Source organism: Vidua chalybeata, chromosome 1, assembly GCF_026979565.1.
Source record: "Vidua chalybeata isolate OUT-0048 chromosome 1, bVidCha1 merged haplotype, whole genome shotgun sequence".
Taxonomy (NCBI): domain Eukaryota; kingdom Metazoa; phylum Chordata; class Aves; order Passeriformes; family Viduidae; genus Vidua; species Vidua chalybeata.
In genome coordinates this window covers 45693106-45800644 of record NC_071530.1, presented here as the reverse complement: position 1 = coordinate 45800644, position 107539 = coordinate 45693106, and the positions used below count along the sequence as shown (strand labels likewise).

The 107539-nt window shown below is 37.7% G+C and overlaps 1 protein-coding gene across 5 annotated transcripts; it reads right to left on the bottom strand.

Annotated features, from left to right (window-relative positions):
* Nucleotides 1–10302: 10302 nt before the first annotated feature.
* LARS2 (leucyl-tRNA synthetase 2, mitochondrial) lies at nucleotides 10303–94491 on the bottom strand. 5 transcript variants are annotated; one of them, XM_053952786.1, is made up of 23 exons: nucleotides 93162–94491; nucleotides 91341–91452; nucleotides 90048–90295; nucleotides 88073–88201; nucleotides 78585–78676; nucleotides 76748–76808; nucleotides 69015–69104; nucleotides 64794–64937; nucleotides 53196–53303; nucleotides 51497–51656; nucleotides 48338–48442; nucleotides 47607–47678; nucleotides 45542–45657; nucleotides 44328–44611; nucleotides 41063–41161; nucleotides 38004–38141; nucleotides 29847–29950; nucleotides 28491–28673; nucleotides 25752–25921; nucleotides 24679–24756; nucleotides 22531–22642; nucleotides 16046–16173; nucleotides 10303–10676 (listed from the first exon to the last, which is right to left on the bottom strand). In XM_053952786.1, the coding sequence occupies exons 3-23, from the start codon at nucleotides 90276–90278 to the stop codon at nucleotides 10497–10499; spliced, it is 2784 nt and encodes a 927-aa protein (XP_053808761.1). In that variant the 5' UTR covers nucleotides 90279–90295; nucleotides 91341–91452; nucleotides 93162–94491; the 3' UTR covers nucleotides 10303–10496. The 5 variants fall into 5 exon arrangements, with proteins under 5 accessions (XP_053808761.1, XP_053808751.1, XP_053808770.1 ...); XM_053952776.1 differs by lacking the exon at nucleotides 91341–91452; XM_053952802.1 differs by lacking the exons at nucleotides 24679–24756; nucleotides 93162–94491 and adding an exon at nucleotides 24579–24640 and having other exon boundaries at nucleotides 10587–10676; nucleotides 91341–93095.
* Between the last annotated feature and the right edge of the window lie 13048 nt (nucleotides 94492–107539).

The window sequence follows — 107539 nt, the reverse complement described above, 5'->3', positions numbered from 1 at the left end:
AATAATTTAATAATAATAATAATTTAATAATAATAATTGGGCTGTGACCAAAACATATCAGAAAAAAAAAAAAAAACCAAAAAAACTCCTCCCCTCTTTGACCCATTCCCTCACAAAAAACTCCTGAGCAACTGAGACCAGACCTGTGAGATTTGGCCTAATGTGCTTAAAAAATGATGGCACTGTGAGCCCCTGGATAAGGTGCCTTGTCTTCTTTCAAGGCAACCTTGGAACTGCTGCGGTGTCTCCGAAAAGGCTCCAAGCAGGACTGAGAGGCTGGAGGCTCATTCCTGCAGCAACAGCCTTAGGCTGGAGCTTGAGCTGATAAACTGATGAACTTTGGACTCACAAAAGTTAGCCCAGCCACAGCACAGCTTTAGATAAGGGGGTTTATGGTTTCTGGGGAAGACAGGCGGATGGGAATCCCAGCACAGGGCGAAGCACAGCAGTGGAGCTCCCCCAGTCCTCAGGACCTGGACAAGTGGCACCCCAGCACATATTGCTACTAACCATGGCCTGACACTTTTTAAAGAGATTGAAAATGCTGGAGCTTTTCACAATATCAGAGAATCATCCCAACTATCAAGCAACCCCATCTATCAGACCTTTCCAAGCCCTCCTCTGCTGTGGGGATGAGGGAATGAAGGGTCTCACAGCTCTCTCAGGCTGATCCCCACAAGCCCTGTTTCACTTTGGGAGAAGCTGGGTCCCTGGGGGCTAAACCCCGCTTTGCACAAGTCCCACGAGTTCAGGAGGAGTGTTTAGCCTCCGTCTGGATGTCCATCGTGCAAAGACAACAAACCCCTGCCTGTGCCAGGGCTCTTTTGGCTGGAGTGGAAGGGGTTTGCCTCCCATTTTTGTAGGTGGGAGAGGCCACAGTGGCCCCCATCAGCTGCTTCATGCCAGGCAGGTGTAGGCTCAGGCCACTAGTTACCAAGAGCGAGATTGACTACCTCTTTTGTGGGTCTTGACCAAAACTGTCAAGTCTGAGGTAAAGCTCAGCTGGGGCAATGAAAGCCAAAACAGTTTCAGTGTCTAAAGAGCATCCTCAGAAAGGGCTACTGGAAGTCTGTTTTTGGCAACATCCTGAGCTGACCAGGAGAACCATAGCAGGTGACTGAGGCATGGGATGCCTTCTCCTCATCACTGGCTTCAGGTTGCTTTTGGAGATGGGCTTAGTTGAGATGCTTGTCTTTCAGTGTGATCACTTTTATCTAAAATGGGCAAGCTTCAATGTTCAAACAGTAAGTAACAATAAAGTTGGTACTGAAGCACATATTGAGTTCATATTTGTACAGAGAATGACAGAAAGGAAACAGAGCATCAGGTAGATAAGGATGGGAGCGTGAGCCCCAGCACTGCTTTACTTGCTGGAGGAATATGCAACGTGGACAAAGAGCAGTTGGAAAGGAAATTACACATCGTGCACCTTCTTGCCTCCTGCTACCCAAAGGATGTGAAGTTAATCAGTGGAAGCCACGCTCCCATCCAGCACATCAGAGGCTCAGACTTGTGTCTGCTGGAGTTTTTTTTATTCCAACACACTGAGATGAGGCTTTTCCATCCCTCTAAAAAACCACCCATTTGGTGGAGCAGAAGGATTTGGGAGAACATGTCACTATTTTCAGCTTTCAACACAAAAAACAAGGAAGAATCAAACTTCCATCAGATCGTGGTTTTTTTTTTTTTTTTCTTTCTTTTTTAGGGTCACGCACACATTTTCTGCCGTTACTTTTTATCTAACATCTGTAAGTTCTTTTACAGTCTGACCTGCAGGAGCTCACCACTTTGCAGAGGGAAGGAGTGGGGGAAGCAGTCTTCTTGCCAAATGGCCGCTCTGGATGCTGCTGACCTTCACCAGCTATGTAAAGTACATTTCCTTCCTATGCCAGAGGATCAAATCAGCTGTCTGCAGAACAATGCTTATGCGGACGGTGTGGAAAAGGCTGCTGAAGCCCTTTGGATAGGGAACCCCTTGCACTGGGCTTGGCCTCCTTCCAGGCTCCGCATGCATGAGCAGACGCTTTGATGGCAAGCGCCTTCGAGGGGGGATCACCGCCAAGCGATTCAAAGGCATCTTGGAGTTGAATTTGCAACGTTTTCAGTGAACGTTAGGCAGCAAAATACCTTTGAAGTTTCCTGCTCAGATTTATTCTTTCTGTGAGATTTGGGCTAGGGGTATTCCCAAGTGAGCAGATGATTAACTCGAACTTTCTACTAGACTGGAGATGTAATACTACACTGACTTGCAGACCCTTCTGCTGTGATTAGATATGGTCCCACATGTTTATAGTTCCTGTGACTTTTACAGCCCATGCCTATTAAGAAATTAAGGGGTCCACAATTGCTGTTGTAGCACAGGACCAAAATCTATGTGTCAATTTGAATTAACTTATTCTAAACCCTATCCCTTGAAGAGAAAAAAAAAAAACAACATTGCTCATTTAATCTGTTTTTGTTCCTGTGGGCAAGGCTTACACACTGCATTTATTAATGCAAAATAATGCTGACAGCTTGTAACTCAGCCCCGCTCCACGTGGCAATCTCAGCTGCCCGTGGGGTGGAAGGAGGCAGTGATCTGGGGAGAAGCAGCCCCGAGTGCTGTTCCCAGCTTTTGGCTGCACCTCGGTTGGAGTGCTGGGCACATCACCGCAGCCTTATGCTGGGGCAGCGCGCCTCTCCAGGGTGGGCAGGCTGGGGCACAGCTCTGCCTGCCTGGGTAAACAGGGAAGTCGCGAATGAGAGCAGGAAGGGGATCATCTGGGGATCATCTGTCTTTGTTTCTTGCTGCCACGTTAGTGTCTCGGCTCACATTGCAGAGAGATGGAGAAAATGTGAAGAAATTCTCCACCACAAGTTCACAAGTTTTTCTCCCTCACCCTCCCCTCCCCCCGATCTTTCTTCTATCTGGGAGAAAACGCCCTCATATTTTAAAGCATGACAACAGCCCGTGGCTGTACAGCTTATGGAAACACATGATTAGGAGGAGTCTGGATGCCAATTTATAGCCAGATCTCTCTCCAAAAGCAACTATTGCATGCTCACACTGCCTATTTGCTACCAAACGAGTGTGAGGAACCAGCGCCTGGCAGTCCACCAGGTTGTGGACATGTCCAGGGCTGATCCCTAGTAGCCGTGTCTCTCCAGGGACGTAGCTGTCCCAGGCAGGTCATTTCCCGCTGGACAACACACACCACTCTGCAGGGCCTGAGATATGTGCTCTGCTGTGTTTTAGCAAGAAAGTAATAAAGGCTTTAGTGCTAGAGTATAAACAGAGCGAGCAATTTATAAGGCAGAAGTATTTCCAGGATAGAGCCTGGCTTGGTTCTTGCTGGAGCAAATATTTCTCAGCTTCTTGCAAGGCAGTGCCACAACATCTCTGAACTCTTGACTGAATAGCAGGGGGAAATGATGGACTTTCCTTGCAGCTTTCTAATAGAGGTTTTCATTAAATGTGCCATTTATCTGCACCTGCCAAATGCTTTACACTAGGAAGATGATGCATAGCACTGTAGGGCAAATAAGAGGGAGGAGGGAGGAATGAAGTAAGGTGACTGCAGAGGTGAGCCCAGGGGCTGCTGTGGGTGGGAAGTCTGGGCTCAAGCCAGGGGCCAGACTGGTGGATGGGATGCTGTGGAGGTGGGGAGGCCAAACCTCAGCCTCTGCTTTCCCGAAGGTTTTCAGGAAGGCAGCAGGGCAGGGACATGTTGTTCCTCCTCACTGCTGTCCCAGGGGCCCCTGCATTCCTCCAGGAGGCCTGCCCTGCCTGCAGCCTACCTTGCCTGCTGCCTGCACACTGAACCCCCAAGCTACAGGGGCAGCCTGTGGACTGGGGGCAGGCCAGGTGCCCACCATGCAGCTTGGGTGGGTGTGTCCCATATCCTTGGGATCCGGGCAGAAATGGATCCAGACTTGGATGTTTTTCTCCTGCTGTGCTACAAGTGTCTACCACAAGGCATTATCTTTGGCAGGGAATTATGCTAGGAGTATTAATTAATACTAATTTAATTAACACTAATGGGAGAGAAAGGCCAGGACAGTACAGGGACCTTTCCTTTACACACACCTTTACAGTGTGCAACCTTTCCACACTGCGTTTCAGGAGAGGTAGTTCCTTCTTAAATAGCTGCACCTGTAGCATCAGTTCAGGATGCTGTGGGCCCTGCCTACAGGTGGGTAAACTGAGGCAGGGAGGGTTACCTGGCAGGCCACACCTTGGGAAGGTTAGAGGAGCCATAGGCAATCACTGAGATCCAAACAGGAACCGAGGAAGCAGCAGAGAGAGAAGCTGCAGATCCCCGAGCTGCAGCAGCTCAGTCTCTGTGAGAAAGGCCAGAGCTGGGTGCCAGGCGCTCAGCTGCTGCTCTGGGGCAGACAAGAACCTTTACCTTCCTCTCTTCAGTTTCTCCAGGTGCTATCAGTGGTGTTGGAGTCATTGGTCTCCCTTTGCTGTCACTCCACGGGCCAGAACACTTTCTTTCAGTGGCTGCGGATTTGCACCAACTGATGCAGACAGCTCTGTTGGTTTTCCTACCCCTGCTCAAAAGAATGTGGAATAGTTTGTTTTCTTCATTTTCTCCTGAAAAGAGCCTTTTATCAGAACAAGAGCTCGCCTGGAGAATTTTCCAGCTCTATTTCCCTGCCTCTTTATCAGTGCATTAACACAAACAGCACCGTGACCTTTTTAACCAACATACGTGGCCTCCAGTAATGCTGGGCTGGACGCACTCCACAGGTCAGACGACATCCTGCCATCAGTCATCAGCCTCACGTGGTTTGGTAGACTTCGAGTGGATTTGCCAGATGCAGTCAGTGCATCCACTCTGTTCTTCCGTGCATGTCCTAGGAGAAGCTCTGACTAACAGATGTTTTTAAATGCTCTTTCACGTGGGAAAATTGGGAATTACATGTTTTTGTTGTACCCTTGCTATTTCATCCAGCGATGTGGCTCTCCAGGGATGGAGACATACTTAAGAAAAATATTCACTTCTAAAAGCTTCTACAGATCTTTTTCACAATACTTCCTGGGCTTAACCAGCCCAGCAACACACGCTTGTGTTTATGTTTTGTGGCAATTAGTAAGATTTGCTAATTACACCGCTATGTGCTTAAAGACAATTGATTTCCCTTTGTAGCAGAAAACAATTTCCTGTTATGCCGATTCTCTTAATCTTCATCAGAAACAAACCCAGGCTGCCATTGCCAGTAATGTGTCACATTCCTTTATTAAATGACTCTCTTTTTCAGCCCCAGTTATATGTCTTGTGTTTATTATTCCTGATCAGTGGATTGGATCACCTACAGCTGTTATGACTTGTATGTATTTTGCTTCATGTATTGTTGGCACCAGGCAGAGTTACTGAAAAGCAACTCACTTTGCTCAGCAGCTTGCGTCTCCTTTGGCAGTGGGACATGGGTGTAGGGACAACCCTGGACCTTTAACGCTTGGTTTTGGCACGTGTAAAAAACTACTGGCAGATGAGGAAGTTCAGAGCCTTATATGTGAGTGTGGGCCACTCCCTTGCAGCCAGCCCAGAGAGCAAGCACAAAGCACACATTTCTGCTCACATAAATGCACAGGTTTTGTTTAGAGTTATAGTGAAGAAGACCAAGGCTCCTCAAAGAAAAGAATTTCTTATGCCCAGGCTGAGCAGCACTAGTGCAAGCAGAGTGTGAATATTCAACTCATTGTACTTAAGCCTGCCCCATTTACACATTCCTTTGCTTAGTGAGAAACTCAGCAGCTCAGAAGAGAGAGCAAATTGGTGTAGCCCAGGCAGATGAGTATGCAAAGAAATGTCCTGGATAACTTTGTATGGAAGATGGTGCTGGATGGCAACTCCCCAGGGCTTCAAACCAGGCCTGGTTTTCCAATCCAAGGCTTACCTGAGTGAGAGAAGTGCCACGAGTCACAAAGGCGGTGTGTGACTTGGGGGCTTCTGGGACAGACAGGGTTAGTACACTGAAGACTGCTTTGTGATACCGGAAAGTCACATTATTCAGGAAAGGGAAAAAAATTCCCACCTTTCCTCCATATGTCAGGCAAGCTCTCTTTTATCATCTGGGCTGCAGATGAGAGCTCTGATCCTCTTCCCTCCTGCCCAGAGATAATGCTTCAGTTCAGTTCTTCTCCTGCTAGGGCTAGGAGATGCTTAAAACTCCCTCTGATCTACTGTGATCAGCTTCGTCCTTCTTCTTTGAGACATAAACCCCATTTCCATGAAATAACCCCAAAACTAACCACAGTGTTACACTACAGTTATACTACTAACAGTGTAGTTCCAGCAACATTTTTGAAGGTCAAAAGTGGACTGATAGTATGTATATTCATTCACCACCCTGGTTCTGTGGTGATAGACCTGGTTTAACATTGAACACTTGTTCAGCTCAGTCCTTTGATATAAAATCAGCTCAGATCATTGAAGGAGAGGACTGATGAAACACATGGAAACAGAAAAAGCATCCAGCGAAGCCAGCATATGTACTCTTCCAAGTGGGTAAATATACATTTTACATTTTAGAAATATAAAACCAATCCTATTGTAAACTGTATCCCATCTGTAATCCCATCTGTAAACTGTAGTAAGTATTGCAAAACTACAAAAAAAAAAAAAAAAACACCAAAAAAACCCCCAAAAAAACAAACAAACAAACAAAAAAAAAACCAAAAAAAACCAAACAAAAAAAAACCCCAAACAAATAAACACCAACCCACCAAGCAGCCCCAATTACTTCTTCATTTATAGCAGGCTTTTAGAAAAATCTCCCATACTGCAAACCTCCCTAGGAAGGAACCAGCAGTGCACTAGTTAACATTCTTTGTACTGCATGTTGGTTGTGAAAGGTTTAGAGAACAGGAATAGCTTTCTGTGAGGCTTTACACAAAAGGAGGGACAAAGAGAGAGAGACTGTAACAACCTGCCTTATCTGTGGAAATTCTCCCTCCAAGGAAACAAGCAGGCTTTGCAAAGTCAGATCAGAAAATGCCATTATTAACCTGATTTCAGTTCTGGGGCATTACTTTAGTCTGGTAAGAGAGCACACCCATTTTATTTTGCACCAAATCTCCATGTTTGGGTTCTGCTAAAGGTCATGGAAATATAAATGCTTGTCCAGCAATGCCCCTGTACAGGTTTTTTTTCAAAGCACATGTGGAACAAGCTGGATAGAGATCTATCTTAGCTAGTGACCTAACCTGTAACAGTGTCCTTTAACATGACAGAAAAAACCCTCTTGCTTTGCTGCAAAGCAGCATGGGTGTGTCCATGTCACCTCAGTTCTCACCCACACCAAAGAACACATTTTTCTACACAGTGGTGTCTTCCAGCACATTTCAGTGCCCCCATCACTCCAGCATCTGAGATCCTTTCTCATGAAATCAATGGCATAGAAAAAGTACTTGGTGACTTTTCAGGACTTTGCCAGTTTTTATTGTCCCAGGATCAATGTTTGAGGGCTGGATCTTTTTAAAGTTTAGTCACATGAACAATTTTGTGGTAGAAAGTGTGGCAGTAATTATTCTTTAAATCTGACATTACTTAAAATAGAAATTCAGTATTGATAGGATCAGTGCAACAACCTATACTCTATCCCTTAGACAGACAGGATGCTGAAAATGCCCCGTCTCTGTTGTGGATCCACTTCTTGGAGCAGCTTGTCCTGGATCTATCCCATTGGGTTTAGCAAACCTCCCACATCATCTTTGGATTGTCACTTCATGGAATAAGGACAGTGACCCCACGTCCTGTCCTTTTTAACGTGTGTGAAAGCAGTGCAATTTGACTGATCACCTGCCAGCACCTTTCCTTCTCCCTTCTCAAGTGTCCCCCGCCCAAATTTAAAACTCCAGCACTAGTTACCCACTGAGCTCTCCAAGGGGGCACAATCTATATACAACACCTTCAGCATAAAGATGCCTCTCTACTGTGACACAAATAACAACTGCCAAATAAATAAGACTTCTGTGATGAGTTATTTTACAAAGGCTTGGTAACAGGCTGCAGCCTGTATATCATTATCAGTCCCATCGAGGCACAGACCGAACCTGTGAGTCACAATTACTGTAAGACAAACGGTAACTGTGCTTCAGAGCGGGTCACCCTTGTAAGAAATGTCAGCGGCTGCCAGCACAACAGCAAAGCTCCGCAGCTAGCACCTCTGCCATCCTTCAAACACACACTTAGCAGGGGATTAGGTTCTGTCGCATCATCTCTCTCACTCACTCTTTCACCACCTTTTTTGTATCCTCTAGACCACACTGAATTACAACTTACTGTAAACACACTGGTAGGACTTCTGACCTTACACTTTCTGTGAGTCTGCCGTTCACTACCTTTCCTTTTTTAGCCTGTAGAAATCCATTCCCTATTTTGATTTTTGCCTGAATCACCAAGTGACATCTACAATTCACTTCCTCAGGCAAGAGCAAATACCCTCAAGTGCTAACAGCAATAAACACTGTGGGCGGCTGCCCGGCCCTGCAGTGACTGCAGCTTTTGTTTAAAGGCACCATAGGGTTGCTGAGCTTACAACATCTTTCTTCATTCTTGTAAATTTAAAAGCTTTTTATTTACATCAAACATGTCACCTTTCCCCCACAGAAAAACTCTGTAAAAATGGTTCCACAGGATGTGTTAAACCTTTTACATAAATTAAAAAAAAAAAAAAAAAGGAAAAAAAAAAAGAAAAAAAAGCAGGACTGGGCTGTGCCACAGATTTTACTTCAAAGGATCTCTTTCACAGTTCTTTTAGGGGCTTCTGAACAGGAGTTTTATGAATTTATAACAACATATATGTCAGGCAGACACTGGAATTCAAATTATTTTAACTCCAACTAAAGGCCTGTGTTCAAATGTCTGAATGCATTCATTTGTGGCTCAGATTTCTGGAGTCTTAAAACTGCAAAGACCGTATCTTAATTATAAATATTCCATTTCTTAGTCATTCTGGTGTGAAAGGACTGCTGGAGAGAAAATCTGCACAAGTGTGGTCCAGGAGGAAGCAGAAATCAGAAGAGTTTTGTTGCAGAGGTGGGGGGATGTGTAGAGCCAAACATGCTCACTAAGCCTGACAACTCTTTTTACACATATTTGGTACCAAAAATGCACAAACGCAAACTGAATATTGGCATTGCTTAGCTAGTGCCCACATGGCAATGTGATCTGTCTTGGGCCTAGTTGCTGAGGATCTATGAGACTTATTTACTGTTATGTGGGATATTTTTTCTTGGTTTCCTTTCAATTCTGTACAGAGTCTGGATGCCTGCTGGGCTGGAAGGTTACTGCAGACCTCTGTATTTGCCTCACTGGATTTTACTGCTGATTTCTTAACTGTCAGAATGGCTCACAAATGGCTGGCTTTTTGGACTAGTTAGTTGAATGACTGTTAAGGAAAAAAACATTCTTTCACAAAGAACCCTGCAATTGTTTCCTTGGAAACTCTTTTTCAAGCATTTGCTGAACACAATAAATATTTCCATGCGGATATATCAGCAATGTGTGTACAGATAACCTGTCTGGAATCAGGCATGAGAATGGCTTTATGTTTTAGGAATGTCTGATTGATTTTTAGAATGATGATGGCTATTTTCACTTAATCAACTCCTCAGAAAAAAAAAAAAAAGTATCTCAATTCAAGTTTCACAATCTAGGCACTACAAGAGCCTTCCCCACTGCTGCATTTCTAGCAGCTGACTGGTCCCTCTCTTGAGTGCCCTGAAAGTCTCTGAGATGGCTCATGCATAGGAAGTAACTTCCATCCTGTTCCACACAGAAACAACCATCAATTCTTTGCTGAAGTTGCACCTCTCATGCATGTGCCAACACAAATACATCAGCTAGGAAGGAGAACCCTGGCTAAGGCAGGGCTTGGCTAAATAATCTGACCTTTTTCTTGGCTTGGCTCTGAAATTTATGTGAAATGTATCAAACCACCCCATTCTGGCTACCAGCTGTGCCCAAGGCCATTGGTCAGCACCAAGAAATTATTTTTTAAATTAAGACTCTGTAGTGTTTTGCAGTGTTTCCTTAAAACTTTAAATGCTAAGTAATGGTAGGGTACCCAAACATGAGATACAGGGAGCAAAGCACACCTAACATTTGGGGTAGCACATACTCAGGACAGTTGTTTAGTCCTGGAATCATATTTATGCATCTGCAATTAGCCAAGCCAACTTTCCAACAGGATATATTCCTGAGGCTGACACTAAACCCCATGTGCTTTCTTCAGTTACATTCTGTTACAGTGGTTTAGTTCTTCTGCGCTCCCTTCTCATTCTCCCAAAGAATATGGACAAGCAGCATCTTACCGTGACTCAATAAGAAATTTAATTCTGCACATTTCTCCACATTGAAAGGAAAATTTATCAGCAACCTGATTTTAATAAGATTTCTTTCCCACCTTTACATGAAGTGAAATGACCATAACTCCTCTTTTTGCATTGGTTTCCACCTCCACCAAAGATTCCAGTTCCCTTTTACAGCCCAGCAGAGCCTTTACTATTCTTGCACTAAGAAATTGATAAGGGCAGTTCTGGGAGACAGAAAGGCCTTTTTAATGGCTCGTCCCTGGAGATGCTTGACTCCAAGTTCACTCTGAAGAACGAGCTCGTGGACTTCGTCAAAATTGCGGGCTGCTTGCTGAGGCACAAAAACTTTGCCACAAGCTTTGTTATTGATCTGAAAGAGAGACACGAAAACAAGAAAAAACAGAAGTTTAACTAGACTGTTTCCTACAATTTCATTTCCTGTATCCAACCCATCTTTTTACAAAAGGAAAGGGGGAAAGTGGAATAAACTCTCTTTTCTCCAAACCCACACTTTCTAAGCAGAGGATAAAATTCTTCCTATCTCCTGTCCACCATAAGATAAAACTCTGATTCATGATACTCAAAAACAAAATTAGAGAACTGGCCACAGGAAGTCTCAGTTTTGAAGACAGCAAGCAGCATGTGACTGTGCAGTGCAGTGATCTTTTAATTTTAAAAACATGACAGTCACATATGCTGCATAAAATGTCTGGTGGGAGTCTTGGTTTGTACATACTTCTGGGCAGCAATTTGGATTCTTTACAGCTAAGCAATGTCTTGCAGAGATTCAAATGGAAGATTTATTATTTTTAGAAAAATAGGCTTTAACTTAGTGTATGTTGCACTCATTGTTATATGTTGTACTCAACCCATGGCTCATTCATCCAACACTGACCACAAAGACGTCAGCTACTCCCTAAGTAACATTTTCCTGTCTAGGGCTGGTTTTCAGTGCAGCTTCCACACTGGTTTTGCTTCAGTAAGGCAGAATCACATAAGTAAAACTGAGTAAGCCCTTTGGTGGGAATCACCTTAGTTTATAAAATGGTTTTATAAATTCTTTCTGTCATCCAATAAGAGTAGATAATGGAGACAGACTACAGAGCCTGACTCAGTACCCTTCTGGAGCTGGCATAAAATGAATTATTACAAAGGCTTTCTGATTTATATGGCCTATTTTCAGTGCCTTAATGAGAAGAAGGTCAATCACACATTTTAGAAAATGAAACAATTCAAAATTTTTAATGCAGTTAATTGCATTACTTGCATAATAATCTGTATAGGTACTGCAGATTTCTGACCCCTAGGCATCATTTCAAGGAGATTTCAATCTTCTAAAAGAAACACACATTGCTTCATGCAGTTTGGACATAAAAATGTTCATGACTTGGTTTTCACCTGGATTTTATTCAGGATATCTGTATGCAACATACGACAAATGAGAAAGACCTAGTTCACTTACCTAGTTTGTATTTTGTTTTATTGAAAATAAAATAATTTGTGCAATTCTCTGAGAGAGGAAGTCAGGACATATTTTTAAGGAACAAGATGGAGTCTCTAATGCAGCAAGGATGAGCCACTTCTATTTTTTGAATAGTCTTGACAATAATTTACAGTGATAATGTCAGTAAGCTTTTAATTACTCCTACATGCATCCATAATGTGGCATCATAAAAGGCTGGCTGTGTTAAACTTTGCCTTTAGCATCTGGTGTAATGTAAAAATCCTTGAAAAACACATAGGAGTTAATTTTTAAAGCTTTTGTGAAAAATATATACAAGCAGTTCTTTTTGACAGGACACTTCACAGAAGAAGTGCATTCCACAGGAAAAAGAAAACAGTAAAATCCAAACAGATACAGTTTTAGTGGGAATATAAAGCAAGCCTCTCAGCTTGCTGCTAGGACACGCAGCCTGCAGTTCAAAGCTATGCCTGTCTAGTTAAAATGTCATTCACTGTCCTCCATCATGCAAATTAATATGTCCCAGTGGATGGATGTTGGCAGGGGGAAATTTTCCACAACTAGCCTATTTGGTGCTGTTCTCAACAGAAAAGCCAAGCAGTCTAAATCAACTTGGTAAATAAATGAATGCTAGTGGTTGTGATTTCCTAGAAAGGTCGAGAAGCCTGGGCAACCTGGCACTGTGTACCTTCCCACAGCGCATCTCCACCTTCCCACAGCATGTCTCCTCATCTTCCCACACTATGCTCTGAGCTGGGCCCATAACTTTTATCAAACAGCAGACTGGTTATGGTTTCACCACATGTTTGAGCAAGGCTTTCATTATATTGTAGGTATCATGAAGCATTTAAACACTATTCTTAAAACAGGCAGATGCAGATTTAATCACATGCTGTGTGCAGCAAGCATCCTAGTCACAAATCCTTTTAGTCCAGGGCTTAGGTTCTCAGCAGGAGAAATGCCTTCTGCTATTCCTCCATCTCTCTCTCTGTATCTCACTGGACCATCATAACTCTTGGCATTTCCAGGTAAAAGTGCCAGCACAAGAAAACTGGGTGCTGGCAGCCTTGTTTCTCTGAAAAACCATGGCAAACTGCAAGAGGAGAAATACACGAGTCTTGGGTCCTTTCTTCCCCTGAGGAAGGAAGCTGTTGCTTTTTTCTTCTCTTCTTTTCCCAATTTCTTTTTTTTTCTTTTTAATATTTGACATTCTACACTATTCCAGATCTACAGGGAGCCAGTGGTAACTACAGAAGTTATAGAAGTTGAAATGAAATCACAAAAGACTGAAAAATAAGCACCTTGAGGCTGCAGAGAGGAATGTTTAATTCAACTAAAATATTTTTTTACCATTGATGCATAATCCTTCTGAGAAGTTAGAAAGAAAATAAATATCTGTGCACTGTTAGGCCTCCCTCATATGCCAAAGCAAGGAAAATGACACAATTTTTCTTTTAAATTTATAAAAACATCAGTTATAAGATCTACTAACAGATCTGCACCACCTAGAAAATGTGAGGAATGCTAGTCAGAAGTATTTATAGGATGAAATGCACACTACATTCAGGTCAGATTTTTCAGAGCATTAATAATATACAGTATTATTAAAAATACTTAACTTTGCAATAATATTTAGAGTAACAGATACCGGGCATACCCAGTGAATTTAAATGTCTTTCTTGTAGGCAAACAAGAAATCTTGTTTCAGCCAAGGATACAGTGAGCTGGTTGCTTTTGTTGCTTTGGGTTAAATATGGAAAGACATAACTCCAGCACAGACAGGAAATAATGAAGTATTTTGTGTGAAGAGAAATAAACCCAGAATGTCTCAGCAGACAAATCCCTGGCAGCCTGAGGCAGTTTGATGGCTTGAGAAGAATAGGGTTGTGGCCCAAAGACTTGGTTTGACTGTACAGCCTTGTGAAAAGACACTGACTCTTTGCAAAACCAATTCCTCTGTATGGCAAGTGTTTCTTGGTTTAATGAGGGCAATTTATTTTTGCAGCCATACAAAAACCTTCAGTGTCCACAAGACTTCCCACATTCCGTGCACAGTCACATTCCCTGCTCCCCCATATTTCCCTTTTGCTTTACTCTTACAGTAGAAAGCCAGGCACACTCTGTAGGCACTATTGCTAAGAATTATTCCCAGTTCAAAAAAGCAATTTGTCTCTCTGGTCTTCCAGTCACTTGCTTTCTCAGAAGGAAGGTGTTTACATACATCATATAATTCCATGAATATATGACTGAGAACCCAGGGTTTTTTTTTTTCTCTTAATACAACAATACTTACACAAGGCTATGGCTTTGACAAAGTCAATCAGGAAAAGAAACAAAAATAATTTAAATAAATAAAATTAAATTTTTTCTTGTTCCTTTTTATGAGAAGGAAATTTTTGTGTCAGCAGAAAAATATCAGTGAAATATTTAGGCATTTTCATGTTTGGTTGTGTAGTCTTAAAAACACTGTGTCCAGAGTTTTCCCTGTGTTGCTGAAGTTGTTATTTCAAAGATAAATTTAATAACATGTTTGCTTTAACCACAACTGTGAAGACGTTTCTATAATTACACAGTTTCTCATTCATGACTTCCTTATAAACTGAGCACTGGAATTCAAGACGTTTGCTAGCTGTGCTTGGACGTGAAGGCTTATTTTGAGCTTGAGAGAAATGATCATACCTCAGTGAAGATTTTTACTGTTAGAACTAAATGCTTATCACTTAAAGAAAAAAAGAGAGGGTAAGAAAGAAGAAAAAAGCAATTCACCCACAGAGACTATTAGGCTAAGTCTTCTATTAACCCCAGCTGGCAATTGAGTCCTTCTTGGTTTGGAAAGATGACAATTGAAAATTTCCTTCAAAAAGACATACTCCTTGGTCTTTCTTAAGTGTGTATGTTTAATGCTGGAAAAACTAGTGCTTTAACGTTATTTCTCGTTCTGTTCAAATAATCTCACTGAGAGATTGGGCAAGATATGAAATTATTTGCAAAGATACTTTGATTAAGGAAATCTACAGCAAAATGGCTTCCCTTAAATTTTCTTCCCTCCTCAAAAAACTTAGCTCATCAAAAACAACCCAACTGCTTTGCTCCCTCCCTGAAAGGCGCTAACAGAAAAAAATACAACTAAAACGCATTGCTTCTGTTTCTTTTACACACACAGAACATACAGTTTGACATGACCAAATGACATTTCTTCTATAGGCTCCATTTTCATTCAATGTCCAGAAACACAGGAAGTGTTTAAGTTGAAGCATTAATTTAGAACATTAAAATTTAGAATGTTAGCATTAAAGATTACCCTTTGGGGAACAGTGAAAAAGGCAGGAGTCCTCAGATCTAGTTAATGACCAACTATCTATGTTAATTACTGACTATCACAATGCTTGAGCATGAGGAACTTGAAGGCAGGTGGAGCAGGAGTCAGCCAGTGGAAGAGCTGAGACACTGCTCAGGGGTCCCACACCTTTGGCTCCAGGCATTCATTCCCTCTGTGTCCTGTCTAATGACCAACCTTTATGATGCCTGGGAGCATCCTGAACACATGCTAGTTAACTAGAGCCATAGGAAAAGAAGACAGTAAATTACACCGTGCACATGCTGGGAAACTGGAGGTTAACTAAAGGTAGTTAGTTACATGTGCACTCTTCCACTGAACAGCCAGCTCTTTCCCTGGGCCACAAAGGGCTTTGAGCCCACAGAGAAATTGGAAGTTATAACATTTCCAAAGACAGTCGGTTTTCTCAACCCCATTCCTGCAAATGAACTCTCCTGACATGTGCCAGAAATTCAGCCCAAGGCAGATGGGAAACATAATTTGGCAAAAATCACAACTTAACTGAGCTTATGATTGGTTCTGTTAGGGAGCCATAGCACTACTGGCACCACAAGAAATATCTCCTAATTATACATTTGTGTACAGGGCTGAGTTAATAAATGCACTGTCAGGCAAAAAATCTGGGCCTGTATTGTGATCCTAGTTTTGACTGTATCATCGTTGGCCATGGCTGTTCATTGGTCAAATCTCCACAGGTACTAATATGCAGTCACTCTGAAAGATTTATACTTAGGGCATCTCTCTTCCAGACTCGCTGTATCTTTTTGTTTAGGAAACCATTTTAATTACTCAGCACAACTGTAATAGCAGCTTCTATTTTGAACTTTCACTGGATCATCTACTATGGGACCTGACTTCCACAAGAGAAGAAATTCCATCATCCTCTGGGCTCATAACACATTACTTGGCCACTACTGAAAATAAATCAAAATGCTCTTACCAGTACAGACATTTCCACAACATCTGATGGCTGAAGGTAATCTGGGTCTACTCTGGGCCAGGACTGCTGCAGAACATCAACATCCCAGTGATGATGAGTACAAAGTTTATTCTGCACATGTGCCAAACCTGGAAAATGAAAACAGTAAAACATTCATCTGTACGGTAACCAGAACATTTGGTCTCTGGAATTTGTTTGACAAATTAGATCAGGATAAAGTTGACTTTAAAAGCAAGTGCCATAGGAGGAAATAACATTGTTTAGATTAGCATACAACACATTATAAACAGAAAGATATACATCTTTGAAGCATTTGTTTTATATCATGAGTAAGGATATTAACAATGTGGGCACACTTTAGATTTAAATTAACACTCTTTAACTTCGCCAAGAGCACAGAAGACCGCTGCTTATTATTTTAAATGGTAATACTGCAACACAAGCTGACCTCTGCTTCTAAAAGTCAACCATAATACTGCATTTAATTTCAGTAATGACAGCAGTTTGATTAGAATTTTACTAACAACTGAGAATGATAAACGATTATGGCTTATTTTACCACCTGTAATATGCTGGGTAGTTTCTAAATTTCCAAGTCAAGCTACTTGAAAGATTTTCTCTATTTTGTGAAGTGTATTTTCTCACAAATTAAAGGTTATACAAAGGAATGCCTTGCACAGCTTGCCCTCCTTATGATTTTTACATTTTGAAACATTTTATACTTTGATTTTATTTTAAAAATTTTCTAAAATGGCTATAAGTGATCTCCTTTTATTAAACTGGCTATGATCTTCCCAAGATAATGAATTCCTGATTTGTTTAAGTAATAGGAGAATAGGATGCAAGTCATTCTGAAGGTGCTTTCTGTAACTGAATAGAAGTTCCTGAGTAGGATTTATGTTGCTGTTTACTGCAGCTGTATGACAAAATACAAAGATTTCATTTAACAAGATGTTGTCAAATATAATCAATATTGATGATGTTTGCTCTTGTGATTCTCACAGAGCCAGGGGATTTTTAAATTAAAAGCAATTTCTGCATATGAATAAGAACATGGACAAAAACTTTTTGTAAGCACATGCTTCATTCAGGATTGCAAAATGTATATGAAATCTCTCCTGGTTTAGGGAAACTCCATCAAAAGCATAAAGAAAACCCATCAACACAAGACTCACTGGAGAAACTGAGGCACTGAAGCTGTTCAAAACAGCAGGACAGCAGCCATAGGCACTCAGCCAACCCATGCACAGTGCATACATCAATTCAGCTCGCTGGATTGCTTAGACTAATACGGTGAATAACAGCAAACAGGGACATAAAGAGCAGCTTCCTCCAGAAAAATCCACCACATTTTTGTCAGTGCTTTTTCAGACAAAATGCTTCAGTAAAATGACACACAGCTGTGCTATTTGCTGAATGACTCAGAGAGGGACAGCGGGGAGGACCAATGGGAGCTATTTCTAATGGCAAGCAAGAACATGCACATTTCTTAATGACAACAACTATTTGTTAGGTAAATAATTTATTATCAGTGGCTCTGATTTTGTGTATTGTTTTTTCTTTTGCAGCAGTAGCTCAGAAACGGAGAGAGCAAAATATAGGAACTCAAGCAGAAAAAAATCTTCATATTGATGATTCATCATCACATCGACTGTAAAGAAAACAGCTGTTAGATTCTTTCCTTTTTGGCTTTTGAACATCCAGATGACCTCATTTCTTTCCAACTGATCACACGCCTTGCGGCAGAAGCATACACGCTGGCCATTCCTTATTTTACTGTTGAAGAGAATTCTTCAAACTATTTAAAACTCACTTTTTGATATACGAGTTTCTATCTACAAAAGCAAAACCAGGGTCGCTTTTAATTCCTGTGGAGGCTGTCAGTCCTAATAAACTGACCAAGAAAAAAAAATTAAAATGTATTCTGAAGCAAAGTGTGAGTAAGCCCAGTGTCAATATTTTGGTTAATTTTCTTGCTACAAAATGAGTTATGAGCTCATCCATAGAGAAAAGTCAACAGAACTAGTTTGAGAAAACAGTTTGACAGGAAACCAAGATGAAGGTTTTAGTTTTGTTGCCTGTTTGGCTTCCTGCTTTAATTCACATTTTGTAAGCTGTAGAGCACAGAAACCATAATGATTTGAATGGTATTTTCAAAATTCAACAGACTAAACCAGAAACTTCATCACCCTGATCCAGAACAGTGATTGATACCTTAAAAATGGACCACTTCTGAAACTTTGATTGTGGAAACATGAAAAACCACTTTTATCATCTTAGTGTACAGGAAAGTATCTAGTGAAGTGCCTTTTATAAAGTGGTGTGCATTTTGCATTATATTTTTTGATGTATTTTGCTTTTATGGCTATTGATTCTCTTGCAGATGCAGGACAGAAAGATAACTGAGTATATTTTTACTTACTGTAAGCTTTTTACTTATATGTCTCCATCTGTACAGGACAGATCAAAGACAATACTTGTGCTCAGTCTGAAGCCCAGATCTTGCTATTGGATCTGCTTCAATGGACTTCTACTGACTAGCAAGTAAATATTAGAGCAAGGTTTCCCTAACCAGTAACTCAGAGCATTGGAACCCATTTTAAAACACCAAGTTAAACGAGTACTATAAATAGTACTGTAAATTAGCAAGTTGAGAGAAAGAGGGGACAGGACCAGTCTAACAACTTTTCAGCTCAGGGCAATGTTTTACTAGCATTACAGGAGTATTTCATAAACATAATACTTCCCCTAAGGTGCTATTTGACAGGACAGAGCAGATTCTCATTTTAAAGAAATTTAAGAAGGAAGACATGGGAGCAATCGTGTATAAGCAAGGTGCTAGGATAGAAAGGTAACTCTAGTCTTACAGAAAAAAAGTATTGGAAAAAATTATCTGTAAAATTCCACTAATTGTGCAGCTACTTAGACAAAAAATTATGTAGGCTAGAGGAAAAGTTGTGATTATGAAGTAAATTGAGAAAGAGCTGGCTTGTGACAACCCTGGAACAGAGAGATTAAAGCAGAGAAGGAAATGAAGATGGAAGTCTTAATGGGTGATAAAAGGAAGCTAATGAAAGCATCTGAAACAATGTCAGTATCAGAGTTTAGGACTAAGGATTTTCAAAAAGGAAATGTAACAAGATCAGAGGGGGAAGTATAAGATGACTCTGAGGGTGAATATCCAAATACTGCTAATTTAATGAAAAAGCTCAGATAAGGAGGGTGTAAGGGCAAGCAGAGAAACATTTTGGGTGAGTATCTACTTGCCTATGCAGCCTCTTTCTGGCATTGTTACCATGTTACTTTTTTCTTTATATTCTCTTTACTATTTAATGAATCTCTCTATTTCACAGATTTGGTCAAGTTACATATCTGAAATTTCTTTCTGCAGCTCAGGAAGAATATGTCTGTCAGTCATATGTGAAACAATCTGCAGTCTCAAATAGATGGTAACAGCTGTTTCCAGACAGCTCTGAGAAAATCTGTATTATACCACTGGTATAATACTACAGAACCAGGATGTGAAAAGCCTGGGTTACTGTAAACTAACTCTAGGATGTGCTTGCAATCCAACAAACTCCAGTCAAATCCTTTTAACTTTCTTAAAACAATCTGTCTTCCTCAATTTGAAGGATTTGTTCTCCTTCCTTTTACGCTATTACTTTTGGAGAAAAAAAAAATTTAAACTCCAAATCACGTTTCTTATTGGATTTGTGAAGGGGGATTTCTACATTCAGATTTTCAATTAAAATCTGCAACATCAATTAGCTTTTGCTCAACTCTATTCTCTTCAGAAGCCTCTTTGAGCAAGAGCTGAGTTCAGACAAATTCTTGCAACAGAGCTATTGCAGTGACAGTTAAAATATTGCTAAGTCAATGATACCATTAAAAATTCAAAATTTATGTTTAATTTCAGTATTTCCTGAGATGTGTTTATCAAGGGTGCACACATCTTTCATGTGTCATTTCTAATAAAAATGTAGCAACTCACAATAAGCAGTTTCATATCCTTGTCTGAGCAGCAAAACACTGTACTACTACAAACAAACTAAAAAAAAAGTCTCAAATGGTGTCTGTATATTCCTCAGATACAAGGTTTCAGGAAGGAAACTGATTTCCTCATCCTGTTAGTGTTCATAAACTGCCAAGATATCAGCCGGATGAACTCTTCCCACACTGAGGGGCTACGGCTGCTTTTTATGTTATTGAGCGATAAACCAGTGCATTCCCTGCACAGTTAACACCACCAGGCTGACACACCAAAATACCAAAAACTGCTCGTCCTCTAAGGCAGGAGAAGAACTTCTTCACACACAAAGTATCATGGGTTGCTGTTGTTCAGCTGCTGAAAGGTGAGGCACTTACAGAACAGCATTCAAGCAGCTTCCACCAAAGAGTGGGGTCCACTGCTATAGGTGCAATTTATAGAACAATATACAAACTTCTTTTCCTGACCAATTTACGAAAGAGGAAGCAGCATTATCCTGACATTTAGATGCAAAGCCAAAGTACAAAAGGAGAGAATTATTCTCTCCGAGTATGGAGAACTAAAGCACAGAGAAAACTAAACAGAGTATTTAGAAACCTTAATTTTCGTATTGAAATTATTTAAAATAGTAAAGCATCATCACTTATACACAATAAAGTTTAAGAAATTGGTTAATTAGAAGAGCAACAGGACTTGGTGGAACCAGAGTGCAATTCAAAACTTGGGGAATCTTTAATATGAAATCTCAATCCCAGGACAGAACTGATAGATGTTGGCTATTTCAAAATAATACAGTATTCTTACCACAATGCAACAGTTAAATGTACACACATTCTCCTGATAAAATTGCTTAATAACTTCAGTATAATACAATGATTACCATGCTAAAAGATACTTTCATTTTCAAATTTAGTAATAAAGTTAATAAAGGCAGTCATCAATACATAATGGTTTTTTATGATTGCTGCACTGAATTACAGTGCACATGTCTTTGGACCACACAAGTAAAATTTTATCTTTAAATGCAGATGCTGAGTACAATACATTTCCAATTTTTATATGCTTCCTTTTTATTCTTACATCAGAGGGAGACACAGAAAATGTTTATCATTTTCATTCTCCAGTGATTTTAGTAGCAAGAAATGGCTTCCTTATCTAACATTCAAAACACTACAGGATTAAGCTTCATGTTTGACAAGTTGTTAATTAAGATACCCTAGTGCTCTTTGGCATTTTATCAACCATAGCTGGTAATTCTGAATTTCCAAACATGTATTAGAATTCCAAGTTCAGAAGGCACTGTATGTATAAGTAATTATCCTGAATCTCCTCTGTCTCCATCTCAACCAATGTGGAAAAGAGTCATGCTAATTACTTTTATTTAGCATTATTTTAATTAGATGGCACATCGTAATATATGGATGTCTGATGCCACTCTTTATTCTAGACAGTTAAACTTCTATTAAGACATTTTAAAATCACTTGAAATGAAAACACATGCAAAAAACCCAACCCCCTCTCCCTACCAAATCTTGTTTCCATAGGCTCTGCTTCTTTGTTACTGCTTTGAACAAGAGTGGTCTTTCCTTGGCAATTAACATTACAGGTCCATGCACAACACTGAAATATCATCAGTTTAGTAGCACTGCTCTGCAAACACTTGAATGCATAATGTTTTTGGGGATAACCATTGAAAATAAAATACTTAAAACAGAATCCAAAAGCTAACATTAGGTCCAAAACCACACAGCAGTTCGTGGCCAGCCACAATGCAGAATATATTCCTATCTTCCCATATGTATCTTGGGACTTTTCCCAATAAACCTTACAATCAATTACTAAACTCTGGCAAGTACATCCCTTATTTCACAGGCTTTACCTGTATCAGCACCATGCAATTTAGCCCATTTTGTATTCAGACCTGTACAACTTTGACAGTTGAAAAGATACCCTGTCTACCATTTCCATTCTCCATGGCAGGTTAATTTACAGCGCAGTGTTCCTCAGTCTCTGGAACATCCCAAAAGAGTAAGATTTTTATTGAACATTCCTTTAGTCTTTTTAGTATCCAGCCCTCTGATACGGTTCGCTTTGCCTGAATTCCTGAAAGAAAGTATTTGTATTCCAAAGGCTCTGACAGAGTTATTTAAAAAAGGTCTGTTTCTGTCCTGGTGTTCAGCTCTTAATAATGCCATCCATATTCAGGAGCAGTTAGCAGCTGACATATGAATTCCTCATGCAAGTCCTGCCTTGAAATTTTCTTCTATCTCCCTTTCTCCATCTAATTTCAAGAAATCCACCTCTGTATGCAAGGAAAAAAAAAAAAGCAAAGGCAGAAAAGAGAGATGTGGGAGTGACACAAAGTTCAAGTTTGTTTAACAATTATGACAGGAGCTAGATAAAGAATTCAGAGGTAAGTGACACGTGCTGAATTACAGACATTTTTGCAAATTTCTGGCCCTTTTTCCTAAAACACCTATATGAAGTTTATAAATACCTTTCCACATCTCTGATGCAATGTGGGGAGCCATAGGTGCAACCATAATGCAGAGTGAAGCCAAAGCATCTTCAAATTCTGTGCTGTGGAGAACAAGAGGCCGAGGAGCTTGCTGAGCAAAAAAGCAAGGAAAAATAAACAAACTATTAACATTCTGAGGTGGGGAGGAAAGTAGTTTAATTAAGAAGGAAATGCAGTAATAAAACCTAAAATCAGTGTCTGTACTAAGGACAGTGTAATTTCACAATAAATTGGAAACTTACGAAAATGGAAAATTAAAATCACAACTCTTGGTCATAGAGTGCTCTCTAACACTTAGAAGCTAATCCTGAAGTGGCTGATGAAGACCCTTGGGGATCTACTCTAGCATAGAATTCTGAACACACACTCACGTGGACAAGAGTGGCCCACAAATTCCTTTTGAGTGCTGCCTTTTCTAGAAGCACAACCTTAGGCAAAACCAGAGGTACCTGAGAAGAGGTGAAGCACTGTATATGACAATCAAACTGTGCTGAATGCAACACAGATTTTGTTGGGACAAGGTTTAATTCTACACGATCAGAGAGTAGCTTCAGTAAAGCTGAATTTAGTGACAAAGTGAGGTTTTAGAGCTAAAGGAAGCTTTGGGAATGAAAAGCACAATGAAGACTTTTACAGTTTTATGTTCTCATTATTTAGTAAAATTATTTAGTTAGTCTGGCTTCTTTAGTATAGAAAATGTGCAATTTCTGGCAAAAGGTAACTTGACTGACAAAATTTGAACTTCATTTCCCCATTTAACTTAACTTACAGAAAACTCAAAAAGAAAGATACAGCACTAGAAGTAATCAAATTAACTTTTTTTTTCTTTGCCTAAGAGATTACACCCCATGGCAAATTCAGCTGATGCATTTATTTTGTAATCTATCTCTCTAACGAAACAGCACAGAAAAAGGTCAATACATGTGAACTTATGACAATTATCCGATGTGATGAAAACCCATTCTCATCAACTAGAAAATTGTCCAAAACCAGTGATTTGCTTGACTGCCAATGTTGTCAGAGGGCATCTTATCACTTATAGTGCAAACTATATTTGAGTAAGTTTTAGTAACTACTACCCACATTCAATGTTTAATCCTTTGTCCACCTCTCCACTTCTTCCTTTCAACTGGGAGCAAAAGAGGAAGTATCAGCATGCTATGCGGAAGCTTATTCTTCAAAGATACTGCACTGTCTTCTTTGCTCAAGAAATACATCAGTGTTCAACATCATTCATCTGGCTGTCCGTAGGACCCTGAATTTTATTTTTTTTAACATTCATTCCACCATCCATTAGCCCCAGCTGCCTATGAGTCTTTGAGTTGGAGATAAAGAACTGTGTACAGTTCTTCAACACCATACAGCATACCAGACTTAAGTTGTCTCAGTACAGCATCTGGGCACAACCTACCTAACTTTTTGTTAAGTTCCTTGATTTTGCCAGTAAGCACCTTGGAATCCATAAGGTATAAAGTGGTATTTCAATAAAGAAGCTGAAACTTTCAAAATTATATTTAATTTCTGGTCTATATCAGGTTACCATTATATGCCTGAAGGATTGCTCAACCAGATCTAAGAGTAGTAATGAAAATAATTATAGTAGTTTATTATATTTCATCTATCACCACTGGCTGATAAACAACAATCTAAATTAAAAATCTTAAAACTTAAGTTCAGCAGTGTAAGCTGTCTTTGAGGACTGACTGTGTGTGATTTTCCTTGCAAAGAACAACCCTTTTAAAATTAGAATGCTTGGTAATTCTATAATGTACTACTATACCTAGCTACCTATGCAACTTGGTTAAAATCAAGAGAACAAAGAACAGAACTAAACAAAATGTATCCTCTTCAAATTACAGGATGCAGACATAAACATCAGAATCTGGTGGATCTAATACCATCAAGCTCCTCCTGCAAAACTGTTTACATTTCAGGGTTACAGTGACATTAGAACATGCTGCTTTTGAACTGAGTAACTCAACAAGGCTCTGGACTTAATAATACTGTTTATGAAGTTAATGACTTACAGAAAGCTGGATCTATATTTCAGGCAGCTCCTGCTTGGTAGAAAGATTGACAGGAGCAGTGTCTGAAAGAAAGATACTTTCATTAATATCACATACTTACCTGGAGTACATTTGTGAGGCTCATCAATCGGGAAATAGCTGCATTGAACAAATGATCCTTTGTGAAGTACTCGGTTACCTTGTATTAGAAGAAAAGGTCTGTCATTAATTACTTATAATTTTTCAGCTCAGAACACTGGGTTTTTAAATGAAAAACAATTACTGGTAATCAATTTCAATTTGTGAAATATGTGCATCTTACCTCTTATATGAAAATCACTTTGGTATGCAAACACATCATATGTGCAATCACATGTGTGGAGCGGAAAATCATATAAAACAATAATATAAAAATTCAACTTCCCTTCTGTTTCACAATTTTAAAAGCTTCAATCACTGCTATGAAAAATGTGCATTAGACATTCTTTATTTCCTTTAATAAAATATCTTCCCTTTGCCCCTACAAGAGGCCTTCTATCTTGCAAATCCATTTATACTGGTGAAAACTTGTTCATAGATTACTAGATTAGAATTATAAAGTCTGTTAAATGATCTGGAATATCCCTCATAGCAGGGTTTAAACTGCAAAAGTTTTTATTCAAAGAAAATTATTTGAAGCTAATTTTGCAGGTATTCATGTTTCCTTCTGAGTCTTGCATAACTGAATTGATACTAATCACAGCAGGAGACAACACATAACAAGAGATGAACAACCACTTCAGTATTTTTTTCAAGGCTATGCTAATATATTTTCACCAGTGGCTTTTTTCATTCTATATGAAACAGCAGACATGTTAATGAGATATGAAGCAAACAGACCAAAGCTTCTGTTAGGGTAACCTACAGAACTCATCTACAATCAGTTTTTTTACTTGAAATGGAGTAATTTGAATCCCAAACTGATAAAACTTTAACGTCATAACATTTCATTCCTTAAATGAGGCATACATGCTTTAAGTTCTGGCCCACAGAATTTGTAGGTAGATAAAATTATTTACATAGAGAATAATTCACTTTAAAAAATTAGCTACTCATCTGGGGAAAAACTTTTGGCTTTGTAAATCAAACATATGGTTTTAGCATAAGAAACAACTTATTTAGTAATTTAGAAACTATGTAAGTGTTTCTTTTGACCTCAGAAATCACCAGATTCTTCTGCTCCCAGATCCTTCTGGCTTCAGCCTTCTCTTTCTTATTCAGAAGCTCAGGATTGGGTATGGTTCCTGAAGTCCTTGCTTCAATAAGTTTGGTTACAAGCGCCCAGAGCCGTATCTGCCATCTCTGAACACCAGGCATGGCATCAGCTGAGATTAATGAAAGATTTCAGAAACAAATGTCAGTTAAAAGTAAAGCATCCAAAACTTTAAAGATAAGCAGGAACCGAACAGAACACTGGAGTTAAGTATTTTTTTTTTAAAAACTATATTTTAAATGAAAGACATCAATGCAATTAAAAATGTCTTTACAAGTAATGCTGAGTTGTTTCAAGGGAAAAAACCAATACGATGAAAGTATTTTTCTGCAATGACTTTAAAACAGATGTATATAGCAAGAATACAGCATAGAATATTTACAAAAACCTGTAAAATAACCCAATATTATGTCAATGCTAGGATGCTCATCTGTTTTAATGACTCCACAAAGGAGTTGTACATGCTCTCATTTTTTGAACTCATGGCAGAATACAAATATATACACAAGTATGCATACACATATCTTTCCAAATTGAAAAGTCTCTTTTCAAATTTAATTTTAGCAAGTATGTATACTTTTGTTGCTAGAGATGCTATTGTGCTAATGGGTATAGGCTCTGACTCTTGGTAACCTCTTTTAGCACAGCTTATGTTGGGATGGGGACACTATGAAGCTGTTGACCTTGACCTTGAAGCATCAGTCCTACTCCATGGCTGCTCACACCACAGGAGAGAATGACATAAACCCTGAATTGATGCCCACCACTGAAAGGACAAGGAATCTAGTCTGAAGGGCAATCACCCAAAGGCTATCCCATCCAGTGGAAAGAAGGATCATGACAACTGAGAACCACTATTTAACATTCTCTGAATGAAAAATTTCCTGTAATGGCTTTGTGTGACAAAGTTTTGGTAGGGAGGGGCTACAAGGATGGCTTCTCTGGGAAGCTTCTAGGTGATTCCCTCATGTCTGACAGAGCCAGTTGAGCCCAGGAAAAAGGCAAGGATGAGGGAAAGGTGTAAATTTGGTTTTACTTTTCATTACTCTAATTTTAATTGGTAAAACATTAAATTATTTTCTCAGTCGAGTCTGTTTTGTCCATGATGGCAAATTCTGAGTGATCTCCTTGCCCTTACCTCAACCCATGAGCCTTTTGCTGTACTTTTCTCTCCCTGTCCAACTGAAAAGCAAGGAGTGACAAAGCAGCTTGGTGGGCACCTGATATGCAGCCCAAGGTAAAACCCAACACAACCTGCTTAATTGCTTAAATTTAAACATTCATAATTTTGCTGTCATTAAAAAATTCAGAACAAAGAGTAAGGAGATTTAAGAGATGCTTTTCACCTAACTTTCTATTTCCTTCTTCCCTGGAAATATCTTTAGGTGGCTAAAATCTCCTTCTGTTCATGTTTTCCAATACTTTTAACATTAGATGATGCCAAAATCTTCCTTTGAATTTCTCAAGTGGTAAACAGGTTGGCTTGAATGACTAAATGCATTTTTGCTAGCATTACAACTGCATGTGCTTAGCTTTCTTATAAAATGTTTAATCACCAAGCTCTCGTATACTTTGCAACTAAGATTTGGTACACACTATCCTCACAGTAATTTAATTATTCCATTTCCAAGATCAGAAAAAACAGCAAAAAGATTGTGCAACACCACATTAGCTGCCTCAGAGGGAATTGTGTACATGTGTAATGTTTCTGATGCAGCTGTTAAGGCTTGAGTCTAAGTGACTCATTTTTAAGGGACCTTTTCAAATGCCTAGCTCTCTACTGTTGTGATTAGGTGGTGACAGAAAGCCAGCTGAGAACTCATAAAGCCCGCTCTTCCAGTACATACAATAGTGCAACAATATATAAAGGAACACAAATGAATATAAAGCATGACAGACACAACTGAAATAAAATTTAGTACAGGCTGAACTAAGTGGCACGAACTTAACACGCAAAAGAATGAAGAACTACACTTTTTGAAACCAGGAATGGAGTATTTTATTAAAGCCTTATGCAACAGGAAGGTGAAATGTAAATGAATGTATAAGACTACATTAAAATGTATGAACCAAAGTAGATAAAAGAAATTAAGACCTGTCAGTATAAGGAATTGCATGACAGGAATAAATAAGTGCACAGGAGGGTAATTCTTAACTTATTCAAGAAGTAAGCTCATAAAAATGTCATATCTAGAAATATTAATTACTAGCAACTCCGATTATCTTCTAATGAGATTGTTTCTGAGAACTATTTCATAGTCCAGCTTACAAAATGTGTGTTAATAAATAGAAATAACAAAATATTGTAAAGTTGTATCTATGATCTGATTAGAAAAATCCAGATTATAACAAAAAATAATTTTCTGTTAATCAATTATTGCTCATAAAAAAAGATAATGAGATCCAAGTTCTCAGAAGAAAATACAACTTAAGAAGTAGTTTTTGTATGTGCTTTTAGCTTATAGAAGGTAAGCTGCTTGCAATAATCTTTTAAGTTCGCCTCTTAGTGACAGCTTTGTGATCCTTTCTCCTTTAAAAGAAACAAACAATAAAACCTGTTTATATTTTTTGATTCATTTTTCCTAAACTTGGGCATCAAGAACTGTATTAATTTTGTATTTAAAAATATACTACTTGAGAAAAAATACAACAAAACAAACTACAGAAGTAATTTGACTTACTTTTAGCATCCCACAAAATGTCTTGCTCAGGAGGAGCAGCAAACAGAATGTAAAGGCGCAGGGTGTCGATGCCATACTCTTTCACTATTTCCTCAGGGTCTATTCCATTGTACTTAGATTTGCTCATTTTTTCCCAAGCAACTTGGAGCTTCTCACCAGTTTTTAGGTGAACTGGTTCACTTCCTAAATATTAAGACATACAAAAACTACTGAAACAAATTTTGCTCACTTGTAACAGCAATTAATTTTGTTCCCTAAGCATGAGAAGAAACAACTGTTGCTAGTGTTTTGTTTTTTTTTTTTTTTTTCCAAAATAGCTTAAAGGGGAATACTACCCATTCCAAACACTCTTTTCCCTCCCAAAATTTTCCTGTGTTAATGTTTTTAACGCTAATAATATCCTAAAGCTTCCATCACATCATGACACAAAGTCTACTACCATTTGGAAGCTGTATCTGGCATGCATCCTAAGTGCTGCCTTGACAGCTCCTGATATTTAAACTTTTTTATAACCATGATATTTAAAATTTCCTAGATAGGTGTACTGATTTGATACAATTCTGACCTGTACTTAGCTTTTGCAAATGCCAGAGCTACAGGTTCCAATTGCAATAAGTTATCCTGAAAAGAGTGTGTTTTCTCTTGCATGAATTTAGGGACAGAGTGGGGCATTTACAATGAGAAATGTGCAACTGAGTAAAATCCTCTGCTAAAATCCTCCAATCTTTTCTAGAAGAAAAAAGCGTAGCAGAGAGTGGTAAAACTAAAGAGGGTGGATTGGAGGGTTGATTTTTAACTGCCTTACAGGGTTTGCATCCAGTGAAAACAAGGATGTATGAGAGGAATACTTAAGAGAGGCAAATATGACCAAGCTATTTTTGTTGCTACAGGTGTCATAGCAATGACTAGTGCAGCTTATGCAGTGAACTTATGCAAAGAACTTGGGACTGAGCACTGTTTCCTAAAGGTTTTACATTCCGAATATCTACTGAATACGCCTGCACCTGTGTTTAGTTTTGCCACAATGTTTTTGTAGGTTGCCTGTTTGCTGGGACTAACTGGCTCCATTCAGCAAGCTGCTGAGCACTGTCTTAACAAAACTGACTTTTGATCTTTTGGACTGCACTGGAGCCAAAATAATACCACAGCACTGTTTCTGTGTTTGGATGCAATTAAAAGCTCCTGTATTAGCAGGATCTCTTTGTACTCAGCAGTACGTGTAAATCCTAAACTCACAGAAGTTGCTCTCCAGTTTAAATATTAGATTCATTTTCTCTTCCAAATTTTCCCAGCACTGAAGCAGTCCCTGCCTTTAGGGATGCATCTGTGTTGATTTTCCCATGCAGTTTCTCTTACCACTGAGATCAACCTCCTCTCTCTTCAAACACTGGCCTGTTGTTGTTAGTCTGAATGTCTGATTCTTGATAAGACCTTGAACCAAGAGCTTATGGAAAGGCTCCCTAAGGATGGAAGGAAAAAGAAACTTCTCTGTTGAAAAGAGTTGTCAAAAGCATACTTTATGATAAGCCTCAGGTGTTGAGCCAATCAGGTACAATTTTTTAATGAAACAAGAATTTCAAGAAGACTATACATAAATAGTTGATACCTTAGAGTATTTTATGCATTGATTAATGGTGGTTGGCTGGCAAGTCTAAGTATTTATTTGCATTCTGCTCACATTCCTGTACCCTAATTTAGTACTAAGTTATTCTAACATCACTTTTCAAATTAGCATATGGATAACACACAGAAGTTTCTTGTACAACAGTACAATTTCCCTAACTTCAAGCTAAATCTCGTGTGAAAGCATTCAAGTACCTGGCCTCATTGTCTTACAAATATTTAGTTCTAGCTTCCCTCTGAGGAGCACAGGATTTTGAAAAAATCAAAATGCTATTGCACATTTCTTTCTATAAACAGATAAGACAGTTTCTCTAACATAAGCACCCACATGCCTTGTCCCTTTGCAGAACTATCCAGGAAGGCCTGGCTGTACGAAAAAGTATACTAGAAAAAGGGCAATGCTGAAAAGTTTGTATCTCAGTGCATCAAGTTTTTAGCACCTAACTTTTCTAGAAAAATTTACATCAGGGACAGTAAAATCCCATTAAATGAGTATATGACAAGGCTAGAAAGAGGCTTGAAAGGCAGTACTGCACTCAGTAAGAAATTAAGTAAACACTGCTCTGGTTGACACACTATTGTGGCCCCCTCCTTTAATGATCTTGCATTTCTAATGCATTCAGTCACACGTCTGTCACTGTTTTCACCAAAAAAAGAGGCAACAAAATTAATCTCTAAAGCTTTTCGTTCCCACTCAGTAGAACAGGAAAGTAAGGCAGTTCTAATACAGCTTTAAGAACAGTAGGAGCCAGGGAAGGAGGTATGGAGCCAGTCCCAGAAAGCACATACAGTCTGGAAGCCTTCTCATGGAACCCTCCATCACAGGGACATCAGTGACCATCATTTTGGAGGACATGATCATCAGCCCCTCCTAATGCTGATATGTATGTGCAACATTAAACAATCTGAATTTTCTACACTTTTTACCTAATGAAACCTCAAATGTGTACAAAACAACTTATGTAAAAGGATGCATTATTTCTATGAACTTTTTTTTTAAAAGCCAGAGAATACCCATGTAAAAAAGAAGCAGTAAAACCAGGCTTCCACATTTTATTTCACGTGTACAAAAAAGTCATAATCCAAAACATGATTCATTATTAAGGAGCTAATATAGAATTTAAAATTATTAAGAAATATAAATTACATGACAATGTATCTCACTATTTAAAAGCAATTTAATAAAACAATTAAAGTATCATTAAATTATATAACAATTGTTTGCTATATGTTTCTATCATATTAAAGTAGGTATATTCCAAGTACTAGTCCTTTAACACTTTCGATGACTCTGAAGTAAGAAAATATTGAAAACAAAACTATAAACTGGGAGACAAAGCGACAGGCTTCATATTTTATCTTCAACATGCTCAAGTTTGAACATGAGTTTCCTTCCTTGCATATTTTTTATACTTATAAATATTGTGCAAGTACTGGCACATATTGATGTATCACTCAGTCAAAAAGAAGTATGAGTCTCTGCTACACCACCTGGTTTTATCAACAATGTTAACTAGGAGCAACTCAAGCATCTCTATAAATATTTTGTAGATGATACTTCAGAGGTTGACTGAAAAATCTGGTTGTTTAGAAGTAAAGGAACTTCAGGGAATAAAAACTGAAGTCAAATTTAGACAGTAAAATGAAAAAAAAAATTAAAAATAGGATGCAAAAATAATCTAAAATACAAAAAAATTATTATAAACAATCCAAGTGAATTAGAAGGTAAAAATTGGGAACAAAAACTTTGTAACCCTATCAACAACAATGGTGGGAAAATGCATCAGGATAAAACACATTCCTCCTGTCTCTACAAACTAGAGACATAACTTCACAGGAAAAAAAATTCCCTGCCTATCATTCAGTACTTCAGTCTGTTTAAGATCTCAAACAGTTATTAAAATAGCTACACTTCCTGCTATCTAAAGTAAATCTAATGAGGTAGCCAGATCATCCAAATCAGATAGGGCTCTCCACTGGAAGTGATTTTTCAAGAAACACTTATTTTTAATGACAAAGAGTTAGTTCAGATCATATGCCAAGTTACTAAAAACTGAATGTAGGAACAAGCATTTCTTATTTTTGTTTATGCTGACAGAGGCTACAAAAATTCAATACAAAATACATTACCAAGTATGGGGAAAGAAACCCCAACCATGTGTCCCTAGTGGGAGACCGCAGGAGTATGGAGACAGGCCCAAAACGAGAAAGCCAGAGCCCATCTGCTAAACACAGGGCTTCAAACCAAATTGAGCCCTGCACTGAATGCACAGTGATTTTGGCAGTGTTGTGGTGGCTCCATCTCATGTTCACATGCAGAGTTACACTTGAATTCATGTTAATAAAACTGCACACCTCAAACAATCCCCTTCAAAGGCAGGGATGCACTTCTTGGCTGTGTAAGGGAACTGCCAAGGGGCTGCAGCACAGCAGGGATGATGCAATTCTGACCTCAATACTGCAGCACCCGGTCACGGTACCATAAATACCTCCTGATCCAAAACACCAAGAATAATGAAATTAAGCCATTTTCAGACACAGTGACATTTCTGGCACAGAAGAGGAGTCTGGAGTTCCTCTGAATGCTTGGTCATGTTTCAGACCATAGATATAATGGAATGGGATAGCTTTCACCTGCCTGTGAAGTTTGTTTGTGCTCATGCTGGAGTATCTGCACTGAGACCTTGCCCATATTACAGATTTTGATCGTGTTGCACATCCCACCTGCAAAGAGTGCCTGGCACCTCTGAGAAGGGTCAGCTGTGCTAGCCATGAAGTCTGTAATCCATCTTTTCCTTTCTCTAATGTTCATATAAAGGTTCATCACTATGAGAGACCAATCTAGGACCATGCAATGGATGGTAGGGCAAACATGACAGACAAATCAGGAACTCCTGCTCAGTGCCATGTTCTCATGCTCTTTGCTTTGCTCTGTGCAGGGTGAGCAGCAGGACTTTCAGTCCTAGTATAAATGACCTGGCTGGAAGAACACTGCTGGAGCCTGCCACAGTGATAAAATAGTGAATTCAGGAGAAGGGATAGCCCTATCAAGGGAGCTCACTGCATGTATTTGCACCCTGCACCTTTAGAAAGGCTGAGAGAGCCCGAGTGCTGTGCCCTGGAGTGAAGACAAGACAAGGTCAGTCACTACTGGCTGAGTCCAGGGGGGCTGGGTAACCTGCTGTTAGATACAGGTGACTGCAGGATGTGGAAACTGATAATTCTAGGCAAAAAAAAAAAAAAAAAAAAAGACAATATTGAATGTTCAAGATTCCACACAGTTAACAAGTGAGAGCTTTTGCTTAAAATTAGCACTAGTGATAAGGTCCTAAATGAATGCAGAGAAGCTGTAGCATTATTTCTTCACAGAATAAGCTATTTCTGTCACACACATATCTTCTTCTGTTCTGTAACTCAGTTATGTGAAAAATAGTGCCTTCTTATTCAGCAGATTTGCCCTCTATCAGAGTAAAATCTGCTGACTTAACAGCAACAATGACATTTTTATTGCTTTATAATACTTCAGGGAGAATGTGCTAGATTCCATTTCCAATTGTTCATCAGACAGATTACCGAAGTCTAGGGCAGAACCAAATTCTGTGTAACTTGTACTTGCACAGCTGAGCAGGTGCAACAGAGAGTGCCAGCACACACCTGCCATGGTGGATTAAGCTGGAACAGCGGAGGAGTTTTCTAGCCCCAGTTGCCTACCTGGCCCCCCTCCCAGCAGTGGTCACAGCTGGGAGGTCTTGCTGCCTTGTGAATTATTTATAGAAGCAATGCATTTTACAGACCAGACTGCTAGAACAAATTGACATCAATTTGGGCTTAATCTGATATCACATGTATGAATACCCAGAGGGTACCACTTATTCTGCCTTGTCATTATTGAGAAATTGAGCAGCGTTTCTGCTCAATTTCCCACCATCTCCAGTCCAACGCATTAAAAAATAAAAGACCATGCCTCATCTTCAGGGGATATTTAAGCTATACTGACACCTTTACAATTCTAAATGTCTACAAACACTGCATTTTCAATGAGGGTATGTGTGTCTGTAAATGCCTATTTCATACATGCTGCCGTAACATTTCTGCAATAATCATTGCACCATATTTGGAAAGATTGCTTTGAAAATCCAAAATAGGAATTTAAATTCCTGTTTTCAACCACATTACTATATTAATAGCCATTAAAGACTACCCATAATTAAAGACTACCCAGAAGTATTTCAGTGGATTTGAACATCACAGGATAGGAGCTAAACAATGAAAATTTCCATAAAGAAAACATATCAAAATGAAAAATTACTACAGATAAGTAGGGGAATCATAACAATTTCTAAGGATGATAGACGACACTTTAAACAGTGGCAGCTCTTGTTAACTGAGATATAACGATTTTATTTATTTCATCAGTTAAAAGACCTAAGCTACTAGAGAGAGATTGAAAATGCACAAGAGGGCAGTGTTTTTTAACATTTTAGTGCTTTCCCTCAGAGCTGTGGGTTTTGACATCATGACTTCGAGCTTCCTAACAATAAGCCTGTTGTTTCTAATTATACTCTTCAGATCTTTCAGACCAGCCCTTGAGCACTTCAAACAGAAGACTGAGCAAAAGTGTCTTCTGATTAACACTAACATTTAAAGTACATGGTAATATTTATAAAGGAGTTATGATTTCCATATTAACCCAAAATCCTAATTTGACTTCATGGCTTCAAAGTACCTAATGCTTTACCTTGCATAAAGCTAAAGCAAGTGAACAATTTTGTGCATGATGATGAATTTGTTAGTTATCTTGCAGTCTGAGCATACATCTAAGCACACACCTAAGCAGTTCATACATCTGGCCCTCAGGGCAATGCTGTAACAGATCTTCACATGTGCAACAGCTCTTGAGATTGTATCCAGTGCCACAGGAATTCTCCACAGTCTTGCAAACTGCTTCTACAGAAAGCAACTTCAATTTTCTTCTGCCATCGTCACTTCTGCCATCGCCATAGTCAGTCCTTCTTAAGGATTTTTCTTCACTGAAGGTAGAGTTTTCTTCTGCAATTTACCACATTTAGACCAGGCTACACTACACAACTTTTGTGCTACTGCTCTGTCACACCAGAGTGTGAACAAAACATATTCCAAAGCAATGCAGCTACAGAATCACAGAGTCTTTAGAATAACGGAGGTTGGAAGGGACCTTTGGAAGTCATTTGGTGCAACTCTTTTCTCATATCGGACCTAACTTCAGGATGTTCAGGGCCCTGGCCAGCTGCATTTTGAAAATATCTGATGATGGAGATGCCACAACGTCTCAAGTCAAATGGTTCCAGTCTCATCACCTTCCCTGCCAAAACCATATTCCTTCTGTCCAGCTGAACCTTGCTGCAATCTGTGACTGTTACTCCTTTCCTTTCTCCATACATCTCTGAGACGAGTCTGGCTCTATCTTCTCTATAAACCTCCTTTAGGTAGCAGTACATAGCAATTACATTCCCCCCTTAGCCTTCTCTTCTCCATGGGGAACACACTTAACTCCCTTAGCCTCTTCTTGTATGTCATATGCTCCAACAACCCCTGACTATCATGGTGCTCCTTCTCTAGACCCTCTTCAGTTTGACAGTGTACCTCACACTGGGGTGAGGGCCTCAAAACTAGACACAGTATTCCAGTTGTTCCTAAATGATGAGCAGAAATAACCAAAGCTGGCATGGTTTTGCTAGTGGAGTATACTGTCATGCCAGCTGCTGACCCACCTCTAACTTGATCTTCATCAGGACCCCTAAGCCCTTCTCTGTTGTAATCCTCCCCACACAGATGGCACAGCCCCAGATGCTCTGTTGAAGTAATGGTAAAAGATATGACAGCTCTCTCCTCATCCACAGATGGAATCACATCACCACAGCAGGAAAGCAGATTAAGTTGGGCATAATTTCTCCTTGGTAAATCTATGGTGGCTGCTCCAGTCACCTTGCCTTTCAAGCCTGGAACTTGTATGTGTCTGGTTTACTTAAGTGAACCCTAACTCAATCCTACTCTACAATGGGCAGTATCTCTTGACTTCAAACTTTCCTACCAAGCACAGACCTTGACAGCAAAGGCCAAGGGAAAGACCTTCCTTTCTACTTAGGCTCTTTGCTGGATTTTGCATCAGGCCAATGTCTTCCTTGCCGCTCTTTTCCATGTATGTCCAGAAGCTCTTCTAACTACCTTCACATTCATCAGTTTCAGTATGTGATGGGCTATGACCTTTCCATAATCCACATTGCCTGTCTAGTAAAGGCTTCTACATTCCTCCCGGGGTAGGCCATCCTTGCACTTATTCCCATTCCCATTTCCTTGCACTTATTTTGGTCTTCTTAATGTCACACAGGAGGTCCCTTTTTAGTCCAGCTGGCCTCTTTCCATGCCTTTTTTCAAGCACACCAAAGTTTTGCAAGAAAATCTTCCCTGCCCTGTGATCTCACTTTATATTGACAATACTTCAGCTGCTAATATTGTTAATGCCATTTTGGAAGGCTGAAGAATTTGACTAGCAAAAGAACATTTTGCTGCTGTGTGTTACAGCTCCACTAGATGGCTGATGGATTAGGACTGTAAAATCTTTTGTAGAATTAATAAGCCTAAAATTGCTTGCAAGGGAAAGCTTTAAAACTCTCTGCTTGAAGGCACAGCACCTCTGAGAGGAGGGGTCTGCTTTGAAAGGTTCACTCTGAGCGAGAAGAAACAACCTTCCCGCTGCAGCTACACAAGCTGCAGACAACAGACTGAAACACAGGTACACAAATCATCTACATCCAATATTTCAAATACAGCTTTCACTACAAACTATTGCACAGCCAAGAATGAGTTATGAAAACACACTGCCTATTTTTATCAAAATTAGGAAATACCTTGGGGAAACATTCTGCTAGCTGCAGTAACTTGTCTATCTTTTTCTGGCTCACAACTACTTAAATTCTAGTATTGTAGCGAAACTACAGCATTTGAATAAGTTCAGTGATATATATATATTTAGGCTCCTCTTTAACGTCAAGTTTTTAGAGGGAATACTTGTAAAAAATGGATTTATTTATATGAGCTGTGGCTGAAAAATCACTGAGCACTTCTTCTCATGGGGCCACTCATTTTCACTCAATCTATTCAGTCATCTCTGCTGAAGGGAAAACAGGACAGAGCATGGGCCAGAGTTTCATTGTTCTGCCACTAGTAGTCTCCAAGCCAAGGATGGCATTTTAAGGTACAAAAGAGCTGAATTTCAGTGGAAATGGGGATGTCAAGCTCAGAACCTATCTAAGAGGACAAAAAACAGAACAATGGATGACTCACCATCTTCCAGTAAACTTTACCTCTAACCAAAACAGAGAACAGTGAATTAGGCTATAGCAGCAGCATCAACAAGAATAATTAAAAGTAATTATATAAAATTAATTAAATAAAAAATAAATTGACATGAGATAATTATATTGCTTTTGTCTATCAAGAAGTGTTTTGTACTGCTCAGCTCCAATTATACAGTGACTTATAAGAGTGCTTTGTTTTTTACATATGCATGGTTCCACTGAAATTAATACTATTACTGGTAGGAAGTTACCTAATTTGAAATAATAGCACTACACAGAATGTCTCAAGTTACTAGTTTGTGCATGCTTTTGCAGGCTGGAAACCTACAGCAGCACTTTATCACTTGCTCTGAGCCAGTTAATACTCATGCAATAAAAACGTTTGTATGAACACATACAGGAAGTGCAACTCACTGTGAGAAACCAAGTACTGACAAAGCAGGAAAATCCAGGCTTATTCAATGTAATGTTCAACCATCACAACAATGTCCACTAATACTCTTGCAAGTCAAATGAAATAAGAAATATTTTAATAGAAATATATAAGGCTTACTTGTGTTTTGTCATCTTTAGATCATGGCAAAAATGGCTGAAGAACCTTGCGTAGAATAAGTGCATAACTGCATGCTCCTTTCCTCCGATGTACAAATCCACAGGCATCCAGTAGTCTGCTAAGTCACTATTAAAGGGCCTGAAAAAACACAATTATAGGAAAAAATCCAGTGTTGAAAAGAAAGATCAGCACTACTAAAGTAGCTCATCATCCTTAACTGGACAACACTGTTTACTGGGAGCAATACATGTGTAATAAAACTTTCAGATTGCTATCAGATCTTTTTATTTTTTTAAGAAGTAAAATGCTTATTATAGACAAAAGTTTAATTTCCGCTGAGATGTAGATCCACTAAAAGATTATTTTCCTATATTTCAGGCAAGCAATTATCTAAGAAAGCAATGAAAACACTTGACTGCTCTTTAAATGATTTTTTTGTAAATACCCTGTGGCCAGGGTTAAAATTTAAAAATTTTAAAGTTTTTATTATTTATTTTATTTTTTATTTATTTTACTTATTCATTTTATTTTAAAGTATTTATTTTAAATTTTTTAGTATTTATTAAGCTTTATATACAAATATATTAGAATGAAAGACAAAAACATGATCACTTAAAACCAGTTGATTTTTTAAATTGACGGTTTGCATTGTTGCCATTAGGGGGCAATGATGCAGTTTAAGGCTGCAGAACCCTCTGTAGAGTGAGATGGGTCACAGCACTCCAGCTGAAGGATGCTCGATGAAATGACAGTAAATTTGCCATTTACAGCATATTTACTATATCGCTGGAAGTCACCTGAATGGTTTCCCAGCATTGCTTACTGTGTCATTATATATTTCCATGTCTCCTGTAGTGGGCCCACAAAATACCATTTGTACAAAAGTTTTTCTATAATGTAGGCTTGAAGCCCCTGCTCTAATAAATTTACTTGTTTTGTCTGTCTGTGTGATTATTCCATCTGTAATTTTTATTACAGTGACACTTCCTTCCTCACAGATGAGCCCAGAATCTGTGGATTCATGGATTCATGGATCTGGATTCATGTCTTCGGTGGAACAAATCAAATCTAACTAGTTCATAAGGTTCCAGAATCAACAGAGTAATTCTCCTGAAGTGTAGACCAGTGAAATATGGTTTATGGAAATGAAGGGTTTACATATGCATAGCTTAGTTAAAAGAACTAACTAAATAAATCAAATGCAGACAGCAATTTAGTGCAGAAGTCCATATAAATGTTCTCATTTCAGTGTAAAATAGATTAAGCTGTTACTTTGACAGTTGGTTGTTACATCTGACTATTTATTCTTCAACTTCTGGAAAAGTCCCTCTTGCCCACACACAAAAAATACTTCAAACTGTAATGGAAAGGAAGCAATCTGTCTAACTCAGTAATAGCAGTAATATATTCATGCTATCACTAGAAAATAATTAAAACTGGCATGAAATAGAAGAGTTCGCAGAACATTTTTTTCTAGTTTAACCAAACTATCACTGCCTATACAAAAAAAATAATCGGCCCAGTACTATTATTTCACTGAGTATATGTAGTATGTTCCCAGACACTGCTCTGCACAATAAATAAAGAAATACATGCCCAAACAGCCCATCATGTGGCATCAGTGTTTTAAAATGTGATTTTTTCTATCTTCCTCAGACTACATAGTAGGGATGTTGCACTAATTCCTCTTTGGGAAAAAAAAGCGCTATCAAGCAGTGCTACTACAGGCAGACTATGAAGCAGAACAACAGCGAAATAACTACATCTGTTTTCCCACACTCTCCATGCTGCAGACACTAGTCCACAGCACATGAAAAATCTCCTTTCATTAATTATGCATGTAGTGGAAGTGCTGACACAGGAGGAGATTGCTGTGATGCCTCTTCACTTGAGACCTCAAGGAAATGGCAAGAGTCACCAGCGTCACCAGAATTTAAAAGGACAGAAGGGAAGGTTCCAGGCTTGGCAGCTGGATGTTACACTGGACTGTTACTCTTCTTACCAGTGGAACAGCATTGCCTGGCCACACACTGAATTACTCAGTGCGTGCCAGGGAGGGTATACTCCATGCAATTTACCAGTCTCAGAGTCATAGCAGGCTGTCATTCCTGATGGCACCCCCCAGTAAGGACTTCAGCTCCTCAGCTGAACATTTTCTCTGTGCCCTGCCCCATAATTCCCGTTCATGCCAATTTCTGCACTTTGCCCTGTAGTTCCTTGCTTACCTAGTTGTGTTTACACATCCTGCTCTTCTAGAGCTGGACGATCTTCTAGAGCTGGTCAGATCTTCTAGATCTCCTGACATAGGAGCCATTAAATTAACACAGTTTTAGACCAGCTCCATATATTGTCCTGGTTTTGGCTGTGATAGAGTTCTTTTTCTTCAGAATAACTGGTATAGTGCTGTGCTTTGAATTCATTATGAGAATAATGCTGATAACACACAGGTGTTCTGGATGTTGTTGAGCAGTGTGTACCATAAACCAAGGACTTCTTGGTCTCTCATGCTCTGCCAGAGAGCACGTGTACAAAAAAGCTGGGAGGAAGCATGGCCAGGAAGGCTGACCCAGACTGGCCAAAGGGATATTCCATACCATAGTCATGCCCAGTATATAAACTGGGAGAGTTGGCTGGGAGATGCCAATCTCTGCTAAGGGATGGGCTGGGCAGCAGTCAGCAGATGGTGAGCAATTATATAGTGCATCACTTATTTTTCCCAGGTTTTCTCTCTCTTTCTCCCTCTCTTTTTTATCCTTATTATTATTATTATTATTATTATTATTATTAGTTTCAGTTATTAAACTATTCTTATGCAAGCTATGATTTTTAATTTTTTCTTCCTCCTCCTGATTGTCCTCCCCAGCCCACAGGATGCGTGTGCCAGCAGGGGTTAAACCACACCACCCAAAGGGCAGGCACATAATGAGGGCAGTGCAGGGATCTACACTGCCAGTAGACTGCAGCTAGAAGCTGGACACACCTGAGTGTGTGGTCTCTTTGTTCCCTTCTGTTCTGTGTAGCAGGCTTGCCCCCAGTGGCCCTGTGCCTGCAGCCCTCACCTGTCAGTGTTGTGAGGGTCAGTGTACCTCAGGTAGTACCAAGCAGAATCAACAAATGTATCCATGGTATCGACTTCTCGCCGTGCTGCTGCCTTGCACCTGAGCAAGAGGGGAGAAAAGCTTTTTTTAGACAAGTGACAAGCCTGAAAAAAACCCCAAACACACATGGACAGAGTGGCCACAAAGACATTTAGATTGAAAACTGAGCAGTCTGAAGAGTGACGTGTTCAGAAAAAGACCAACAACGGTAACAGGACTGACTTTTTCCCTCTCCCTCCCAAAACATAGCAAAAGAAAGCAAAAAAGAAGCCTGAGCAGCCATCACATCCAGCAACAGCTGAAGATGGCACTGCACTGGACAGCCCTCTCAATCTTGGAAATTTTAGAATTGCCATTTTAAAAGCTAAAAAGCACAGACAAGCATACTTTGCCATAAAGTTAATGGGTACTGAATATAGATCACACTCGTTAGGTACCAGCAGATTTAGCAGAAAGGTCAGGTGGTTGCCTCTCACTGATTGTCTGTACAAAATGGTCTTTGCAGATTCCATTTATTATCTCTAAAAAAAATTAACTTAGTTTAATTTCAGCTTTCACTAAGATCAAATCTCTTCTAGACCTTGTAGCACAATTTTAATTTGTGATTACAGCAAATTGATTTTTGCTTGTAATTATATTGGCAGCCCTAAGGAACAGTTTCAAAATAGATTTTAGGAGCTCAAGTTACTTTCTGTTAATTTCTCCTTGAATATTTGTTGTTTGTAGGAGCCAATAATTACATTTAATAAACTTCTCTTTGTTGTAAATAATCCCTCTTAAAATTCTTACTATTAAAACAATGTGGTTATTCTAAAGTCAATGAAATTTTGTAATCTGTGACACTCTTGTACATAAAGGACACTGATTATATGTAAGAAACGTACCCAGTTAATAATTATATGTAAGTTTAAATGCATGTATATAGTAGTAGTAAGTATACATAATGACTGTGGACTAGCTATTTCATATTTACTAACTGCATATTTAGTCTCTGCTCAGTCTTGATGAGTGAGCTGCAACATGTATCTCTGCTTGTCTGCCTGATACTTCAGCGTGGCTTGCCAAGGCAAGTTTACAAGAGCATCGCCACTTAACATTTTCCTTCATTCTGTCTCAGTACCTGGTCCTTCTCTACATGCAAATTTTTCTTCCAATGAGAATAATGCAATAAAGGAATTTTACTTCTAACTGCTTTTTAGTGTAGAAAAACAATTTTTTTAAATTGTACACATAAACAAAGACTCGGCCAATGTAAAAGAATGGCTTTTCTGTCAAAAGTAAGAATACTTTACAGTCATTGAACCATAATTACATCTGCTTCATGCCTCTGTGCTCTAAATGGACATGGCTCACTAAGACAGAGACATCACGGGCATCTTTCAGAGTTTATACAATTTATATCAATATTGTAATTACAGGCACAATACTGTAATCTCATTAGACAATCTTCAGACAACTAACACAATTACCTGAACTTGTATAACAAAGAATAACTTGGGCATCTCCTCCCATTTATGATTGTTAACATTGTCACCCAAATACTCAGACTTTTGTATCTTTCCATCTGGCTTTCCTTATTAATTCTAAATATTAAATGAAACTAATAAAAATCCCTATTACTGGAGAGAAGAACTAAAGGAAGGGATGATGTCACTTCTTGGAGCAAGGAAAAGCAAGGATGACTGCACACAGAAGTAATAGCTCAAACTATTTGAAACTGTAGCAGACATAGATGAGCAATACTGATGACAGCTGTCAAAAAAGCGAAAATTAGGAAGACAAATAAAGATGAGAATTTAAAAAGTTAATTTCAGCAACCTATTATATTTTAGACTAAGAAACTAATCGTGCGTGACTTTATTTCTGACTAAACAAATGCCTTTGATTAACTTCTATGCAGAGCAGCTACAATAACAATTCAGAAACCATAAGGATTTGCTATACATCAAAAGTATGTTGTTCCCTGGTAAACAACAAAATAATTTTTAATTAAGGTTGTGGGGGAAAACAAAAGTGCACACAGTGACTTTCAGTCACAATAGGAAATTTTTTCAATTGAAATTAAGAATTGTAGACCAAGGTACTTCTGGGGGCTTTGCTAAACCTGTGGATCTTATTCAGTAAGGCTTTGCTGCAAAGGTCACACTTTAAAATACACTACTATGTGCAATTTCAATAGGCACATCTGAGAGGAAATTTTCTATGCAGAAACATGGGAGTAAAGGTCAGTTTTACAAAAAAATACATGTTATCAACAAAGTTTAAAATATATGTTTCCAGAGAACCATGGAACTGCTAACATTAAAATGAATTTAGATGTTATGAAGCTGCTGAATTATCAGTGAGAGCCCTATGGCCATTTATATGTCTGATTTCCCTGCCTGGCAGCCTGACAACATGCTTCCCATTAATTTGGTCAGGTTGCTAGGAGCAGCAATGCATTGCACTGCTGATGAAAAACTTCCCTGGGATACTTTATGTTCTACCAGTTTCTCCCACAGAACCTATAGGCAAACTTCAGTGTACAGAATATCTATGCAGTCCTCAAGATTACAGAACTGATTTTTACAACACATCTCTCACTACATCATTTAGACTTTTTATTTCTTGAACAGATGGACTACAAACAATAAAGATTACAGTGATGTCGGAATGCATTTACTTTCAAACTTGAATTACATGCTATCTGTAAGGTACATATTAATGATAAATATTTATATAGCTGAGGGAACACTTTGATTGTTGACTATTGCCAGAAAATAAACAAAATGTTTTAAAACATATATTAAAAACATATATATTTAAAACATATATTAAAAACATATTTTAGTTTCCTTAACAAGAGGACCAATTCAGTAATCATTATAAGCTTTATATGAACACTGATGAAAGACAATTAAATAACTGTAATAAATGAAGTGATAAATACTGTTAAGAAATAGAAAATGGAGAAAATTATTATGTTTTTCTTTTTTTCTCTCCTCTAACTTAAAACCAGTGAGTTTTGTTTCAGCTTGTTGATGAAAAAAGAGCAGTAGGCATTGAGTGCTGCAAAAAAAAAGGAGTTTTACAGAGTGTATAAGAATAAATCCCTGTGCTGGGTCAAACTAATCATCATTTTGGAGTCTCAGAGCTGTCATTTGCCAAAACTTTGGGAAAGTGCACAAGAAACAGGCAGGTGCAAAGTGATCTCTCCCAGGCTGCAGCAAATACAGCACTGACTTACCTTGGACAGGAACAGTTCACCCATTCTGGGGCACTTTCCAAAGGTGAGGCTCCCTTTCCTGTGAATGTGGTCACATTGGGCAGCACCACAGGTAAGTCCTCGTAAGGCACAGGGACAGCGCCGCACGCCCGGCAGTGAATGATTGGAATGGGCGTTCCCCAGTAGCGCTGTCGAGATATTAACCAGTCTCTCAATTTGTCACTCGTTAGGTATCCACCTATTCTTTTATTTTTGGCCTGCTCAGTAATAGCTTTTAAAGCCTCCTGCCGGGTCATGCCGGTGATCTGATTGAAAAAAAAAAAAGAGATGTGGAAAAAGAAAGAAAAATTTATAGTTGCTGTCAGTGAAAGTGCAAGAACAAATAAAACCAGTAAGTTTTCTGAGAGTCAAATAAAATAATCATTTCTCTCTTACCGCTGGTTAACATCCTCTGTCCAAGAGACTGTTCACATACCAGCTGCTCATTTGAACCTTCTTGCTTAAAGGATTATGTTCCTGATGGTCTGAATAGAAGAAGGCTGAGAAAGAGCCCTGTATACCCCTTCAGCCATTATTAGCAGATATTTGTGTTTACTGCTGATATCTTTACCAGTTGCTGTACGCCAAAACTTTCAGAATTCTATCACGAACATAAAGTAGAGACTGAAGAAATGCAAATGAAAACTGCTTTCCTTCTCCTGTGCTCATTTCAGGTTTTACTATTCTTGCTTTCACAAACATTTTAACCACTTAGACCCTACCTGGGAAGTAATGTGTCTGTTATTAAAACACATATTTTCAAGAGTGGTATCTAAAGATCATATTCCTATGTCTCTTGAGGCATCTATGATACCACAAAGGCTGAAGCCACATTTCAGTGAATTTGTGGAAGAAGGATTAGTATGTTCATGTTTAGGTAAAAATTCTATCGAGGTTATGAAACAAGAATCAACTTTTAACATAGGTTAAATTATTCAGTTTCCATTATGGAACTGAAACCAATACAGAGGAAAGTTCAACCTTCCTCTCATGTACAAAAGGAAAACACTTATTGCTACAGAAGACCCAACATATTTAATCATTAAATTATTCCCAGAAATTTGGCAGCATAAGTTTGGCTTGATTAAAAAAAAAAAAATCTCTTTAATCATACAAAGTATTTGGCACTCTTGAGAAAAGAGATTTAGTTTGCATTGTTACTGTAAGCTGGAAAGAAATCCATATTGTATACCCACCTCTGCAGAATTAATGACTTTCTCCAAACCACTTGGCAATGTCTCAATGACTTCAGTGAAAGAAATGCCCAGATTCTTAGCTACTGCAGCATCCTCTGCACTAGTACTAGGAATTCCTAGAAGGGATTAAAAACCGTTTCATTTCTGTGGCACTCTCTTTATAATGACTTACATTTCCCAAAAGAGTTAAAGAAAATGGTTTAAGAACAGCAAAAGTGTTTTTGTATTCTTTAAGCAGTGAAATTCAAACAGCAATAATTACAACTCAGTAATTTCTCAGTTCCTCTGTAATTCAAACTTTCATCAATATCCCGTCCTTCTTTCAGAAAAGTTTGAAAATCTGATGGTTCTGAAAAAACTAAAAATAAAGCCATAAAATTTGGAGAGAATTATAGAATTTTCAATATAACCATATTATCCAAATATAATATATTTAAACAATAAAAAAAAATTCTATTTGCTAATATGATAATCAAAGACTCAACAAAAAGCAGTCTTCCTGTTTCAATATTAATTTATGTCTAATTTCATAGAATTATGAAATAATAGAATATCATTAGAATTAGAATTCATCTAATTTCACCATAATGCAACAGTCTCAAACATTATTATCCCTTTAACTTACTATGAAAGACATTATTTGTTTATAAACTCAGGGAAACTATTAAAATAACATCAGTTTGCTATTCAGACTATTAACTAGTGAGAACACCTCCTACAGCTATTCAGATGAGTTACACAACTCATACTATTTAAAGCTCCCAAAGTTCTCTTTCCCTCTGCATTTTATTATTTGGGACAGTCATGCATTTTAATTCTGCTCTGGAGGGTTTCACAGTGAGTTAAGAAATTTCTTAGCTTGCTTTATTATTATCACATGTATTCTGAAATAAGATGCTAACAGATTTATTATTTACAGAGATACATATTTCTGAATATTTTTCCCCTTCAATGATAATTTAATTAATAATTTGAACCAACTTGCAATTACTGTCATCTTTGAAAGGCAAAGAAACTTATTCCAACAAGACAATGCCAGCATTAAGTTGGTGAAAACTACACATAAAAGTTCTCAAAATATTTGCTGAGTACATTGGAATTATTAACTAAACCAGCTTAACAATCATCTTAGTTCAGGCAGTGAAATGCCAGCTATACTTTAACTCTGCCAACATGTGGAAGTCTGGAAGCAGATGACTAAAGAAAATCAAACAAAACTCCCCTGTGACAAGTAACTCCTTAACTAGAAAAACACAAAATTGCTATTTTATCTTTCCAGCAGATGTACACTCTTGCCATTTCAAGAACAATGTTTGTATATTAATTTGTCAGAGAGCCCTGCAGTCCGCAACAGGTGACTTCACAATATGCTCTACAAAAGGAACAAAAGAAGGTCCCACTTATTGGTCTGCTTCCTTTTGAAAAGATGACGCTATTAATGTACACTGGGCAAAGCTCAACAGCTAGCACCCACAGCTTCCCATGAAGAGCTGGGCTGTTTCCAGCAGACATAAGGCCAAGGTATGTGTCAGCAAACTGGAAGATTTTAAAGAAAAATAAGATTAGGTATGTCAATTATTTGGCTTCTTCTATATGATGAAAACCTTTGTTTGTCAAAAACAGATTCAAATCTGAAGTGTAAGATGTGAGCATGTTATAAGCAAAGTATACATCCCAAATGGATCATTTGCATCAGCCCTATAAGGGTCATCCAAGACATTTTTGCACAGTCAGCTGGTTTAATTCAGTCCAGTTGTGCAAAAATAGCCAATATTGGCAGAAGTGAAAGTAGCTGCTCCAGGAGAGGAAAGAAGTACCAGCATCAGGGAGGCAACAACAGGAGTTAAGGGATAAGGAATGCACTGGAAAAAGGGAAGAAGATATAACTATTTCCCATTAAGACTGGCATTGAACATTGCCTTCTCAATGCAGCAAAGACCACAGCAAAGCACAAAAATAAACAAAGAGCTTGGTGGGTGTAGATTAAAACAGATACGGTTTTTAAACCTTAGTATAATTTCTACTTTGACTTACTATGACAATCATATTATCTAAGAGTATGTACTTAGCTGCCCAGTTTTGGGATCAGGCTCCACGTCCAGGAAAAGGGTAAGACAGGCAGATTCATGGGACAACTCTGGGAACAGAAGCTCACTACAGGTGATTCAGCATCCTCTAGCAACACCCTCCCCCCTCCACTTATCAATCCTCAACTCTAAATCAGGTGCCTTAAATGCTGCTTTGAGAGATAAAGGACCTAAGATAAGTGTCCAAGACTACCTGAAAAAAATTATTACCTATCCTGAACTATTTTACCGGCCTCAAAACAAGTATTACTAGATAAAAGTCAAACTTGGAAGCTTTGTACATTTACCATCTGAGGCATTTCTCTATAAGGATATACATAATTTATGTAAACTTAAGACACAAAAAAAACCCCAAAAGTTAGGGTTGTTTGTCAAAAAATTGTACAGTTCTGTTTTGATTAAAGACCATGAGAGACAGCCAAACACATATGCTGTAGGTAACCGATTTTCTTAAGATATGCAGATCCTCAAATATGGCTCATTAAATGCACTAATTTTATAATACTTAAAATTATCATCCGGTAAATCTCTTCACCCACATAGATTCCACATAGCTCCTTTTCCCTTTCTTCTTCCCTAACGGAGAACAGAAATCCAAAATCCAGGAGAGAGAGCCTCTGTGTTCAAATATTTACTACAACACTATCTTGTGGTCCAACACAGCAACTGAAAACCATACTATTCCACTTAAATATCTAATGTCACATACCTATTTTAGTATCAAGATAATTATCAAAATTGTTTTTTGCTGAGATGACTACAGGAATCTCCTGATTGGTAAGCAAATTCACAGCTGTCACTGAAGTAAGCGAGTCTGAAAACAAATGTAATGATATGGTAAGTAAAACATAACAGAAGATATACTAAGAACATCACTGACCATTACAATGCAGTTTATCTTAAACTTACGTAAATTTTAAATAAGAGTTTTCTTTAAAAAAGAAAGTGACAAACCTATTCACATTTCAAAAAAGCTCAGATGTATTAAAATGCTCAGTAAGATTGATAAATTTTCATTATTAGAAAATATACTTATAGAAAACACCTTCATAAAAACAGAGTAAGATTTGGATTATAACAAAAAAAAAAAAGAGTCTTTGATCAAAATACAGGCTGCTGCAAAGTTGCAAGAATTGATTTTAGTATGCCCTGATTTATGTACTAGCATACAATGCTACAAAATCCCACCAAAAATCAGATAAAACTGCAGGGGAGCATATATCCTTATGATTTAATTTCTTACAGAAGAACTAATAAACATGTGAAATCTTTTTTTCTAACCTGTGTTAAAAAGCCACCTAAGTAACCTACTCATTTCCAAACAGGATATTCATATTACAGATGAGGAACCCAACGTCCACAAGCAAGGGGAGACAGGAGAGGAGAGAATTAAGGGTGAGAACTAATAAACTGGAATTGATTTACAGTGTGCAGATTGGGTGGCTTGGCAAGAAGAAATTAAAATCTGATACTCCATATTTTGAGGATTTGAATCCCAGATCTCAATTTGAGTCTATTTCTAACTTTTTCAGTGCCTTTAAGTTGATGATAATTACAATCATTAAAATATGGGCTGCTAAGAGCTTCCTTTCACCTTTCTTCCTAGCTAAGTTGAGGCTATGAAGGCTTGTATTGCAATGCATAAAATCTGATTGAATTAAGTAACAGAAATGTTGAGAACAGGGCTCTTATAGCTCATCATGCTTCTTGACACAAATTATACATTTATTTATTTCTGATTACTACTTTTCCAAATTTTATGTGTCTGAGGTATTCCTATTATAAAGAAAATTTCCACATTCAAAGCACCACATGCAGCTTTCCTCTGTTTTAAAAAAGTACAAAAGGGACAATTTCATTTTTTAAAAGCAACTAACCAAAAAGCGTCATCAGCAGGAAGCTGAGTGGGCAGGACACTGCTTTTAAAAATAACTTCTCTCTTCCACCCAGCAATAATTTTCATTTTATGCTGGAACCCAAAATAATAACTGCAGTTTATGAAGGTGCTCTTTCCTGTGTTCATTTGCTCACATCATTATCACCAAAACAGAAAAGAGAGAGTGGTACAGGTACAAGTGTAAGACAATGTATGCTAAGTATTATAATGAGATAATGAACAACGTAAAGGTCAAATCTTTATCTCAGGCACCTCCTGCTGTCAAAGCCATTAGACTTACCAGGTTCTAAATTAACATACATTTTTCTAGGCAAAAAAAAAAAAAACTGAATGTTTAACAACTGGTTATTCCATCTATTTAAATAACAATAGCCTAAAATACAGACATGTACTTCAGGACTAAAGGTTTTGCTATACAATAGCTTTCTTTTCTCTCCTAGAAAACATAAAACCATACTCTCCTAATTATTTAAATGAGAACACAGTGAAGAAAGAGAATTGCAAGACTATGCCCATTGAAAAGAAAACATTACATTTAATTAAATTAAAATGTCAGTGTTACTGAGGATTTTTTTAAAGTCTTGGTTAATGTGAAAATAAGGTCTATATAAGGCCACCCAAAATTTCTTTTTATTTAAATGCCATTGTTGCCCTTTCATATGTAACATGCCAATCTCTGCTAATTTCAACTGAAGAATGTCTGTAAGTATATTCACAAGTAGCAGGAGTATACAATAGTAGAGTTATGTGAAATTGTGCCTCTTTTTTGAGGACTTTTGGCTGTCATTATTTCAACTCAGAGTTTCTTAATTTAACTCAGCCAAAAGCTTTAAGCTTATTGTTAACAGACACACAAAAAAGCTTTTGCAAGTATTTCCACTTAAAAACCAATATAAAAATATACCATGGTCCTTATTAAAAGCAAATTTTGCACTTTTGTGGTTTGGTTTAAAGCACAAGGTCCAACAAAGGTACAGGCACATGCATGAATGTGTGTTTGTGCAGTTAGTGCTTTGATTTGGTTAAGCTGCAAGAACTGCAAATTTGTTCTCCAAAATTCTCCAAGCTTTTCTCACCTCTTAGACAAAGGTTTTATGTACTCAATACAGTCAGGCTCCATGTTTCTTTCTACTAACAAGCAAACTTCTTTAAGGTAGAAATGAAGTACTTAAAAAATCAGGTTCTGTACAACCAACACAATTTCCCACAAGATACTGTTGAAATCAGATGTTATACAGACAATGAAGCCTGATCTTTACCAGTAAGGGAAAAAGAAAATATTAAACACCAGCCTGAAGTAAAACTAAATACAGGCAGAATTGGTGGTTGGAGACTTCAGGAAAGCAGTTAACAATAATTAAAGCATTATCAGTTGACTGTGCAAGTCATGAATTGCCATAGGGATACTCTGAATTGAATCCATTAGAGTCTTGAATTAACAATGGATCTGAATAGTAGAGTATTATTTTACTATCTATCAGTTATCCACTTTGCTATGTATTAGTGATAAAATTTGTTTTTATTTTTTTTAATAAACTAAAAAAAATTAGTGATATATTGACCTCTTTAGATTCCTTATGACAGAAGAAATCATTGCTGGTGCAAGAATTAATTCTGCTGTCTTTTTGCTAATGGCAATTTACCATATAGACATGAGATTTTCCAATGGGCTGACACAGTCGAATTTGGACTATTCATTTCTGCTAGATGAGGAAACAAGAATCTGACCCATTGCTTTCATATACTATGAAGTGTTACAATTATTATAAAAAGAAGAATTCTAGCATAGCTGCTCTTGCCACATCTGAAGCCAGAACAGGCTGATGTGACACTGTGTGACATAGCAAGAATCAAAGGCCTGCTTGCTCTCAACAGGAACAGCTCCCGCTCAGCTTGATGCACATTCTCTAAAGATCATTCCCTATAATTGTTGCTCTTCTACAACAAATTGCATTATGAGAAAAATACCACCTTTCCCTGGGATGAACTCCCTCTGAAAGACTTCTTTGAGACTGCTATTCCCATGCAACAGTCTGTGAGTTGGTAAGATATATAAATGGGAAGCTCCATAAATGGCTTCAGGTGTATAGGTGTAAGCTGCTAGCTTCTCTTCTGTTACTTTGCCATTAACCTGAAAAAGAGCAGAAAAAAATTCCCACTGGCAGTGTGGTGGTTATAGATTTCCCTTTCTTTTCACACAGCTAATGAGTCTACATCACCCTACAGAAATACACAGATCCAAATACCAAAGCCAGACACATTTGCACTATAGAAATTTTCTAGACTCAAACCTTGACAAAACTTACTTTTAGGCCTTGAGAAAGTTGCTGTACAGTCTTGCCTTAGTTTATCCAAATATATCTATAAAAATATAATTCTAATCCCATATGTAATATTGCACTGTGCTGCTGAGATAGACTCAGTCCCTGGCTAAGCCACCCAGAATCCTTCTATTCACTTTTAATATGCATGCCTTGTTTCCAAGAAACTGGAGGGAGATGTTACCTCTGAAATCTGAAGAGAATTTAGAATTTTCTCAGCTACAATATGACTTTACACCATACTTCTCTGATAAAGTGAATGCTGCAAATTATGTACAGAAATAAAATAATAAAAGGTGGCACAACAAACAACTGGACATAAAATGTAAATAGTAAACTTCAAAGACTTTTTAAGAATTACCATCTGGAACTATCAACAAGGTTTATATCTTAGATCAACTAACTGTGGAGTATATGGGGGTCTTGGAAGGAGATTTTTTTGTAATAAGTATTGATGTAAATTTTTAGAAACAATTGATTAAAAAAACTTTAATATAAAGTTATTTATACAAATACAAGTACTGCATCTTTTAGCAGGGTGCAAATCAGAGGTATTAAAAAGATTTAATTTGTCTCAATTTGAAGTTCTGAAAAATTCAGTACTTTAAAATAAGAAGTCACTTTTAGAATGTTAGACCAGAATAAATAATCACAATAAAGCTTTGAAGTACAAGGGTTGAAATTTGATCAGGGTCTCTGAAAATCTCTTCTGTCCCTATGATATTCATGGAGCCTTGTTCATCTCTTGACAAAAAAGGGGAAATCTGAAGTCCTTCTGTAGATATTTTTTTTTTCAGGTTTCCTTTTCCTTCCTCTCCTTTCTTTCTGTCTAGACTTCTCTGTAGCTCCAACACTACCTAATGGTGTGGTTTCCATTATTTTAATTATGGGATATAGAAAGTGAAATAATGGACAAATATAAGCAAAGCAGTTTGCCTGAGGTCAGCCTGGGTCTGACAGAGAAGGTGCCAAGCAGAGAAAAGCAAAAGCCCAACTAGACCCTAGCTGACATGTGCAGTGCTATTTGATAGTGCACTTGGCACAAATAAGCTTTCAGGGAAGCTTATTAGCTGGCATGTATTTTGGCATAAATATACACAGCCAATTTGCATCCACTTGAACACACAAACCCTTTCCTAAGGAGCACAGCAGAGAGTATCTCTTCAACCCTCAAGTGCTGTTCTCCAGGAATCTGTGCTGGTCTGTGCATGAATATAATAATAATAATAATAATAATCTTTTTTAGGAGGTTTCAAGCTTTTAAGATCTGGAAATCCATTCCCATCAACACATTTCAGGGGTTGCAGTTAGCCCAACCAAGAGAGCAGCAAGTGAAATTTCTGGCTTACCTTCAGCAAGAAGTCAAGAGAGCACCCAATGCAATCACCTATCCAATTTGCTTGCATTTCTTTAATACCATACCACTCAGGGAGATCAGATAAAGCATCAAACATGGCCTTAAGCAACAAAAGAAAGAATGAGGACATTCAGCTTTTATATGCATACGAATTAATACTATGGGTTTAATTATAACTAACAGCAAAATGGTAAGGTGCTGGTAAAAACATTGGAAGAGGTGGTTTTATACTGCTGCTACCTCAAATTAATCTCTCTGAGAACAGAACTAACACAGTACAAGCCAGAGGTATGTCACTGCCAACAGAGACCCTGTTGTTATTAAAAATGGCCTTTCTTTTGAATAGAATACACCTTAAGATACAGGAAGAAAAAAACTTAGATGAAAACAAACACAGAAAATATTCCCAGTCGTTGTAACTTCTGGGAAGCGTAGGTGACCTACTGAGCTGAACAAGACTTAACAGATGTGCTTGCAGATGTGAAGCCTACAGTTGTATTAGTTGTAATACATTTGTATTAGTTGTTTTAGACAATAGCCTAAAGATTGCAGTCAGACAAAAGGTGTTAACATGTTCTAAAATTTTCAAGCTCTGGCTTAAAATAGCATGACAGTTTCTAGCTATCTATTTTTTCATATTTTATACTGATATTTTACCAAGCACAACAGGCTGCAAAATTGATTGGCATCTTTAGGTTGTATCATCCTGCAAAAGCAACACTAATCATAATAACAAAGCTTCATATTAAAATTTTAAAAATATATAATATTATAATTCTTATAAAGCAACCAGCAATTAAGCTGGGTCTAGAGGGGTCAAGGGTCTAGAGCAAGTCTTATGAGAAGTGGCTGATGCACCTGGGAATGTTTAGCCTGGATAAAAGGAGGCTCAGGGGGGACCTTATCACTCTCCATAACTGCCCAAAAGGAGACTGTAGTGAAGTGGGGGTCAGTCTCTTCTCTCAGGTAACAAATGATGGGACCAGAGGAAATGGTCTCAAGTTGCACCAGAGGAGGATACTAGAAAAAAATTCACCATGGAAAGGGTTGTCAAACATTGGAACAGGCTGTCCAGGGAAGTGCTTGAGTCATCATCTCTGGAGCTATTTAGAAGACTCACAGATGTGGTGCTTAGGGAACAGGTTTACTGATGGACTTGGCAGTGCTGGCTTAATGGTTGGACTTGAGGATCTCAAAGGTTTTCCCCAACCTAAAGGGTTCTATACTATGCAGCAGTGAAAAAATTCAATGTTGCCTCCTTTACTAGCCATAATGTCCAACAGCCAACTTATAAGTTTTATGTATATTTGCACTCAATAAAAGATTAATCTATATATTTATGTGCTTTCTGATGTGTGGAATGGAAGCATAAAAGTCTGTTCCAAGTCAACTGGTATTTGTCTAAAAAGTTTGAACAGCATGATTTTAATAAATGGCATCTATAACAATGTAAAGGAAAAGACAGATAACTTAATCTCATTTTTCACTTCATAACACTTCACATTTTTGTTATGAATACTGTGACTGTCCAAAATCCTTACTTTGGCAGAAGTACAGCCAGAGGCATGAGTCATTTGGACAGATGGTGAATATGCTGAACAATTACAGTCAAAATCTAAGAATAAGGTACCATGTTGAATAATTTCTCCTTTGGCTGTGACTCTCAACATCAAATATGCAAGCTTTTTATTATCTCAGTAATTACTAACAACAGGCAAGGATGGACATGCAGGTTGAACTATGTGCTGTTCAAATGAAACAGTAGGTAGGTGGATAATTAGTGAATGCACACTTCATTCTTCTCCAAGAATGCATTTCAAGGTCTGTTTTAATGACATACTTAACTAATTTCAAAGTGAGATGCATAAAAAGTTACTGTAAGAACTTTTTTAGTTACTAATCTGTTGTATATCTGTCATTCAAAATACAACAAAAGCCATGTCCTTTGTAAACCATAATATTACACTACCACTTGGGATTTTTATTGCTTTCAACAACTTTAAGAATCAAACCAATTTATTGATGATTTCTAAATAAAAGAATGCTAGGCTTTTGGAGAGGTTTTTATTACATTATATCTTTAATCAGTTTTAACTCACAATTGCAAGCATGTTATATCACCGAGAATTCAAAATTTGGAGTATTCTCATTAATTGGACAGTTCCAGAAACAACTAAGCTTTATCTACCATATTCAATCTATATACTTATATAATTATGAAAGAATAATAAATAATTGGAGATCTATATATTACATCTCTATACTATGTATGTATGTATATCTCTATAGATATACACAATACCTAGATACATTCTTCGTAACAACTTTATGCATTTTAGAAAGAATGAAATTGTGTCAGTACATGCAGAACTGGCTGTTCACATTAGATATCCATTCTAATCTACATCACATTTTGCTGGTAGAAGCAGCTAACTGTGCATGTGCTCTACTGAAACGGTACAGTCTGTAACTGCTTGCCAGCAAAACTTCCTAGATGTTTGTTCACTGCAGTATTCATACACCAAGATTGTCAATACCAGCGTGATAATGATTTTACTCTAATTCATTTGCCTTATTAGAAGCTCCAGGCTACAGTTTGACTTAACCCACTTCTTCTCTTGATAATGCAATTACTTCATGTAACTAAATACAGGAAGAGCCAACTTTACTTCATGTGAATTAAGATAACTGAGCTTACTCTGCATGATGACGAAGCCTAGCAGGGTTTGCAAACAGAAACCCTTTATAACTTAATTTATAGATAAACATGTTAGTGTGATATGAAACAAAAAACCCAAGCAAACAAAAAAACTTTAAAAATGTTCAAAATGGAATTATGATTCTCAGTTCTTTGAGCTCAACAAACTCCTTAGGTTTCTTGTCAAGGCTACGAACAGCAGGTGAGGCAGAAAGTGAACTTGCAAACCACAAACAATTTACCTGGTGTTACAAAGGCAAATAATATAGAGTATGCACACTGCTAGCATGTTAGTAAGTGTTTCTGAATGGTAAATTAACCTAGGGTATTCACTAGCAGGAAAGTAGAGAAATATCAATTCTTACACACATGAATGCACTTGTACATTCAAAATTCATCTCTGCAAACTAGGACCTTTTAAAAGATAGCTTAAGGAAAGCCCTTTAAAAAAGCTTTTCATTTTCAAATCCAATTGCACTACACACTACAAAATACATGCCCACAAATAGATGCTTAAACTATTATTAATATAAAAAAAATTACATGTAGACTATTTGGATATACAAAACTCTTGACCAATGCTAGCACAGAAATTCCGGAATATTTTACATTAGTATTTGGGAAGTTAAATATTAGCTCCCATGAATTTTGCTTCCATGTTGCCAACCCTGGCAGTATTCAAGGCCAGGCTGGATGGGGCCTTGAGCAACCTGGTCTAGTGGGAGGTGTCCCTGCCCATGGCAAAGGGGATTGGGACTAGATGATCTTTAAGGTTCATTCCAATGCCTGAATGTTCTATGATTCTGTAATTATAGATAATTTCCATTAAAAAAATAAAAGCTGATCCTTAAAAATGTGTATATAACTTCTCATTAGTTCTGCCACAAATTTATTAACTTGATTTGTTAACACAGAGAAGACAATCAGCAACAAGACTCTCAGCACACAGGCAAATAAAACAGAAGTAAAACCATGTTGGAGTCAGCAGGGGACAAAGAACAACAGCAGCATTTCAATCCAGTAAGCAGAGTGTGATAAGATTATCAAATAAACTCAATTTTTGAATTTCTGATAACTTAATAGCGAGAAATTTGGAAACATTAGGTAGCAGAGCCTTTCTGCTTTCATTTTTCATTACTCGCGAAGAGACAAGAAAACTTCAAATGCAAACATCTAATTACAGGAGAAATTACTCCCATCTTAATTAAACATAAATCAAGGAATAGCATAAATACATTTTGGCAGTCTTTCAGATCTAAAGATAGACAGACTCAGGAAAAGCTAAAGAAATCAAAGTTGTGTTCAGGGACGAGAATGATTTAAAAGCTCTTACACCTGAAGAAGTTGGAGACTGAGGATAAACCAATGCTTCACAGACTTCTTTACTCTTTCAGAACATGCAGAAAATTCTGGCACAGCCAGAAGATGAAAGTCAACTACCTCGGCTGATCAGAGAGTAACTAAATCAAGATGAGTTTGCTGAAAATTTATCAAAGGCAATGATGACCAAGTCTGAAACTAAAAGTAACACATTGTATGTGAAAAACTAGTCTCACATTTCTAGCCGAGGATTATGACAGAAACAGAACTGCAGTTATGCAATTTTCAGGCAAAAAAGATCCAGAAAATCCAAGAACATAAGTGCTTTACGATTTCCCAAGAGCATCTCATCTCCAAAAGTCCCCCTGCTTGTAGTTCAAAGAAATATTCTGCTGAACCCCTAAAAAATTCAGTCTCTGACTCCATGAACTAAAATTTTTAGTAGATCAGTACCTGCTAATAATTTCATACTTAGCGAGAGTAATTTAACTCTTCTATTATAATAAATGAAATAAAATGAAAAATCTAAATATAAGCTATATAGTCAAATGTATATACTCTTTTTTAATACAGACACTTCATTGAAGTTTGACAGATCTGCAAGGTAACAAGATCAGAATAAAAAATTCAGCAAAAGGTTGCATTTCAGAAGAATTCAATTAATTAGCAAAATAAAATTGTATTCTACCAAATTAAAATAAAATTTAAAAGCTTTGCTTCTGAGGAAGAGTCAAATAAATATCCAAACTCTGTTTGGATTAAAATGGCATTCTTCACTTTATTTGATCAAACTCCCAAAAGAGCAACCAAACGTAAACTAAGGATTACACAAAATCATTTAATGCAACTTAATATATTAACAGATATTAAAGTACAAGAAATTGAAGCTAGGCTGCCTACTGTTTTATTTTGCACTCTATTGCACTGTTCCAACTGTGATTATATGGTACAGTTTCTGCTGGCATTTAATATCTTCTTGTTTTACTATTTCTTCTTCTCCTTCAGTAGTTTTTGTCTGTACTGTTGTTGGTCACTCTTGACTTTTATTTCCCATGTGTGAAGAATACTGAAAACATACATTAAAGAGGAGCAACAACACAGATACTGCGTATACTGAAAATTCTTTCTCATAAATGTCTGAACTGTCAGCAGTTTCCCATTTCCTTACCTAAAATTTATGGTCAACAAACACCTCTGGTGTGATTACACAGAGCTAAGGCAAATAAATGTTTCCTTAAAAGCAAAAAGTAAATCCAGAATTACTCTCCAGATTTGCTCTTCAGAGCTGTTCCTTGCTTACATTTCTGAAGACACTCCCTTTCTGAAATGAAATATATATTTGTGATGAGTAACTGAATCCATAAATAGAAAAGCTCTTCAAAACATTTGTTCTCATTTTTAACAGTATTAAGTATTCACTGTTTTGATTAACCTTATACCAACAGGAACATAAACGTACACTGCTGTACCACCAAATGAGATGCTGTGTTTAAAATAAGGTGAAAAGACCAGCCTGGTCTGGATATCCACAAACAATTTTCTGTCTTGCCAAACTGACAAAAGAGGTGCCATTTCTTAGGAATGAAGTGCTAAGCAAGCTGAGGGGGCACTGCTCTTGGCCCCTGTCCAGGAGACAGCTCTCAGCCTGGCTCAAGAGGAAGAGTTTCAAATTGAGGTTTATCAGGCCTGTTCTGTTGGGAGAAGACAACTATGAGCTAGACTCCAAGTGTGGGAATCAAAACAAATCACACATAAAGAATGAAAAAGAGCCAGCATTTCAGTTCTCAGTGATGAGGCATTACCTCCTGCTATGAAATCCCAAGTGCTACCAAGACTCTTTACATCCTGAAATTCAGTACTTCAATTTCATTACATTTCATTACCATTCTGCTTAAGATCTCAGAAATAAAATACAAAATAAAAAAAACAAGCAAAACACAATTACATGAAATAATTCCAAATCTATTCAGATGAGACAAAAAGGGCTGTCAGATGCAGTGCAAAGCCAGAGAAAACCTGGAGAAGAGCTGTAGTTCATTTGCTGTTTTCCCTCCACAGAGTCATGCCCAACACCTGTGCTCCTGAAACCCACAGAAAATGAGAAGGGCTTATCTCTAAATGTCTCTACAAAAAAAAAAAAAAAAAACCTAAGAAAGGGTGCTACTTATCTGTATGGAAACTGCAAATTACATCAGTGGAATTTTGTTCGTTATGTTCCCATTATTTTAGTTAAACAGATCGCCCTACTGCTGTGCAAAAAGGGGAGATGATTTCAGGCAAAACTTGAAGTTTTAAAGTTGCTTCTATTTCATTTTATTCAAGAAAAGATTATTTTCCAGCTATTTGAATGATTTTTTGTACAGTAAATTATGGAAAAGAATTGTATAAAATTAATTTAGGAAGAACAGAGTCTCTAAAAAGACTAACCTTGCAAATTCTGTTTTGAGGACTCAGTTGACCATGCATAAAAAACCCCATAAAAGCAATTTACAAGTACACAGAGAAAATACTAACATTTACAGATAGATTTTTCCAATGACGCTGCCTACCAATGCAGCAGGGTAACCATGGCAACTAAATGATTTAGCTTAAACATCTTAAATGTACAGACAACAATTTGAATAATAATGCCATAACGCATTATACTTTTATCAAAGAAATGAGTCAAAAGAAAAATAACAATTAAAATGTTCTCTAAAAATCAAAAAAGCTGCTAGACCATTTCACATGTACTATACAGTTTAAAAATGGGTCACAATTACTTTATTACTTTACATAAGCAAAATGCTTTCTGTTAAGCAAAGCATGGTCAATATTTTTGCTCTCAAAACTCATTACCAATGGTAAATTGCCATGTGAGCCAACACTGCTTTGTTTGCAATTTTTATTGTAAAAAAGGAATATGAGCTGGTGCAGTAACTACAAAAAAATCAAAGCATCAAAGTCCACAGGAGATGATTCCTCTGGACACAATAGAAATCTGAAAAACAGTGTGTGTAGGAATGAAGCACTGACTCCTGTAATACCCAGCTTCACAGACTACTACTCATGTAACTCTTGGCTGCTATTTGACCAGTAACGTAGGCACTGCAGAAGAAAATTACTCTGATTAGTTTTTATTTCCATTAAGGTTGTAAGATACAAGGGAAAACGTAAAATGATAAAAGGGGCAAAAGAGAAGAACACAGATGACTAAAATAGATCATCAGTATACACTAAAAATAGGTTGAAAGTTACAACAAACTAATTTGTGGATGCTACAAGTAGAAAATAGGTTGTATCCATACATATTGAGCCATTATTGCTAGCTGGCAACTTGCATGAAGAATTAAGGGATAGAAGATTAATTAAATGTGTTTTAAATTGAACTTTTTCTTTGAAACAAGGTTATGGAAAGACTTACATTTTCCTCTAAGCCACACAGCAATGGAGCGAGTTAACAGAAATAAAGCTTTTTTTTTTTCAAAATACTTTCCCACTAGTTCAATTTATAGAAAACTCAGGTATAACTTTGAGGAAGGAATAGGAAACAGGTTTGCAGAAAGCCATTTTTCAGAAAAAGGGCAAGGAGGGTGGTACTTCTGACATTTGATCTTGAATTTCTGTAAACTTTTCAGAAGAAATATTAGTCACCATTGAAGGCACAAGAAAAAGGTGACCAGAATCAAATGGCTTTCCCTATGATACACCAAAACCAGATAAAGGCCTGACTGTACAAAGATGAGTGAGACACTCAGGGAATTCTAATCCTCTAAGTCTGAAAGTAGCCCAAGTCGGAAAGAAATACAAGTCTTGCCCAGAAGGTGCAAGGATTAAGTTACTCTCAGATAGTCTCTTAGTGGCTTCCAATTTTTAAATTTCAAAAGAAGAAGCAGTGGAACTTCAGTGGATAGCAGAAATCTAGTCATACAGCTCACTGAAAGCCTGATCCACTTTGCTCTCTACCTTTTGCCAAACCCAGGAAAAACATCTTCACAAAGACGGATTAAATCTGCTCTGTGCCTTTGAACTTGTCCAAGCTGTGAGGAAATAAAAGGCCATGTGTGCTGGGATACAAATTCTGGAAGTACAGCTCGAAGACCTAAATGCTGCTCTATACTGACAGAAAACGCAGATCTTCAGATCCCAATGATTGTGACCACGCTAACCTGACATAATCTTGTTTTAACCTTCTCGATACATTTTTAAAAAAAAACTGAATTGGACAAAAGATGTTCAACAGGCAACTGACTCAGAAATGGGGAATAAAAGACTCAGGACTAGACAAGCTCTGGAAGGGCAATTTTCTATTTCTGTTAGTGTCTAATGCAAAACAAGTTGACCATGGATTTGAAATTCCCCATTTTATAATGTCCCCTCAGATTTCCCTTTTACAGGAGTCTGGCATATGAATTATCAAACAACTGACAAAAGAGGGAAGTGAGATCCATAAAGAGCTGAATTACTGTACTAATTTATCATTAGAGGCACAAATATCTGAAGTCTCTGAACTGCAAAGAATTTCAGGAAAACAAAGCTGAAAACAAAGTATGGGTAGTGTTTCTGGTCCATTAGGTAAGTCAGGAAAATCTCTTTATGGAAGTGTGTTCAAACTCAGGAGACATTAAATAATCCCTCTTGCCAAAGTGAAGGTATCATCACCACCAATGTTATCATCCTGAAATCATATTAGCAATTAAAGATCTTTAGCTTCTTAAAGCAATGTCTTTATCCTCCACTATAAGGACTAATTCTATAGAAATCTGGACCCTCCACTCCAAGAGGAAAGGCTCTGTAAATGATAAAGTGAATGAAGGTCTCCCTCTCAATAAAGCCCATTCTCCTGGCAAGAGCTTTTGAAAAGAGGTGGGGAAGAAGGTTTGAGGAATAGGCTAGGAAGAGTGATTACTGTAACCAGGGTGTTCCAACAATGCAGGACAATATGGATTCAGATAAACTGTCAAAAGTCTGAATCCAAAGAAAAAGGGGACAAAAGAAACAGACTTAGGAGAAAGGATTCATGGTTCTTAGCACTCCTGGAGAAGTACTGGCATGACTACCATAAGGAATGAAGAAATGTGTGCAAAGATGTTTTGAGGATAACTAGTCGAATTATTCAGAAAGAGAAGCCAAAGTTGTAGCATTTCAGATCTGTAATTTGGTTCCTGTCAAAATGCTAATGTGAATCCTCCTGATTATGTCAAGTATGTGCACAGTTTCTAAGAGACTGAAATACTTGGCCACTATTAACTCATATCCAGTCTCCTTCCAGTAGACTGTCTTCAATTGTGGCTAGCAGTTCATGGGCTGTTCAGAATTGTATGGCCAAAACAGTCTTCTTCAGAAAGTAAACCACAACATACTATGTTATCCAGTCTCTTGCAACTTGAAAGAAAAAAAAAATTACCAAAAAGGGACTTTTGTCTTAATCTTCCAAACATGAAATCCATTGACTATCAGATACTGGATTTCCCAGAGTAGAGCCTGATAATCTGCTATTCTTATTTCAAGGTTTGGGGGGTGGGGTGGGGGGGAAGTTATTTTTCCCCCTCTACAACCAAATGTTTAAAAGCCTTGCCAAAAGAAGCAGAGTGAGACTGTTTAAAAAGAACCACAGCAAAAAAAAATAGGAGTGAATGGAGGGCGAGTAAAAAGGAAAATCCAAACCACCTGCTGATTCTTGGTAGCATCTGTCACTGTACAAGAAGTGGGAGAACATGAAGGTAATGCTTGCCAAAGCACTTCAGCTAGAAGCAGTATGGCATCAATCACTGATCTGGTTGTATCAGCTAGCACAGACCCTACAGAATATCAATCACAAACAGAACAAAATTTTGGGAAACCTTCACAGAAATCTGTAGAGTACTCAACTGTCCTTTGCAGCAATGTTTTAAGGTTTTGTAGGAGTTGCTACAAATGGCCTTCTGGAAATGAAAAGCAGAAGCTGCTCTTATTCATGCCACCAAGATGTCCAAGAACAAAAGGTCACTTGCACACTTTGCCCTTCGGGTAGGTACGGAATATGGCAGTGTCCTGAGGTGACATGTTTGATGAGGGGTTGTTATGGAGGCAGAAGTTCCTTCTTATCCTAAGATAAGTCTGCTTACTGGGGAATGACATGATGGAGACGTGATCTGCCCAAGAGACTGTGCATTTCCTGTAACACCATTTCTCAGGTAAGAGACTAAATACAAAAGATAAATCCTTCCTAGCAGCGGGTGGATATTGAGCAAGAGGTAATAATCCCATAAATCAGGTGTGTTTTCAAGGTTACTGAAAAGCTCCTCAGTCATGTCTTATGGTCTCAATGACCAAAATTTTATGGCTGATTCACCCCTTTTAAAGGGATATAAGTAACTGGGTACCAGCATGGATACAGACCAGAAATACCAGTCATTGCTTCCTACAACCTGTACAGAGACAATAGACAAAAGACATAACAGTAAAGATAGAAACTCTAATGGAGATCCAGCCTCAAATGGAGGGAAACAGTGAGTTGGGGCAGATCCTAAAATATCACAAAAGTCATAATGAAATCTGGTGACAAAGGAACTGGAAAAATAAAAAAAGCTCAGAACATTGTGTTTATTTTGTGATGCTGCAGACACGCTCCATTTTTCCTTCAGCTATTGCAAATGTTCCCAGAACAGGCAGCACAATCAAAAATCATGTACCTCAAGCACCTCTCTGTGTATGAAGAATCAAACCATCAGGCAGGATATCTAAAGCTTTTCTCTTTGTTGTGAATAGACCTAGAGAGAGATACAGACTTCTTCTCCTTGGATGACTGTAGTAATTTGGTTTCTTGAGTCTGAGACTTGAGAAAAGGATCAAAGACTAAGTTTTAATATTTTCTTGGGAGCAACTTCTCAATCTGTACTTGAAGTCTCAATATACAGAACACTCAGAGGGAATAAAAACTTCACCCAGATATGACAGATATGAAGCTGATACTTTTATCTCAGCATAAAGCCAAAACTTTCGTTCTGAATTCCGAAGTGTGGAAACTATATTGTCCTAGCACAACCAAAACTGGAGCTCATAAGAAAAAAAGGATGTTTAAATAACTTAAAACATTTTTAAAATAACAGATAATCAAGTGAAATAGAAGGCTGAGATGAATCTTCAATAAAAAGCAGTTAAACATAAAGAACTATGGTGCAGACACAGGTGGAACTGAATGCTAGGTGACAGTTTGTACTACATTGCTTATAAAATGCCCACAAGTCAAGCAAACAAGTTTTGCACAGTTCTACACTTAAAATATGCAGAAAAGCACTTGATGGTGAATACAGGATGCTAATGTGCAAATGCAGAATTCATTCATTCGTCTCTAATTTATGCCTTTTGATTTCTTCAAAACTTAATCCCATACCATTGTTACCTACAATTCTTAAAGAGGTGAACAGAAGGACTTCAGGGGCAATAATTTTAATATATACACATACACAGAGATAGAGCACACATATTATTATGCAATTATATATTATTCAGATATGTATCTATAAAGGACCACATTCAGCTTAATATTTCTGGACAAAAAGTCTCCTCTTTGAGGTGCTACCATAATTTCCAAAAACTGTATTCTCATACCTTTGCATAAGCAGTTGTCTTGATAAACCACTGTTTGAGGTATTTCTGCTCCACTTTTGCTCCTGAACGCCATGAGCAACCATTGTCATCCACCTGCTCATTAGCTAGAACAGTCTGATCCACTGGATCCCAGTTAACCAAGGCCTAAAAAAAAGTTGCAGGAAGAAAAAATACTTTCAGCAGATAGTTAAAAACCAGTTTTACTTTACAGATGCCAAATGAATTATCCAGAAGCATACCTTGAAAATTGATCTGAGTTTTCTATATTTTTAAAACATCCATTTGAATCAACAACACAGACTCAGCTAGAAAAGTTTTGAACATTCACCTTCTCAGAATTCAAAAGACCCAAAAATGCAGTTGGCAAGGTTTGTCTAGACTGATCATGCTAGCAGGATAGGTGGACACCTGACTGTTTGGCTGTAATATATAAGTAAGTGTTCCAATTGACTATACTGCAAATAACATAGTCTGATGCTTAAAAGATCTTCACTACTAATCCAAAAGTGTTGAGTCAGACTGAGGGGGATGAGGGGACAAGGATGTTCAACTCAAAAGGACAGAATCACAAAGAAGTATTACAGCGGTCAAATATATTTTAAGTGAAAGAGTTGATATTATCTGTGTGTTAACTGTGTGAACTTTGGAATCCTCTCTCCTTATCAATACAAATGCATTAAGTGAAAATCTGTAAAGTGAAATTAATGTTGGTGCTCAACTCCACAAACCTTGTATTTTGAGCTTTTAAGTCAACTGAAATACAAGACATAACATACTGGAAAAGGAGCAAAAATCAAACTCACCCTCCCCTAGTGTTGAACAATTTAACTGGTCACTTACCAAAAAGGATCTAAGATCACAAAAGAATCCTATCCAAAAGTGGCATAAATGCTATACATTGACTCAAAAAAATGAACAGAAAGAAAAAAAAATATAATCAGAGCAACAGAGTAATCTATTATATAAATATAGTATTTAGTATATTAGTTCTTTAGTATTTAAGCTAAATCAGTCTGACTGACAAACAGTAGCTACAGTTCCATACAGATCTAATACATTAAACATTAAAAAAAAAAAAATTCTAATGACTTCTTTGGGTATGGAGAGGACTTGTATCTTAATCAAAAATTAGTAACTGCACTAACATTGTACTTCATATTTTATCTATCATTAACTCCCTTCGATCAGTTTCCAAACACCTAATATTGCTTCATTTTAAATATGCTGCATATTCTTACAAATAGTAAATACCACAACCACTTTACAAATCTTATAATGAGGACAGCTAAAAGAAAGATGCAGGGATCCTCTTTCTTAGAAATAGTGCTCACCACTGTGTGAGCACAAAGTCTGGCTACACTGATTTATAAAAATTTTATTATCATTAAATGGATGAATGTTATTAATTGATAAATTGAAACTTGCTTTCAAATGAAGTTTCTGTGAATTCAGACTTGAATTCAAACTTTTTACTTTTTGCCTTTTATTTGTTACCAACCAATAATACCACACCAGATTTTACAAAAGGCTTATGAAAATTCATTGTGAAAGTAAAAGAAATCAATATATTCCACTATTAAAAACCTATTTTCCAGAATTCCAGAAAATACAGCTTCTTGAGTAATAATAGAAGACATTATGAATATGGCTCTAAAGTAATGATCTTTTCATTTATAAAGTTCTGAAAAAATGCCACACAAAGTTGAAGTTACACCTAAAGAGAGATAAATCAGACAATATTGAGAAGTAATAAAATTCCAGTTGCATAAAGCGGTGTTAGCATAAGCTTGTATTAAACTGGCTGTGACTCTAAGTTGAGAAAAACTACCATTTCTATTTTGATGATAACATACCAAATTAATGGTGAAAATTTTGGAAGGTAACTGAAATGATTACATAACTATTTAGCATAATAAATCTTCCTGTTACAACTCATGAGGCTCTATCTAAATAGATCCTGCAAAACATAAAGCAAATGTGCATTTAAGAAATCATTAGCGGAAAGGTCTTGTCTTTGTATTTTTTAAGTTACATTCCTTCCATCTCACACAGATGGAAGTATTGACAGTATCTAGAACCTGGCTAATAAAATGAAATCTTTAGTTCCTGCTTGTACCTCACAAAGGCAACTTCTTGACAATGACAGCCTCTGAAACTATGACCCCAGGAAGCTGCTAAAAATCACCTACACAAAGAAAGCACAGAGCAGGAGTGTTCAGAGCACACCAATTATCTCGCTCTCCTCACTACGCTAATGCAGACCATATGCTTTTAAGACAGGATTCATCTTGTCTAACTACAGGTCTCCAAAGTGTAAGGATCTATCTCCAGGCTTGCCATCTCTGGGTCCACTATGGATTACAGGTATCTGATCAAAGTAACAGAGTCAGGGCAGGTATTAACCTCAGTGAGACACTCACATCTGGCCAGGTCAATAACCTTACAGTATATTGACTAGGTGAGTACTGCAGGAAAAAGGGACAATTTTGCTGCAATGAATAAAGGTGCCCTCTCTGGATGCTGCAGCACTCAGACAGACATTGTTAATCCTTCATAATTGCAGCTCCTGGACATACTGAGCCTGTGTTTCCTTGCCAGGGTAATTTCTGGTCAGACACGCACACTCCTGGAACAGATCATTAACTAGGCTAATGCTCTACTTGCCTTACTCTTATTGTCACAGTAAGGCTATGAATTATCTCTTGTAGCCAAAATGAAACTGTAATACAGGAGATTTCAAGCTGTGTTTAATACATATTGCAGATACACTGACAACATGAGACAAATATATGCTTTAAGTATAGACGACTGTTCAAAGAGACCCAGGGTTATGGGCTCTCTCTGCCATCTGTTTCCTGCCAAAAAGCAACTGGTTCATATCCACCAGAGATTACATCCCCTACAGATTGACAGATGCTGATTTAAGTCCTCAAACGGATCCTTGACTTGAAAGCAGATGGAAATTGGAAGTAGATTCAATCACTGGTATCCAAACACCTCCAGGATCTCACAGTACTTGGAATCTGAATACAACATTTATTTTGTGTATCATCCCTGCTTTAAATGAAGCAGCAAACTTGTACTTTTCACATTCACCTGGGTTCACTTGTCAAACAAATTCACAGATAAAAATAGGTTTGTTGTAACAAAGCTAGGGGGTTAATTTCTTTTAATACAAGAAAAAAATAATTACAGAAGGAAAAAAAAAACCCAAACCCCAATTCAGCATGCTAAAACATTGAGGGGTTTTGCTGGTTGTCATTTAAGATCTCTGAATACAAATGCAAATAGGAGAAATAGCTCAGTAACACGCTGCCATCCTAAATGCTACCTTTCACCATCAATCTCTTTTTCCAGGTTCAGAGAATAATTGGAGTATGTCCTTAATTATATCCTATGGGGTTTCCTGGTTTCTACAGAATACAAATGAAATATCAAATCATATTTAAGAAATCTTAGTTTCCATTTTAAGTTAGAAACACTCACTAAATTGCTGCTTTGTTCAAGTGCAGCTGTTCAGGTATTTTGGAACTGCATTGCCTAGGCTATGCAGAGAGTTCTCATTCAAGATCTTTGTTTCATCTTGTGTTTAAGAAATAACTGAAACTTTCACTTCAGATACAGCCCATGTACGTAACACATGTTATGTACAAAATATAATTTCTTAATGTAGTGGTAACTGATGAACAGTTGTGATAGTCTTATGACACCCAATACTTCTTTAATATTTTGAAGATCACAAGTAGGGTTCAGGAATAGGATGGTTATGCACCTAATCTCCAATTATCCATAAGTTCTGAGACAGTATTACAGTAATGTTAGACTACAGGTAAATAATCTCACTGCTGAAGAGACTCCTAACGACCACTATGTCATGTATTTCCATGAGGGACAATATAATCTAGAAAATATTAAAGCCAGGAAATAAAAAACTAAAATCTATAGTCTGATCCTGCAATGCAAATCTCTGGCAATAAACACCTCTTGCTTTGACTTGCTACAGTGGTGTCATGGTTTGACATGTGTGTTAGTTAGCTAGTTATAAACTGCTACATAGAAAATTCTGTTATATATAGAATTAATTCTATTTTAGAGTGATTTAAAACTAACAGAGCACAGTCACTTTATGACTGTGAATGGACAATCCAGAAATGTGCCACTGACATGAGTGATCTAAATTAGCATAGTAGCAAAATATTGAAGGTCAAAGTTTGTACCTACCTCTTTTTGATATACTATCCCAGCTTCAAAAAGCTTAAGAAAGAGATATTGTGTCCATTTGTAGTACTCTGGTAAGCAGGTGGTTACCTCCTGTAGAAATAAAATAAAATAAAAATTTCTGAAACTATTCTTATTATTTTCCTATACTGTTTTAACTTAAACAATTAACCCAGGAGTGTATAATATATTCCACAGAGTAAACATTTATACATGTATTCATGTACAAACCCATTCATTTGTATAATGCTTACAATGAGTGATATTCATCTGTACACAAAACCAGAGAACATGGGCTTTGTGTGAGTTTAATGCAGAAGGAAAGGCTTCCCTGTTAACATGGGATATAAAACTCTCTAAGATTAAAGCTGATAGATGTAAGAACAGAAGATGAATGGAAGTGATCACAGCTGCCTTATCAAGGAAACAGCAAAACTAGAAAAAAAATGTAGACTTCTCTCAAAGAACCCTCCTAGCCAGGCTGCCTTTTCCACAGTTGCTCAGCAATGAGAAGCAGGAGCAGAGGCTGTGGATGCTCAGAGGCAGCAGGGAGCTGGCTGATGTGAGGCAGGCAGAGCAAGGAGCTTACAGCTGAAACTGTGGGAGCAGGAGGAGAGCAGAACAGCGCTGAGGAACGCAGGCTGTTGGCAGACAGACAGCGTGGGGCAGACAGGATGGAATACAGGGTAAGATTCTGAACTTCAGAATTAAAGACTCGGGAAGGGGAGCTCACATTCAAAGGTCAAATAAGCAACTGTTCCAAAAGGCAAGGGAGCTCAAGTTAGGAGGATGCTCCAGGTCAAATTATGGAAAAAATGAGTAATAAAAGTCACAAATGAGGAGGATGGTTATGAAGGAAATAAAGACAGATAAAAATAAAAGACAATACAAGCAGGAGGAATGGGAGTTAAGAGAACAGCAAGCAACAATATAATGGATAGCTTTTATAAAACTTGAAAACATTTGCTAAGTTTTTAGAACTCTGATAATTAAAAAGCAAGCTGCTTACCAACTGCTTATGAAGCTTCATATTTTAAATGTTTGTTCTTAAAAACCCTAACTTAAAATAAGCATTAATATGCAATGACAACGAATGGATTCCATCATTACAAATTCCCTGTTTTCCCAACACAAATACAGGTTCCACAGGTGCAATGGAAACCCACATACCTGCTTGAAGTGGAAGATGGCTTCTACTCTGAACTTCAGATTAATATGAACACCTCTTGATTATAAAGTTACTGACAAAAAGTAAGCCACTGATAAAATTTATTCCATTTGGAGTACTTATCAAGCATCAGAAATAGCTCTAAATGTGAAATGTCTTTCACGTGGGCTTTCCCATCATCCTAGCTTCCCACTACACACAGCTCCTGCAGTATCATCTGCTACTCAAATGACATCTGAAATGCTCTAGCAGAAAATTTTTATTCTTTTTCTACAACTTTATATTCTAGTTGCTTTGAACTTTATATTCCAGTGCTGAAATACAGCTTTTAACAATTAATATGACCTTTGAATAAATGTGCCTCAAAAGTGTGTATAAGAGGCTTTTAAGATCAAAAAGGGACATTTAATGGCAAGTTTTCAGCTCAGCATGTGAAGACCTAGTAATGAAAAACAGTTGCTTGATTAAAACCCTTTGCTCCGCACTGAAAAAAAACCGCACTTGATAATAATCTGATTCCCATCTCTTCAACTAAGCACATTTAATAGCTTTCCCGCCCCCCTGCTTCTTCACAACAGTTCTCATGCCAGGGTGATGCCACTACAGGCAACAGAGTTTCATCCCTGGAGTATCAGACACACAAAAGAAGAGACGCAATCCCTTTCAGTACAATGTAAGATTATGTGAGCAATAGGCAAATAGGACAACAAAAGTGAGATGCCATATAAAAAAAATAGAAAAGTGAATAGAGATTGGTCCTTTTGGCCCTGAAAGGCAGATGTGTGTCAACTGAAACAAAAATATGACATTTCCCAATCTAAACAAGCATGTTACAAGCCACACAAGCTTGAGCTACAAGATACAAGCTGACTCCTGCGAACAGAATCCAATGTACATGCTCTCTCACAAGGAGTAAAGAGACATTTCTTTGAAAGAAATGCAGCAGACTGTATCACTGAAAAAGAAATCTGCTGTGTGGTCACTGAGATGCAAAAAGAACACTCAAGCTCAGAATTTAACTTTACATCCATGAAGGTTTCGAGTAACATTTCAAGTTAATGAAGAAAGAGAAATTACATCACTAACAAGTAAAATGAGTTGCTGAAGACAAGCCAGCAAACTCCTGCCAATCTTGAAATGTGTTTTGGTGTTTTTTTCCCCCTCTCATTTAGCACAGTAAGATTTACTGTTATAAATAATTTTCTGTGTATGCCAGTTACTGACCTTGATCAAATGAATGATGTCTGGTAAAAAGTTTCCATTAGGCTGCCATCATGCTTAAATTAAGGTGAACATCTCTATTTATACTCTATCAGCACGACAAAGATCCGCAGAACATTAACAGAACTATCTTAACTCAGAAACACACAAAACAGTTTATCAAAGGGGTTGAAAAATAGCATGCTGGAGCCATTCCAGCCTGCCAAAAACTACATTTCTGCTTCTCATTTGCAATCCGAGCACTGGCGTAACAGCATACATACAGAACTCCATATCATAAAGCAGTACAGTGAATATATATAACAGGATATTACCATGTTTTCCACGAAAATAAAACACCTACTAAAAATCTGAACTCTTCTAAAAATATGTAAGAGGCTGCTCAGCTGTCCACTGCATGTGCTCTTCAGTGCTCTGTGAGAGATTTAGTGATCTCTCATCACCACAGCATTTCAGAAGGTAATATAAAATGCAAGGGAAAGCCTCTCCCCCTTCACCCCATCCATTTTGCCTTTTACTTTTGTCACCAAAATGCATCTTTGTCTTTAATTACTGTTACTGTTCCTTATTCCTACAGGAATGACACTCATTCATTAGAAGAATTCATGACAACAATTTAAATTAATCACCTATACAGGTGGCTTGCTTTTAAAAGAGCAGATACTGGCAAGGCATAGGAAATATACCCCCATCCTTACCAAAAACTACCTTGCTTAATCCATCTATTGCAGCACAGTAATTTGTTCCTAACAAATACCATAACAGAGAGGCTGGTTACTTGTTTATTTTTGCAAATAAATTCTCAGTTACAGACTAAATGGTAGTATTACAATCTGGATTTGATATCACTGCAACTTGGGAAGCAATGGGTCCACGTAAAGGTCAAAATCCATTCACTATTATAAAATCTGATTTAAAGAGTACCTTTCAACTACCAATAAAAACAAGGAAAACCAATAGTAAAGAATCCTGCATAAAAAATCCACAAAAAACAACAACTCAATCTGGATGAAAGATTTTGGTGTTTAATAAAAGAAAAACTAATTTTCAAATGTTTTGTTTTAAAATTCATTATTTGTTCTAAGCCTGCTCTTTTCTTACAATTTTCTATTATGAGTCTCTGACCTTGTAACTCGTTTTTGCTTCTATTTTTAAGAATAAGGTTACAACTTCAAGCAACTTCCGTGGCTATTTTTTAAAAAATAAAAGTAGTATTTATAGGCTGCATGAAAAGATTTATTTATTTCTAAGATCCACCAGGCTTTATGAATAACATATAACTAGACTGGAGATAAACAATTTCCTAGTTTATTAGTAATAAATTTATTTTTAGCACAGTCTTATGCTGTCCTGAAGACAGGCATGTTGCACCTCTTTAAAGGAAGATAAGAAGAAAAAGTCGGGATGGATTTTTTTGAAATCTATTTGGGAAGATAAAACAGTCTTTAATCAATTATCTGCCTATTTTGGTTTTCAGGGGCATGCACTACCTCATCTAGAAGTATAATTATTTGATTTTCAGAGGTTTAGACTACACCAACCCACATTTCTAAGTTAATTTGAATATTTGTATTTCAAAGGCCTTTAGTTTTATGCTTTATTAGATACAAATAGGAATGTCATACAGTGCCTACATTTTGGACCATGAATATATTTTCTGAAACAAAAAAAAAAAGCAGTCTTGTATCAACAGTTTCTTCTTTTTTTAAATTTAATTATAAGTAGGGTCACTGATTATCAATGGTACATGGATAAAAAGAAAATTTCACAGGTAATAATCTATGTACTGTTGGTTTTATGCATGCTCAGGCAGTACACATAAATAACAACTTCCAAACTAAATAGAAAATTATCTGCACAAAGAAAATCAACCAAATATTTAATTTTTTTTATGTAGAGAGCAGACGGGGAACATTAGTCTCATGCAAAAAATATGTATTGGAATGCAGAAATTGAAATTACTAAAAAACCTTCACAGAAAGAGCTACTTCCTAAGAGAAAGTTGCAGATTGATAATAACAGTGGTGAACTGATGGCTTACTGGGAACATGCATTTGGTCTGATGACACTCCTGAACAAAATAAAGGAAAAACATTACATGCTTTTCATCTTTTGTTGCTGATGATATGAATAATTGAAAATTATACTGCTTTTCCCTTGAAAATCATGTTTAAAAGAAGTCACAGGCAGTTTGCTATGTTGTCTGGGGTGATATTTTCAAAAAATCTGATCATCAGGAATGCTCAGATTATAGTTATCTTCAAACCAAAACATAATGTTGGCGATTTTCAAATTTTCCATGTGTTTTTAGTGACTCTTAGAGACACTTCTTCCATGCTCAAACTTCAGCTTTTCAACCTTCCATCCGAGAAGCATAAATGTTCAGAATAGAAATGTTATCTCACTTACTGATTTAAAAAAAAAATCTCTCCCCAGAATCACACCATTTTCAAAGTGATTTACAAATATAATACTTCTAACTTGAGGCACTTAAAATACCTCCATGTTTCAGGTAAAAAAAATCAGATAATCATTAATATTCAAAACTACTCTAAGGCAAAGTATATACAGAGTTATTTTATTAATTTAATTTCATTTTTCACTTGCTTAGATTTTCTGTTTAGGAGAGCAATTTTAAATTGTCACTGTAACCTGACTGAAATAATCTAACTAGCTTTTAACAATGACTTATTTATGATATCTTACTAGATAAGTAAGTTCACTGAACAGCTATAAGACAGAAATACCTGCACATTTTGATTTGTAAGACAGAGAGAAAAATGAAAAAAAAACCAAAACCCATGGAAAAATAAAAGGAAAGTGCATTATGATTTGTTTATACTAATTTTATCAATCAATGAGATTTAACTAGTCTTCATATTCCTGGACACAAACTTCTTGACCACCAGACGTGACTTTATAAGCAGGCAGACTCTTTAAGACAGCTATATGCAGTAGGTTCTCAAAACGGATTTTTTTTTTCTTTTTTCCACTTCTCTTTTCCCACACCATATGTAACAGGTAAAGTTCATATAAGTTTCCTTCCCATCATCTAAGGATATACTCTAAGCTGGCCACAAAGGACAGAGACAGCTAACATAAAAGGTTCACACTTTAAGAAAGCAATTCTCCACACATCAAAATATGGATCTAAGTTAGGGGAATGGGTTCCCTCCAGCATTATTTGGTAAGTACTATGCAGTAGCATAATAAAGGGGCAGATTTAAGCTACATCAATGAAATTAAATTTAAAACAGCCCCCCGCTTTGTGTAATGGTCTTGGTTAATTTGACCAACCTATATAAAATCTGTTTTTCTTGGATTGTTCATAGGAGTCACTAATACTAGTGAGTTTTTTGCAGTGTCACAGTATTTTGTGAGCCACTGATTTAGAGCCATACAAGTATAGAATACTATAAAAAAATACTCCTTACCTCAAATAGCTCACTTTTAAGGTAAGCACTTGCACAGCACAGTGCTTTTCTGTGCAAAGATGCTTGAGTTAGCAGTACAGCTAAGGCAGGAGCAGTACAGCTGAGGCAGTAAGATGCTCTGCCCAGCCTAATGAGCCCTGCAGAGAAACAGGCTTTATCAGCCTGTAAAACACCCTGCTACAGCTTAGCCCTTCCGTTTCCACAGGTGCTTTTTTCATGGCCAGCTCAAATATCTGTGCATTTGGAGGTCACATAATATTTTGGGCATTGTGAATTTTTTGCAATTAATAAAACATATCTGTTTCTATAGCTACCATTCAGGTTATTATCACTTCAACTAGTATGGCAGGCTTTCCAGGTAAAACAAAACTTAACTCATAAGCTAAGGAATGAAAAGTCTAACATGTGCTGTGTTTCAAGGAACATTTTTCAGCTGTTTTAAAATCTTACTTTTCAAAACCACCAAGTATGTGTCCCTAGAGCATTCTAAAGCATTTCAACTACACAGCAGTTCAAATGGAGTTAGTAATAGAGTATCAAAGCCCTTTTCACAAGTATTCAGAGACTCCTGAAAGTTCATTAACCAAAACACGGTTTACTAGTAAAGTGAAGGTAACTCTTGAAGAATAGGCACAGAGATGACAAATGATCTTTCCCTGTGTACTTCTACTTCTTGCCATGGTTTTCAATACTGCCAGTTTTCCATGTGTTCTTCAGGACGGAAGGGCCAAACAGAAGTTTAAACCCAAGACATTAATTTTCTCAATTTTCTTGAAATGCAACCTGCATCACTGAACTTGTGTGTGTGTGTGCACGTGTGTACTCCATAACACAGCCTACACACAGGATTCCACTGCTTTCAAGTATTGCTGCACCACACATACAGACAACCCCTGAGATACCAACAGCTTTAAACATTACATGTCAAGAATGCATGCAGTGAAGCTTGCACAACACAACAAATCTTTTCTTTTCAGAGCAACTTTTTTGGCTACCAAGAAAACGACAATCTTATTCAAAAGGCTTATACTAAAAAAATCCTTCCATATATGAGACATGACAAAATGTTTTTTTATATGCAAGGCATACAAATAAACAACCTCACCTTCATGATCAAAGAAAAGAGATGGCATGTCTCAGACTGTCAGAAAACTAATGCTTTTCCTTTTCAGATCTACAGTACTGCTATAAAAATCCGAGATAAGCATCTCCATCACTCTATTCAAAATCACATTAAGGTGATAAGCAACAGCTATTGCTGAGAATATAAAGGCAGTGTGACTGATTCACTGGTAAATGCAATAACCTCACAATCGCTTCAAACGCTAATTTCTTTTTTATCTGGAAAATGACATTAGCTTATGTCTGATCGTGTTTGGTTAAGTTTTTTAAGGTGAACACCTGATTCTCAAGCATTAGTGTTTTAAATAAAATTTCTGGTTTCCCAAATGATCCTGATATGAACATCTATGAAAATGCAGGCTTATATTTCGAAATTTGGAATAACATAACCAAGCCACCATTTCAATTTACTATCTTTAAACCCTTGACATATGCATTGAAAACAACACTTCAAAAAACACACACCTTAACACAAAAGAATTGCTATTTCATAAATATCTTCATTGCATTTCTAACACAGAAAATTGATACTTCAAAGAGATGAAAAAGCAAATACAAAATCGAAATTACTTTACAGATTTTCCTACACATTGGTACTATCAGATGATATCAGCATGTCAAAAATTAGCAAAATCTGATAAAAAAACCTCAATTTTACAGTTTAAAAACTTAAACTGGTCACTGCCAAAGACAGCTGCATTGTCATAAATGAAATGGTGGAATTCCATGGGTCTCAATGCTCCATCATACAATAAAATAAAGCAGTATCCATTTTAAAAAGAAAATCTTACCCTTTCCCATGTAAAAGACAGACCTAGTGCATCAAACTGTTTCCTCATGTGCTGAATGTTACTGCAAAATAATGATAATAAATGAAAAATTATTAGCTTAAGATACTTCTAACACATGATCATATAAAAATCTGGTACTTACAGAGTTCTGAGAAATCAAAAGCACTAGTTAACCTCTAAATACTATGATCTCACTAGCAGTAAAACTCAGAATTGTCAAAATACTCAAATAATAATTTTAAAAAGCCCCAATATACTCTGGTCCAATTCCCATGGCTATGTATATGAAGCAATACATTTTTTTTCTCTAGATTTGAATGCAACTTAAAAGTAAATATGGCAATTGTAGTTTGAAGGAAGCATTACACAAGCACCACTTCTTACTATTTTTAATTATTTTTACTGCAGTTGAGTCAAAGGGCCCTCTTAAATTTCAATGCAGTAGGGGACACTTCCACTTTCAGCTTAATTCTGCTCTATTCTGGCAATGCTACCCTGGCTGTATTTTGCTGTGGCTCTGGTGATTGTGTGGCTGTAGAATCAGCTGAATCAGTTTACCCATTCAGCTGAAGATAAGCCCTACAAAAATTCTCCAAAAAAACCCCACCAGATTTCTTTCTCTGCTCTGATCAACAGGCTGATCAAACCAAAACTGTGGCCCACAAAATCAGCTGAGCCAGTGCAAAGGAGGTGGTGGAAGCATGTATCCTGGGAGGTGACGAGGAACTACAAAACTTCTGGTGGCAGCATCACCACAGATAAACATTAACTCTGACACTGTCAGGTTAGATGCTGCCCTGAATGGATTGTATTACAAATGTAAAGTAAGATACATCAGGATATACAGTGAAGCTTTAGTTTGAAAATGTACTAAATATGCTTTACCAAAATACCCACAATTACATGATATTAATTAGTGACCTGTTGGGAATTCATTCACATACTGTAAAATTGATTAAAATTTCTTAGGGACTTTGACCTTTCTACTAAAAGACATTCTGTCAGATAGGGCAGTATCTATCCTCCTAGATAAGTTGGCTAAGTTGTCAGTCATGAAACCAAGCATTTAATTCTGAACCAGAAAAAACTTGCAGTCCTGAATAATTGAGTACTGCAAGTATTTAATAATATAATATTTTTGTTGGAAAAGTATCAAGAATCTTAAGATGGGACCAGAAGCATGAACAAAACCCAAAGAAACAGCATTATCAAAGAAAGAAATGGATCAAGGTCTATAAATCTACCACATATAGATTACTGCATCCAGAGTACAACAAAGAACTTCACTTAGGAAGATTGGTTTGCAAGTAATTTTCAGAAACTGTTTACTTATATAACATTTTACCCATTTTAAAGAATATTAGGAAAATGTAACACCCCATTCTGTGGTCTAAATCCAAAAATATTCACAAAAATCAGCAGCAATAATGTCTACCGAGTACTTTCCAAGATCCGGTCTCAAAAAAACCCAACTATCTCCTTCCTCTCTCATATGGTACAAAAACCTGCCAGTAAATCTAACCACGCAACTCGTAATTTTCTACTGTGTATTCTATACTAAGGTTTATCTCACCATAATGAAATTTTGATTTATTTATACCTGCTCATTTGGGTGTTTGGGAAATGCTTCTCTTAACCTTGAAAACCATCCCAATATATTTATCTTTCAAAACAGAGTCATCTGCACAGTCCCATAAAACGTCAACCCTCGTCTTAGATAACCCTGTTCTTTCCTGTACCATCTTTCTTCTATGCTAGTTTTGCTCTGTTTTGTTGATTCATGGGGGCCACAGTACAGGTATTCACAGTGAAAATGCCATATTTCAACTCATTTCACCTTTGTGTCCAGCTTGCAGGGTGAAGGCCATGTTCAACTGCAGCATTTTCTGCTGGTAAACCAAAAGCATCCCATCCCATTGGATTTATCACCTGTCAGCAAAAAGAAAAACTGCAATGTTATGCAACTTTCTGGAATGGCATCAGCAGCACACTGAGATGCTCCGAATAATGAACGGTGCTTGGCATTCCAGCATTTGCTTTGTCTGAACTGAACTTCTTCCAAACCTGCCAACTATGGCCAGCTTTGCTTTAAAAGATGATTATGAAGTGCACGTGTTACCTACAATGAGATGCTACAGGGATCTTAAAGTATTATGAAATAAACTCTCATGACTATTTCAATATCAGGTTGATAGTGACAAAAGCCAACTCTTTTTAAGTTTCTGTAGTGGTAAAAGTCAGCAGTTGATGCTACCACTGGACAGAACCAAATATTCATTCTAAAATAGAAGATGTTAAGTAAAAATAATCAAAACAACAGTTTTATAACCGTAACTGATATGTAGGTTTTTTTTTTACTTTGTGTTGAAAAACAAAATAAAGAAAAATACCCTATGATAACTTTAAATTCACCAGATAAAATTAAGAAGGTGAGGAAAAACAGTTTTAGCCAAATTTTACTGAAATATCTTTTGCAAATACAGACTACAGAGTGACAAATTATTATTTCATGACCACAAATAAGTAAAAGTGGGAAAAAAGTTTACTATAAAAGATAATCTCTGTTGAAATAGAGATGTATTCTTCCTGTTGACATGCACATTATTTAGAAAAATAATCTAGCAATATGGCAAGTATTCAAAAAAACCTGTTTAATAACCAACACAGAAAGGCCAGTACTTAAGATGCTGACATTAAACACTATATTGGACACCTGACAAAGCCAATTCTACTTCTTAACCTACAAATGTGCTACAAATTCAATAATCATAATTAAAATTACACAAGTTTAACAACAGCAAAACATGACTAACATTTTACAAGTTGCAAGAAATCAAAAATTTTACTCCTTAAAATATCTATTTATATAAAGAACATGTTTCTTAGTGGCATGTAAGCAAACAAGCCATAAAAGAGCGATTCTAGCCATACTAATCTCATAATACACTCCATGTGAAAAATCTGCTCATTTTAGAAGAGCTACTTTTGTCACTGCTTTGAATTATTTTTATTCTTCTTTGCCACCGCTTTCCAATCTTCTGACTTAATGCAATATTTCATTAAAAATATTTTATAGACGTATTTATAAAGATGCCCTAGGCACCAACACAGTGTAAAAGCAACAGGATTTAATAGATGTGACTCTTCAGCATTCTCATTTTCAGCACTGATCTAAAACTAAACCTGCTGTCTATCATTACTCTACTGGTGCAACAACAAAACCAAAGGTATTAACCTGCTATCATCCACGATCTAAGCCAGCCCAATAAGGGCCCATGCACAGCACATTTTCGATGTCTAAATGTAACAGAAATTGGAATGCTATTCTGTGTTACAAACTTTCCCTAAATATCAGAGAAACTATTGTTCCTCACATCACAGTATCAGAAATTATGAGTCTTAGCTGCTTATTTCCTCACATATAGAGTGGGGAGTTTACATGGAAAAAGTCAGTTGGAGCTTAAACCACTTCTCAACACCCCAATGAAACACATCTCTGCCCAGCCCTTCCCCTCCCTGACCATCCACCCCCCAGTCAAAACTATTGGTATAAAAGAAAAAAAAAAAAAAAAAAAAAGAAAAAAAAAAAAAAAGAAGATAGTTATGCTTTACATAAGCTATAAATAACAGAAATTTTTATGGACACCTTAAAACATTAATTTATGCAGCTCATTCTTTTTGACCGCTAATATTGCTGACAACCTATCTCTGGACAGATGTGATGGAATAAAAACAGTTTTTGTTTTTTTTTTTTTTTCCCTGTATAACACATGTTTTCTCTGTTTAAATGCCCTAGACTAATGCCCTGCCTTTACACTTTACAAATGCCTTGTCTTACTATAAGTTGATGCACACTAAGTGAGATTACAAAGAATCACTCTTGGTTAATTCTTGTAAAATTTGGCTTTTGATGATCTCCTGGATACAGACAGGAAGCCAAATGCAAGGCACAATCTCATTTGTCATGCTCTTGAGCAAAAGGATGTGGGAAAATGTCAGCTACAGACTCCCCAAAACGGCTGATGGATGCTCCGGACAGTTCATGTGCAGACATTATATCACTGTACCATCAGCACTGGAAGGAGCAACCTGTGCTCACAGATCTTCCAAATTCTAGCATTTATCAAAAATACCATATTCACTCTTCACATTCAAAAGTTCAATTTAACGACCAATAGCATTCCTCAAGCTAAAGGTCTGAAGAAGTATGGTAATTCAAGTTTCAATTAGAAAACTGAATTTAAAGAGACATTAAAAATATCCTCAAATTAGCCTCCAGGATAGATCTATTTATGTAGTTGCTATAGAGATGAATGTAACATACACAGTGGTTTAGAAAATGATTTCAAGTTTATTGTCTCTTTTAGTTCTCTACCATGAATGGATTTGAAAGATTTGTGAAATATATTTGTCTAAACAACAGGTCAGCTCCTTCTGGCTGAAATCTGCAGCAAAAATGCCACAGTCTCCATGCAGTATTTGACATTACATCTTAACTCTACTTATTCAACACAAAAATCTGAAGAGAAATGGAAGAGGAGAAGAAAATATGCAACTAACATGTCAAAAGTTGGCACAAAGGGAAAAGGAACAATTTGACTGTTCAAAACAAATTAAAAATATGAAGAAAAAAAAAAAAAAGAAAGCAGTTTTGAAGACGAAAGGGTTATTCCTTGTAGCTCTTTGATGGGTTGGTCACTGGCTCTAACTAGCAGAAAACATAGCTGCTCTCTATAGCAGCACAGATGAGCAGAAGAAAAATAAGTAATCCACCTTCTTGAATGCTGACTTGATTGCTTTCAACAGCAACCTCTAAACCTTATGCAACTGAGGGATCCATTCTGCTCACTGCAGACTGACAATTCTTCCAAACATCACTTCTCTAAGCCTCTAGGAGAAAGCAAATCAAATAATGACTGTCTTTTGTTAAATAGGAGGCTGTGTAAGTCTAAGAGTGCCTACACCAGGTAAAAAAAGGCAGGCTGTAGTTTCAGCCATTTTACAATGGCTATCACCAAAGGCAGCTGTGTGTTGATCCTCACAATTAAGTGGACAGGTGAACTCATTGTGCTGAAAACTCCCAGGTTAGTCTTGAACACACATGGCACAACTTCAGATTCTCAGAAGCTCACATGACCATGCAGGATCAACTACAAAACACTGGCATTTTCTACCACTTAACATGGTTTGCACAGGAGTATAAAACATTACAAGGAAGTGATTAAATAGTGTGTGGGGAACAAAGTGCTCATTAACTACCACACTGAATGGTCTTTTAAGGAGCAAATTATTAAAAACAAAAACAGTTGTATCTTGAAACATTTTAGATCCCAAAGACTCTAGCTTGAAGCATTTTTAAGAATCATTTCACAGCTTGGTCAAACATCTAGCAATGGCTAGAGCTCTTCGTGTTATTGTGGGACTAAAGGGAGGAAGACACAGAAACTCCCTTGATTCAATGCTGAGATCTCAGCTCTTCCTCTCAGAGCATTTTCATCTGTTCACTGCTGTAACAATCAGCTCATCACACTGACATCAGTAGGTGAGATTAGTGTGCTGTATAACACAGAGCTGACAATGATCTCATAACACTCAGTTCTAAGCCTGCATCAGGGCTGGTGCTTCAGTGAATTTTCCTCGGTCTTTGTAAGGACACTAAGAACATGTTTGCTCTCCTGATGTACTCAGTAAGTCTCAGAACTATGACCAGGGAGCTGACATACTGCTCTTACACTCAGATCAATGCATTCTAAATTTTAAGAAAGATGGCAGACTCAGTGTCAGAAAGGCCAAATAAATATATTTAATTCAGAGAATGTGTAATAAAAGATGATCAGAAATGAAAATTAAGAGGCTTGCTGACAAATTAGTGGTTTAATTGATACAGCAAAGTCTACATTCCTATCCCTACCTATAGCCCTGTGACACACTCAACATGAATTAACCAAAAAAGGCTGACAAAACAAGTGATCCATGATCCTGATTCTGGATCCATGATCCAGAAAACACCCCTAGCTCCATCGTGGATCTTGCAATTGCATAATCACAAACACATGAGACAGTGAGGACTTGCAGTTGGAGACGGGAAAGGATGGCTGTTCCTTCTACTGGCTGCCTACAGTGGGCTGAACTTGTTGAAAATCTGGTGTAAGCTGACGTATTACAGCATACTTTAAACACAAGACCTCCACTTGTGTGAAGCCTAGATTCTCTTTTAACCATTACAGGTAATAGACATCATTGCACAACAGGTAAAAATTACCAACAAACAAACAAACAGACAACTCCCCCAAGCAGATAAGGCATTCCTGGAAACAGACTAAAATCAGGAATTTTTGACCAGTGTATACATTCTAAAAAGGACTATTTCAATGCTTCTCTGCAACATACTGCTGCATATTAGATAAGGCACTTTCAAAATAATCAAACCATACAGATTTCTATCAAAACATAAAATGCCCATTTATTTATATTCTCATAGAATATAAGGAGAAATTACTCAACGTCCACATAGCACCACACACATTTTGAGGACAAAGTTATCTTTTGCCTCCTTAATCTCACACATTCTTGTCTAACATAATTATATTTAAAATTATATCTCATTTTTTCTTTTTCTTTCAAAACGAAACAGAGTGAGCTCATTAACACCTTCAGTATAGGCTGTGGGAAAACTGAAATTAAATAAGATTCAATTCACACACAATACTTGTAATATTTGCTACTTGATTTATACCACATGAAATAACCTGACAAAAGGACACAACAGCCTCACAAAAAAAAAACATGGAGAATAGTAGCTAGTGATGATCAGAAAATGGATCTGTATTGAAATAATTCATCCTACTGATGATTAATTATAGAGTTTCAATTAAACTTGCCTGTCTGGCTTCAATACCATTCACTTTTGCAATTTCAAGAGTATTAAGATTCACTGCTGAAAGGGAAAATAATTAATGAAAATACATCCAGTTTAAAAGAAGATATGTTATGGAAAAAAAGAAATGCTCTTCAAGTCATTTGGGGGTATTGCAGAAATATCACAGACTATATTCTAATCCCATCCATCCCAGTTTAAGTATAAATTAAGAAATAATTAGTATAGTGTGATTCCAGCATGCAGGAATTTCACCCTGATTTGATTACAGAAAGGACTATTCTCAGTTCTGTACAACTCTCACATGTGACTGACTTGCTTTGGTACCAGTTTCATTACGAAGATATCACAAGAACTATTGAACTGAAACACTCTGTTTACTGATCACTAAGAGAATTATTCTCAGTCCTCTGAGAGGCACAAATTATCCACTTCGGAATTTATCAAAGACATGTTAATGATAGCATGATAAAGTAATGGTAAATACTTTTTCCCAGAGCAATAGCACACTAGAAATCTTTCATAGTGAAAATCACCATGAATATCTCTACTATTTCTACACAGCAATCTCAAATAATGAATAGGAAATCTCTTCACTTCTTACAAAACTCCTACATTTGAATTCACAACACGCATGTAAATTCACAGAGTAAACACAACAAGAAACTACACATCACAGTTCTGGATTGTTTTATTAATAGCTATAAATTTGTACTTTAAAATATATAAATTACTTTTTCATAGCACTTTATAATAAAGATGTTTATAATAAGATGTAGACCTCTCCATATATAAAAACTGTTTTAACTGCACTTCAAGAAACATGTCACCCTTAATACATTCTGGAAAGACCAGCTCAGCGCAGTCATGCTAAGTAATCTACATGGCTTTACACTTCCTTCAAACTTCATCTTCAGTAATCAAAATGTAAACAAGTTATCTTAAAACACACATACTCTACAAATTATTTATCCAGCAACCCAATCCAAATGCATGACAGCTTGCTTCCCATGCACTGCCTACAGGTCCTTGAGGAGTGAACACTGGAACAAGACAATACTTTACAGTGCTTTCATCTACAGTTTTATATTGAAGCAATATTTCTTTCAGAAACAAGGTGGGGAAAAGAGCAATAGATATTTATTTTCACACTTGAAGTGCTGGTGCAATACAGGTTTCTGGGAAATATCTGTAGAGTTCAGTGTGCATTACCTCTCTAGAATATTTTAAATGAAACAAAATCAGACCTTATGGAGCTGAAAAAAATTGAATACTAATGTTAGATTTTAGAAAAACCAAAACCACAACAGAATCCAAATGATTAAAAACTTTCCCAGTTAAAATTTCAAAATACTTCCAATATGAAGACATTACACAACTGCATTCCAAAGAAGGTCTAAAGGACCTCTAATCCCTTTGTGAATGTATTCTAGCCTATCCTTACTATAATATTACAAAATACAGGTCAATTCTTGCCTGCTCAGATTAAATCAATATGTAACTAATTTAATGTTTTCTCATTAAGGCGTTCTTTATAAAAAATACCTGCACCTTATTCAACGTACATGAATACCTTGCTCAATCATATATTCTTGTCAGCTACATACACACGATAAACGTTTCCCCTCACTGTTTATTAAATAAGAAATACACATCGTAGTCTGAAGGTTTCCCTGGGAACTGTCAATCTGAGTGGTTTTGTCTGTAATTTTCATTATAAAAGCCCATCATTCCTCATTGCCTTGCACTTTTCTTTTAATTTGAAAATGATGGATGCAAAGCTTAAACAACATTGCTGCTCAAAAATCTTACCCTAACCTTGCATTGAATGCCTGAAATGGATTCACTTCTACTCAGACTTTTGATTGGAGAAAAATTAGCAGTCCCTAAGCTTTCAAACATGCAATATTAAAGCTGAATTTTGAGAGCGAAATAGAAAATCAGTGGAGTAACTTCAAAATGATGTATACTAACAGTTTTGTTTCTAAAGCATTCTTTCTTTTTATATACTGAAGAATTCCAGTAATTCCTTGAATGCAGGGACGAATTTATTTTTTTTAGGGAATGTATCAAGTTTTATGATATAACCATGTCTTAGCCTCCAATCATTACAGCATCTTAAACATCATAACAACATTTGACAGACTGTACAACCATGAAAAAGGCAGAGAGAAGTTTTAGAGGCTGATAAATTAATTGCAAGCAAAGAAAAAATCAATTATAATAGGCTCTAATTTTAAGTGATGGAGAAATTAGCATGGGTAATAAAGGAAAAGTTCTTTAAGATAAATGTAAGTTCCAGCAAGTTAATGCACATCAATAACACAATGTCTCTTAATCTGACATAGTCAGAAAATCATCTGAAACATTTTTAATGTCTCTTAATCGTAAACGAAAGTTAAATTCTTTGGCTGCCCACCTTTAGTCAAAAATAGATGTTCAAACTGGTTAACATAACAGAAGATACAAGTATTTTTAGAAATCCAGCATGTTCTACAGGCACTTCTTCAAAGTAATTTTTACATTAAATATAAAAATATGCTGAAATGCAAGATGTAAAAACTTGAAAAGTCTGGAAAAATTTTTGTAGAAAAGTATAGGCAAATGTGGAAATAAAAACTTGTTTGCATGGTGGCTCTTGCATTTCATTGAAATTATATTATCTTTACTTTTCTTCAAATGTTTCTATTAAACGTGCTTACTTACCTTGTATTCAAAAAATTACAACTAGAGCATGCTACTGGATGTAGATAATTATTTTCACAAGTACAAGAAGATGCAAGTTTTCATCTTTCTGAACAGCAATTTACTGGCTACCTTCCCTGCTATTGATAAGAGATGGCTACATCCTGAAATGACATTTCATGAATGGTCTTAACACAAAGCAAGAATCAAGCATCCCTTCAAATGCCCTGTTAGCTCAATTTTTTTAGTGAGATCCAAGTTCTGGTCATTCAGAGGAGTCAGGAAAGGTAAGTGTTATAACAGACATTGGGGTTTCTTCTAATTTAAAGTCTAAGGCATTTATTCCTTTTTCCTGCAATTTTGAAAGCCTAAGAATGCATATCTGCAAAGCAGCAGCAAGTATTCAGTGCATGGTATGTTCATCACTGGCAAATAACACATAGTATTTGGAAAGGCAGCACACTGAATAATGCAGTGACGATACCTATCAGAGTCTCACGGATGGTGATAAACCCAGGAAATGCTACACTTCTTCAGCACTTGTAGCAAGGAAATTGTGGCACTTAGTACCACAACCAGCAACTAACAATTCTTTCTCAATTTCATCTTCTTTGTACTCTTTTGAGGTTGATACCTATATTCTTGAACTGCTCCTTCTCTCTTGTACAATAGAGAGACTCTTTCCTGTCATCCTAGATCCTTGCCTATGCTATTTTTCTCTTTTTGTTCCCTTCTCTTTCCGTATTCCTCCTTCCTACTGTTTTCCCAGCTTCTTCACATTTTCCCTCTACCAAATGTCTTTCCTCTGTAATATGGCTGTCACTCAGGCCACAGTTCTCCCACACCTTCCTTACATCCTTCAAATTTTACCTTGCCAGCCTTTACTGCAGAATGCCAGCCAGGATCCCACTGCAGATTGCAGGGACAAGGCTCTCAGCTACCCCTTCACCCCAACGGAAAGACAGAAGGGAGTGAGGGAGAAACTATGGCAGGCATGGTGGAGACTGGGAAACACAGAAATGTGGAAGGTGAAATGGAATTTCTCCTTGCAGATGTAGCAAGAAAGTTAGGCTTAGCCTACCTCATAGACCTGCACCTTCAGAAGATATTTCATATATATGAGCAAGGCTGAAATGGGCAAGTCTAGGGGTCAAATCCTACAGAACAGAAACTTTCAGCTACACACACATGACGTAACATGTGGCATGATCCTGTTCGTCTGACTTGCAGCAGTCACAAAAAAAAAAAAAAAAAAGAAAAAAGACGTTTCTCTCCTAGGAGGCACAGAGGCTGTCCCTCTGCATCTGACAAATGACATGAACTGGTTCTCAGGAGCAGAAGAGGTGAAAGCAGTTGATTTTGGTGGTATATATTTTCTCTTGCCAGGTACATTTTTCCCTTCCCCCTGGTCCCACTCTGACAGCTGGAGGGTTGTCAGCCTCTCACGGAAACTGTGTAGCTCAGAGGTCTCAGTGACACTGTGTCACACATCAGTAGATTCAGGCACCTCATTCAGGCACCTCAGCACCAGCTGTTATCATCTGAGGTAGCTTCTAACCACTCTTACCAACTCTCATCTCTGAACACCACTGGCTTTAATAAAACTCTCAAATTTCAATATCCAAAGCTTCATGGGTCATTATCTACACACCTGTAGCACATATTCTACTTTCATGGATTTTAGAAAATACTAATTTCCTGATTAATTATGGTATTAAAATATAAAAAATCTCCACCCAGTCCTACCACTGATCTATTCTTACCTGCATCCCTCTCATTTTCTGGAACCGAGCTACTGCATCACTGATGGTGTAGACACGAACATGGCCCATGTGAAGCTTCCCAGAAGGATATGGGAACATAGAAAGCACATAAAATTTTGGTCTTGATTTCTAGAAAGAAATTTTTAGAAACTAGTAACTATATGAGTTAGCATTTCACTTGAATAAATACATGTGCACATTATAAACTACTACATGACACCATAAAGAGAAACACAGCTCTGCTGGAACTGATCCAAGTGAGCACTGCCAAAGTTCATTGGATCAAATTCTTTGGGACTGTAAATGGAGATGTTTTACCAGACTTTGCTGCCATCTCATCAGTTTATACTGACACTTCTATGGCACTTGAATATTATGAAAATCAATTCACTTTTACTCAAAAGAAGCTATATTGACAGAACTGGAGCTTAACAAAGCACCATTGCCACTGTAGCATCTACAACTGATTATCTATGTGTTCTTAGTCTGCCCCAACCAAAACATAAAAACATAGCAGATTAAATTACTCTCATAACAATTTAAATAATTAATGTTTTACTTTGTATCTAAAACAAACACAGAGCTCACTCCTGGCCAGTTGCTTTTTGTCATTTGAACTGCAGTAACTCCCAGAGCAACTACATCATTCGCAATTGCATGAACATCTGCTAAAGGGAAACTCTTCAGTTTCACTATGTATGCTCCAATCCAAACACATCTTACAAGCAAGATTTTGCATAATGAAAAGAAACAAAAAAATTCATTTACTTAGGTTTAATTAAAATGACAAAAGTTACAAAGAAATCACAAATCCTCTTGCACATCCATTATTCCTAATACATCTTGATTACCACTGAATTCATCACTGATACATTGATCGTATCAAGTACCAATGATGCTTGCTAAGTTCTTACATTATTTTTCTTGTCAAAAATAAAAAAATTACAGGCAGTTTTCAGCTTTTACTGTTCAGAACTCTCTAAGTAGTTTTCAAATAGTATTTCTTTTTCACTTTTGTTCAATCACAGCAAAATCAGAAATAATCTCAGTACTTCATTGCAACACACTACACAACACACTATTTGCCTCTTAATATGTTTATAAATCTACTTCAACTGTAAGGATAAAACAAAAATATCATAAAAATACAATTTAGAACTTAGCATACGTATGCTACGTATGACTCCTATGTACATATGTGTATAAAAGGCACAAGTCTAAATGAATGCTTTCCCTGCTATAGGTATACATGCACACCATTTCATCTCAGTTTTCTTCCCCAGAAAAAGCAAGCTCTTTTCTCTCTTCAACATTTTGATAGAATTTTTTTTGTCAGAGAAAAGGCAAATTTTCAGGGAGATGAACAAAAGCATAAAGAGCCACAGAAGTGTTTTTTATCTAATATGACAGAATAATTGTGAAGGCAAAAAGAGTCAGAGACTGTGATACAGCTGTATTCAAGATCTTTTATTGCATGGGAAAACTTTGTTTTTTCTTCAAGTCACTTACTATTCCTATGAGACTGTGAACCAAGAATATTAAAAAATCATTTTCCCTTAACACAGATTTTTAGTGAGTCACAGGGTGTAGTGTAATAGATTTGTCATAACATGGGGAACAGAACCTTGAGAAAATTGTTTACAGAAGTTCTGATTAGATGTTTCTTTTAATACTTTAAACAATTAAGTGCCAAATATTGTATAATATGCAAAGAAAGAATTGATTACTTAAACCCTTCCTAAATTTACAAGTTTATACTTTGCCTATTACTGTATTTTCCTCAGGATTTTAAAAATTATTTTTGTTTACTTATTTCATTAATGGTTTTTAACAATCTGCATGAAAGTATTTTCCCCTAAAATGTAATGCACATCTAATCATTATAAGCCATCTGTACTAAGTAAATTTCAATTCATTTCATTCTAAAAAAACAATAATATAAACATGTAATCTCCACATTTCTCACAATGCTTACATCAGTTTCTGAAATTCTGCAGAACTGATCCTTTATTCTTGGGAACCACCAATTTTCAACTTGTTTTCTTGTCTCCAACCCATAGTTTTTTTCCCATTTCCCCGTCTCACTGTAAATTGTTCTCACACAAGCAGGAATCAGTCTTTGCCATTTAATTAATCCCAGGAAACCATTTAATTGTCTCTTCAAACATGAGGAACACGGGCCAACTCTTTGATAAATCGACTGCATTCTTAAGGTTATGGTATCTGAAAAGACAAAAATAAGTATTTCATGCCACAATACATAACAAGAACTCAATGATTATTATGATTATACTGAAAATCAGTAGCTATTAAACTATTTTAGCTTGACTTAGACTACTCAGCTGCTTTTCATGGAACTTGCATTTTATTTCCGTGTCTGAATTATACAAGTATGTATTTTTTAGTCAAGAGAACTGTGGCCTCACACAGAAAAAAACTATTGAGTTAGATGTCTTATCTAATAAAATAGAATTCTTGCATTCAGTCTCCCATAAAGGCATAATCAGTCAATTGAAGGTTCCAGAAGCTCCACTGCCTGAATAGAAGATGGCTAACAGGGTGTTAGTAAAAATTCAGAATGAAACAGAGAGAAGAGGAAGTTGGATGAAATTATACTGTAAAAATACTGAATTTGTCATCACTGAAAAGAGATGGGGGAGGATGACTATAATTAGTAGATTTCAACCAGATATTCTAAACCAACTATTTTGCTAAGGCTTTCTTTTTCAACTAAAAATCTGGTTAACTCCTCAGTTGCTTTAGAGAGAGTCTTCTAAAGCTACTCAGATAGGAGAAAGATCAAACAATTCCCACATTTGAGATCAGTCTCAACAAAATATTTGCTTATCTTACTTCCTACAGTAGGAAGTATGGCATTAAAAGAACCTCTACTCTGAGATTTCCTCATCTTGACTGACTTTTTTTTTTTAATGGCATTTTTACATCAGTATTTCCTATCCTCTATGGTTGGTTTTGGTATTTTGGTGTTGGGCTTTTTTTTTTTTTTTTAATTTTGCCCAATACACTTGTACCAAACTAGTTATTTCAGTCAGTTCAGAATTTTCCTTGCAGAGTTACATCAGTAAAATCTCAGTGTAGAGAAACTCTGTATAAGAAAATATTTTACTTATGCATTTCCCATAAAGTAGAAACATTATCAGTAGAAATAATTGCTATAGCACCTAAATTAGATCCCCAGCAAGCTAGTGGGAGTTATGCTTCCTTTAACATTCATGCATACACAAACCCTCAATGCCTGTCTCATTACCTATCTATAGAATTGCTCCTTTTCTCTCTTATCAAACAGGGTCTTATAAACACTTTTTCACTTATATCAGTGCTTCGGATTTCTTGTTTCTACTCTCCATGATGTCTCTCATCTGTAATAAAAACAAATCCAGGACCGTACTCAGGATTCCTGTGCAGGCGCACATGAATCATTCAGGAGACTCCATGTTCCCCCCACTCCATAACATCACACTCATCTCAAAATTAGCATTTCAGTACTTCTAAGTTTTTTTCTTATTTTTACTAATTATTTCCTTTTTACTTATGTCTTATTTCTATTGATTTATTTTACAACAGAAAGGAGGGCTTCCTTATGCAAGCCAATTTCAGCACTGCTGATTTACAAAACAAGTATTTTAAAGCCCAGGAGCTACACATGCATATAATGCTTCACTGAAGGGTGACTAGTGGATGAGAGGTCACAGTCTCAAGCTGCACATGGGGAGGTTTATGTTGGACGTTAGGAAGCATTTCTTCCCAGAAGGGGTGATTCGATATGGGAAAGGGCTGCCCAGGGAGGTGGTGGAGTCACCGTCCCTGGAGGTGTTTAAGGAAAGACTGGACATGACACTCAGTGCCAAGGTCTCTGGTTGACAGGGTGGTGTTTAGTCATGGCTTGGACTCCATGATCTCAGAGGTATTTTCCAGCCTAATTGATTCTGTGATTCTGAGACAGAAAGAACACAGACCCCATGCCTGTGCACAGCTCAAGGGAAGCCCACCAGCCAACGTCATGCCTGAGAGGACATATTTGGGTGACCTCAGGCCCTACAGGTCACCCAAGCAGGGGTCAGAGCACTGGGTGGGAGTGAAAAAAACAGCCAAGGGCACACTGCACTAGCGCTAAACTCATTCAAACACATGGAATTTCAGGATGAGAAAGAGAAATGCAGTGTCCTTCCTGCTCCCAGGTACCATCATGCACACGATGCAATGGTCAGCCAGCCATGTGTTGGGCCAAGCCAGGATGCATGGCACAGAGGACAATCAAATCCAAAAGACACGGCACTAAGCTGTTTTCCTTTCCAGGCTTGTGTGCATGGGACTAGGACAAGGAGAGTGCCTCTCCCTGCCCCAGTTAAGGGCACTCCAGCCCAGTGCTGTGTGGGTCTTTCAAGGAGCCTAAAAAAGACCCTGTGTGAGACTTTTATGAATCTAAAACTGTCTTAGGCAGGTGTGCCAAGAAAGGAGGAAGGGGCTGGTCTGATAGAGAAATAAATCACAGAATGTCCTGAGCTACAAGAGATCCACAAGGATCACTGACTCCAACCCCCGGCCCTGCACAGGACACGCCAACAGTCACACCATGTGCTCAGGAGCATTGTCCAAGCACTTCTTGAGCTCTGTCAGGCTCGGTGACCACTTCCCTGGGGAGCCTGTTCCAGTGCCCAACCACCCTCTGGGGGAAGAACCTTTTCCTAATACCCAATGTAAACCTCCCTGACACAGAAAACGTTTGGAAAGATGCAGTAAGCACGCGGGAGACTGAATTAAAGTCCTGGAACTGCCTGACGAGGCCTAGCACATTTCACTCAGCCCCGGGGGAATGGAGGGGTGTCCCGCCGCTGGAGAAGCTTGTATGGAGAGCAGGCGGCTCCACGGGCGGGACAGAGCGAGCAGTGGAGCGGTGACAGAGGGAGGCTGGAGGAGGGAGGAACTCCGTGAGCACAGGACCGCCGGGAGAGCCTGGGCGCGGGCAAGGAGCCCAGAGGAGCGGGCTTTGGGAAGCCGCGGGCAGCGGGATTAGCGCGGCTCCGGCGGGCGGGGGGCGTGAGGCGGGGCCGGGCGGGGGGACCGTTACCTGCGCGCGCCCTCCCTCAGCTCCCCCGCCGCGCCGCGGGCACCGCCATCTTGGCGTGTCGGTGTCGGAGCGAGGCGCCGCCTCCGCCTCTGGCACCGCCCGACGGGGCGGGAGCTCCGCGCAGGATGGGAGCGGGCAGAGCTTCCCCCTCTCCCGAATGTAGCGTGGAAAGGTAGAGCAATAGCGAAAAAAAAAAAAAAAAAAAAAAAATTAACCGGGGTCGAGCTCTGTAGGAAATGCACAGCCTTGCTGCGCCTGCGAGCCTGCTCAACCTTGAGAAGAGAGAGGCCCTCATTAATGTTTATAAATATCTAAAGAGGGGTGCCAAGAGGATGTTTCCAGGCTCTTCTCGGTGGTGCCAAACAGTGTGACATGAGACAACTGATGTAGGCAGAAACTGCTGCACAGGAAGTTCCAGCTGAACATGAGGAAGAACTTTGCTGTGCAGTGACCGTGCACTGGAACAGATTGCCCAGAGAGGTTGTGGAGTCTCCCTCATTTGAGACTTTCGGGAACCGTCTGGGCACAGTCCTGTGCCGTGTGCTCTAGGATGATGCTGCTTGAGCAGGGAGGTTGGACCAGACGACAAACTGTGGTCCCCTCCAACCTGACCTTTTCTGTGTGGTTAGTTTTGCTGCCTTCCACAGCATATACAGATCCCTGTAAAGTGACTGTATAGGTTAGGGCTAGATTTCAGTAATTTCAATGATTTTAGGGGTTTTTGTTTATTTGTTTGTTTATTTGTTTGGGATTTTTTGGCAGATTCTGAAATAAAGGCAACTATTTGGGGATTTTTTTTCTCGTGATGTCTTTTTGACTAGTCAGAGTAAAAAGCAAAGTCACAGAAATACAGGATCACAAAATGGATATGTGGGGGCAGGAAAAGCACTGCATTTCTCTTTTTTGTCCTGAAATTCCATGTGTTTGAATGAGCTCAGCTCTAGTGCAGTGTGCCCCTGGCTCTCATCTAACCTCCCTGCTCCAATAGGGTCATCCTAGACAACATGGCACAAGTCAATAAAGGCAATCTAGCACAGCATAATTAATTCTATCTCTGCCTGGAAAGTGACATCTCCTGTTGTCAACACTGTGGAGTTCAGAGTTGATTTTAATTACCGCAAGTAAGTTGTTGTAGCCTCCAAGGAACAAGAATTTTTTTTTTTTTTAATTTCCTTGTGTTTGTGTCCTTCTGCTGCTGGCAACTGTTGATTCTTCTCACTTTTAGACATGTTTCTTCACTGCTGTGTATCCAGCACTGTTTAAATAGACATGTTCTGTTTATGCAGTGCAATGCCTACAGTAAAGTCAACCTTCTTATGTGACTAAAAATAAGTATTTACTGAATAAAAGCTTTCCACTTGGTTGTGTGTACCTGTCAAGTGTGCTTAAATTATAACCTTTTCACCACAAAAATGAACAGAGAGCAGCTCTGATGGTTACCCTGCTGATAAACTAGTACAGTTTCCCCATGATTCTGTACATGATTTTATTTTGCTTTCCAGTTGATCTCCCTGTCAGCAGGTTGATGGCAATTTGGCTTTAACAGGCCTTCCATCCCAAATTTCTCCCTGAGCTGCTGTGTGAGTTCCTGGACTGAGGGAGGATGAAGCATTTTGTTGTGTGTGGGGATAAGCAGTGCAGTCCCTGGCTGAGTCCCTTCCCCAGGATAAATGAGAGCTCGTGACCAGCTGAGATATGTTTTCAACTCACAGGATGATTTCCCCTCACACTGGCCTTAACCCCTGCACTCTTCTGATTCACATCTGATTGAATGGATGAAAATTATCTCAGAGAGATTAGCAGACTGGGTGAGACCACAGAAAAAAAGACAGTATAAGATTTTGGAGCTCTTGTGTGTTTTTGGCTGTCCTCTTGACACCTTGGGACAATTATTCATTGCCATTTCTAGGCACTGCTGACATGGGATCTTGACAGTGTTTTTGAAATGGTGCTGCCAAACAGTCAGTAGTTAATAGATAAGTAACTCCTACCTTAAATAAGGCAATAAAAAAGCCCAAATACCAAATAACAGTGTCTGGATGTCTGGATGTCTGGAATGGTTTTGGCCTTCATGGATTATCATACTATGCAGAATACCTTTGCTCTTCTTTCCTTCTCAGAATATTTCTGGTTGGTCTTGGTTTTTCTCACCTAATTTCAAAGTTTCCAGTAGTATCTTGACAGAAGTCATCTTTTACATTTTCTAAGTAACCCAATTCAAACCCATGTCAAACCTGCTTGACTTGTTTTTGTTAGCAGCTAATAAAAGTCATACCAATGAAGTCCTTCCAGAAGAAAATAAGAATATTATATGGTTTGGGGTTTTATCTTTCTCCAGTTCATTTTTTTTTTAATAATGTCTGCAAAATAGCACTATAGCCAAGACTTGGTACAATACTTGCCATTTCATCAGAATCCCAGAATAGATTTGAGTTCAACCAAACCCAGTTTGGGTTGTTAGTTAATATGGTAAACAGAGAAGAGCTAGAGGCACCACATGGGCCCAAAACTAAGTGAGTGCTCCTCAGGTGTGGCAGGTCTACTTTTGTGTATGGCATAACATTCTAGGAAGCATTTAAGATTGTGATTAATTTAGTATTAATCTAAACAGATTGTCCTCAACTTCGAGCAAATCAAATACATAAGTAGATTGTCAGGATGAGAAAGCAATGTTTTAGTGAAATGAATGGATTAAAAAGATAAGACATATGTCTAACTACTCAATCAGCTATAATCTTGATGGCAGAGGGTGAGAAATATAGGTCAATAAGTTTAATGTTAGATATTTCAAAAGTCTAGAGATTGAAATATATTTTTTAAATTGTAATTCTAAATTTGAGACAGTAATTAGAATTCCAAAATGCTTTCAAGACAACATAAAATAATCCTCTCGTTATCCTCTCGTTTTGCTACTTTTTCTTGCTCTAAGCTCTATGGTGTTTTCCCCAGTTGAGGGGAAGAGCACCACACACACAAGGTAAAGAGGTTTTCATTTGCAAGCGAGGATGGCTAGCTGCTCCACATCTGATCCCTTCCCTTTGGAAGTGGGAACCTCTCAGGTTCCTGAGCAGAATCCTGTAGCAATGATGAATCAGAGCTGTGAGCTACACAGCACACCAAATAAATGAAAATGAAACCCAACAATGCCTTGATAGCCCAGGCAAGCATTGGAGACACCACCCACTCACCTGTCTCTCCTTAGTGGGCCGAAACCCATGCAGAGTGTGGAGAGCAAGCAGGGACACAAACCCTAAAATGGCTTAGACTTTTCCAAGCAGGATACCTAACCCACTCTCCCATGATCCCCACCTTCCCCACGTGGAGTTTTGCCTCCTGACTTTGTCTGTTTTCTCAGTCTCATTTCATTATGGGAAATAATTGATATAGAAATATTTGTATTTGCTTTAATAATAATAAGCTATTTTTCATCAGGCTGATAGTCCCCTTATTTCTTTTTTTAGACTTTGCACTAATGTGTTTGTTAGCATTTTCATTAGTCCACATAAAGCCTGGAGCTGATTGGGTAATTAGGTAGTTCATTAGTTCCTGTATGGGAAATGTGCAGAAGTGCCCCACTTGTCTGTTACTTAAATAGACATGGCTCCCAGATTTCCATACAAGTATAATTTTGATTTGGCTGATAGTTACCAGAATTGATGTTTGTGCTTCTTTGCATTGTTTTCAGCCTCCTACATCAACAACATGACTATTTTTTTCAGCCTCCTACAAAAAGAGGATTAAAACCCAGCCATTGGAATACAAAATAATTTTTATTACATACTTTAAATCCCAGCCCCATTTCATGTACTTAAAGAAATTTTTTTGGGTTTTTTTCCCCATCCAACTCCTTGAATGTGGCTTTTGCTACTAAGTTTCATTTTGCTGTTGTTTACATATACACATATTTAGTGGTTTTGCTTTAAAACACAGTGTCAGATAAAAAAAGCAGGTGATTGGATTGCAGGAGGGTGAAGATTATCACTTGAGAATATAAAAAAGCAAGAGATTAATAGACTAAATTTAAGAAAAATCCTTTCAAACTCTATCTGCTATCTGAGCCCATATTTCAAATGAAAGAATTCTGAGTGAGACCAAAATGATCAGTAGAAGCTTCACTTTTGCAGTGGATTTTATTTTGAAAGCACTCAGTTATTTTACTCAGTTATTTATAGTTACAATGGTAGTGGAAGAATAAATGCTTGAAAGAGGTAGAAGAAGCAGTTATACTTTTGGGAGAGAAAGGAATGGATTTGGGCAAGACTGGTCACATTACTAGGGTTGAAGCTTAGCCTTTAAATTGTGAGTTTTGTTAACTCATAACAGGTATTACTTGTATTACAGGTATTACATAAAACAGGTATTATTGTTTGATGCCCACTTTAGCTGGAGGCTGGCCCTGATGACAGAGGGGGTTCTTGTCATCCAAACCAACACAAGATTTGTCATTCCTTGGTTGGTCAAAATGAAAAAGAACTCACATAATGTGTCAGTGGAAGAAGAGATCAGCTATATAAGAAGTCAGAAACCTGCCTGCCCCATCCAGTGCCTGGTGACCAGGATGGCCCTGTCTGGTTGGAAAATATCTGTGCCTGTCCCCGTGCCACTCATAAAAACACTGAAAGTTATGGAAGAATTTTGAAAACATGCAAGATCCAGACTCGGTGGAGTCATATTTACCAGCATTGTTTTAGCAGGCTGATGTTGGAACCCTGAGCCGGGAGCTGGGACATGGGGCTGACTAATTTTTAAGACCTAGGTGACCCTTATTGTGAGGGGCTCTTATGCAGCACTTGTATTGTGTTATTTACAGAAGGGTGCATATATCCTCCATGTTCCATGCAAAGGCATTAGACCAATGACAGTCAGCAGCTTCTTACTGATTCAGACTAAAAGTGTGTGAGAAGGTGTGTGCATGTGGCTGGGGAGAAGTTATCAGAATCAATGCACTTTACTTTTTTGCCTTTCATCAACAGCTTGGTTTTCAAACGAAGTAATTGGTACTGTATTTTCATCTTGGCCATCTCCTAATGCACTAGAACAATTTTGCTGTTGGCTGGAACTAGTTATATGCAGTGAGAAGCAAAGCTACCCCTTTGCAGCATTCAAAGCTACACATTTCTTGCTTTTCATCTCAAAAGAATGTTTTGGTAGCACTTTTTAAAACTTTGAATTTACAGTTATTTACAGGGAGAAAGAGCTCAATCCTTGTGAGCTCTTAGGCTCTAGTCACAGTGACACCATATTGTCATTAAACAATCTAAAATTCAGGGGCATCTGGGAATATTATGTCATCTTATTACAGCTAGGAATGCAAATTTTGGAAACCTGGCTTCTCATTCTTCTTTAAGTCTTTCTTTAAGTGTGTCATTTCAGATGGTAAGTCAGTTGTATGCCTAGAGGCAGTTGATTCCAGCTGCTCAAAACCCTTAGCAAAGGCTGCCACATTGCTGTAGTACATATCCTCTACACGTGTTTGGGGGAGATGATCATCCATCTGGACAGCCACCTTAAAGAGAGGCACTGTACCCCTCTTCCTCCACTTCCTCTCACAATAAATTTTTGCATTACAAAAGTGTGTTCTACCATGTCAGACAAGAAGGAATAACAAGACAGGCATGTTGTTAATGAAACACTTGTCATGTGTTGACCTTTCTTTCATTAAGAATCAGGCCCTCATATTGAAAATAGATGATGAATGAACGTTTTCTGTTCACTGTGACTGTTAAAACAGCTTTTTGTACTAATGGACAAACTTCATCATTGCAATTATCTGACAACTAGATTGCACTTGAACTTTGTAATGATATCAGCAGGAAACAGTTTGAGTGCTGGGTAAAACCATCCTGCACACTGGGCTTGTCTCAGTGGCTGTCAGCTGGTGCCAGAAGGAGAAGTGGAAAAGGAGGAAAATATCTGCAAGTCTTAAAACTAATGAGTATTAATTAATCCTTATTGTATGGACAAGTGAAAATGGTAGTATTTCCTTAAAAAGCTCAATGCACCTTGGAAGCTGTTGTGTACAAATATTTACATATGTGTATATGTTGCCCATGTGTATGTGTAACACATAACACTCATATGTACATACACACATATACTCCTGTTTTCTATCTATATACTTATCAACATGCCCCAAGTGGAAGTGGATGTGATCTCCTTCAACTTTCTTCTGTACTTCTACGCATGGTAAAATTACCAATGGAGAAAGAATTACTAAATTACTCTTTATAGTTAAGCATAAAACACAATGAAAGGAGCCTGGGTTTACAAGAGGGACATGGTGCCAGAATAACCTGATCACTTCCCCTAAGTGAGATAATGGATTTTCCAAAATAAAAAATGCGATAAATCTCATTTGCACCTTAGCAAAGTAGTTGATACACCCCTATATTGGAAAATACTAATGGAGCAAAAGAAGATGGCATTTATCAGATGACATGAAAGGTGGGAAAGAACAATGGGAAATGGCAGAGGAAGAGAAAGAAATGAGAGTCAAGAAACAAGTTACCATGAGTACTTCAAGGGCCAATTTTAGGACCAGTGCTGGCAATATTTTCATGAAGTACATTAGCATATGAAGTCAGTGGGCTCTTGAAATCTGAAGATGAAGGGGCATAGTTAACATGTAAGACTTATCATTTATTAAAACCTTTCTGACTCTGACAGATAAGTGGAAGAAATGTTTGATTAGAACAGAATGTCAGTGTGTGCACTTCAGGCTTAACGAGGAATTTGTCTAAGGGAGACAAGAGATGACTCAAGGTGGAGAGGACTGTGTGACTGTGACTGTGAATTGGCCATAGGATGAGCCCATGAAGAAGGTGTTTGTGGCCATAGCATACAACAGACAAGGTATTTCCAGCAGAAAGTGAAAGCTCCATTGTAGAAGGCATGGGTGAACGCGCATCTGCAACACAGCCGCTGCCACATTTCTCTGAAAAAGATTAATTAATCTGCAACAAGTGCAGATGTACCATAAAGCATGTCATATGAGAGATGGCATGAAGTGCTACTTAGTCTAGAAAATAAAGGCTATGATAAGATACTTAATTCTTTCTAAGAATTAGAAAGCCTAGTACCATCTTTAGTACTAGGTTAGCCTAGTACCATCTTTTTCCTATTTAAGGAAAAGGAAAAAAAAACCCCACAAGTAACCATATCACATTTAGACTGGATAGTAAGAGCAGGTTCTCATTATTGGATCATAGAAGTCCTCTAGCCTTCTAGAGGAGTGGAAATAGCTTCCTCCCTTCAATAACTATAGCAAGTTTTAGGACAAAATTCAGCCCATTAATACAACCTCTGTGGAAAGCGAGGGCCTGGTCTAGGCTTGGTAATTCAAGTGACCTCTGGAAATACTATAACTGGTCACCCAAGTCCCTATTTCCCTGGAAAAATTGTAAATTACTTTGGGAAATAACATTTAAATGGGAGCCTTGCTTACTAGGATTTATCTTGGAATCACAAAGTAAGGCAGATACAGCCATGCTATCCATCCTACAGTACAGTGGGAATCCTGAATGTCTCATAGATATGTAATGCAAAGTTGGCATTTCTGTAAATCACTTTCTGCTGCCCCTTCAAAACTTGTTATGCTTTTATAAAAATGAAGATTTACATTCCAACAGGGGGAAGGTTCTTCTGCACATTTTTCAGCAAAACTGCCAGCATGGCTTGCAGGCATACCAGATGTACCGGATAAGCTCGCTCAGCGTTTCTTACTCCCATTGAAATTACTTGCTAGAGACAGGCAGAGGGAATGTTCCATGCCTTCCTGTTCCAAAAAGAAAATTCAAGTAAAGGATATGCAATTTCAGCACAGGATATACCTTGATTCATACGTTATTGATGAAAGAAAATCACTTGTTTACTCACGAATGAGATAAGCGTGGTTATGGGTGGTGACTCAATGCTGTTCCATATTACCATTTTTTTTACAATTGAGCCATGCTATCTCCTTGAAGTCAGGGTAATAAAGTAGGTAGTGCTTCAGGGTATAAACTGTTTTCCTGTGCTAGGACACTGTGCCCTTTTTATACCTAAGCTAGCCAAATTGTGAGTGTGTCTGTCCCAGGCCAGTGAGGAGCCACGTATGGGAATCCCACCTTGGACCCTGTGGAGCCCACTCTGGGCATGAGGCTGGGGACAGTTTTCACCAGGGCGCGTTTTAGCTGAGGAGGACTTTACAAAGGGACAAAGTTCATCCAGTGGCAATATAGTGTACCTAAATCAGGCCCTGTTCTTTCCATTTGCTACAGAAAGAGACCAGGAAGGGAGCTGGCCTCCCCCAAGGGTAGCTTTTGTCAACCTCACTGACTTGTGCCCTCTAGCCATCATGGGCTGTTGTGAAGATGTGAAAGCTGCAGGACATCTTGGCACTTTAAAATTAATATTTTATGTTCCTTTACCAATCTGCTGCTTCTCACGATGCATGGACAGGCAGAAAAGCCAACAGTACATGAGAAGTGAGCATGAGAAATTTCATGAAACATTGAGTGTGATGTTTTGTCCCAAACCTGGCTGCTGATCTGGGACTGGTGAAGGCTATTGAGCTGGAGGAGTCCAAGCAGAATCAGCTCAAGAGTAACTAGATACTGGACCCAGCAAACCACTATGTCAGGGATGATGCCCATGGGGTTTTCTTGCTCACAGTCCAGCAGAGACTGTTGCTGCTTTAGGATATTGCAAGTACTACACCTGGGAGAGTTATGATGTTATTATGGTCCACTGTTGTCTCATGCAATTGCAGATACCTTATGTTCTTCATTAGTACTATTTACATCTTGGAGTCCAGTTAAAGGAATTTTTTATTTAATTTCCTTTGGAAAGGAAGCAAAACAGGATTGGTAAAACATTGTGGATGCTGTTTGATGTTTGGCGATCTTTCCTAATGATCATCTACTGTGATTTAACTTTTTTCTTTCACCTTTTTATTTTTTTAGTAATTTTTATTAATTGTGACTATTACATTTATTGTGACTATAACATTTATTAATGTGACTATCAACAGATATATTTAATGCCATGTAAACTACACAGATATTATGTCCATTATATAGAATGATCTTTGTTGATAATTATGATGCATATGCTATTCAAATCCACTGGTAGTAGATAGAAATCCTCTTGCTTCTAAATGATTAGATAACGAATAGGACTTTTGAATGCTCTGGACTGCAATTCTTAAACACCAATTAACACCTCCTTTTCAGGATTTGATATTATGAAACCTGTCACTCATTTTCTCTTTGTAGCTGAAATTATAGGAAAAGATGGCACAAAACTGAATAACAAAATGGAGAGTATATTGCTTCTTAATAGAAGATGTTTGAGATTTGTATGATATAACTAAAATTAGAAAATATATTTTAAATGTTAAACAGTTCTATTTCAACAATATAAGACTTTTTAAGTGAGTGCAACTTTTCTTTTAACAGTTGATAGTGTGTCTTTGGAGAGTATGGCTCATTAAAGATTCCATTGCTGTAAAAAAACTCAACCATGCCAAGTTTTATTCTGGAATGCAAGGAGATTTTCACTTCTAGTTATGCAGACCCAGAGGGATGCTGTGGTCACCTCTTTGTGTTGCCTGTCATTGTGTCCTTCATGAGAAGTACAGGGTTGCTTCAGTAGTTGCATTCCACTTTTTTTTTTTTTTTTTTTTTTTTTGGTTCAGCTTGAACTTGTGAAAAAGACTTTGCACGAAGTGAACAAAATACCAAAAGAACATTCAGGTACTTTGTCTATTACACATACAATCAGATTCCTACTTTTGATTCTTATTTCTACAGGTTTTTTGGATGTATTTTTTTCTTGTTAACATTCCCAAGTCTAAGCAGAGCATGTAATGTTTGCAGTTTTTACATATGTTTTGCAAACCAAATACTTACACTGTTAACCTTATGTTAATTTAACTATTGTTTTCTACTCTTCAATATGCAAAAGCCCACTACAGGAGTTAAGATTAAAGGGTAGCTTGACAGCTAGGATCACCAGCCCACATTAGCACTGCTTTTACATGAACATAATGCTGAGATTTCTTAAGGCCTGTCCAGGATATTTAGTGCCTGGTCTTTATAAGAGTGTTTTGCTGTATCTGGATATTAAACAGCCCATAGTTTGCATAAAGAGTGACAGAAGAATAGAGGAATATTTCTTACTCCTTTTAGGCTTCCATTGAAGTACTTCTCACTTCTGTCCTAAACCAAGGGTTTAAACTCAAACCTGTACTTGCCTTCTTGACGCTGAGGTGTTAATCCAACACACTTCCCACAGGGCACTGTAGACAATCATTCAGCAGCAGTTTTGGCACTGCAGGACACAGTGTGCTTGACCACATGCTGTCCTGGAAGAAGTCTACGAGGTGACTGTACTACAACTTATTCACAGGTTGGAAGCTGGATGATGGCTGTCCCTCTATTGATCTGAGCTTCAACAAAACTAGAGAAGAACAACTGGAAAGCAAATTTTGCATGCCTACAACTTCCCAAAAATCTGGACAATGTGATGGAGAATTAAGTAGGTAAAAATCTGCCTTTAGATATGCCATCAGAGAAAAAAATAATTAAGTTTTTGATAATAATTTAGAAACTCTAAAATAGTCTGTAAGGCATATGTGAAATTGACCTGGGGCAGTGCTATGGCTCAGTGTCCTGTGAAGTACCAGCTGCAAACAGAATGCTTTATATTCCCTGGGAAAGTAGATAGTCTTGGCTTTCTAATGACATAAAGCAATTAATTCCTGCCTTAATACATCCAAGGGTTCCAAATCTTGAGCCAGATTCTGTTTCAATGCTTGTAGACTTGCTGTTTGGAGGCTGCAGGCAAGTGCAGTTTTTGGAGATTAAATTCTTGTTTTAGGAAAGAAAAAGGAACCTTTGTCTGGCATGCTGGTTTGTGTTTTAAAACTGTAGATTCTCTTTGTAAAATACTGGTGTGAGAAGCCACCATGTGGTGTGTACTTGTTGGTGCTTGTTTTCCCAGAAGTCAGGAGGCCAAAGGTGCATGATAAATGGAGCTTATTAGACATATAGCTGTTTGGCTAATTACCTACTTTCTGAACAGACTGTAACTGAGAATGCTTTTTGTCCCAGTCTCCTGGATTTCACATGGTTAAAACTGACCACCAGCCTTTATGAACCATTAGTAATGAAATTTCTGTTGTGAAAAATATTGGCTTCTTTGTCACTACTACACCACTACATTTTCTGTTTTGCTGTTTCCCCCCCAAAATCTGGGTGCAGCATCTGGTTTTGCTGACAAATAATTGAGTAATTAAGCAATAGTCTCAGGTTTTCTTTATGTCAAGATCAAGAATCAACTAAGAAAGGCTTTTTATAAATTAGACCTTTATTTAGATACTGACAAGGAGTAGCACAGTGCATCATACCTTGAAAACATGGGCACTTTCCACAACCCTGGCAGTAATCTCTGGAATAGTCTCACAATAGTTAATTAATTTTTGGTTTTCAAATACTTCCCTCTTATCTCATTTTTAAGTTACTCATATACAGTGATTTACAGCTGAAGAGTTGAGACTCTGTATAACCTAACAAGGAGTAATCTATTCTAAACACCAGTTTCCTTGAGTCCACAGGAAGACATGAATGCCTTTACCAGCCAGGGATTTGCCAAAGCACTCTAGATTTTGTAAAAGCAGTTGTTATTAGTAATCGACTGGACACTGTATGCACAGAAAGGGGAAAAGGAAAGATTCTTGGACATGACAGGATTTTCTTTATGGATTGATCTTTGTTTTTATTATCTGTAAGAACTAATAAAGCAACCAAAATGCCAGCCAATCTCGTCCAGAAATCTGGATTCTCATGAAGACAAGTTTGTAACAATAGTTTTTTTTCCCAAATAGGCAGCTTTTCCACCCCGTTGTATCCTACAGTCCCTCATCTCTTCATTGAGCTGCTGCAGAGGTAAAACCTTTCTACTTCCTCTTAAACCATTTTGATTACTCTCTCCTTTTGATGTTTGTGATTAAAAAATACAATAGAAAGATGATACCTTACATCAGGAGAGGCTCTCACCTGAGTTATCTTCTATAGCTATAAACAAGCAGCGATGGTTTCTCCCCCAGACAAAAGTGAGGCAGACCAAAGGAAACAGTGGTAACAATTCTCCACTAACAAATCTGGAGCTACAAGAGAGAGGATTTACAAAGTTTCTGGAAAGGAGACCTCAAAACTGAACCCAGATACCCTGACATCCAGCTATGTCTATAAATGAACAGGCACCTGCATTGTTTCTTTGTGATTGCCAACACAGGGGTATAAATCCAAGCAAGCACTGCTGAACTTTTTTCAGCTCCCACCAAAGTAAGTAGGGCTCAGAGGTGCTAAGGCCCATGCTGCCCTCAGCAAGAAGGTGACATTGGACCTGCTATAGGCCAGTGTGGGTTCAACCCCTGCCACCCCCCAGGCTTTGCTACCTGCCTGCGTCAGCCACCTTCTCCTATTTCTCATATGCTTCTAATCCACCAAACACACACGTGGGAGTATCTAAATTAAAAATAGCAACGCAGGAAAAAAAATGCAGTGCAGTTGGAGAGCTGATTTGCAGCTGAATTATTCATCCCCACATATCTCTCTCATCCCAGGGTGATAGTGCTGGAGCTGCGCAGGTGCAGCCTGGCTCAGGGACTGGTCATGGGAGAGACAACAACTTTGTGGGTGTCTGTCCCCTGTCAGCAAGCTAAACCTCCCACCTTTCAGCTCCTCTGTCTTTTTATACCAACTGCTATATCAAAATGCCTTAAATCACCACCTCTCTCCCTTCTGTGTCACTCCTTTTGCTTATTACTTATTACTCAATGCAACTTGGCTCTCTCCAACCCAAAGAATTGAGCTATTCCAACCTTTTAAAAGGTTTTTTGAATGTTCTGTTCCATTAACACCAAACTTTAGTAGAGAAACACATGAAAAAGCTGCTTCTGTGCTTTTATTGTCCAGACCTGAGCTGGGTTGCTTTGGTGGATTGCCAGCTTGTAAAATTGCAATTTGCGAGAGACCTGGAGTGATTTTCCCCATGTATCTGCAGGGGTGACCTCTGGTTTTAATCAATGCTCTGATAGTTGTGATAGCAGTGTATGATGTAGAAAAAAAATCTGGCAGTTAATTGTCACTTTTTTGGAAAGAATTTTTGTAAATAACTTTTTTATTTACACTGAGAATCATGCAATTATCAGAGCAATCCTAAAAACCTCAGAAGCCAGAAGATTCTGCAAAATGAAAGAAAGGCACAAAAAAACCCTGGACTTAATTTCAAAGTAGTTTTCATGGTTCCTGGCTGGCATCCTGCTTGCCATGCTTGGTATGATATATTTGGCGTGGTGGCTTCCCTCACCACCATATTTGCGAGCTGGAGCCTTGCAGGACCTCCATCACACGTCCTCCCTGAGGATCATGCCCTGCTGTTAAACTCACGGGCACATGAAAGCTGAATGGCATAATAGTTAGAAAAAAACCCATGTAGCTGATAGTGCCTCTTGGCTTCCAGCAGACAAAACCTCCCATTTCAACTGGCAATGTAAGCAAGATGTTTGTGTTCCACAAAACAGAGCTTAGTCCTCGATTATTCTGGGCAATGTCTTTTATGTCTTCCTTCTTCTCTTCATTGGCTCTCCTGTCTGTGGGGTCCCAGCCCCAGTTCTTCTCTTTCATGGTTTCTATAGGATAACTACATGAATATGTGATACTCCCCATCTCATTCCTACAACCTCCTGTCATATGCCACCAACTCATACCAAATCCAGTCATGGCTGCTTTGGAGGTGTGTTGGTGTCTTAGGAGGCTAATCTTCCCCCACAAAACTGCAGTTACTTCATTCTGAATTACAGCAAATTCAAAGAATCACCCTAGACATGAGTCCATATAAGGATGGTCCTACCTCACTCTGCTGCTGCAGCCATTCAAAAAGGAAGATAGTGATGACTTCAGTAGCACCCAACCCTCTCCTGTGATCCAAGTATCTTTTCAGCTTCCACCTCAGCCTGAGGCATTGCATAGGTGGAGCAGGAGACAGGGATTGACTTTGGATGTTAGCCAAAGTAACCATGGAACTGAAGTGACCAAGAGAAAGGGGTAGACAGCAGCTATAAGTCAGGGATTGTCCAAGGAAGCACTTGCTACTTTGGATAGAAATGCTACAGTCTCTCTCTCAAGTTTCTAACCTACTTCTGCAGCTCAGTGATACGGGAGACTGTGCTAGACATCAGTCTGAGCACTTGCCTCAGGCCTTCTGCTTTGCTTTCTTCTACTAGTTGGCACTCACTAGCATCATCCCTTCAGGGCAGGGAGATTGTTCCCAGTGGGAGCTGCAGGGAGCAGGTCTGCTACTCATAGACACCCAGGCATCCTCTTCTGGGGTGT

Excerpts from the sequence above, each read along its gene's own strand:
- LARS2 (XM_053952786.1), bottom strand. The coding sequence starts at position 90,278 with ATGCAGTCGATTTATCAAAGAGTTGGCCCGTGTTCCTCATGTTTGAAG. Across the intron at positions 64,938-69,014 it reads GGATAGTATATCAAAAAGAG|GCCTTGGTTAACTGGGATCC; the intron begins GTAGGTACAAAC and ends ACTTTTTTTTAG. Across the intron at positions 16,174-22,530 it reads TGCATCAGAGATGTGGAAAG|GTTTGGCACATGTGCAGAAT; the intron begins GTATTTATAAAC and ends TTCATTTTCCAG.